Source organism: Hemicordylus capensis, chromosome 4 (genome assembly GCF_027244095.1).
Source record: "Hemicordylus capensis ecotype Gifberg chromosome 4, rHemCap1.1.pri, whole genome shotgun sequence".
NCBI classification, from domain to species: domain Eukaryota; kingdom Metazoa; phylum Chordata; class Lepidosauria; order Squamata; family Cordylidae; genus Hemicordylus; species Hemicordylus capensis.
Genome location: NC_069660.1, coordinates 176,361,979 through 176,506,157, shown reverse-complemented (window position 1 = coordinate 176,506,157; position 144,179 = coordinate 176,361,979). Strand labels below are relative to the sequence as shown.

Sequence of the window (144,179 nt, the reverse complement as noted above, 5' to 3'; positions counted from 1 at the left end):
AAGCTGATTCCATGGAGGAAGCACCCTCATGGATTCACCTCTACCAACTAACCCCTCCAACCTTCTTGCCCCTGCCTCTGACAGAACTGTCCCCGAGGAATGAGGTCTTTCTGTTGTTCCAGGAGCCCCAAGGTTTCTTCATCCAGACCAGGTGATATGAATGTTTGCCCCCTGCTGGGCCCAACTCTATCCCTATTCCCTTTTCTTAAATCCAACTGCCTCCTTCTCTAAAGCCTCTTTCTCTAGCCCACCTGGGAATTTATACAATTAGGCAGAGGCGTAACTAGGGAAAACGGCGCCTGGGGCAAGCATTGAAATGGTGCCCCCCCCCCACATACTACATTATACTTAGGTTTTTCCTCACAAGCGCCCGCCGCCGCCGCCAAGCCAGGCCACTGACTGGCCGCCAGGTGCCAGCAAAGCAATGGGGGGGGGCGGGCGGCGCAGAAGGGACCGCTCGTGGGGGAGGGGGCGCCGACGCGCTCCCTTGACTGCTGCAGCGCTGCTGCACCAAGCAGGAAACATTTGTATTAACAAAAAAAATTTTTTGTCATGGCGGCGCCCCCCACGTGACCAGAAAAGATGGTGCCCGGGGCACGTGCCCCCCCTGCCCCCCCTATAGTTACGCCTCTGCAATTAGGACTTAAAGCTAAAACCCCTCTTTGCAGTTGGTCAGTAACATATTTTAGTAATATTGCTTTAATCACCCATTTCTTTCTGCTGTACCCTTCCTCCAATAAAAACTGATTTTTGATTTTTGAAATTTATTATTTCCTGGGTCCACAACTTTGTGTAAGTTAAATCTGATGTGGAACTGTTCCTTTCTGAGTTAATTTCTCTGCACAAGTCCGAACACAAATTTAGGGGTGTTCACCAATCACCCCGGGACAGTTCAGTTAAAAGGGATGAAGAGAGAGACATAGAGGAGGTCCTCCAGCAGTACTCGGAGTCCCTCAGTCTCTTTCCAGGTGACTCCAAACTGGTCACTGTGGATGACATGGAGATAGAGGATGATCTCCTTGCCATGCTGTGGGTGTCACACCCTCGATCTCAGACAGCGAGGAGGAAGGGGAAGCTGTCAACATTCCAGCTGATGCCGGGGTGTCTGAGGGGCAGAGCCCAGCTGTCAGTTTCCAAGAAACGGCTGAGGCAGATGATTTAGAGCAGGCACAACAACCTGAGACAGCAGAAACCATGACGGACCAATCAGAAGTGTAGCTATGCAAGCAACCTCCACTGACTCCACAACAGAGGCGTATTACAAGGTGAAGAACTCAGCTTGAAACTATCAGGAGGAGTAAACGCCTCTTGCAGAGGGCTGAGAAGCCTTGAATTCCTGCCAGCTGGGAGCTCTCGGCTTGTCCTATAAATTACGTCACCAGCTTTCTATTCACTGCTGGAAAGCAACGTTTGTCAACTTTCGTGTGGACAGCTTGCAGCCAAGCCCGATAAAGAAGAACTGTGTCCGAGCCGTATCTTGTTTCTGCAGCTCCGTTTGATACTGTGAACTTCCCTGCCAGGTGGCCAGATACTGACAGTGGGCCCACAAGATTGTGGATGCAGCCTCCCTGGAGCTGGCCCAACAACAGCAGCAGTGGTTTGAAGACCCAGAGAAGCTGGGCCAGGGAGACTTGGCTGCGGTGGCACATGGCGGCATCACTCTTTTTTTTTCATTGCCAAGGCAGTTGTAGGTGGTGCTTGGACTCCAGCAAGTACTGAGGGGTTTCTTTCACCCAGCATGCTCGTGGAGAGAGGGGATGCAGTTTGTGGGAGGTTAACATGGAGGGACATGCAGCAAAGATTGGATGGCCTTCTTTGAACAATGAGAGAGTGTGGGGTGGGGGGGGGGCTTGTCCACAGGGTGGTGGCATGCCACATGCCAGGAGTTTATGTCCTGCTTTGCCCTTCCCCCCCAGGAGGGAGGAACCTGAGTGACCATTGACCCCACCTGAAGAGCAGCCAGCAGAGTTCCTCTGGCCACATGACCCCCCACCCCCACCCCATGCGAGGAGCCAGCCAAACCATGGAGGCCTCAAAGCAACACTAAACGCATGGCCCAGCTGGGAAACAGGAGGAAGGTCAACCACCTGCAGTCCATGAAGGACCTGGTAGCCCAGCACACAGAGACCTCACAGGTTGCCTGTGAGGTGCTTCGAGAGCTTGACACAAAGGAGGTGGAACAGCAAGCAGAGGGCTGTTGGATATTAGAGGCAGCCGCGAACAGGACAGTGGACACCTATGAAAATACTGTCCAGCATGTCATTGCTGCCCAGAGGGACAATGTAAGGGAGGTGGTGGATGCAACAGAACACAGTGACATGGCTGCAGAACAGCACTTCGACGGGTGCACTGAGCACCTGGAGTGCATTTCCACGGCCATCAAGTGGACAACCAACCAGCCACGCATTCCCCACCCCATCCCTACAGCCGATGTACCAACCACAGGTACTCATGCAAGCCCAGCCACCCCCAGCCCCTCATTCCACAGGGTCATTTGATGGCACCACACCAGGACATGGCAGCAAGGCACACACCCTCTTGCTACTTTTTGTTTTTGTTGCTACTGTTTTTTTTAAATGAAATTTTTATTTGTATCATTGTGATTGGATGAACTATTGTATAGTGAAGAAGGGAGGAAAACAGGTGAGTTGCTCAACTCAAGCAGTACCACTGTCTACAGAGGACGTGTTACTAATTTGATTATTCTCACACATTCGGAAGGGCTCTGGCTTTTAGTTGGGCACTGCAGTGGTTTCCCAGGCAGTAGAGGCCAGGCCAGAATAGGCATCACTACAGCTTGCTCATGCCTTAGAATTGTGTTAGGCATCTCATTTGCTCCTGGAGCTGAGCTAGCAGCTACAGAAGGAAGGTAAGCCTGCAAAAAAGGGTCATGTCTACCCCTACCCTCAACAGCCACTAGACACCCTCTTTCAGACATCCCTATAGCCATGTCTTCATGGCTATGATGATGTTGAGATGTTGTATTTAAGAGCAGGTTTCAGCTACTACTGTATAGCACTGTATAACACAGACATTTTGAATTTCAGAAGAGGAAACTTCTCTAAAATGTGGAGTATGGTGAAAAGAAAGCTGAAAGGGAAAATTAAGAGAGTCACTTCGCTCCAGAGTGCATGGAGTTTACTCAAAGCCACAACACTAGAAGCCCAAAGCATTAGTTTGCTTAGTTTGTATACCCAAAAGGAGGAAAGGTGCCACTAAGTCCAGGAGGATGCCAGCATGGCTAACGGGTACCATCAAGGAAGCCATAAAAGGAAAGAAGACTTCCTTCTGAAATTGGGAGGCCTGTCCAAATGAAGAGAACAGAAAGGAACACAAACTCTGGCAAAAGAAATGCAAGGTGACAATAAGGGAGGCAAAAAGAGAGTCTGAGGAACATTTAGCCAAAAGTATCAAGGGGAATAACAATAACTTCTTTAAATACCAGAAGCAGGAAACCTGCCAGGGAGGCGGTTGGACCATTAGACAATGAGGGAGTGAAAGCGATTATTAAGGAGGATATGGAGGTTGCAGAGAAGCTAAATGAGTTCTTTGCGTCCGTCCTCACAGCAGAGGATACTGAGCATATACCTGATCCTGAACCAGGCTCTTTAGGGATGGAGGCTAAAGAACTGAGTCAGATAGAAGTGACAAGAGATGATGTTCTAAACTGTCTGGAAAAACTGAAAGCTAACAAATCACCAGGGCCGGATGGCATCCACCTGAGAGTCCTTAAAGAACTCAAATGTGAAATTGCCGACCTCCTTGCTAAAATATATCACTTATCCCTGAAATCGGGCTCTGTACCAGAGCCCGAGTAGCAAATGTAACACCAATTTTCAAAAAGGGATCCAGAGGCAATCCGGGAAATTACAGGCCGGTTAGCCTAACGTCCGTTCCAGGCAAATTGATGGAAAGCATCCTCAAGGATAAAATTGTAAAGCACATAGAAGAACAGGCCCTGCTGAGAGTGAATCAGCATGGCTTCCGCAAAGGTAAATCTTGCCTCACCAACCTTTTGGAGTTCCTTGAGAGTGTCAACAAGTGTGTGGATCAAGGTGATCCAGTTGACATAGCATACCTGGACTTCCAGAAAACTTTCGACAAAGTTCCTCATCAAAGACTCCTGAGGAAACTTAGCAGTCATGGGATAAGGGGACAAGTACATGTGTAGATTGGTAATTGGTTGAAAGACAGGAAACAGAGTGTAAGTATAAATGGAGAGTTTTCACAATGGAGGGAAGTAAGGAGTGCAGTCCCCCAGGGATCTGTACTGGGACCGGTGCTTTTTAATTTATTCATAAATGATCTAGAAGGAGGAGGAGTAAGCAGCGAGGTGGCCATATTTGCAGATGATACCAAACTCTTTCAGGTAGTGAAATCCAAAATGGATTGTGAGGAGCTCTAAAAGGATCTCTCCAAACTGGGTGAGGGGGTGACAAAGTGGCAAATGCAGTTCAATGTTGGCAAATGTAAAGTGATGCACATTAGGACGAAAAACACCAACTTTAAGTATATGCTGATGGGATGAGAGCTGTCGGTGACTGAGCAGGAGAGGGATCTTGGGGTCATGGTGGACAGCTCATTGAAAGTGTCGACAAATGGCGTCTTGACAGGAAGTGATCAGCAGCTGAGCTGCTGAAACCTCCTTCGCCTATTTGGTCCATAATTCTTCAATCGGTATGACTGAAGATCGACTCAATGTGCGGCAGCTATGAAAAAGGTCAATTCCATGCTAAGGATCATTAGGAAGGGGGTTGAAAATAAAACGGCTAATATTATAATGCCCTTATACAAAACTGTGGTGCGACCACACCTGGAGTACTGCGACGAATAACTGCGTACAATTCTGGTCACCACATCTAAGGACATTGTTGAACTGGAAAAGGTGCAGAAGAGGGCAACCAAGATGATCAGGGGCCTAGAGCACTTTCCTTATGAGGCAAGACTACAACACCTGGGGCTTTTTAGTTTAGAAAAAAGATGACTGTGGGGAGACATGATAGAGGTCTATAAAATCATGCATGGTGTGAAGAAGGTGGATAGAGAGACATTCTTCTCCCTCTCCCATAACACTAGAACCAGGGGTCACTCCATGAAATTGATTGCCAGGAAATTTAGGACTAACAAACAGAAGTACTTTTTCACACAGTGCATAATCCACTTGTGGAATTCTCTGCCACGAGATGTGGTCACAGCCAATAACCTGGATGGCTTTAAGAAGGGTTTGGATAACTTCATGGAGGAGAGGTCTATCAATGGCTACTAGTCGGAGGGCTGTGGGCCACTTCCAGCCTCAAAGGCAGGATGCCTCTGAGTACCAGTTGCAGGGGAGTAATGGCAGGAGAGAGGGCATGCCCTCAACTCCTTCCTGTGGCTTCCAGCAGCATCTGATGGGCCACTGTGCGAAACAGGATGCTGGACTAGAAGGACCTTGGGCCTGATCCAGCAGGGCTGTTCTTATGTTCTTATGTTCACTGAAGCTGATGTGTCACATCAAAACATCTGCTATCTTTGAACATCTGTTTTTATGTTTTATTTACACATTTAAAAAATTCTTCATGAACAAAGTGGGGGAGGCAATTATATGGATCCTGGAAAGTCATGGAATCTCATTCTTGGCACTATCTGTAAAGGGGACTGCAAGTATATGAAGATTCCTTGTACCAAAGCAAACCAGTGTTTCATCCAGCTGTGCACTGTGGCTGGCTCTGGATCTCCCCCATCTCTGCTACCTACCAAAAGAAATAAAAACTGGGGATGTCAGAGATTGCATATACTTTATTGAACTATGGCAAGCTATCTGTTTAACTGCAGTTATTATCAGACAGATTTCATATGGGGAGAGATATATACAGTAATGTCTTGTCAGATTTCCAGTAATCAACATGCCTTGTATATCAAAAGTATCAAATTTCAGTACTATAACCATTTTGATATTCCTGTCTATGAATAAACAAGTCACTGTGAAACTCAAGAGTTTTCATAATATACCTATCTGTGCCCTCCCCTCTGTGTCCAAAAGCCGCTGCACATTGGGAGGAGGAGTCATTTAGGGAGGTCAAAGACCTTTCCAAAAGAAATGGAAGCCAACCAAACCAAAGTCAATAAAGCACAGTCCATAGCTAGGGTGTATAGCCTAACAGCTCACCCCTGGGACTGTTCCAGCAACTTGCTGGCCCCTTCTACAGAAAAAGCCCCTGCATCCTATTTGAGGGTCAGTTGCCGACAGCCCTTCAGTCCCCAAATAGATATCTTCTAAACAGCAGGTGCAAAGCTCTGAAATCATAAGCATGCTGAGAGCAGATTAGGTTGCTAGATCTGGAGGAAGACAGGGAGGAGCTTCACACGACACGTGAGAAGTGCCTGAGGGGGTTCTGTGGGGAGAGTGGGCTTAGCCTGCTCTCCCACAAACGAGCAGCCACTCGTAGCTGGACAGCCAGGATCAGCCGCCCACACAACTGCCGGCTCCATCACGGACCTGGCAGGGGCTGCAGGGATCGGGGGCCGTGCAGCCCCTGGAAGTTTCAGGATTCCCCATGTGAGCGCACTGAGCATTCTGAAGAGACCCCTGAGCCTGGGTGGCTGCTTGCAGCCTCCCAGCCAGGGGTCTACTCATGTGTCACCATGCGCCACAAACAACAAAATGAGGTTAACAGAGCGCTCTCTCCATTAAGCTCATTTCAGGGGAGGGTGGTTTAGGTGGACTAGCCCGACCCACATATCCAAAAAGTCTTCAAGTCCCTGGATCAAGAACTTCATGAGGTAAGGGCGCTGGAGGATATTTCCCCAGGCACCCCCTCCAGTCAGCATGATTTCCCAAAGACCTCTGCATCCTCAACAAGAACAGTTATATGCTCTCCATCAATTCATGACCAAATCAGACTCAACCCAGAGACTATAGCCAAGAGAATACCAGCAGAGGAGGACCCCAAATTATTGTTGTTGATGATGTTTATTAGATTTCTATACCGCCCTTCCAAAAATGGCTCCGGGCAGTTTACACAGAGAAATAACAAATAAATAAGATGGCTCCCTGTCCCCAAAGGGCTCACAATCTAAAAAGAAACATAAGATAGACACCAGAAACAGTCACTGGAGGTACTGTGCTGGGTGTGGATAGGGCCAGTTACTATCCCCACTGCTAAATAAAGAGAATCACCACATTTAAAAGGTGCCTCTTTGCCAAGTTAGCAGGGCTAACTTGGCTCTCAAGTTGCCAAACTATGAAACTATAAATAAATAAATAAATAAATAAATAAATAAATAAATAAATAAATAAATAAATAAATGAGCAAGCAAGCAAGCAAGCAAGCAAACAAACAAACAAACAAATAAAAAAACTCCTATCTTGGAATGTAGCAGGATGGGCAGCAAAGAAGAACGATGGCCTTTTAAAAGATTATTTGTCTAAATTTGATATCATACTGATGCAGGAAACTTGGACGATGGCAGATATAGAACTGGAAGGCTATGTGTTCTATGGGTTGAAAGCCACTCCTGGGTCTTACCAGGGTTGAGCCAGAGTGGGGTTGGGCTTATTTATCTCCACCAAACTGTGAGTGGAGATGGATGAGTTGGCATCATATCCCCATTTTGCCAAGTCTGTTGCTATTAAGATTAAGGAATATAATATTCTGGTTATAGATTTATATATCCCACCACAGAAATTGCATGCTAGTATTAAGAAGATTTGGGAGGGCCTAAAACATTACATTGATAACCTCTTGGCACAATTCTCAAATTACTATTGTATAATTGGAAGTGATTTTAATGCTAGAATGGGGCCAAATGATGTTTGTTTGTATACAGCTTATCAAAGTTATCCTCCAGAATGAGATTGCCCACGCCATTACAAAAACGGCAGTCTAAAGATCGGGTTTGCAACCCAGCGGTTCTGTATTTGGCTCATACAATGAATGTACTAGATATGTTTGGGCTAAATGGAGCGATGGATAGGGATACAGTGAGTGAATTTACCCACTGGTCTGGGCTAAGAGTGAGTGTTCTGGACTGTGTATTTGTATCATGAAATATGCTTAACTCTCTGATTCAATTTAGCATCGAGGGATGAATGGATAGTGACCATCTCCCATTGTCCCTTACATTAGAGACACCGGGGGATGGGGTCCACCTTGAGGAGGTTCCCCAGTTTGACCACTGTAAAGGTTCCCAGTTAATAAGGGCCAAATGGGAGAAAGCAAGATGGCGTCTGGAACGAAAACTCCTGACTAAACCAGCTGTCAGGGTTTTCAACAATCATTTGGTCCTATCACCTCCCATCAGTCAGATGGAGGTCGGTATGTGTGCGGAGCTTGGTACTCCTCCCAGAGGTGGGAGTCTGGGGGGGTCTTCAGACCCTGAAAAGTCTGGAAAATCCCAGATGAACATCTGGAGAGACCTTTCTGCAATCATCAAACCGAATGAAGGCAGACATTTCACTGCCAAAGTACAGACGACCTGCTCTATTCTCTTTATTTTACCTAATAAATCTCTGAGATGTCCACGGCCGTAATTTTGGTAGATCTACGAGTTTTTTCTTCCTCTTTCTTTTTATTGAAAGCTCTTGCCAATTTTCTGCTATCTTTACTTTGCTGTAGATCTCAGCATTCCAATGCTAACAGCTTTCAGTTTTGTCTTGAAGAGGGATTTTTGTTGTTGTTTTTTTTTAAATGTCTGATATCCCAGCAATTACTTACGTCTTACTTTAATCTTGAACTCTAAACCATTTATAGCTTTCGTCGGAAATCATTATGGGCTTTTTGTTGTTGTTGTTCTTGGGGTTTTTTCCCCACTTAAAACTCTTTGTGAAACACACACACACACACACACACACACACACACACACACACACCCTTGCCTTGAACTTCCCGGCAGACAAGAACTTACTATGGAGAAGAGGAATGGAGAAGAAGATAGACTTGGAGAGAAGTATGGCTTCTTTTTTTCTTTTTTCTTTTGATTCCATGTTTTCATTTTATTGTTTTGCAAGGCCACATGTATAACTGGGATATGTATGTCTTATAAAGCCCTGCGTGGAAAAAATTCTGCTTACCTGCTTGCTGGGAGGCTCGACTATAGAAGCCTTTGCTTTGAACTAACAGTTTCATTTACAATTCCTTCTGTTTGCACGGCCAACATAGTGTTTTATGGCTGAACAATCACCTTTTTGCCACTAATTATCTAAACTCTGGGGGGGAATGAAAGTGTTGGGAAAAGAGTTTGCTTTTTTCATGCCAAGACTCTGATTTTATCTTGAAGAATTCCCATACATATCACTTGGCTGAGCTGGAGTGGTGAAATTTATTATTCCTCATTACTTTCACTTTTACTGAGTGCTGATCTTGTTAAAGACAGGCTGGGCTAACCGGTATAGGGAGAGACTGTTAAGATGTGTTTTACTATGAGATAAATTCAGAAGATCCTACCAGAACGGACCTGAAAGTTTTAACTTTATTTAAAAATTTACTTGCCTCAGTTGTTTACCTTTTATGGGTGTATTAATAGAACTATTTGGCTTTGGGAACTACAACTATGTTGAGGTCCTACGCAGAATGATTTCAACTGGAGTGATTTCTCATAGAAGAAACCTGATAACCATTTGTTTTAGTCTCAGAAGTTAGTTCTGGCATTGTTTAGTCTCTCCCCTATGAGAGAATGGCCTTGGACATTGTTTCTAAGATTTCAAATTAACCCTTTGTGGTGTGAGTGGGAAGATTCTCAAAGCCTTAAGATTTTAATACTGGTTTCTCTCTTTTTTCCTATCTATTTAAAGGTTCTAACTTTGAGTATCAGTACATATCATACCTCTTTAATTGGCCCTTTAATGTGTTTCCCTGTGTTTAATGTTTTCTTCATCAAATATTATTTAGGGAGTTCCACATAGGGTGCAATACTGAAATAACCCCAATGTTCAAAGTCTTAACCTAAAGAATTAATACATACCATTAGAAAAGAAACTGAAATATATGTGAATATTTAGGGTATTGTTTGAGGATGGTAACTGAGTATAGCTTAATATTAAGCCTTATTACTTAGTCTTTCAAGGTATTCTCTGTGTTAACTGCCTTTCTCATTTCAACCATCAATATTTGGGGAGTTCTAAATAAGGTTTAATATGGGTAATAATCTAATCAGGAACTTAGTGGCATTATGAACTCGAAGGTTTCAAAGACCTAAGGAAATGTCACATATATCTGCTTTTGGTTATTTTTTGTTTGTTTGTTTTCTTGCTCTCTAAGGAAGAATTGAGAATGCATTGGGAATGGAGGACTCAGGGAAGAGCTGAGAATATTTTTGTAAACTTAATTCTTAGAAGCAAATTGACACAATAGAGCAAATATTTTTAAACATGTGGCACAAGACTACTGGCTATACCCTATAATATTATTATTTTTATTTTTTTTTATTTTAACATTTATATCCCGCTCTTCCTCCAAGGAGCCCAGAGCGGTGTACTACATACTTGAGTTTCTCATTCACAACAACCCTGAGAAGTAGGTTAGGCTGAGAGAGAAGTGACTGGCCCAGAGTCACCCAGCTAGTTTCATGGCTGAATGGGGATTTGAACTTGGGTCTCCCCGGTCCTAGTCCAGCACTCTAACCACTACACCACGCTGGCTCCTATGTCATATAATATGACATTATATGTTCTGAAAAGATATGAATGACAATGCAGTTGAAGATTATGCTGTCTCTCTTTTCTTAGCTCCAGCTTATTATTCCCTTTTCCCCCCATTATGGGCTTTTGTTACCCGTTATGAATACTTTATAATAACACTTTGAGAAGTTTTGCTGGATGCAAATAATTGGAAGTTAACTGTGAAGGATTAGATATCTGTATAGAGGGGTTATTTCACTGCTAAAGTTTAACAGTTTATGTTACCAGCTGTAGGTTATAAAGATCAGTCAGGGCTGAATTTAGTCTCCCTCCATTTATCTCTCCGGCTTGTTTGTTCATCTTTCATTACATGAGGAGGGGGACTATTAGAGGTTTGGCTGATCTTCGTTAATTATTTTACTATGGGTTTTTTTAATACCAGTCTGTAATGAGATGGGATATTTGTACGTTGGTGGACATGTGGCCTTGTATTTACAACACGCATACTACTTCTGTCATGGCAGAATTTGTATTTTCAGGTATTATTCTCTTCTCCATTGAATATTCCTGTTGGAAATCGTTTTGTATACACAGTTGTCTAATAATTAATTGAATCCAGAGAGAGTGCTCCATGAGAGTTTTAAATCCTGTTCTCTCTGACAAGTAGATTTATAGATGAGCCCATAGATGCCGATATGTTTTTTCTGTACTGCTGTTTTTTGAACTTCCCATGGATTCTTCAGGAGGTAGCCGTCTTTGGAGGAGAGAGCCAGTATGAAGGGATTGGTGAGATTTAGGGCGTGGTTTGAGCGCAGAGAAATGCATAGCCAATTTATGTCTGGCCTGACAGTTCTTCCCTTATTGTATTGAAATTATAACAATATAATCGGCATTGAAGCACATTTAAAACTACATACCAGGACATATTTGAGACACATATCTGAGGTACATTTAAAAATATGCATACAGGTGGAGCTCATGCCACAGAGTATTGGGGACGTCTGGCTCTGCGCATGAATTACTGGTATTATTTCTATTTTGTACGTCATAGTTGGGCTGGTTCCCTCCTCCTTAGATTACCTGACAGTAGGATGATCAACCAGGTCTGGGCTGTTTTTTTTCTCCCCCCTTTTTTTCTTTAGGGTTAGGGTTCAAGACTCTTTTATAGATAGCTACTGATACCCAGTTAAGGACTTACTTTCAATACTATTGTATTTTTCTTCTGTCTTGGTTTTGATGAATAAGAATCTGTATGTTGTTTGGTTTTGTTGGACTCTCAGAGATGTAACCTTTCTGTTTCCACTTATTATACTAATAAAAGCATTTTAAAAAATTATTATTATAAGGGCCAAATGGTCTCCCCCCGATAGAAAAGCAAATCAAGGATGACTCCTTACATCTCCATACACTTATTTTGGCAGAGCTCCCAAATGCAGGCATCCTTAGTCACTATCAAACCCTTGTCCAGAAGATTCAGCACTGTTTGGCCCAGGCTGCTAAAACGAACTCCAACAGAGGATGCAAATCCCATAGCTGGTTTGATCAGGATTGTATTCTAGCCAAAAGAGATCTGGTTACAAAATTTAAACTCTACAGGGCCAATGCAGATGCTGCGACAGCCCAAGAAATTTTAGATTGGAAGAGGCAGTGTAAAGCATTGATAAGGGGGCGGGGAGAAGATTGCAACAAGGGAGACCTGGGAACGGTCGTATGCTGCCTCCAGAATAAGAGATTCAAGAACATTCTGGAGGATCGTGTCTGCCAGTCCTAAAGAGAGCCCCCTTATGTTGGGATGTTATATCTCAGCAGACACTTGGGTGACATACTTTAAGACTCTATATCTGGCCAACTGTACCAGGGGTACACCCCTATCATGTCATTTGGATGCGCTTCCCACTTGGCCCCCGGTCACCTCTCAAGAAATTGTTAGTTTAGTGGCCCAGTTAAAACCAGGCAAGGCACCTGGAGTGGACCTGATCCCTGCGGAGTTATTAAAAGCAGACCCCACTTGGTGGGCCCCAGTTTCCTATATTGATCGGGTAGGCTGTATACGGAAGAATGGAACACAGCTGTTATTGTCCCTATTTATAAGAATGGTCAGCACTCCTGTCCATCTAATTATTGCCCAATAAGCTTGTTGAACATAGTTATCAAGGTGTATGCTAGACATCTTTGTAACAAGCTTATTGATTGGGCAGAGCAAGATAACATCCTTAGAGACGAACAGGCTGGCTTTTGTGTTGGCCAATCTACGCTGGACTGGCCCTGGTTCTAAGACACTTAGCAGAAAAGTATACCAACAATTCCTCCTCCGTATACATGGCATTTATTAATTTCAAAGCCGCTTTTGATTCTATCCCTAGATCTCGACTCTGGAGCAAATTGGCCAATAGCTCCATAGACCCACGATTACGCTTTCTCTTCTGTATGTTATGCGAAAACACTTCATTGAGAGTAAAGTGTAATAATAAAGGCCACTTGTCTGAAGCTGTTGCTACACAGAAGGGGGTTAAGCAAGGATGTATTTTAGCCCCCTTTCTGTTCAATTTTTATATTAATTTCTTAATCCCCCTCTTAGACGACCCTGACATCCATCAGCCCAAGTTAGCTGGTAGACCCATCTCAATCTTACTTTATGCCGATGACATGGTCATACTATAAAGAACGCTAGTTGGCATGAGGAGGGCGCTACGAAAACTCACACAGTTTTGTGAAGATAGTTGCTTGTTATAAATACACAAAAGACCAAGATCATGGTATTTGCCAAGAGACCAAAAGAACATTAATGGCAAATCAAGGGGTGCAGGGTCAAGCAGGTTAAGAACTATAAGTACCTGGGCCTTGCAGTGTTCTTTGCAAAAGGTTCCTATGGCCCACAATGTGAATACGCGACAGCAAGTGCACAGAGGAGTGCATCTGCTGTACTAAAATTCTTTCACACCAAAGGGGAACATTACATTCCTGTGGCGGTTAGGGTCTATCAGGCTAAAATACTGGCACAAATGTTGTATGTGGTTCAGATTTGTCCCAACTGTAATTTTAAGCCCTTAGAAGTGGTGCAATCTGGATTCCTTCATGGCATTTTTCAAGTCCCCAGATGTGTACAGCATGCCATCTTGCATGTAGAAACAGGGCTGACCAGAGTTGAGGCACAGGCGTGGCTTCGTACATTTAACTACTGGCTTAAATTATATGCCTGCCCTCAGGGCCTTGCCCCCTTGGTTCTGAAAGATGAGTTTTACTCAGCCTGGTGCAAGAGCCTTTATGACCATCTGTGCAGATATGGCTTCTCACTGCAATATTTATTGGCTTGGAGTCACGATGCTGCTAAAGAAACTATTAAACAGTGAGGCTATTCACATGATTGTAGAAAATCGGGCTAGCCTCCGCTAGCCCAATTTTCTACAACCGTGAGAACCACCAGGCTTGGTTGCGAGCCCAGTAGTTCTTGAGCAGGTAACCCGCTCAAGTAGCTCGCCCTTTAAACCTAGGGTTTTTTTATTGTGAGTAGCTGAGGTGCAGCTCCACGCCACAGTTACTCACGAGTAGACACACACACCCTGGCGGGAGGCTGAAAAGCAGTATGCCCTGCGAGCTCGCACTCAATGTGTGGCAGATATGGAGCTCAGCACTCCATATCACTCCATATCACACACTCCATATCAGTGTGTGGCAGATATGGAGAAGCAATTGGATTTAAGTCTGGTTACCACCAGTAGTACTTTAGGTGGTTTTTCAAACTATCCCCAGCCAGCTGCATACCTCACCCACTTGACCACCTTAAATCAGAGGAGAGCCTTTTCACTGGCGCGTTTTAATGCCTTGTCTTCTGCCATTTTGGTTGGCAGATTTAAGGGGATTCCGCTAAGGAACTGGTTATGCCCATGTGGTTCGGGTGACATTGAGTCTGTCTTACATGTTCTTTTACACTGTGCCTATTATAGGGGCATTCGTACCACCTGGATCGAACCATTTTTAAAAAAATAGGCCTGGTCAATCAGAAGAGTATTACATCTCCTATATTCTGGTGGATCATCATGCAGCTGTCACAGCTGGGACAGCAAGATTCTGTGCAGCAGCCTGTAAACTGAGTCGTACACCTTAGTTGTAACTGAGATTTTTGCATAACCTGATATGGTGTTATCAAGTTTCCCTGTTTTGATTCTGTTTTTATGCTGTTTTATATTTTGAGTGTGTATGTTGACTGGTTGTTGACCGTAATAAACTTTTACTTACTTACTTACTTACTTACTTACTTACTAGGTGGACTAGCCGCCTTGGGAGCACCTGGCTCACCTGCGAGCCTGGTGGTTCCCACGACCACTGGAAAGCAGACTGAGCTCACTTAGCCTTCTTTCCAGTGGTCATGGGATTAGCTTCAGTGTCTTTTTCATCTAGGAGTCCACCGCATCTGGCTGCCTAGCTCTATATGGGCTAGCAAGCTAGAAGATAGTCTTGGGAAGTCAGTGCTTCTAGCTGGCATTATTTGGAGTGTCCATGTACTTAATTGTGCAACTTGTTCTATATCTTCTTTATAGCCCTTGTAATGGTACTTTCTTCACAAACTGATTTAGTATAACGTGGTAAGTGGTGAAAAGGAACAGGGAACTGAAGCGAGCATTCAGGAAGTCCCACTTCCCCCAGAGGTGGCTTTCCTTTTCCAATTCTTTTTATGAGCCCCGAAGGAGTTTGGGTTGGGGCAAGCACCCTTGGGGTTCCCCAGAGAATAAAGGCCAGGCTGATAGCAGACTAATAAACGCCTGAGAGAAGCCTTCTTCTCCTTGAAGTGACTGATATGGAAAGAAAGAAAAGTAATAACTCACTAGTGCCAGTTTAGGGGAGCAGGTTGACTTACCTGGACTCAGGACTCCAAAGGGTTGCATGTGATACACCTCTAATGACAAGAAGCTTCATATTGTACAAATATACTGACCATTTTAAACTTGGGTTTGATATTTTGGAAAATAATATACAAAAGCAGCCATACCTTAACAAGGTTTAAGTTCTTGCCCCTGGGTATCAAGATCTGGAATGCGTAGCATATGGGAAAGCTGAAGAAGTTGATATGTGTAGCTTCAAGAAAAGAACTTTAAAAGTTGCAGCCTCCAAAGGAATGATGAGAGACAACACTTTGCATTTATATAGCACTTTAGCATGTTCAGTGTTTCACAGATGTTCTCTCAGTAATCCTAAGAACACAACCTTGTAACAACAGATCATAGGAACATAGGAAGCTGCCATACACCAAGTTAGACCATTGGATCACTCTAGCTCAGTATTGTACACAGACTGGCAGTGGCTTCTCCAAGGTTGCAGGCAGGAACCTCTCTCAGCCCTATCTTGGAGGTGCCAGGGAGGAAACTTAGAACCTTAGATGCTCTTCCCAGAGCAGCCCTATCCACTAAAGGGAATACCTTATAGGGCTTACATATTGTCTCTCATTCAAATGCAACCAGGGCGGAAGCAGTTGGGAGGAAACTAAGGGACCTTAAAACCACCTCCTGTGTTCATAGCAAAGACAAGATTTGAACTAGGCTGATCACCTCTTTCCCCCATGAACAAAAAGGGTGCAAGAAGGCACAGTGGGTCCAAACCTCAGCAAAGCAGATTAGGTGTATGAATGATCAGGAATCCCTTTCTGGTATCTCCTTCCTGGCCTTTTTGAAATTGCCCTATACTGAGTCAGACAGACCAGTGGCCAATTTGTACACTCTTTTCTCCCAAATGATCTCAGGCCTGTCTTGCTCAACCTTGCTTCACAAGAACCTTCTAACCAGAGATGCTAGTAGGGATTGAACTGGGACCGTCTAAAAACATGTGCTTTAAAGGCATGGACAAATTTTCCTTAGAAGCAGGGGCTTTGGGGGGGAAATTAATGCCAGATTCTCACACCCAGTCATGCCCCCAAACAAGCCTGGCCTAAATGCTAACTTGGGGTCGAAGGGGTCCTTCCAGTGGAGGAGGCTGGACCAAATGACCCTTTTCTCATGGGTGCCAGAAATCATAGCTGAAATGTGGATTAGTAACCCTAAACTTTCCCTGGGCTTTTATCCTGTTTTGTTTCCTGGTTTATTCTTAGTCTTAGTCTTAGTCTTCCTGGTTTATTCTTAGTAATGGTGTACAGTGTTTTCTCTCAAGTTTTGCTGCCTATGACTACGCACTATGAACTTTGAGGGAATCCAAAGAAGATTTTCCTTCTCTTTCCCACTTCTTGTGGGAATGCAAACATTTCAAATGATATATCCATATTACAAGGCCATTTGTTTCTATTTTATGCCACTTTAAGTGTTATGAGAATCCTAGGAGTTGTAGTCTGGGGAGGGTGCTAAGCATTCTCTCTTTGAGATCCCTAGCCTCCTGACACAACTACTCAGATCATTTTCACAGATGGTCCTTCCCCTACCCCCTGCTTTCATTTCCCAGTTGGTGAAGAAATACTTTGGCTTGATTATAGATTCTATTGTACATATATATTCTTCCTTCAGTCCCCCATTCTTTTTTACCTTGCATAAACAACATTCACAAATCACACTTGTCCCAGTCTACATGAAGTGCTTAGATTACATGAGCAACCTTCTTCCCCTTCCTCTAAACATTTTTATAGGTGACAGAAACAAGCATTTCTGGTGCTATTTTTGTACACATATGGACGTTCTTTATGCAAAATAGCTTTGAGTATCATAGATGGAAGGCGCAGTCAGTTATTTCTTCCATTTATGACAAAGTTCATCTTTCCAGTAAGAAGAAAGGGTTTGGGTGATCAGAGAATTTGACATGAAGGCAGTGAAATCCCGGAGGGGCTAAGGGTTAGTAAAAGAAGCAGTATCAGCTTTAGGGACTTCGGTTGGCGTTTTCACTGTCCCAGAACGGGCAGAAATGTTGCTGCAGGGTAAGGGTTCTTCCTCACTCTCTTCAATTAGAATTTCCCCTAGATGAGTGGGGCACTTGCATTTAGAATATCTGGAGGTGCAAATATAGTTGTGATTTGAGTTACCTCGCCTTTTAAAAAAATGCAATGGGTCCCAAATCTTCTGCGTGTTTTCTCGGAAGTGCCGTCCGATGCGGAAACATCTTTTTCTGTGTTTCATCCCCCACCACTCTGGGTAACGTTTGATGGGTACTTAAGCCTCGCTACTTTCAATAAGAGTTACTTAAAGCAGGTAATTGTGCTTACGGTAACAACTGCGACGTGAAAAGAGGTGACACCGTCAATTAAAAACACATACACGCAATTTCACTTATAACCTATTGGACGCTGGTTTGTCTACTCCGTTCGAGAAATTCCACTCGAAATCTTCCCACAGGCTCCCGGGAATCAATCACTGTAATTACATTACTACCACCTCAATCACTACTCAACAAAAGTTACGCACTTTAAGACCCTGTGGTTTCATCGGGGCGGGGGCAGGTTGGAATAGGCGTCTTCTTAAATCGCCCTTTGGAATAATTGGGAGGCACAAATGTTTTTAACTTTAGTCACACACACGGAGTAAATCAGTGAAGGGAATTCTAAATACAAATTTGTTCAAATTCAAAAGCAATACAATAGCGCTGGGAATGGGCTAGAAAAGGGGGGACGATCCCTAAAAAGTTAAAAACTTCCCGGGGGATTGCAAAAAACTCCGGCAAGAAATAACATTACGAAACGAAACTTTTAGGGCATCCTTCCACGGACGGCGCAAGTTCCCAGAAAGAAGTACGATTAAGTTCAGTACTGAGATACAATGACGAAGACAGAAGAAGGCAGCAGCCAAGTGGTCAGTAAAAGCACGCCAAATGGAAAAAGGACCCATGAAAAACCAGCTACAGCGTAGCAGAATAGACCTGGGCAAATAAAAAATGTCATGGCCTAGCACGGAAAAGACAGCAGACTTGGTGGCAGACGATGGGCTCAAGGCATCAGTGCAAGGAGCCCCAACCAAGGAGGCCTTCTCCTGGGTCAGCACTAGATCTCCCAATTTCCAAAGGGATAGATTCTCAGAGGAGGGCCTCGATTGAAGAGGGTATACCTTGGGCAGGCCTGGGGTAGAAGATGCTACTTTGGGTAGTATTTCAAGTTTTTCAGGGAATTAAAGGTCAGGACTAGCACTTTGAATGGTACCCAGAAATGGGCCGGTCACCAGCCTAGCTGCTTAAGAGCGTCTAAGAGAGATGTCCCATTGGCTTGGTGGTTTCAAATGGTGGTATTTTAAAGAGTGTTTGGGGTGATGGGCTTTACCATGGGACTCAATGGGAGGAGGGCTGGTCTTGTGGCAGCAAACATGGCTTGTCCCCTTTGCTAAGCAGGGTCCACCCTGGTTGCATATGAATGGAAGACTACATGTGTGAGCACTGTAAGATATTCCCCTCAGGGGATGGATCCGCTCTAGGAAGAGCAGAAGGTTCCCAGTTCCCTCCCTGGCTTCTCCAAGATAGGACAAGATTCCAAAAAAAAAAAAAGAAGAAGGGGGAAAAAAGGACAAGTTTTTTTATTGAACCAACAAACTACCAAAGCATACAGTATGTTACCAAAGCACAATTATATACAAAGTGGTTGTTTGTACATCACATATCTACAAAGATTTACAAAAAAAGATTTGGTAACCCACAGGGTTATAAGGGGGGGGGGATTACAAGGCACATCAGGTAATGGGGGGGGTGCTAAGAGAGATTCCTGCCTGCAACCTTGGAGAAGCCTCTGCCAGTCTGTGTAGACAATACTGAGCTAGATAGACCAATGGTCTGACTCAGTTTATGGCAGCTATCTCTGTCCCTATGAATAGTTTTAGGAACCTGATTGATAAATGTGCTAAATCAAATGACATGAAACCAAGCTCACCCCTGCATAGGCGGATGTCTGTGGGAACTGTCTTTGCTGGCGAATGTGTTTTCAGGCTGAGACATACCTCAAGGCATCCAGTACCTTACTGAAGGTGGGACCCAGTCGCTAGACTGAGGGGCAGGTAATGGAGGGGCGGGTGGCTTCCAGAGGTGTAGCTATAATTGAGCTACTATAACTGGGTTCAAAGAACATGGCCCCCAGCTGCTGAGGGCCCTCCAGCTCCACCCCTCCCTATTTTCTTCATTATCTCCCTCAATCTGGGGGGGCCACCAGAGAGAGGGATGAACAGGGGGCCCCTCTCCCCTAGCTATGCCCCTGCTGGTGTCCATCCTTCCATGTCCCAGGCTGCCTTAATAATGGCTTTTTGAGGCAAGCACCAGCCTTCCCTGGCATGGAAGGAAGGAATCCAAAATAGGCAATTGCCAGACACAAGAGGTGATCTGTAATACTTTTGTCTGTCCTGGTGGAGCTTTCCTTGTGGGATTCTTTCTCGATATTTGAGGCACACAACTTCTGCGCCCTTTGCTATTTTTTTTAACTAATTACATTTCTGAAGGCAAACACTGTATTCATTACTCCTCCTCTTTTCCTAATATAACCCTCCCACAAACACACATATAGAATAAATATCCCAGCTCCAATACTGGGCCCAAATACATCAGAGACTGCCCAAACTATTGGGTTAGGAGACAGATGTGTTTCAGTAGGGGAGATTTAAACATTACTTTAACTCTCTCAGTGAAAGCCATGGGACGTGCAGTGCAATCGTATGTAGGTCTCCTCAGAAGCAAGTCTCACTGAATTCAAATCACTGAATTCATTTACTTACTCCCAAGTAAATGTGTATTGGCCCGCAGCCTTAAAAGTGTTTCACTTTGGCTGGTTCGTCCTGCCTTAGTCTCACAGAAGTCCGGAAAATATAGTAGTTCATGCAAGCAAATTAAGTGGTGGTGAACTAGTGTCTGGACTGAACCCCTTTAGATTCCACATGGGGATTCATATGATGACATATTCCTGCACGAACATCCACAAAACCCCACACACAGAAAACAAGCATGTCGTATTCTTATCCTCACTGCTAGAATTCTATATGCAGGGAATTTTATTTCAATTTTATTTTGCTTGCAGGAAGGAAGATGCAGTCCCGTGAGCGCCAATCTGCTGTTTAAAGTGGCACAGCCTAGGGCATGGGTTTGTGAGGTCGTGCAGCCGAATCCTAAGCACGTCTGCTCAAAAGAGAGTCCTGTTAGGGACCTAAACCCTAACACGTGTAGGATGCTTAGTAAATCTTATTTAATGTGGTTGGGCCGGCTTCCTTATAAACATGCAGAAAGGAGTGAGGTGCGCGCGACAGGTCTTGCTGCGCGCGACCGGTCTGGGAGTATATTCCCAAATGGAATTGCCTTCCCTTAGAACCGTCCCTAGCTAGAAGAAGGGGAGGACAGGACAGACAGACGTGCCCCGGAAGAGGAAGATTTCCGCGCCTTCAGGTCAGCATCTTTCCCTGCCTCTACTGTACCTTTCAGAACTGTGCGCAAGAAAAGCTGGAGAGGGAGCCGTCTCCACCTGGTTCTGCCTTCCGCGCAATGCACAAAGCCGTTCAATGCGAGCAAAATTCGTCAGGTTAGGAAGCAGCCTGTCCCCTCGGAAGACCAAAGCTGGCCCTCTTGACAGTGCCGTTGCTCGGCCATGTTGAAAACGTGCCTTGGCCAGGAGTGAACTCCTATACAACAAGCAAAGCAGAGTAGAGGTGGGGGAGATCCCTTGCAAAGATGCATGCTTTTGTAGCGCCCCCGCCCCCACTTTTAGCTGCGCTCATTTAGCGCCGCCTCTTCCCATCTTTGGTGATGCCCCTTCTTTGAAAGAACAGATATGAAATATTATATAACAAAGAAAAGTACTTCCGAAGGTGTGCAGAGTGCTAGTTCCTCACCCCTATACAACTGCGTCCCCACACACGTGGAATTAAAAAACAGCTTCATTTCTGCTCAGATGGCAGGACTCCCTCGGGGGCCTGAATCTCTACCTCTCTTTGTACCAAGGCTGCATAACTTCGGCTCTCCTGTAGATGTTGGAGGACAGCTCCCAACATCCCTTACTATGGGCCACTGTGGCTGGAGATGATGGAAGTTGTCCAAAAACTACAACTGGGGGGCCGAAGTTGTGCAGCCTTACTTTGTACAAATTAAGCCGTTTCTCCACCTCCCTTGACAGTATCCAAACGACTCTCCCTTGTATTGATTGATTGCCATCTTGAAAGCTTATGAGCTGGACCAACCCTAGACCCGCAAGACCTGACTGCTCGCTCTCGCTCGCTCTCTGCCTCTCTCCCTCTTTTTCTTTTTCTGACTTTACCCTATTTTCAGAACTGCACCGACGGGATTTTAAATCTGCGGCAGAGTTGAGAGAGAACAACCGTCTCCTCGGCTTGGCTTGCCCCACCTTAATAAGCCAGAGAGCAGGGCAAGAAGAGCCTCTAACTCCGCTGCTCAACTCTCGCAGTTCTGCTTTTGCTCTCTGCTCAGTGAGAACAGGAAACGCAAGGAATCTGCTGGGTTCTTGCGGGGTTCCATGAAGATCCTGGACGGTCACGGGAGCGGAGAGGGAGAGAGTCCAGTTCCTAAAACAAAAGGCTCCCCACGAACCTAGGTCGCAGGTTCCGCTGCAAAAGAGCAACCCAGCGCCGCCCCACCTGGCTTCACTCGGGTCTGGGATCACCGTCTTAAGCAAAGGACGCAGCCGGTGGACTGGGAGTCCTTAGGGGGTTGACGGTGGAGGGCGTCTAACCTTCGGCTCTGGGTTGCTTTCTACCAGACAGGAGCCGTGCTCAAACGACTTAGCGGGTGGCCTAAGTTTCTAAAGAGGAGACAGCACACAGACGCAACCAGACTCAACGCAGGGCCAGGGAAGCGAGGTGGGAATTGAAACATATATCACAAGGGCCTCAGCCCGAGGAATCTGACAGCTGAGACCCGAAGCACTGAGATCTTGTACGCTTCTTGCTTAGCAGCTACGAATCTCTTCCCTGTGTCTTTACGCACAGCTGCTTCAACAAGTCCAGGGAATCTATTTGTTTTCTCTGAGTTGTCGATGGCAAACGTAGCCGAAGTTCCATGTAAACGCAAAACTCCTCTTATTTGCCTATTCGTCTCGCTCTGGCTAAACTCATTACCTGTAATGAAAGTCCCACTGAAAAACTTAGTGGAGAATACTTCCAAGTCTTGCGTTTAGGATCGGATTCCTAGGAGGCCAGAGACTCTGGGACACTCTTTTATACAAACCTGTTGGTACTTAAACGCAAGACCGTCCGGAGCTAATGACGTTGGGCTTCACAGGACTCGTTTCCCAAAAGGCATCACTCCTTAGTCCCTGCTGCGATCTCACATTCCGCCCCGCCTCCCCCCAGGGATTTCAGATTGGACCAGAAAGTCCAACACAGTATCAGAGAAAGCTGTTCAAAATCCTTCTGGGTATCCTCCCATTGGTTTATCATCATAGTTCCGCCAAATCTGTGCTTGGAGAGCTCAGGTGGAATCATTTCCATACAGTCTGTGTTCTAGTTTGGAAAGAAGAGATCCCTGATCAGGATCTCAGAGGCAGTTTGTCCTATTTTGATATCCCCTTTTCTTGCCACGATTTATGTTACACCTTCAGAACACTGATTTCTTTCTCTCCCGCTCTTTCCTCCTTTCCCACATTTGCAGAAGAGTCTGGAGGGCTTCAAAGTTGCTTCCAGTTCGCTGGTTCAAATAATTATTAATTCATCTCTTAGTATTTGTTTAAATCGTTTTGAGTGTTCAACCCGCTTCACTTTCATTAACTTAGCCATCTTTAGAACAGCTCTGTAACGTAGGTCTGCAGTATTATTCTCCCCTGCCCGGCAAGAACTGCCCTCTCACTTGCGCTAGTTCCTTTTTCGTCGGTATTTCTGTCGTCATTTTGCTGGACGGTGCAAGTCCAAAACAGACGGCGCCAACCAAGCGATCCCCTTGATCAGTCCAGACGAAGCAGATATTTACAGGCTGAGGTGAGTGTATGGTGGCTTGAAGGCTGGCGCGCTGCCCAGCGGGCTTTCTAGACCTTGAAGAGGCGCGCAGAGGAGGCTCCTCTCCACCTACTAATTTGGGCGCGCTTTTGGATAGTGCCAAGAGGAGGACTTGGACGGGCGGCCCTGGGTACGCCAAAAGCTTCTGAGGAACGGAGGTTTTCTCAGCCTTTGGAGCAGAGGACTGCCCTAATAGGTGGCTTTGGGGGAAAACCCTGGCGAAGGGCCTCCTACTGAGGAGGAGGAGGAGGAGGAGGAGGAGAGGAGAAGCTTGGGGTGGGGGACACAGTGCTGTGGGAAGCCTTTGGTTGGAGGCTGGGTGTCTGAGGGGATGGGGAGCTCTCTGTGTTCCAGGCCTTTGGCGAGGGGGCAGGGGGCTGTCTCAAGTGGCGCCAGTGTGGGGACCCTCTTTCAGCAGGGGGTGGAGGTGGTGGTCTGAATTCATGGAGGGGGTGAAGGGGTTCCCTCAGTGGCGAGATTGGGCGGGACCCCTCTCCTCGCGGGAGGAGGCTTCTGCTGAAGAGGCAGCGGGGTGAGCTGGGGTGGCCTGGGGTTGAGGGAGCGACGGGCTGCTGGGGGCGCATTTGTTGTGGCTCCGCCCCCGCCGGTATCTGTCGTAAACCTGGCGCTGCCGGACTAAAATAAGCACCAGCTAAGGAGAGAACTGAGGGAGGGCTGGCGCGCCGCCGCCTCCTCCTCCTCCTCCCTCCTGGCCGGGTTCCCGCGCAGCGGCGGCGGCGGCGCTCAGCCCGCGTTTTCTCTGGACTCTGCAGCAGCGTCCGCCGGGCGAGCAAGAAGGGAGCCAAGGGGCCGCCCGGCGAGCCATGTCGCTCAGCCCCAAGCACACGACGCCCTTCTCCGTCTCCGACATCCTCAGCCCCATGGAAGAGACCTACAAGAAGTTCGGCGCCATGGAGGGCAGCTTGGGCGCCCCATTGGGGGTGGGCGCCGCCGCCTACCGGCAGCCCCAAAACGCGGCCCTCCAACCGCAGCAGCAGCACCCCATGGCTGGCCACAATGCCGCCGCCTACCACCCCATGGCACACGCCGGAGTCTCGCAGTTTGCCCACGGCCCCGTGGCAGGCTACTGCAACGGCGGGCTCGGCAACGTGGGCGACCTGGCGCCCTATCCAGACACCGTGCGCAGTAGCGCAGCCGCCTCCGGCTGGTACGGAGCCAACGCGGATCCGCGCTACCCCACGAGTAAGCGGGGAGGGTCTAGCAAGGGAGCTAGCCCGAGGGTAGGTGTGTGGAGAAGGGGCTCTGACTGCCGGGGTGGGGGCGGGTCTGAGATGCGTTCTAGCTAAGCTCCTGTCCTTGGTTGCGCATTTCATGAAAGACCCCCGCCTCCCATCCATATAATTCGGGGGTCAATTGCAGGAAGGAAAAAGACACTTTGGACGTGCTCAGAAGCACTTTTGTCTCGGGATTATATGAAGCACTGGCAGCATCTTTAAGCGCTTCATAAATCCAGCTCCCCCTTGTAATTTCGTACTGGTAATACTGGCGGCGTCGAAGGCGGTGGCGGTGATGATGATGATTTTCGCTCTTAGTCATTAACTCCAAGGTTGTCTCCTCCAGCATCCTTGGTCGTGCCGTGAGCATCTCTTAACTCCCGATGTGTGTGTGTGTTCAGTTTCCAGGTTGATGGCCCCGTCGGGGGGCATGAACGTGGCCGGCATGGGCGCTTTGTCGGGCATCGCCGAAGCTGCCAAGTCCATGGCCCCCGGGCTCCACGCCGCACCGCGGAGGAAGAGGAGGGTGCTCTTCTCGCAAGCGCAAGTCTACGAGCTGGAGAGGCGCTTCAAGCAGCAAAAGTACTTGTCGGCGCCCGAGAGGGAGCACCTGGCCAGCCTGATCCACCTCACGCCCACCCAGGTGAAGATCTGGTTCCAGAACCATCGCTACAAGATGAAGCGGCAAGCCAAGGACAAGGCCGGGCAGCCGCTGCAGCAGCCGCCCGAGGGACCCAGCCTGTGCCAGCAGCAGACGCAGCCCCAGTCGGCGTCCCCGAGGCGCGTGGCGGTGCCGGTCTTGGTGAAAGACGGCAAGCCCTGTCCGCATAGCACAACCGCCGCCGCCGGCCAGCCAGGCGGACAAGCCCCCAGCGCCAGTGTCAGCGGGGCGGGCGGCAGTGCCGCCCAGCACCAGCACCATAACGCCCATCAACAGGTGACCTCCCTGAGCCAGGCGTCCGACCTGGAGGAGATGTCCCCCAGCCCGCCTTCCTTGCACAGCCAAGTGGGCGCCCTGGCGCAGATGGACGCTGCCGCCGTCGATTACAACAGTGGCATGGTCAACGCCAGCTTGCTCTATGGTCGGACATGGTAATCGAGGCCCGCAAGCCTAGCCGGCCCCTCGCTCTTTCTCCCCGCCCCTCCCCTCCGCAAGAGCTGTTGGCTCCAGGGACCGCAAGCCGGGTCAGTAGCGCCCCTTTCTCTTCCTTCGGGGCCGTCAGGGTTGAAGACTTCCAAGAACAGCCAACAGGACCGGGCAGCAGTAGGGCTGTGCTGAGGACTGGCTCTCCCGCGCCCTTTCAGCCCTGCTCGATCGCTTCTCCAGGATTTGCCCCAGGCCACCAGCCCAGGTAGAGACAATACAAGGCAACAGGGGGATTAAATGGCCGTTTGTTAACAAGGAGTTTGGGATTACTAGCTGGTAGCAGGTTGTTCTGTAATGTAGTTTTGCCATCGGCTGCAGTGGAAAACAGAAACAAAACACGGGCAAGGTTTGCTCTGGGATACGAATCAAGACAGTCCCTGAACTGAATTGGCTTAGTGTAGTTCCAGAACTTGGCTGGATCATCGGTTTGTGTACATATGTGACCAAGTGAATTGAACAATACCAACAATAGTCTTCTGAAGTGTAATTCACCTCCGATTTTTTTAATGCCAATACTAATAATAATTTTATAAGGGAGCCCTTTAAGTGCAATCTCATTATTATTAACTCAAGATCGATGAGGAACATCATCCGCCATTTTCGAAAAGGAGAGTGGTGGGTATACCTAGTAAGGCTATTTTAAAGAAAACGTTTTGAACGTGGACTCTCAGACTTAAAAAGAAAAGAGAAGAAAATTATTATTACGTATTATTTACTATGTACTTGAATGTTTTACTGGCAAAACTCCCGAACAAAGTCACCAGTTGTAATCAACCAAATCCATCCAAACCACGGGCCTTTCTAATGAAAGGTTAAAATGGACTGGTAGGGAGCTGGCCCTCAGCATATGCCATACTTTGGAGTTCGCACAAAAGGCACAATCAGGGGGGCGGGGGGAGTTCTCCTGCGGAAGCCCTACTGAAATGTTAAGGAGCTGCACCAGAGCTTGGATCAAGCTCCCTCTGGATTGTGCCCCTAAATTTATTTGCATGTCTCTGTACAGTAGGGAGGATTATATCACGGACAACCTAACTGCTCTCTTGGAGGACCAAAAACGTGTCATGTGCCAAATATCGAGACTTTAAAATATTGATATAATTATTCTGTCCATTTAACTGGGGACAAAACAACTGAAAGATTTCAACATCTTTTTTTAAGTGTGTGTGTGTGTGTGTGTGTGTGTGTGTGTGTGTGTGGGAGGGGGCACTGAAACAACAACTAAAACATATAACATGATCATATACTCCCAAGGTTTGTTGTCCAAGAATAAATTCTACAAACATGAGCTAAATACTAAATTATAAAAGGCTGAAATCTTCCGAACAGTTTCGTGGTTTAAAATCCCATTAAAGTTGATGTGATTTAAACCCCCTCAAAACTGGGCAGGACTACAGCCAAAACCAACTGCGGCCTGTGAGGTGCCCCATAAAATTGTTCCCTCCTTGGCATCTCCAAGACAGGGCCGAGAGAGATTCCTGCCTGCAACCTTGGAGAAGCCGCTGGCAGTCTGAGTAGACAATACTGAGCTAGATGGGCCAAGAGTCTGACTCTGTATATGGCAACTTCCTATGTTCCTACGTTTCTTTTATGGACTTGAGAGTTGGTGTTTTGGTTTTCTGTGGGTGCTTGGTTCTTTGGGGGCTTGTTTTGTTTTAAGAATGAGATTATTCCCTCCTAACATAGCAATTTTAGTTCTGAACCGGTCTTCATTATCACGATTGTTCGTCGGTAACTATTATTTTTCTCATGAAAAGCAAGTCGATTATTTTCTTAAAAGCTGCATGTGGGTCCATTGCTAGAGGGAGAGTTTGATTGGCTTTTTAATAAATACACTGATTTATTTGGTACATTTATATCTAATACCAAACCTTACTAGGCTTGATTGATCGCTTGGAAATCCTCAGACTGAAAACAATTATACATTACATCAAATGGGGCTTGGATCGAGATCTGTTTGTAATAACTACAGGAAGCCAGTGTTCTTTAATTCATGAAAATTAAGGGAATACCAGGATGGAATGAAATACAATTCATAAACTACTAACACAAAGCAGCCAGATTCTGGTCTTAACGTGGGTTATAGCTACGAAGAAGGAATCTATTTATGGTGTAACTTTTTATTATTAATTATTATTATTATTAATTATTATTATTAAAAACGTTATGAGCTCATAACCAATGATCGTAGTTTTTGTTTTAAAAGGGGTGACATTAATTATTATTATTATTTTTTGCTTTGAACAGGGCACAATTCACCTGGAAATTCACCTGAGCAGGCTCCATTGAAATAAATGGAAGCCTTTGAAATTAATTATGTGCCCCCCATTTCGATTTAATGGAGCTTGCACAGGAGAACTTCCAAATGGATGGTGTTCCTAGTCTTTAAGATTCCAGTCTGCAGGTTTTAATGGGACCCTCCAACAGCCCCAAGCTTTTCTTACTGATGCTGATGGAGTTTGCTTCCTTGTAAGGACGATCTCAGGGCACAATCCAAATGCTACTGCGCAGCTCCCTTTAATTGCAATTGCGTGTAGAACCTAACTGAACTTTCAGTTACCTGAACTTTCAATTACTTTCAGTTCAAGATAACTTTTTCTTGAAAATTTTCTCTTGGTGTGTGTTAGGTAAGGAATTCCAAATAATTCTGTTTCTGAACTAATTGAATTATGTGCCCTCAGCATCAGGATAAATGCAGGCACTTTAAGATTTCTAATTTACCCTCCCCGCTCCCCATTCACCCCTGATTCGACACAGTGTGATATATACTTTCAAGTAAATATGTTAAGAATGGGCTGCCAGTCTCATTGCCTTAAATGAGCTGGTCTCTTCGAGGTGAAGACTTACAACTTCGGAACTATATATTTCAACTAAACTTTGAACGAAAAGGACCCGATTCAGATAACATTAGATGCTTTTGAAGCCCCATTGATTTCAATGGGAGAGCAGCATGTACTTCAATCACTGTTATTTAAAACTAGTTAAGTTTAAAAGTGCCTAACTTTAGTTGGATCGTGCCCATTCAGAGGAATTTAGGCTGCAACCCCACGCAAAAGTAATACGACCCATTGAACTCTTCATCCACGTCCGAGTAAGCAAGCATAGATGCACCTCACGACTTCTTGAAATCAAGGAAACTTACAGTTCATGAACATGAATTCAATTTATTTCAACAGAATGCGTCTGGATCTCTGGGTCGAATTAGGTTGTGTTTAAGATCCGGGCAGGTTTAAATAAGCATAAATACGATCAGTTGTATAAGGCTACAGTCCTAAATATCCTTATTAGGAAGTGGGTCCTATTGCGGGTCTTACTTCCGAGCACAGGCTCCATTTAAAGGGAACAGAAGGTGCAGACTCGAGATATGCTCTTAAAACACTCCGGTATTTGACTGATGCCTGTGGGTTTGATTTTGCTCTTGCCCTTTCAAAGAGCCGGCCTTTGGATGTTGCTTCTCAAAAAGGGCACCTCCGTTCTCGATTAAACACGTTGGCCGCTCGGTTGAAACTGCTCTTCTGCGCAGAGTTCTGTGAGAGGAAGCCTCATTGCACTTCGTGGGGCTTACTTCCGTGTAAACATGCATAAGATAGGGCTGTAAGTACTGTACTGAAATCCAAATATTTTGACTTAATAACTGAAAAAGATCGGATCGCATTAATTGCTACAGTCCGCTGCGTCCCAGCTCTTCCTGCGTTATGTATTTAATATCGGCAATGTTTATACGAAACATATCTTAGCCATTGACAGAAAGCAATATTGGTCATGCTTTTGTCTTTATTAGGACCACCTACACGACAACCTGCACTTTCCCATTATGAAGGGCTTCCCCACTCCCGCTCTTCTTTGAGGCTGTAAACACAAACATCTAGACTCCACAAAGGAAGAGCCAACAACAAATATACGTATTAAAACATTGTGAAAGGGGAAAGCGGGTGAGATAAGAACTGAGCAAGGGTGTCTGCTTAAAAACAAACCAACCCGATCATTCATTCGCATAGTTTTGGCACAGAAAATTAATTACAGTATTATTGCTGAACTGATAAATGATTTGTCTGCTTTTAGGATGAATGCTTACTTGGGTATTTATTACTGGCATTGATAGATTGCTTTTCCATCCAGTTTCGGACGGACCATTCAACTGTAATCCTATGCACTTTTACCAAGAAGTAACCCTCACTGAATTTGGCGAGACTTACTTCCAAGTAAATACATAGGACTGCATTGCAAATCTTATTAAAATTGGTGATACTTCTTCCCAAGTAACTGTAGTTAGGATCGGCGTATAAAGGGAGAGGGGAAGAATGAGGAACAGTTTCTTACTTAAATTTGCTGGGAATGGGAGATACTTTTGGAGGAGAAGTGTGGGTTGTTAAGCTTGACAGGGAGTGTCAGTAAAATTGGGGAGGAACTCCTCAAATACTTGGGGGCGGGATTTTATACCCCCGAGTGTAAAACGGTCGGTTCACACATACATCTCTTCGGCTGCAATTCTTTTGCACACACGTACCTGGAAATAAGTCCCGCTTAACTTAGTGGGACATTCTTCTGAGCCAACCTGTGCTGGATCCTGCTGCTTAGAACTCGCTCAGCAAAATTACACATTCAATTGAAAAACATTGTTTTGAGGCCATGAGAATGCGCTTGTCCTTTGATATAGGACAGCTCGTTGAGACATACAGGTTATCCCTTGATGCTGCAGTCATCAAGTGATGAGCGTGCACAACCGGACCAGACACAGTGACCGGGTGATTTGGTTGTTTGGGGAGTGCGAGGCCTGCTTCCTGAGGTGTGGTGGGGGGAGCTTTGGAGTAGGGAAATTGCTCCATGCAGAGCCCTGCATAAGAGAGGTGGCATGCCCAAGCGGACCCCGAAGAACTGTTCCAGACCGCGCCTGTTGCGACAAGCAACCAGGTTAATCCCATAGGATGAGAAAGGCAAGAGACGCTCCTTTTGAATAGACCCCGAGCGAATGTTTCCGAGTTCCACGCGGTTCGTTTGTGGTCTTGGGTCAGGGTGTGGCCATACCTCCCATGAAGTCCCAGAACTGCCGAGGGCTTGTCCTTGCGCCAGCTTTTGCATCTCTGTCTGAACCAGCGGGCCATGTGCAGATGGGGCAAACTCTGCCGCAACTTCTCCCGAGCAAGCCCCTGGATGGAAACAAACAGGAGCTTCGCAAGAGGATGGTGCTATTGCGGAGCTTCCATTCATTTAAGTGCTGGGGCAGTTCCTGGTAAATGGTAATAATTACACTAATAATAATTGCTGCTTCTACTGTTTTTGTTGCTACGTGTCTGTATGGGAGGGACATTTTTTGCAAGGCTAGGTACGATTCCACGTAGTAAACTGGAGGAAACAGGAAGATTTCTTTCAAGGTGTTAACAGTTTGAACTCGGAGATAGTTTACTCATTCATGCACAAATGCATCTCTCCCCCACCCCGCCATGTCTGACCCCTGGCAAGGAAGGATCCAAGCAAGGAACGTCACATCGCCATGTCACAATAACAGTGTGTAGACCTACATCGGTTAAGCGAATAACCGAGTTATATTCGAGCGCCTCAAGAATGGATGGTCCGGCCAAGCGCGGACAGAGACTTCATTCCCCGCCTCAACCACAGAAGCACGTTTGCACTTGTGCCAAGTACTGCGCCTAGCAATATAATACAAACATTAAGCCATGATTCATTCACTGTCATGCCATCCATATCTCTGGCAGTAGTTATTAACATTCGTCTTCGCACCTTTCCCCATTCGCTTCTTCAACCATCATTGTCCGTCTGTCTTTCTGTCGACATCTAGGCTCCCATCAGCGTTTCTCTTGCTAATTTGCTCTCCCAGTGAAACCCCCTTGATTGAAAAGCAGAGCCGCCTCCTTGGGGAACCTCGAGCTTCTCCTTCTCACGCAGCCCAGGGAAATCTGGCCAGCCATTCAGCTGCAGCATTTTTCGGGTCGTTTGAAAGAAAGCTTTCCTCCGGCAATTAGTGCTCCCCAGATCTTTAATGCGAATACAAACCGGGCAGACTTCGGTGGAGCTCATTATCTGAAGAGGCAGATAAGTGTCTTTGGAGCGGCCCAGCGCGGAAAGGGTCTAAAGTGAGAACAAAGAGCCTTCCAAAGTTCCTCTGGAGCAGCCGCAGCGAGCCGAGTCAGCTGGAGCTCTCTGGCTCCGGCCCGGAGAGCGGAGGGGCCCGGGAGGCTCCCACAGGCTGCGGCTTTTAATTGGAGGCCAAGATTAGAGCCAGGCGAGGGACCTGCATTTAACTCTGCAAAGAGGCGCCTGCGGGGTGGGGTGTGTGTGTGTGTGTAGGGCGCCCTTCTGGCTCCTTCTGCCCTGACCCTTGAGCCCAAGAAGGGCCTCCCTTTCGGCCACTTGGGGGGCTCTCCAGGGAATGGCGAGGGTGCTGCTGCTGAGTGCGTTGGGGGCTCTCCGGGCTGAAGCCGTGAGCTGCCTGCGATTTTCCACCTCCCCTTTGCTTTTCACTGTCTCTTTGGACTCCACAGTGCGCCAGGCGCGGCCCAAAGGCAGATGTGCCCGGGGGTGCCTCACTTTGGAGGCTGGGCAACCGGCGCTACAACCAGAGTGGCTCTAAGCACAATGCAGGCAATCTGACTATCAGATCCGCGTTGATCTCTCGATCAACATATTTCGCCATCGACTGAAAGCCAGAGTTGTCAGTCCGGAGAAAATACCTACCCTCGATCTTCCCTCCTGTTGTGCATGGGTGGAGAATGGACCCTCCTCTCAGCGACATGCAATGCAAGGCTTCGAAGTTGTAGTCTGTGTTGGCGCGGCTCCTTTCGCCCTGAGGCGCTTCTTCTGGAGAAGAAAGCTGCCCCACTGGAGTTCGGAAAACTGTGGGAGGCAGCTGCTTTTTTGAACGGCTGGATCCTCGGCAAAGCCGTTTTTCCAGACAGGGGAAGTCACTGCCGTTCCACACGTTACGTTTGTGAAGTGTACCCTTAAAACTGGAAGTGTGAATGCAACAAATATATACTCCTGTAGAACCGCGCTTCAGACCTGTGGTTGGTTACAGAAAACCTCATGGCAGATCTTTCTTTGCTGCTGTGCATTGGTTCTTTATCATTAATAACGGATTGCCTGGAAGGCAACCCGTGAAAACAGGATTTTCACTATCCTCCCGCCCCAAATTTTCACATCTCGTTTCTGAATGTAAGGCACGATCCAACGGAAGCCAAGCTGTTTCAAGTCCCATTGGTTTTCGGAAGACATGGGCACGCCGATCCTCTACACATTTGCTCGGAAATAAGTTCTATTTAATTCAATGGGTTTTACTCCTGAGTAAGTATGCACAGAATTGCAGACAGCTCAAGCTTAATTCTTCCACTGGAAGTCAGGAGGAGTTGAATGCTATATAACCCTGGTGGGCTGTTGTGCCTTTAACATGTTTAGAAAGGAGTCTCCTTTATGAACTAAACGTTGTGTAAGGGAAGTACAAGACTACATCCTCTCCTCCAGTTCACATGGAAGCGGAAGCATCCACCGACTCCATCAAAACCGTCATCTGGGGACCCTGTAGCTTGCTCCCATTTCCCCCCCATCTCCAGTTTGTAATACACTCATACAGTCAACGCTGGGCTCTAGGGAGGAGTGATAGCCTCAGCCCTACCTATTCACCAACTCCACTCCCTTTCGTTTCAGTGGAGTTTGTGTAAGGTATACCTTCTAGCATAATTGTGCTCAACCTTATTTTCTGGCCTATCATAATGGGGCGTTTGCTGTGGTAGCAGACTGGAATCTCCAAGCAGTCATGTGGGAAGTCTGCTATCTACTCTACCATATAGCATTGGATGTTCCAATATTATGAGGATTCCATGCTTTTATAATTGCAAGTTTTGTGAATGCAGATCTTTGCTAGCAAAACATTTTAACTTAAGTTTTTAAACACTTTCCCAGTGTTTAAAAAGTACAGAATCAAAGTACAGAAACAAAAAGATCCAGGCATGTTGCAAAAGCAAGCAACTTGATGAGGTGACTCTGGCGAGAAAACTTTTTCCATCCCCATCCACCATGGTGATCACATACACTAGTTATTACTCAAATTGCAGATACCTACACTTATTGGACAGTTCCTTGGAAATTCAATCTTAAGGAATGTACACAACATCTGCTTTTACAAAAAGAGAAGGTTAGGATTTGATTCTGGGATTCAATCTTAAACTTACAAGCAGTGCATCCAAGGGGTGTGTGCGAAAGGTTTGACTGTGAACTTGGACAGTTTGACGGTTCAATCACAAACCAGACCAGCCTTCAGGAAAGGCGGTCCAGTCCAAGATAAAACCAAATCTAGGCCGGTTCAGGAGTTCAAGGGGCTATGGTTGTAAAGGGGAATCTCGTGAGGATTCCCTTGTACAAGCAAAGGGGACTCCTGGCTGGAAAAGGCTTCTAAAGGGCAACTGGGGGTGGCAGCGCACTGGATCTGCACCAGAAGGGCTTTGAGGAGGGCTGCCACCAGACCGATAAACATCTTACATCTTTTAAAAGTGCCCTCTTGCACTCCCTGCTCTTTAGAAGCCTTTTCATATCAGGATTCTCCTTTGCTTGTAAAGGGGAATCCTCACCAGATCCCCCTTACTTTGTTATTTATTTAAAATATTTATACCCCACCCTTCCAGTTCGAGCTGATTTGGATGGATGGTCGGTCAGTTTGTGGACCGGCAGTTTAGTCCGAATTCAGACTGAACCACAAAAATCAGTCCGTGCACACCCCTAGTGCATCCTATGCATGTTTACTCATAAGAAAGCCCCACTGTGTTCAACGGGAACCCCTCCTTATTTAGGATTGCAGCCTAAGGCCTGTTGCTCTCATTTCTCCATCTCCAGGCCTATAAATATAATTCTCCTATAAATAGGCCTATAAATATAATTCTCCTAAAAATAGGAGAATGAAGTGGAAGAATTCTGAGACAGAAGCAATTATACCACTTTGGACTGGAGGTAGAAATGCTATTTTTGAATGCTTCCCCATGTTAAACAAACAACCCTCCACTCAGACAAAGAGAAAGATTTTAGGTTCAGTACCTGTGTGCTAGCCTTCTACTTTCAGGAATTTATTTCATTTCCACCAGAAGCATGAAATGGTGCAGTTCATTCTATCACCTCATTCTGCTGCATGTGTAGATCTGCTCTGTGTGTTTAGGATCAAGGTATAAGGTATACACAGAGCTGAGGACTCGCCAGGGCTCATCTGAAGCAACTCTGACAATGTGGCAAGTACTGTACTTTCCCCTCACACACAAGGTTAGAGAATCGAGTTAGGAACCAGGGGCTGGCTTACATGTCTGTGTTCATTTGCTCAACTATTTTACTCATGGGTCAATGTGATGTATTGCACTGAGGTGATGTCAGGTGACCATTAAAGCTCTTATTTGTGGTGCTCCGTGATGGCTCATTCAGACATGCAAGTCATTTACTGATGTTGCAGTCAAGAGATAAACATGAAAATATGCACTAGCCTCCTTTTTTTGTAACTCCCTCCTCTTTTATTTTAAATAGTAAATAAACTTGAAAGCCTTGGCAAAAATATGGTATGTACACATAGTAAATAAGTTATTGGAAATTCCTGAAATCTTATCTAAAAATTAATTAATGAAATATCCGGGGTTTGGGGGAGGGATAGATAATTCTGTTATAGGTTTTGTATAATGATAGACACCCATCACAGACTTTCCACTCCTCCTTGAACTGCTTCGCATGGGAATTTCCTGCTGCCAATTCCTTTCCCCTTTAGCAGCCTTCCTAATACAAGAACTTGTGGGAGAGTACTACACACCTAGTGGACTGACTAGATTAAAACCCCTTAGTATGTTTAGGGGGAAATGTGGAATACATATTCTAACACTATGTCACTTTAAATTAGATAAAATAGTGTTCTAAGAGAAAGAAGGCTCAAAGTCAAGGTTTTAGAAGTAAGTTAATTAAATAAGTTGCTTTCTTCACATATAAAAAATTGCTTTTAGGCAGATAGGAGCGATATTGTGTCCTGTGGACAAAACTTGCCTGTTGATAAGAGTTTTTTAAAAATTATATATTTGAACACCAATATAGGCATGGCCCAACCAAAGTTAAGCACTTCTCATTCCTGTTCAATTCTATAATAAACTGTGCAAGAAAGGCCACAAAGAAGTTGTAAAAGTTGCAACTTTTACTTGGAAAGTTCAGCAATCATGTTTTTTAAAGGACAAGTACATCACTTTAGAAGCAATACGAACAGAAAGTCTTTAAAATGTGCTTGCAGATGGCTTTCTAAGCCAACTACCACAATTACACACATAATTTCTGTGCACCCTTTCAATGCTATTATTCTTAGGGTAAACCTTTTGCTAGCTGTGAATCTAAGGAATATTCTGATGTGAAATTGAAAGGCATCTACAGTGTGATGCAATAAAACTCACACAGTCAAGACAGAACAGTACTTCTGCTTCATTGGACATTTCACACAAGCAAATATGTATTAGTTCACTTGAATTCTGCAGTATGGCTTTAAAGCAACATACGCCTTGTATCAAATCTTATCCGTGAAAATGTACACAACTTAAAAAGAAAGTTTATCATCTGAAAGCTACTCAGATGATAAATATAATAAAAAAGGACTATTTTCAATGGCGGAAGACTCCAAAAGCCTAATTCCAGTTGTATCTTCCAGAGGATGGTGGCAATGGGTAAGGTCTTCCGTATCCCTGCAAAAGCAACAAAAAAACCCAGCATTATTTTATTTGTTCTAATCCACAGGTCATTACCAAAAAGAAAAGAACATAGATGGGAAAGTAGTAGTAGAAGGAAGCAAGGAAAATAGTAAATGCAAATGGGACCACAATCCAGCCAATTCTAAATCCTCTTGATTTCAATGGGAGACTCAGAGAATCAATAGTTCAGAATTTGGCTAGATAATGACCCTGAATTGTCACAGTGCTCTGAACTAAGTGTAAACATGAAAGCTCCCCCACCCTGCTCCCACCATCCACAATGTATATGCACCCTCCACCCCAGAATGTTTCATTGTTTGGATGAACATTGGGCTAATTGTGTCCTCTCAATTTCAATAGGTATATATTGGAAGAAAAATACTCAAGCAACACACTGGGAGGGTTAAGACACAGTGCTACATTATAGTTTAGTCTTGGGCTTATGCATGAGGGAAGGAAACTTGCTGCTTCCATTCCTGATTTTAAAGCAAACTGCGATTATTCATTGTGTTTGAAACCCAGCAAATCAGTTTGTTCTAACTAATTTGTGAGCCAGCCAAAATATCAAACCAGGATATTATTGTTGTTTGTTTTAAATCCAGGAATGCAAGCAGCATTTCCTCCCATTCCATATGAAGGGGTTGGGGAGAGTACACAAACCAGAGGTTCATGCTAGTAACATGGAGATAAAGCAAGAGGGCCATTTCACACACTATGTAATGCAAACTTGAGTCTAGCACAGAGTCAACCTGCTTGATTTAGTAACTGCTATTATTTTCATGATACCTAAAAATATTATGTGTGCAGAGGCCTATATTGTGGGTGCAGAGTTATGCAGAAGGTTGGACTGAAAAAAGCTATAGGGCCTCTAGAGGTTATATTTTAGTTTGTGACTTGCTTTCCCCTCTTTTAAATACAGGGTTTTCCCTTTTAAAAATGGGTTTAAGAGTGCCAATGTACAAAACACAATAGGAATCTATAATGCAAACTCTGTAAATTAGCATTTGCTTCGTAATATATTCACAGGCAAGCTTCACACTACTAAATCAGCTGCTTGAGACTTGAAGAGTAGTTCTGTGCAGATACTAGAAAGTACTCTTAATGGCAGACATCCAATCTACATGTGCCAGTGCTAAGCTGTTCCACTAATTTTGGAGCTTATGTTCCAGACTAGTGTTATACAACTGCAGCACGCCTCATTTGTTTTAATGGGAGCTTTTGCACTATAGCACTATATAGCAATTCTGCAAATTCCTGGTTTTAGTGCAATTAGAGCAACAATGCTTGTTTACAGTGCATGTGGCTCCTTGCTCTGGATATCTGCTACTATTCAAATTCTAATTTATATTAAATTAGTGCAGCCTGGGAAAGATGTTCAGTTATTTGAACTACAAAATACAAGGAATTAATTCAAAGGATGCAAGTAGCAAGGGCACTCTGGCAAATACGTTAAGCATTTAATGAAAAGTAAGTCCTGACTTCACAATATGTTTGTTAAATAGTGCTAATATCTATGTAAAAGATTGTCAGTTGGAGGCCAGAGGACCTGACTCCACTTGGGTCCTTCCAGCTGACCCATCATCCCAGAGACAAAAGAATAGTGGCTGAAGCCACAGGACTGGTGGTACGATTGGGATGAAGAGGAGGGGACCATCCCTTCTCCCATAGGATCCTCCTGTGGAACTAATTGCTGATCAGGGATTCATGGTGAAAAACCATGCAAGATTACTGAACGATTTACAAATACAGTACAGCACAGTGACACCAGACTGTCGTAGCATGTGAACCCAAGCACGTTAGTGGACCGATATGATGTTACATGCATGTAAGGCCGCCTGGTATGCAAGGGAATACAACTCCCCTGTATTTGTGAAATATTTATGTTAATCATATGTCTAGACACAACATATCTACTGCTGTCATGTGGAGGTACATTTCAAGGAGAGGAAACACACCCAGGATACAACTATACTTTTACAATGCTGTCCAAACTTTAACTCAATAGTTTTGGAATGTGTTTTGAAAGCAAGAAAAGGGTCAAAGTATATAGCTAATTATCATCACTATTCATATACCATTTTTAATTTGCAAAGCGACTTAGACCTAACTCTGCCTCCATCCCCCTACCCTCACATATGTAGCAGCTGCAAATGACAGCCAGCAACATACCTTCAGCTATTCTGGTTACCTGAAGCAGTTACCATGATGCACTTCTTGCTCAATTATGCAAAATTTCAGCTTGTAATATTTTCAACAGCCTTGACTAATGCAGACAACAGCTTTTGGTCAGAAACTGGATATATATCCAAGTGATGCTTGCTTAAGTGTTTGGACAGCTCCCCTCCTATAACTATGGTAAGAAGCCTCCATCAAATGCTCTGGACAGCTTGTCAACAGCTTGGTGCAATTTCAATAGAGCTTTCAGAACCAGGTGTTCAAGCAGGCATCACTGAAACACTTACACTCTCATGCAATCATCCCAATAATGCACAAGTGCAGGCCTGAGGTATCAATGGATTACTTTGTTTTGGTGCTAGCAATGAAATGTCAATGGGTGGAGGGAAGGATTAGGAATGCATTTCTGTCTTTCAGATTGTATGCAGTTCTATATTTATAAAATGATTATTACAAGAGGGGAATGTGGTTACCTATCACTGGGACATGTTGGAATATCTTCCTAAAAAAACAAACCCGTATCAATCCATTTTATGGAAAAGCTGCCCAGGAACAAGTTAAAAAAAGGTGATTATACTTCTAGAATGGAAAGACAGTGGATTCCAGCAAGAGTGTTTAACATCTTCATGCTGCTATCAGCTTCTGCCAGTTCAGTGTTGTCCAGTTATTACTAAAAGAGAACTTAATACAAATGTTCGGTCTATAAATCCATTTACAAGTTAAGCTTAGTTATACCAAATATCTCAAGAAGTTCCACACCAAGTTATGTCCAATACAGGGTTCTTCATGTGTGCACGTTGCCAGTGCATATGTGATTCAGCTGGTTAGTATGCAAGAAAAGATAACATTGACTTATTCTGGCTATGGGGTTCTGATTATGTGCCATATTCCAAAGAGCAAATTGGTAGCTAGAGTTATTCAAGACTTGAAATATAAAACTCATTTAATTTTGAGCAAATCATGGCTACTAAAAGGCAGTAGAGATAAGATATCAAAATATAATCCAATTCAAGAGCAAAGCATGGCCATTAACATTTGAAGCCATCACAATGGAAGAGCAACTATACCAATCAAGGTGCCACAACCCAAGAAAACCAGCCAATCCTCACATTACAGGCAAAGGAAGAGGCTATACATAGAAGGGAAGACAAGGCAGTCTTCAGGCCCTCATCTCAGCCACAAAAATGATAGTTTCTGAAGGAACAACATGGAGGCAGCAACTATGGCCCAACAACTGCCCAAGTTAATTTTCTGGTGGTGGACAGTCCTTTGGCATTTTATGGTAGCAGATGTTTTCAGCATGGGATATGTGAAAATTCTAAACCACCATTGGAAATTCTAGATAGTTGCTATTATCCAGATAAAATGTTTAAATTATGTTGAAATCAGCAGGATGTCAACAGCTGATCATAGTTAACAAGACCCATAATCCCAACAGGCCTTAACTGCAACCAACCTTTCCTGGATTAGGGCCACTGGAAAACTGCCAAACAGTTTAGAGGATCATACCCGACTCCTAAAAAATGCATAGTGCTTTGTTACCTGTCTTCCTCGTTCTCTCCGATCATTGGGCCTTTGGGAGTAGTTCATTGGTCCACCTGGTCCTTGGTACTGATTTTGTTGGTATGGTGGTCCCTGGGAATGGGGCATGCGGTTCCAAGCAAGAAGAGGAGTGGCTCCAGAATTTCTGAGGAAAAGGCAGGCACAAGTAGAGGGTTTCTTATTTTCCAGCATGAAGGTTACAGCTTTGCAAGTAGCATTATCCAAGGAGGTATGGCATATTAAGTTTTATTTAGCATACAGCTTATTCAGGCAATGATTTAGCACCTTTTAAGTATCAGGCCAATAGTTATATTAGAACAATGTTGGTACTTTCTTAATGATGGAACCTTAAAAAAACCCAGCAAACTTGCCCTCCCCCCGTGTTGTCCTTTCACTCCCACATGTTCACTGGCAACAAATATAAGGATTTAAAGCCCTTTGTCAAATTCAGATTTTACAGACTATCTGAAAGGATCTAGTCTCTTTGGTATTGCTGGCTATCCAACCTGCTTCTCTACAGACTTGAAGTATAGATTTTTTAAGATCACATCCGCAAAACCGGACATTATCTGAAGGGTAAACAAGTACAAGAGCGAGGCTTTATTTTCTGGATGTCCAGGCTAATTCTAGGAGTCCATTCTTTCTAGTTAATTGCAGGTTGCAAATGAATTCTTACTGCAGAGTAGTTTGAATCCAGGGTAGGGGCTTTGGCTGTCCCCCTCTCCACCCAATATCCATTATTCTACTCAATATGTTAGAAGGTCTGATCAGGAAGAAACCTTTTCAAGTTCTATTGATGCACTTTTCAATTGACCACCGTGACCTAGCAACGTAAGCACTAATTGGCACGGACCAACTGACATTTGGTGTACAGTTTATATGGGAACACAAATTCAATGTCTATTAATCACCAACACCACCATTCTTGATTACTAATAAGAAAAAATGCTTTAACTGCCTTCAATTGTCTAGGTTAACACTATCAGTATAAAGCAACAGGTAAATATACATCTTACTCCATATCAGAATATTTTCAGAAAAATAACTTAAATTCTAATATGAAAAACTGCCTGGGGCAAGAGTTTGTCAGTCTTACTGATAATTCAAAATACGTCTAAAAAGCACAACATACATTTAAGCAAAATGCTTTTTCATTAACAGTACTAGATAGTGAACAGAAGCTAAGAGACATCTGGCTAACTACATAATCAGCATGATCCCCACCTAGGGAGAGTACTGCAAATCAGTCAACGTGGAGTTTACTTTGGCCAACAGGCAACAAGTGAGCAGCTGCTGCTTTGGTTTACATTTCAATCTTCAATAAAGCAAGTCAATGTGGCACAGGCCAGGTTAAGTTTACTTAAGAGTTCCTGGCAGAACTCTTGTCAGAACTAATAGGCCAGAATCCAAAGAACCATGCATTTCTTGTTCTTATGAGTCCAAGGAAGCTTTAGATTTGGCAGCAAACTTCTTTTGAAACTGATGTACGCAGAATTCCAACACACACTCAGGGCAAATAGAAAAATCTGCTGAAGGAGGAGCTCCATGTGTGGCCATTCAGCAGCTCAAGCTTCTCTCTGCCTCCCACTGATGGCTACTAAGAAGAGCTTAGGGCTCTTTTGCCCTTGGCTGCTGCTCAGTGGCAACAGCCAAATACTCCAAACAGTACACTCCACAGCCATACAGTAGCATAACTTACTATAGCAGTGGGCAGCCAGGGATTTTTTTTCCTCATTAGCTTGTGCCCTGTGGTAGACAGGGCTACAAGTATGGTTTTTGAGTTCATGAGAGCTCAAAAGATGAAATGCTTTCCTGCAACTATTCCTATAAGAACAAAACTATTACCTTGCTGGATTGCAACCAAGGTGCATCTAGTTCTGTATCCTATTACCAACAGCATCTAATACATTTTTGTAATGCACAGTGGGCTTTAGAGGGAAGGGGAGATTGTAAAAAACAACAACAAAAACATCCCTTCCTCCATTCGAGGGCGCAAACTTAGCCCGCAACTCAGCTCAGTCTGGACCTCAATTAATATTTTAATAGACCAGTATGACCAGCAGCAAGGTGGATGGACTCGATTGCGACAGCAATGAATGCACCACTGAGAGACCTTAAAGGCCAAGTTGAAAACAGATCATCCTGGAGAGAATCCATCTATGTCGTCGCCAAGAGTTGACACTGACTTGACGGCACTTAATCAAACAAATGGCGCTATCGTGCAAATAGATTTTATTTATTTTTTACATGTATATCCCACTTTTCTTTCATTATGAAACACAAGGTGGCATAGATAGTGTACCCAGGCAGATTTCAATCGGTCAGACCCAGAGTTGCTTAGCTTCAGCAAGATTGCAACAGCACTTGCCTTCAGACCATACATCTAACACATTATTGTTAAAAGTAATGTGCTGTGTACTCCTTAACACAGATAAATTCTGCAACTAATTTTCTTAGGAAAATCTTGGGAACTTCTAGAGACACGGTCTGGGAACCAGAAGAATTATTTTGTCATACAACACCCTGGCACAGGCAATCAGGCTCTATAACAAACTTCAAGATTCAGGATATCACAGTGTCCCATTAAAAAATGGGAATAATTTTCGAATGTTAACAACTAAAACCATGGGTGTATCTTCTTGATTAAAATTTGGTAGGGCTGCAAGTAAAATTGCTCCAGGGAACAAATCTAGTGCACTGGCCACCAGTTGGCCATATCTGGATAGTAATTATCACATATACACATGGTTACATTTTAAGGAACCATTGATATACACATCAAAGTAACAGAATCATCCAAGTATTGCCAACTGGTGGTCTGTAAGTCACCAGTGAGGTAGATTCTCCAAAGAAATTGTATACAGTTGCCAAGAGAGACACAAAGTCTTCCTGGTCCTGCGCTGGTATGAGAGTGTCTTAACTGGGTTAGCAAACAAAACAACAGGAAGCAAAAATGCCACATCCTTTATGTTAATAGCCTCTAGGGACTGGGGAACAGCCAGAGAAAGAGCAATAGCCCTCTACCTTTTTTTGTAAAATGTTGCGGGGATGTTAAATTTAAAAAGGAGAGGACAATATTTCTATTTGATCTATCCTTCCTTTTGGCTTTGGAGAAGTACAGCTGTAGCTAAGCCAACTAGTTGCTTTTCTTTTTGGCTAAAGGCAGGGAGAGTCAGAAAGATTTAATCTTGACATAAGGAGGCTTAGGAGGTATGAGAATCGCTGGAGTGTGCCTTATGATTTGCTTTCATTTTAGTATCAGTATGGAAGTCCATGAGAGCACATTAATCAACATTTCTGATCAGCACTAAAGAGAGTTTGCCGCAAATATTTTTCAGATTGACACAACTATATTTAGGTTTTAATACGGGTTACTATATTAATAGTGAATGGGGAAAAAAACTTGTTATGATAGTAAGATTAAGAATAGTGCCCTGTTTGTGTTATAAACACCACTGGGCATGAACATTATGTTCAATAATATGTTAGCAATTGTTCTCTTTTAGTACAGAGCAATACATACTAAGAAAACAAAATATGCTCTATTTAGCAACCATTTTACATGTGTAGATTATTTTGCACTACAGATATAATAAAATTATTCAGAGATGCACTTGCAAACTCCAGGATATCTGCCTTAAGGGCATACAGCAGCTTCAATATGAAGAAACACATATAAAAAACATCCCTTATTATCAAACCATGTCACATTCCCTCTGTTCCATGGTACTTATTGGACTGCAGATTCCTTAATCCTCCCCAGAGTCCCTCCTGCATTTAATTCAGTTCAGTCTTAAGTAGTTAAAGAAACTGTTTTCAGTGGCAACTAATAACTACTGACCTACAGTGACACTGCCCTACAATAGACTTGTCAGGTTTGAAAAAGCTGTACCAAAGAAGCTGATTAGGACTTCAAGAGGCTTGTAGCAAGAATCAATGGTTGGTCTGTACTAATGCAGTAGTTCCAGCACAGTAGTGATAAAAGTGGACCACCATTAGTTATGCCTCATTAAGCTCCACGACTCTCCTAAAAAGAAATTTGTTTAGCCTGTCCAAAACCTAATGCAGTTTTAAGCTCTCTGTCTTGAAATTCATAGTGCCTCAAAAGCTTCAGTGAGAGAGAGAGAGGCCAAAGAACCAAGAATACTACGCCAGAAGCATCAACGGCAAAGTTAATTTTGAAGTTTCTGATTAATAATGGAAAAGTTGTTCCCTTAAACAAACCAAAAACAAAACCACTCACACCTTTAGGAATATAAACAATGCATTTTTGTAAGAAAAATATGCTGTATGATTTGGATTGTGAATTGGAATGCCACATATATAGCTGGGAGGAGGAGGTGAGGACAATTTTAAAAGATACGTCTTTGCAAAAATATTAATTTGCTGTACCTGTCAAACCTTTGTGGTGGCTGTTGAAACAGTGGCGTAGGACCTTGCCAGGAGTCTTGAGGCCGAATATCTATAAAAGTTAAAAACAAAAAAGCAATACACTCAAGTTAAATAAAAATAGGTGCACGCGCGCGCACACACACACACACAAAATTCAAGAACTACCAAACAAATATACAAACAAAAACCCTAAATGTAGTATTTAGCAAACATTTGGGGAAAATGTGAAAAGCAAACTCTGCTATCCCTCATGCAATGGGTAAGATTAGCTTAGTTTTGCAACAGAGAAATAGCAGCAGAGAGAGCAGAATATGACTCCTTATTGCTATAATTGTATTCTGAATAATCAAATGCCTTTTAACTGATCAATTAAATTCCAACACAACAGCATATTATCAAAACCTCAGGTGTCCCTTTTGAGAGACTAAAATGGGAAACAACTTGCAATTGAAATAAACAAACCCCACTACTCATTATGAAATAATACTGATATCCGTTCCTTCTCTTTCACTATCTCATTGTAATACCTCAAACAACAAATAAACCCTCAACACACACACACAAAACAATACAGAGGTCCTTTACCACAGCCCCATTGGTTAACATATGCTCCACGTGAAACAATCAACTGAAGCATTAGTTGTAGTTCTCCACTATCCCACCGAAGTAGAAGGAGGCCTTGGACTTATGCTGGGTTCAGTAAAGGGCAAGACTAGTGAAGTTTTAACATGATGTTTGGGGCAGAAGAGGAAATTTGTTTTGTTACTCATGTTGAATCTTCTGAAAGGGGTGGACTACAAATCTAAATAAATATACAGGTTTATTATAACAGATATTAAAAACCTAGACAGTTTCAGGATAAAGAGATATCCTGGCTGGGGGATGGATGGATGGATATATATATGAGAGAGCGAGAGCAAGAGCGAGAGCGACAGACAGACACTGTGGCCGAGGACACAAGGCATTGCAGCCATCTGATACTACTGAAAGACCACCTACGTAAGTTGTTTTTTAGTACCAAAGAACACCACACTACAAAGATGTACAAGCCATGCAATTAAATGGTTGCTGTTCTTCTAAATAAATGGACCAGTAAACAGAATGAAAAGAAACATCTAATCAATAGCTCCCTGGCCAGTTCAAAACACTTAAACCATGTATCAATAAAAGGCTTCAGTTTCAGTGACATCTTTGATTAACTTCAATGGTGTTTAAGTGCAACCTAATTATAACAGCTGTTTTCAGGAGTTGTCTAATGGACATACTATGATAGGATAGTAATGCCCCTGTAAAATTGTTAATATTCAAGGACACCAGGATCTAACAATTTACTGGAATGCTACAATGCCTTTGTCAATAGAGGCATTAAAAAAATATGGAATGCCTAGAAGGAAACCTGAGCCCCTCTCAATGTACTAGCAGAGTGGATGGCTTATATTTTAATAGTCTGACCTGAACAGAAACCTTTTGTGTTGGCACTTGAGTTCTCTCAACTATATATAGTGCATGCATGTCTGATTGACACCAACAAAACTTTGCTGGTGGAAATTCAGCTCAATTTTCAACACTTTGATAAATTATACTGACACAGTAGTACCAGTATAGTTAAGATGTGGAGTTATTTCAACATTCTACCATTTTAAGCCCTAAACATTCTACTGGTCATAATATCTAATATGCAGACATCAGCTAGGTGACAAGAGACATCACCCCTCCAAATTTGGTGCAGATCTGTCTACTCACAAGGATGCAGTCAACTTGTGAGTGAAGGTGAGATTTTACTGGAGAGTACCAGTGCATCCCTACTCATAAGCAGACAACCTTACACATTAACAAACCCTATTTACCGACAAGTGTGGGGTCTTAAGGCTCATAAGAATGGTCTATTTACAACCAAGGATGCAAGGTTTTCTCAGGAGTATTGTGATAAAATGTTGTATATGGCGAGTCAATACATAGAGCTGTTAACTCACTAACTGGGTTTGCACTGTAGTTATGGCTACCAGAAAAGTAGTTTTCAATGCAAGTAATTTCAAAGAAATGTAAGCCACTGGCTCAAAAGGTGGTGCAGTCAGAGTCAGAATAACCAATGAAAGGCTCCATTGTTCAATTGGTTGTCTAACTGGAGAATATAAATTATTCAACACCTTAAGAAATCCTTTGCAATCCTGATGAGAAAATGCAGTTCTGCCATCCTATCCCTAATGTTTTGAGGATATGGCTGCCAAGTGGACCTTCAGGGAAGCATTAACCAAACCACCACTTTTTAAACGTGTCAGATATAAAAGTATAATAGTCGCATCCTTGGGAGTAAAACCCTGTACACCTGCATACGACTTAATATCTTCCAACTGTAAGCATAATTATGCCTAGTGGAGACTTTCCCTTCATTTAAAAGTATTCTATCAAGAAGCTGACTCCCCAAGTTGTCAGCTTTAGAGTCCTTCGACTGAGATATAGAATTTGACCCCCATCTTGGGACAGTAGATCTGGACATTGAGGCACCCACCAGTAACTACATGCTGACTGTTGGAGCAGAAATGGAAACCACATCATCAAGGGGTCAACAAGAATGTAGCACACATTCTCTTGGCGAACTCTGGTCACCATTCTGCCCAGCAGAGGCTAAGGAAGAAACATGTAAAGTAGTCCATTCCACCAACTCTACTGGAATGCATCCCCTACTGAATGTTTTCCCAGACCTGCTCTGGAGCAATATTTTTTGTTCTGTTCTGTTGCAAACTGATCCAGTGTTGGATTCTCCCAGCAGTTGAATACTTTTGTTATGTATTTCTGATGAATCTCCCATTTGTGGTGCTTCCATTGCTGACCTGCTTAAATTGTCTGCCAAAGTATTTTCAGTCCCTTTTATGTGCAGAGCAATCAGGCAAATCTGCTGAACTTTACACCAATTCCACAATTGTACACTGAGGGTGTAGAATGATTGCAAGACCGTATCTCTCTGTCTGTTCATGTAGGCAATGGCAGCTGTATTGTCTAGTTCTATCTGTACCACCCTCCCTTGTAGTAAGGGAAGGAAATATGTTAAGGTTTGGAACACTGCTAATAGTTCCAGAAAATTTATGTGAAACTTTGTCATCTCCCCCATATTCCCTGCATTTGGCAACCCCCATAGTGCGCCTCTGCAGACTGTGCAGCCTTTGTAATGTCTGGGAACATAGGTAGAGCAACCAGTTGTGCAGAGTGAGAAGCTGCCATAAAGTCATAGACAGGTTCTTTAATTTCTGAGGTCTGCTTTTTAACTCCAGACCCCAAACGTCAGCCATCTCAGACACCTACACATGATATACCTTCAACTCCTCAGTGGGGGAAATGGAAGGTCTACACTGTACATTTTCATCCAGAGATGGGTCAGGTCAGAAGGATGTTCTGTTGCTGCAGATTCACCAACCAAATCAGAGGAAGACATATAATCTTCCCCAGAGGAGAGTATATCCTCCTCTTGAATTTCCTGAGCAGATGTCGCTGAAACACATGTACCCTTCACATGAATGGTCTTCCCAGAGACCACCACCACGTCCTTAGCAGGTGTAGCTTCAGCCTGTAAAACAGCTGTTGATGTAGGCAGATAATGTAATGAAGAAGGACCTGCAACCACAGTAGGGATTTTAAACAAGGCGTCTGCTTTCTGCCCCTGAAGTGCAGGTGGAGCCATTCCTTGCGTTGCCTGAAGCTGGTCACTCCTGTCACCTCTAATTCTCTCCAAGGAAACAGACCTTTGTGCCTTCCACAGACAGTAGTCATCATAGTCATATAGTAAGCCTGGATACATAACAGGGTGGATTTGATTTAAATCAAACTGATTTAAATCACGATTTAAATCACTAGCAGGGTGGATAAAAATAAAAAAAAATCCAATTTAAATCAAAAATCCGATTTAAATTAAAAAAAATCCATTTTTTAAAATTTAAATTGGATTTTTAAAAATTTTTATCCACCCTGCTAGTGATTTAAATCATGATTTAAATCGTGATTTAAATCATGATTTAAATCAGTTTGATTTAAATCAAATCCACCCTGATACATAATGCAGTGATTCTTGAACCCTAGTTGGTTTTCTACAGCAGATGTGGTGGTGAGAAGAGTCCAGTGATGCAGGTGAACTCCAATAACTGGAGCAGCTGCAGTGGTGTGAGCAGTGAATAAAAGCTTGTGTGCATAATCCGATACAGAGGCATGACCCAAATGCTGTAAGCCACCCCAAGCAATAGTGTACTGGAGGACAGGGTATAAATATTTTAAATAAATAATAAATACTGAATGCTTCTTGGGGAGTAATACTTAGCTGGAGACACAGGAGGAGTCTTTGGAATGAGAACAACATTCTCCTCAACATCATCGTCCACATCTAGTCCTTGACTTTAAAATCCTCTAAATGTCAAAGCTGATGGAGCGCTTTCAGTGGAGTCTAACAGAGAATGCAAGGAATGGGTAATTGCCTGATTTAGATGTCCTCCCCTGTTAGAATTTCTTCCTTGACACTGATGCTTAACAAAGTGAAGGACGACCTTGTGAACAAGACTGTTCCCATCAATATTGACGGATCCAGCAATGGAGACAAATGTCTTGATGCAGTCATTGTCGACGCTGACACTGGGTTCGAAGTTTGGGCCTTGACACCAAGGTTGATGCTGACGACTGCTTCGATATCTACATAAAAGGTACAAGGTGATGTCGATATCGACGTCCATGTGGACTCTGATGCTGGGGCATCCATTGACTTGTGGGGTCTTCGCTGCTTTGACAGTGACTCCGAAAGCATCTGAGTATCTTTTCTTTTTTTAATGTTTCCTATGGTGACTCCCAGAGGCAGAACCTTTCAAGACCTCTGCTGGGTATTTCAATACCTGCTCCTCTGATGTTGATCTTGAAGCTAAGGTAGACCTCAGCAGTTCAGTCATCAACATCTGGAGTCAAAGTGCCTGTTTTTAAAAGTCTGACGAGAGAAGGATGTGCAAATTCTGCAGGTCATTATTATTATGATCCTCACCTAAACAGAACAAACAGGAGTCATGCTGATCCATCGAGAGCAGCTTTCCCCCACAATCCTTCCACTTCTTAAAAGTTTTGCTAAGGTCCACTGAGAAACCAGAAACCAAAAACAAGCTGCATCAAACCAGGAAAACAGTACAGATCTGTCAACAAAAACCAGTCCCTTTAGCAATAAAAGTCAAACAGCCCAGTAAATCAAACACACTTAATTTCTCTCTCTCACCAAATCCAACCGAGGAGCCCTAGCTGCTGAGGTGAATACTTTGGTGGTTGGAAAGGAACTAAAGCAAGGGTGCAGAAACCGCTGGGAAAAAGGTAACGCTGAGGGGAGGTCACGCATGAGCGTTGCAAGTAGCTTGCATATTCCACCTACGAAGACCTGTGCAGGTGCAGAACCCAGGCTTATGAATATCTTACAGATCACACAACAGATCTTAAGCTTCCTTACACACTAATGTGATAAGACAGACGTCACCAGAACCAATGAAATTAAGAAGATACAAAGCCTTGTGAGTTTTTACTGTAGGAAGCACTATGCTGATGATTTAATAATCAGGAATTCAAAGTTGGAGTCACAAAAAGGCCTTCATTTAGGAGAGAATGAATGATTTACAAGCCACAAATCTCTTAATCATAAACCAAACCGTTATTAAAGGGGCACAGCAGCCTTTCCTATACAAAACCAATTTGCATCTCTTTACTGAAACTAGCAAAAAGCCCATAAAAACCACATGGGCAAAGAAATGTAAAGTGATTGGCAGGATGCTGGGTTTTTCTGGGGGGAGAGAGAGGAGAAAGCCTCTCTCTCCTTCCATTCTATCCTCTGTTGGACCTATCTCATGCACACAAAGAGGATCAATGGGCTTTTATAGAGACACAAACTGGAAGAAAAAGATAAGTTATTTTAATTTGCTGCCCATTTGTTATGTTTGTCAGAATCCTCTGTTTGTATGACAAATCTTCATTTTTTCAGCTACACTATGTATGTATGGCGAGAGAATATGAGAGAATGTATCTTCAGGGAAAGCTGGGATTTGTTTTACTTTTGATGAACATCAGCAGCCTATGCAAAACTACAGGCTTCCCCCCACTGAATTTAGTGTTTCTAGGCCAGTAACTTTTGTTCATGCCTTTTTCTGAGAAGATTTCTTGTAAAATAATGTGGGGAAAGAGTGCTAAATAAAAATAAACAATAGGTCAAAATATGCACTGTGACTGTAACACCTTTTCATACAGTTATAGATTGATGATGGGCTCAAGCACCACTGAGCTGGACACACCCCAATAATTCAAGCTGTTGTCGAGAAGTCTATATGGGATACATACACAGCTTTGATTATCACAAGCAGCCAGAGCTCATCTAAACAATAATGGAATGAGTTCAACTTTTTACCATTTGTTATTTATGGCTCTGTAAAAAAAAAAAATGGGTAGAAGCGATGGGGAATAAAAATGAGACAGGCCCTTCAAAAAGGTACAGACCATGATAGGAAGGAGAGAAGGGACAGTTAATGTTGCATTGGTCTTGAAAATGTAAGCAATTCCTAGAACAATGCAATGATTTAAGCTGTCCTCTCCACGAGCAACTCAAGTGACAACTTATGTAATCAGCATGGCAATCAAAGCCAAGACTTCATGTTTACTGATTGAAAAAAAAATGTTTTTTTGATTAGTGGAAAGCCAGCTAATTGACAAGTTTACTGACGGAAATGAAAGTAATAAGATCGGACACTTTGAACTGTGGAAACCAAGCCAGGCATTCACATAGTACTACCAGACTCCACTTGACTCTCACAAGCTATCAGCATACAATTATTCATCAGCTGAAAATTGGCACATCAATGTCAAATCAGGGAACACCACTAACCCCTTCAGCTAGCTCCAAGAGAGCTTAGATTGGATTTACTGTATTACCATGCTATACTCTAATTTTGATTCACTCATAAAAAGATGTCCTAGAAAATTAACACACAACAGAACCCTGGTTTACTAAGTCCACATGTTAAATTTCACCATATTCCAAGAACATTAAGAAAACAGAAGAGAAGTGGAATTGAATCATTTCACCAGACAGATTTTTAATCAGATTCTTGTAATAGATCAGTATAGTAAAACATGCCTGGAACTTGATTTATCCTAATTAGAAAAACAAAGCAAACACAAATAAATGCACAAGGAAGCTGATTAGGGCCAAACTAAACAAGCAGCTAGTCACATTAATAAGAGGCATGCTTAAGAAAGACCCCAAAGTGGTTAACAATAACAGCAACATTAAAAGCAAATTAAAGCAACTACAGATAAGCAGGAGTCTCCCAACTTGACAGAATACAGAAAAGTGTGATGAAACAAAAACAAACAAAAACTACTGAAAGGGATAGACAGTGTGGAATGCCATCCCTAAGAAAGGAACATTAGCTTATCATGAAGGGTTCTTTTTCCTTGTGACTGGAGCTCATCAGATAGGGCGGTGTACTGAGCATGCTCAAGACAGGACTGGATCACGTGAGAAAGATTTCCTGCCACTGGAGGCATCATAGTCCCAGTTCCCGGACTGATGCAAGAGCATGGTATTTTGTAGAAAGAGCTGAGTGGCCTAAGTACTGGTAAAAGCGAAAAACTGGAAAACACAAGAGGCATAAGGTAAGCAGAAATAGATAACTGTTAAGGGATGGCGAGAGGAAGGGAGATTACGTCTGCTGATCCCTGGAAGCTGGCACCACCCAAGAAAACACAGTAAACCCTCCAGTGAAAAGCAAACAAGTTGAACTACATACATCTGGGTGGGCCTGATGAGCTCCAGTCACAGGGGAAAAGAACTCTTCATGGTATACCAATGTTCCTTTTCCTCCTGTGCTGGAGCTCATCAGATAGGGACATGCCCAAGCTGCAACTAACAATGGGTGGGAAGGATGTAGTTAAACTACTTGTTGCAGAACCCTATGGCTGAAGGCTGTGTGAGGGACAAGGAAGATATTTTATAATGACATATGAAGGGAGTAATAGACGACCAAGTGGCCACCTTGAAAATGTCTACAAGTGGAGTATGAGCCGTGAACGCCACAGTGGTGTCCGCACTTAGAGTAGGAGATTTAGAGATCTGTATGTCTAGGGAATACAGGCCTTAATCCATCTGGAGAGGGTAACCACAGATACTTTGTTTCCCAGGGAAGAAGGATGAAAGGACACGAACAGGGAGTCAGACTTGTGAAAATCCTTAGTGCGTCTGATGTAGATGTGCAAGGCATGGCAGATGTCGAACTTATGCCAAATCCATTCTTTGTGATGGGATGGAGATGGGCAGGTGGCAGCACTAGGTCTTGTGACTGGTGGGAAGCGGAAGTGACTTCAGGAAGGAAAGCTGAAGGCTGATCGAATTTAAGTACCACTGAGTCGGGCTAGAAGAGAGCCAGAATGGTGTAGTGGTTAGAGTGCTGGACTATGACTGGGGAGACCCAAGTTCAAATACCCATTCAGTCAAATACTTGCTAGGTGACTCTGGGCCAGTCACTTCTCTCTCAACCTAACCTACTTCACAAGAGTTGTTGTGAGGAGGAACTTATGTATATTATACTCTGGGCTCCTTGGAGGAAGAGCGGGATTTAAAATGTGTAAAAAAAGGGGGGAAAGGCACAGTTCCTTTCTGACTGAAAGTGCGCTTAATTCAGAAACCCTGAATGTTGAGGTAATGGCAATGAGGAAAATGACTTTGTAGTAGAAAATCTTGAGACACACTGAAGAGAGAGGTTCGAAGGGAGGCTGTTTGAGTGCATTTAGTACTTTGTTGAGGTTCCAGGAAGGGAAGTGCTGGACCGGTGGTGGAGTGAGGTTTGAGGCGCCTCTGAGGAATCTAGAGATGTGCTGATGTAGGGTATATGCCCATTTGGACCTGTTGTTGAGATGTCCAAGACTGAGGCCAGGAAAGAGGCCTGGCATTTAAGGGTATTCGGTCATACACCAAGGTCCAGGCCAAACTGGAGGAAAGCGAGGACCTGGGGAACTCCAACCTGTAAAGGGTCTTGGAATCTGGTGTGGGACCACTTGGAGAAGGCGGTCCAAGTAGGCTGATATATCCTGATGGTAGAAGGTCTCCAGGAGGCCAGGATAGTGTCCTGTATGTTCTTGGAGTAGTTTCGTGCACTCAACCTCCATGTGTAGAGCTGTAGCCATCCTGGTTCTGGATGGAGGAGTGGTCTCTGTGGAGAGGAAGTTGGCAGGGAGGAAGGACTGAGAGGTTGATCAGTTGTGAGAACCAAAGGTGGTGTGGCCAATGGGGAGCTACCATGATCAGATCTGTTATTTATGAGTAACTTCGAGAGAACCTTAGAGATGATGGCCACAGGTGGAAAGGTGTAAAGTGCATAGAGTTTTTGGCCACGGGGCTGTAAGCGCATCCATGGCTTCTGCTCAATGGGACTGGAACCTGGTGAAGTATCTGGGAAGGTGGTGACTTGCTTCCGATGCAAAGAGATCCACTTGGGGGTCTCCGAGCCCTTGTATGATCTGATGGAATACTACCAGGTGGATCACCCACTCGGCTGGATCTACTGTCTGGCGGCTGAGCCAGTTTGACTGCGAGTTGTTTACTCCGCAGAGGTGTTCTGCAAACAAGGCGGCCAGATTTGTCTCTGCCCATTAGGAGAAGAGGTCGGCTTCTGCCATCAGGGCTTTGGACCTCATGCCACTCTGGTGGTTTATGCGGGCTTTGTTGGTCACGTTGTTTATACAAAAAAGGACGTGTCTCCAGTGAAGAAGATATTGCAAGAGAATGAGAGCGAGCCTGGAGCGAAACTGGAGTTCTAGCCAGTTTATGTTTTCTCGAGCGTCTGCCGGTGACCAGCAACATTGTGTTACCTGGCCGAGGCAGTGAGCCCCACAACCCACTAGGCTGGCATATGTGGTGACCATGATCTTTGGCGGATCAGAAAGTGGAAGGCTCACTTCCTTTGAGGAGAGCTGGGGAAAACCATCACCTTAAAGATTTCCTGACCCTGGGGGGAAGGGGGATCTTTTTGTGGGTGCAAGTCATGATCAGGACCTAGTGTGGGAGCAGCAACCATTGAAGGGGGCGGGAATGCCACCTGGACCACGGGGTGCATTCCATGCACATTATCATTGACCTGAAGATCTGAGAAAGAAGCATGAGATCCGCTGAGGGATGGTGAAGGAGGGCGGATCTGGGATTTGATCTTGTTTCTGTGTTCCAGAAGAAGGGAGATGGAATCCTTTGCAGTGTTCAAGAACACTCCTAGGTGTTGACTACAAAGTCGTGGTCCCACAAACACTGAAGAGTGAGATGGATGTCCTTCTGGGCTTGCTGTAAGGAAGATGCCTTGATCAGCAGATCACCCAAGTAAAAGTGGATGTGCACCCCATTTAAGTGGGCTATGATGGCTACGATCACCTTCATGAAAACCCTGGGGGCCAAGGTGAGGCCAAAGGGCAGTGCCCTGTACTAGTAATGGAGGCCATTGTAAGAAAACCTCAGGAACTTCCTGTGACGTGGCAGGATGGGAACATAAAGGTAGGCCTCTGAGAAGTCCACCGAAGCCAGGAAGTCATTCGGGTGGATTGCCTCCTTGGTGGTATGCGGAGATTCCATCCTGAATTTTATCTTCCTGATGAAGCAGTTCAGTTGTTTGAGGTCCAATATCACACTCCAAGGGCCGTCTTTCCTTGGAATGAGAAATAAGAGCGAGCAGATGCCTAGACATGATTGCATCGAGGGTACTTGCTCTATTGCTTTTATTCGAAGAAGATGATGAGTGGCCTTGATCATCCGAAGGTGTTTGGCCAGGTTCTTGGAACTGGGGGAGACCAGGAAATGGTGGGGTGGGGTGGAGAGAAGGTCCAGAGAGTATCCTTTGGAGACAGTATTGAGTAACCATGTGTGTGGTAGACATCCAGGTGGGGGCGAAGTCAAGCAGCCTTGCACCTACGGGAACAAAGTCATTGCTTTTGTGATGGAGGTGCAATGTTGAAGGGACGAGTCCCCTGGGTTCTGGGGGAGCCTTGATAGTGTGGACGCCATTGTGGTCTCTCGAAACCTCGGAAGTTGGAGGGGCGTTGGTCTCTGGGCTGAGTATTGCAGTTGCTGGAGAACTGCCTGTTGGAGTGAAAGAATTGACCCTGAGAGCGAAAGGGTTTGCAGAATTCTTTCTTTGTAGAGGGTATCACTTTTTTCTTTTCTTTCATTTCCACCTGTATGAGATCTAGGGTCAGCCCCAAAAGGTTTGTGCCTGCAAAGGGAGAAGAAGTGAGGGCGAGCTTGGGCTTAGGGTTCATGTGCCAACTCTTCAACCAGAGGGATCTCTGGACCATGACCACTGTCCCCATGTATCTGGATGCCTGTTGGATGCAATCCAGGCTGGGGTCAGCCATAAAGGCTGCAGCCTTTGCCATCTTGTTGATACCCTGGTGAAGCTTGATGTTTCCAGGTGGCACTAAAGTGACTAGTTCTTTAGCCCAGAGGACTGAGGTGTGGGCAAATATGGAGTTTGCCGTGGCTTAACTGTGGCCGAGGCTTCATGGGCCTACCTTAGGAGTAAATCATTCTTTCTGACTTCTGCATCTTCAGTTTGATCTTGCCCCTCCATGTTCAGGAGAGAGCCAGAGACCATTTGCACTACTGGTATATATACTTTGGGGACTGTGATCAGGGAGGAGACCTCTTGTGGAAGGGTACAGTGCTTTTTAGGCAGGTAACCCACTGGTTTAGAAGAAGCCGGTATCTGCCATTCTTCAGTCATGACCTTACCAAAAAAGGAAGGAAAGGGAACAGTGAAAGAGGAAGAGAAAACATTTTGGTCCAAAAGTTAAATAGTATCTGTCGCCTCAGCGGGGGCAATGTCATTGATAGCCCTTTTAGCTTTGGAGAGAAGGGCTTTGAAATCAGCTGTAGAAAACAGTCTGAAGGAAATAGAAAGTTGTGGGTACCATCTCTTTCTCAGAAAACTCTCCCTCTTCCATATCTGGCCCAATTGTGTCATGAGGATCACCAGAACCAGAGTGAGAGGATTCAGGGTCAGAGGCTGGTTGAGTTAGGCCTGTAGGGGAATGAGGCAGTATGGGAGGGAGAGTAGGACGATCTATTAGGTAAAATGGGAAGGGGATAGTTGGTGGAAGGGTAGGAGAAAGGAAAGGTACAGGAATGGGGGGGGGAGGGCAAAGCAGGTGCCAGGGGAGGCAGATGAGCGGCATCCCCCAGTGCCCATGTTGATCCTGCGGGCTTACCTGTAGCAGCAAAGTTGGGGCCCGGCGTGGTGGAAGAGGGGGAGCAGGCTCCTTGGGTGACATGCATTCCTTCCTAAAGAGGTCTTTAAGCCATGTGGTAAAGTCCGAGGCAAAGGGTGGGGGGGTGGCCCTTGGGGAATGAGGGATCACCAATCAGTGGCGGGTGCTCTGTTGGGACCGGGGCCGATTCCTGAGGCTGTCTGGCAGGCGGGACGCTGCCTGGTGTTAATGGCGGCTGTAAGGGCCTGGCTGGCAATTGGCTCAGCAGGCAGAGGCGAGTCTGTTGGCAGTGTTGAGGGAGCCAGCCGGCTCTCCCTCAATCACTGCACCCAAAGGCAGGACTACTGGGGATGCCAGTGGATTGCCTGAAGGGCACTGGTCTCACTTGCTCTCCTTCAGTGAAACGTGGGCTGGTTTAGAGCGTTTACAGAGTGCTTTGATTAGCAGCCACTCACTTAGCCGAACGGAGCTCCCTTTCCTCTCTGGAGACTTTTTCACTTTGGCTTGGGAAATAGACAGCTCCTTGCAATGTCTAGTCTTCTTTTTAGTCTTTGTAGGAAAAGAGTTTGCCAGAGAAGAGTCCGCAGCAGCAGCTGGCAAAATGGCGGGGGGAGCGATTGGGCATACAGAAGAAGCTGATTTTGCCAGCACTGGGGAAGCAGTAATGCTCAGATCCGAAGGCTGGTCTTTTGGAAATTTTGAGGATCCTCACAGAGAGATCCTCAGCATGGGTTAATTCCATCACATTGAACAGATGGAGAAATAAGGGAAAAAGAACTAAGGAGCCAATCAGCAAAGTAAAAAGAAATTTGTGGAGTGTTTAGGATAGTAATCTAGATCAGCCTTCTTGTCACCATCCAAGAATTGGGGGGGGGGGGGGAGCTGGAGGAGAAGAGATGAGAAGGAATGGAAAGAATCTAGGCCAAAAACTGCTAAACTCTTTCTCAGCCCTGTGTGCTCAAGTAAGACAGGACTAGAATTGTGACTATGGTGCCTCCGGCGGCAGGAAATCTTTGTCACGTGATCCAGTCCTTGTCTCGAGCATGCTCAGTACACAACCCTATCTGATGAGCTCCAGCACAGGGGGAAAATTCATAGTCTAGGTGCAATCATGGAGAAGGTGTTGTCCTGCACACTTGCCAACCAAACTTGTCGGCACACAGATCCCTCCCAAATCCCACTCCCAAGCTCCTATTTACAGGAAATGGCTGCTTCAGGGGTGATTTTCAACAGAAAAAGGATATGATGGGAAAGGATTTCCTCCTCCTCCTGTGGTCCCAATCAGAATTGCCCACTCCCATGACTGTTTTTAGTAAGTTAAGAGGCACTTCTAGTTTTAAGCATGTCTCTTATTAACACAATAAGCTGCTAACTGGCCTTGATTCTTATGAACTTCATCCTTCTAAGTTTACCAGTGGTTTTCAAACTGTTATATTGTGTAACCAAGTGTATAATTTGTAATTTCTGTGGCTGACATCATGACAGGGAGAAGGTCGTGGAAGGCTGTTCCTAAAGTAGCTGAAGGCTATCCTACTTCTGTAGCATTCCTACAATAAAACCCGATATTTCTATTATAGTGAGGAGCTGAGACTGGCTTTCTAAGCGTCACCAAGTCAACTCACACAAAATTTTAACTAAAGCTTCCTGGATTACACTCTTAGCTTCTATAAGTACACCAGATCTTATCCTGCAATGTGAGGAAGTAAGTGCAAATATGCTATATTTAAGGTTATTAGAAGGACTCTGAAGCTTCAACAATCAATCATGTTACCACAGGAAGGCTAACTTGTTTTAAACCTAATTAGACAATGAGCAAACAAAATCTCATCCACTTTCAGTTGGTCAAATGATAAAATAAAAAGGGAAAATAAAAAACTTACTTGATAGCAGTTTTGGAATTTGTTGTTGTGGTCTGCCTAGCAGTGGTCTGTATGTATTTCCTTGGTTGTAAGCTCCAGGGGGAGCAATACTGCTGTAAACTCCACTGCCTGACTGTCCTCTGTCCCTTGACATTGCATGGCTGTAATGCAAGGGGAGGGGCAGGGAGGGAATAATGAACATATTCATAGAAAGATGCCATAGCTCACTTAAATATATAGCAAGAAAAACTTCATTTTATGAACAAAGCTCACATTTCAGACTTAAACAATGGTCAATTTCTACAACTCTGGGTGGGCCTGGGAATCTCTTACATATAGTGGAGCATGGAGCAAACACTGTGCACATCCATGACTGTGGAACCCAGGTGTCATGTGAGCAAGATATATACATATGTAAATAAAAGCACTCTGCCTGACTTCCTCAATTCTTCTTCTTCCAAAAAGGAGTGGAAAGAAAATTGAAATCAGTGAATGCACTGTGTGTGAATGTCTACACGCAGATGCCCAGGACTCATATCTCTTCTTACTTACAACAGAGTCCATGCATGATTCTATGGTTTTGACCTGCCAAACATAAAACTGTCTCTGGACCAACAACATCTGAACCAGTCCTCACTCTACCTGGGCCCAATTTGTGGAAAAATGAAATAGCAGATATATAAGAGACACCACTCTTTAATGTAACTTACAGAAACATATAGTGCAGCTGGGAACTTGAACAAACTGAACAGGTTTCCTTGGAAGCCAGGGTCCAGTTTGGGATGCTCTTGGGTCAGGCACCATGCCTATGATTCTAAAACAGGGCTGCCTTCAATTTCAGCCTTCCAGATGTTTTTGGACCCATCATCCTCAGCCACCATGGCCAATAGACAGGGATGATGGAAGTTGTAGTCCAACATCAGCAGGATGGCCAAAGTTGTGGCTCTATTCTAAAGCTTAATGGGCACAAGAAAGCCTCCTGGTCACTTAAAAGAGAACAAGGTAAGGGCAGTCAATTTTGACACAATGCAATTCTGAACAGCTTTTTTGAGTTCACATACTTAACTATCTTGTTCACAAATAAGAACCTTTTTGTTCGTAATTTAGTTTTCCTCAACATAACTGAAGCACTAGAATGTTGTATACAATTTTAATCTATCCAGTATTAAAATATGCTCAGTTTTAGTAGAAGCTCTACATTTCTCTCGCTCAAAAATAAGCAAATAAATGTATATGAGCAGAGGTCAAAAAACCAGAAGTAGATGTAGTCACTGCTACTTACCCTAATGTTCTGAATGCTGACTGGTCCAAGTGAACCTGCCTTCTGTCGCGGTTAAAACCAAGCTGTGGCCTCCAAGGTCTTCCATCATTGCTTGTTTTCTCCCAGTCACCTGGCTTCAGAACTGTTTCAGGCTTTCTGAATTTTAAGGCAATATAAATTAATCCATCAATAAGGCATCATAAGCAGGGAGCTGATCATTCTGCATTGTTTGCTAATTAGTCCTGCCCTGTCAGAGAGTTGGACTTGGGTAACCATTGGGTCTCAAGTCCGATCCTTTGAAACAAGGCAAGACCAAGCCTACACACTATAAAATACAGCAATTTACACAGAAGAACTAGCAAGCAAGTACTCAAGAGTTACTTACTTTGCCCCAGGTAACACCACTGCCTTAAATATATAATCTTCTTGGAACTGTGGGTCTTTAAAGTTGATACTAAGAATGAAAATTTGGAACAATTATGAGTTCAAGGTCTATCACAGGGTGTCAGAACTATTAATCTACTGCATTTATTCTCTTAAAAGTAAAAGCAAGGTGTAGATAGACTTCTATTTTTTTACACCTTTTCCAGTTGTATTCATTCATGCTTTATCCAGTTGATTCAGACTTCAAATCAGGCCTACACAACTTGTGGCCCACCAAGACAAAATACAGTCCACTAGCTATGTACCCTCTGTTTTTGCAGTCACAGAGAAGGAGCAAAACCAAGAAATCTATTGAGCTATTGGTGGACCATGTTTATTCTAGTGAGTCTTAAGCTGTGCAGACCTGCTCTGAATAAAGATATATGTCAATGCAGAAACATTCCTCAGTTGTAATGCCACATACAGAAGAGCTTTAACAGTGCATCTGCAGCAATGGTCTCATTCAGCAGCAGCAGCATCTTGAGGGAAGGTCTCAGCAAGAATGTTTAAGGAGCCTGACAGATGTGTGGATCAATCAACTTTTTTTCCAGACAAACCAAAGCTGCCATTTCTCAGTTGCTCTTGCTTAGCAGCTGGGCTCTTAAACATATCAGACAGAGGGACTGATTCACACAAGTGCATTCATTAGTTCAGGATGGCATCGTCATGCTCACTTTGAAATGTGAACGAAACATCACAAATCAAACCCCATTATATCATTCCACCTTACCCACAGGACTTTTCAAAGCATTTTGTTTTTGCACATTCAACTGCAGGTCATCAAATGGTGAATAATCAGGGGACGTATAGGCAGACATGAACTGGGCCCAGACTCGGTTTTCTAAACTTATCTGTTTTTAATGAGAACACACTTTTTTCTGACTTAAAATTGGAGGCACTATTCATTTTTATAGCTGATTTTTAAAAACTTATCACATACATCAAGAAATGATGTATATGAGTGAAGTTACCCACCTTTTGGAAAGCCAGTCTCACATTTCTGCATAACTCATTTATTTAGGCAAGCCTCTTGAACAGCAAATAGTGTAGTTACACACTGCAGGCAGTCTTCTCTAGGGGTGATAACTCTGAACTCGCAGAAACTTTTAAAATGTCTTTCTCATGGCATACTAGGGCACACAGTACACTGGAGATATTGTGTCAATTCTATGTTATATGACAGACAAAGGTGGGCACACCCCACGAGACCAACAGAAATAATTAAGGTAACGAGACCATTGCTGCTGCTGACTGGGGGAGACAGCAGATTCCTTTGAAGTGAGGAAAGCAAAATACATAGTTCAAACGCCATAAGCTTAAAATCTGAATCCAGTCCAGAAGAGCATGTATGTGTCAGTAATTTCAATCAAAGGTCCATGTTTTCTGAGATTTAGAAGCATAGTTGCCTGCAAGTCTACAGAAGCAAGAGCCTGGGAAATCCAAATACAGTTTACCTTATTGCCACATTCTGTGTCAGATCACGCAGCATTGGCACAGGAGAATGAACTGTCCTACAAGATATGAAACAGAACGATTCATTTAAAAGAAAAACTCATTGATTGCAGAGAAAAATGAAAAAAGGACCTGAAGTAAATTGGCACTGGTGACACACACACCATCTATTATCCCATGAGAAAAGAGGACACTTGACCCAAGCAACTCAATTTTTGACCAAAACGCTATACAAATACTACTACAAATATTACTATGAATGTCTATATACCACTTTTCAATAACAGTTCCCAAAGCAGTTTACATAGATATAAACAAATAAACAAAATGACTCCCTGTCCCCAAAGGGCTCACAATCTAAAAAAGAAACATGACAGACACCAGCAACAGCCACTGGAGAAACAATTAATAATACACCTAACAGCAAAATCCCAAACAGTGAGGCTTGAAATGGTTCTGCTACTGTAAGACTAAAAGGAGCCAAGGCAATTAGCTACAGTTCAAGCAGAATAGTAAACGAAAACACCACACTAACATTTCAACATTTAATGGTATGCTATTCAAGTGAGCAAAATATAGAAGGTGCAGAATGGTCAACAATAATTTAAACAGAAGTGCAAAGAGGGGAGGAATTTAATGGAAATGCACTCATTTCTTTTTTAAAATATTGTTTTATTGTTTTAAAAAAGATATAAACAAAGAGAAATAAGAAACAGAAAAGAAAAAAGAAACAAGAAACAGATTAATCAAACCCAGGAAGTACAAAGATTCTCAATATAGTCTATATACGTCGACCTTAATTCCATCAGCCAACATATCTCTCCCTGCCGCACTCTAAACATTATTGAGTACAGAACTGAAACAACAATGATATTATTGCTGTCTGCATTAATTTCCTCTACAAAGAAAAGCCATATCTTGGATGGGGTAGAAATGCACTCATTTCAAAAGTAAATAGTTTAGCCATTAACTCAAGTTAACCATCTCCATGGTATACACCAGTAGTCTCCCATTTCTTCATACCCAGGACCTACTTTTAATCTCATCTTACAACATGGGACTCGTTTTGATTTACCACACCTATATCCTCTCTCTCACCCTTTTTTCTCCCATTCCATCCTATTTCCTGTATCACAACTTTCTCCTTCTCTTTAGTACCTAAACAATAAAAATAGTAATGGTGTCATTGGTGTGATTCATCTTCAGTTCAAGTCAGACCATGAGTGAAAAACCAGTGGTATACCCCAAGATACGTTTGACATGCATCGTGATGGCAGTAAAAACAAACTTATTTTTGAGATGAAAATTAAATTGATTGATTTTCTAATCAATTTAACAAGGCACTACTCTTGATCAGCAAATAAACTGTACTGGAAGCTATACTTACTCGCCTGGAAGAACTGGATTTTCATTCACAGTAAGTTTTCCTTGAATACCATGACACAGTTCAGGAGGCATGTCTACAGGCTATTAAGGAATAAGAAAATTCTGATCAGCTGAGACAGATAGCTATTAATGATAAAAGGCAGCATCCTCTAGAACAAATGTGACATACCTCTTTGCTACTGGACCTGTATTGTTCAAGAATGAAGTCATGAAGTTGGTGATGCTTCCCAACAAAAATTATATCACCACCAAGGCTATTTCTTCTGTCTAGACAAGGAAGCAAAGTTACAACTTCATTAACAGGAGTTTTCAGAAGGAATGAAACTTAGCAAAATAGCAATAGCACTTACATTTATATACCGCTCTATAGCTGGAAGCTCTCTAAGTGGTTTACAATGATTTAGCATATTGCCCCCCAACATTCTGGGTACTCATTTTGCCGACCTCGGAAGGATGGAAGGCTGAGTCAACCTTGAGCCCCTTGGTCAGGATCGAACTTGCAACCTTCTGGTTACAGGGCGGCAGTTTTACCACTGCGCCACCAGGGGCTCTATTTATTTACAGTTCTATTTATAGTTTACTACTTGCATCACAATTAAATTGTCCTCTTTATAGTTTTGTTTTTTGAGATTGCAGTGGATTATGCACTGGATGACATCAAAGAACTGAATGACACCAAAGCATAATCTATTATAATCACAAGATAAAATCTCTTTGCTACTGGACCTTAAATAAGGTGGGGAAAGAGGGGAACATCAATCTGTCACTTGATACTATACTTGATCTTCAGCAAAAGGCCAAGAAGCAATGTCAATTTGTCTTTTACTACTGTTAAACATAAATGACCTTCCACTGTTCTATCAGGGTGGCGATGTCTGACCACAATGTAGTTTGTCTATTTGGACTTAACAATTTGCTTATACAAAAGTGCCAGGCACCAAGGGACTCGGACCATAAGCCTTGGAAGTCAGACACTGATTCACTGCACCATCAGGTAAGTTGATCACACAGATGAACACCACAAGTCAACTAACAGAAGCCTCTGCAAAAGTCAAGTAATTGGGAGGGATTGCCCACCTCCATTTCTACATACTCCATATTTTGTGGCTGCTTGTCAACCTGAGCAACAGATCACCTACAGAAGATGCTTAGCTCTCATCAGGGCCTGCTAGATTCTCCCTGATACCATTCTGCAACTGCTTGCTCATTTTGTTTATTTCTGCGACTGTACCCAGTCAGCCCTATCTTTAGAAGCCCTAAACAAACAAAAAAACAAAAAACCAGCCTAGAATTCCAAATACCAAGACCAACAATGGGAGTTTCAACCTAGTACAGTTTTCCAAAACACTACTAGGCTCTAGCAAGAAATTATTCTTCACAATCAAAGAAATGTAGACCATTAATGAGTCACTTAAAGATGCAAAACTGTCAAATGCCATTTTACAGTTCCATTTGCAGAAATGCTTTATTGCAGATGCATCAAGCAGTACTTTGCTTTTTATGTTTTATGTAGGATATTTTGTACAGATCTGGTCACAACATGATCCTGAATATGACAAGAATAAGAATATTTAGTTTAAAACATGATACATTAGAATAAAGAGAGAAGTACAAATGGAAAATATATGATTAAGGGACTAGAATTAAAACATATAAGGCTGCACAGAGAGAATGGTAAGAATTCTACTCTTCTTGCTACATAACATCAACACAAAAACAAATTGTTTTATGATATAGAAAGGCAGATTTGTGTTTAATATTAGGAAGAATTTATTTATTATTTTATTTATTTATTTAATTTATATACCGCCCAAACTTTCGTCTCTTTAGCACTGCATAGAAGTACCACTACCCAAAGCCTTGGTAATCAGACACTTTTATAATCCTACAATTCTTACTTTCTTCAGGAGTGAGGTCAGGATACACCTCTGCTAGAGCAGCTCTCAGACGACGTTCATCAACAAATGGTAACAGAGCGACACCTGCAGAAAAACCACACAATTAAATTCCATATTTTCCTTCCATTATATCTAAGGAAAGAATAAGAGTGATAGGAAACTTTGCTAAGATCAAGCTGAGGTTAAGTCTCATTGATTTTAATCAGGGAGATAAAGAGCTGAAAACATGTTTGACTCTCTCACTGAAACCAATGAGAGTTAAAAGTGCTTAATTTTAACTAAACCATGCCCTTTGCAGGGCAGGGGGAAAAGTTATGCATTCCTCCTGCTCCCCGCCCATTTCCCTACTCACCCCCAATCTTTTCATTATTAAATCCACTCTTCTCTCCCCACATGCTGTAAGAATTAGAACAATAATTTCCTACTGAGTGGACATTCATTCAGCATGATTAAAGCAGAACAGCTCTCCATAGCCAGACCTTTCTTTTGGCACGATATAATGTTGTCAGCTACTCACTAATGGGACTGCTGAAATTACTATTTATCACATCCTAGGTCACCTATTTAGCAACTGTTCTTGCTTTTTACTTTTCTGTGTTTGTTTAAAATCTACAAATACAGAAATTACTATGGCAAGTGTTAGCAAACCTAGTTATGGAACAAACTCTCCCCTGTTTTGTAAATTGTTCCAAAACCTCCTGAACAAATATTAAAACATTACTTTCAAAAGTCCCAAAATGTTACCTTGCCAAGCATATTTCTTCCCATTCAGATCAATAGCAAAGTCTTCAGGATAGAAGTCAATTATACTTGATTCCTGTGTTTAATAAAATTTCATTAAATTACAATGATTCAGAGCATAGTAGAGTATAGGATAAAAGTAACTACACAATATTGATAGTTGCATTCTTCCTTTCAAATTCATTATGAAAGCAAGTTAAAATGAACAGTACTCTGCTGACAATTTTCAAAATGCCATGTGATAGAGGTCCTTCTAAAATGTTTACATTTCAAAAATTGGACATTTCTTTCCTGTCACCCTGAAGGGATCCTTCTCTTCTGCCTTTACTGCTATTAAAGGAATACACTAACACCAACATTAAACTACGGTTTATGCTGCATAATACTCTGATTCTGAATAAGAACAAGTATTCCCTTTCTTGAAGATTCAGTAGGAAGGAGGTAAAGAGTCCTATGGCTCTTGCTCATTTTTTGAACCTTACAGTATGCCTTCTTTAGCGTTTTCTAAATGTTATGCTTAGGATTTACGTTAGCACCTTCCAGCAGGACTAGTTCTGGAGTTTGGGGCCTCTTGAGAAAGCACCCTCATTGGGTCTTATTAGTTTGACAGTGACAAGATTGAGAATTCTCTCAAGCCACCTCGGATCTTCTTTGATGTTCTGTGCCAAGTGGCACAAATGGCAGGGATACTGGAGCGGTAGACCCTTTGCAAGTCTTGATGGCCCGACAAATGCCCTAGCAGCTCAAAAGGGTGAGGGAGAAATTCACTCCTAATTTTCAAATTTTCTTTTAAAAGCTTACAAGGAGGATCCTGTAATATGGGGTCCCCTCTGATGATCGAACACATGAAGATAGTAGAGATCATACTATCAATTTAAATCTCTATCAGTGGTTCTAGGACAACTAGTTGGATTGCTCAGCAGACTGGCCCTTTCTTAAGCTGGCTTCCATATGAGTTTGGGGCTCTCAATAAGGCTCAGTAAGCCTGAGCCTTGGAAAAGGCTCTGGATGGATGACAGGGACAGCAACAACCAGTCTTTCCAGAATAAAGATGAGTTTTGGTAAGGACCTACTCTAGTTGAGGTTGGGTCTCAGAGAAGACCAGCAAAATCCACAACTCATGGTCTCAAGCTGTGTGATGGAAGATCCTAGGACAATTCTCACATTTTCTGATGGCTAGCCAGACATATAGAGGTCATCAGTGGGTCAACTATGACACCTTTTCCCACATCTGCCCCATGATGTGGCTTGATTAGGTTCAAGGTAAGTCAAGTGCTTGTTGTTTTACAGCTCACTACAGCTTGTAGAGAACAAACTGAATTTCAACTGGAAGGGGAATTCACTAGTCCCAGTCTACCATGGCATAGGTTTGCTGAGTTGCTGCCTCTAGTGGACAGAGCAGAACAGGCACATTCTTTGGACAAGTACTGAAGCTGTTACAGAATTTTATAACATTCAAGTTTTGCTCTGATGAAAAGCGAGTGAGGGGAGATCAAGGCAATTACTTACTGGATCAGTCATAAGTTTCCGCCAAGTTGCTGGGAGAAAGTTGCCACTTGCTGCTGGAAAGACTCCCATAAGTTGCTCAAGCGGTCTGAACTGCCAAAATAAAGTTCAGTAGCAATAACTATTATGAACCCCCCATTGTTAGTGACTTAGAATGAATTATTATAAAGGTAAGTCGCAAACCTTACCGGTTTGGTTCCCTTTTCGAAGTCTGAGGGCATGTCTGTGATACCTTCAAAATCTGAAGCGAATGGCGCATAATGGAAAGGATAATACCATTTCCAGGAGGCACAACCCTAGTTTGCAAAAATGTAAGAATTCAGATCTAATAATAACCACTGACCTTTTCAGGAAGCTAGAAAGTATTGAAAGACATCTGATTATGGCTGCACAATACCAACTCTTATCGCATGGTTGCCTAGTCTAGGTAAACTGCTAAATAGTATGATCAAACACTGTGGTTTTTTTGTTTTAAATCATCTTGAAACATTGGATGAATGGTATAAAACTTCAACAACTAAAAGAGAGAGTATAAATCTCTTGGTCTCCCAACAGAAATACTGTATAACAAGATTACCACTAGCTTCCTTTAGAGACTTCAAAGTTTTCAAACTGTGCTCAGTAACCAGTGTAGGAAAGTTACACACTAAAAGAAAACAAATCCCAGTGTCCACAAAACAGAAGCTACAGTCAGAGATATGAGAAGAAGCATTTACCATAAAAATATAAAATATTTCCCACTATAATTTTTCTCTACAGAAAAGATTTCATTTCTAAAATACATTTCTCATACTGTTCTCTCAGATTTGTGAGTTAATATAATGAATGCATACAATCCCAGTCAAACTAGGCAGTTTCAAAGTTCTAACTGATTTTACTCCCTGTCAATTATCCCTAGGAAGTGTATACAGTACATAGATTTAAAATGTTCTGCTGTTAGGTGTGCCAAAATTAGAATATTAACAGCTTCAGGCACGTTTACACTTTTCTTTATAAAATAAACAATGCAAGTGAAGCATATGTTATTGAATTATCATTTCTTAGGAGTACAGTATTCCAATAAAAAAAGTTTTGAATGTGTTTGAATATTTAAAACCACATTAAGTGAACTTTCTTTCCCCTAGTAAAATATTTCAGTTCAACTACTGTTGACTGTTGGGAAAAACTCTTGAAATATTTGTATAGCATGTAAAACTACCGTATTTACCCAAATCCAAGACTAGGTTTTTCCAGAATTATTTGGTTTTAGAAATTGGGGCGGGGCTTGTCTTAAATTCAGAGTCTTGTTCCTTTTGGTTAAATACAGATATAACCTTATTTAACCTCTGTTTTCAAGGGGGCTGTCTTAAATTCAGGGCCATCTTTTGTTCAGGTAAACAGAATATACTCCCCCCACCCTTTGGTAAATATGACACTCTAAATCAGAACCCAACTGATATAGGACATTGGAAAATTTTCTGATTCAATCCCCCCCCCCCCCACTGGCAGGGTATTCCACTTATAAGAAGTGTCCATCTTTATTAGCAATGATGTTTGAAATTACACATTTTTATATTTTAATTAAATGTGCAAAAAGTGCAACCCCCCACTAATTTCAAAGACATAGATGTCAATTTAAAAGCAACACCAATATTTTCAAATAACATGCTTCTATCTATCCAACATATATCTTTATCCTAACCAAAAGTAATACCCCAACACAACCCCATGCAACTGAGACAAAGGGTTAGAGGGGAGGGGAAGAGAACCTCTTTAAGAATGGTTAATTTCTACAGACTAATGAATAAAAAAACTTCTACATTTCCATAATTACCCATTATAAATCCTCTGACCTACATTTAATAACTACTCTCCGCTAGTCAGGCTTGACAATTTCATTAGAAGTGATCCAAAACATTCTGACCTTCCTCAATTGCTCTAATATTTGACTTTTATTATAGTGCAACTATCAAAAAGTTCAGGGATTTACACTTTTCAAAATGTTTCTGGAGAAAGGTCACATAACAACAGCACTTGAGATTGTATAATTATACTAGATCTCTGCCAAAAGAGAGATGCAGTAAAAATTATTTAATCTTGTCATAACATATATATCATAGGGTCACTCTAGCCTATCTCTAGACATCCAGATTTAGAATGCCTTAGTCCAGGCTTCCCCAACCTGCGGCCCTCCAGATGCTGCTGAACTACAATTCCCAGCACAGCCAGCCACAATAAATTGTGGCTAGGGATGCTGGGAGTTGTAGTTCAGCAACACCTGGAGATCTGCAGGTTGCGGGAAGCCTGCTTTAGTCCTTGCATGCTTGTCTATAAAGTTCTAGCAATGACACAATTCAGTTTCACAGAGCAGTCAGACCTCAGCCTTCAAACCCTCATGCACACCAAACAAAACAAGATTGCTGTTGCAGGATTCATTTTTCTATTTTTCTCTCAATTAATTTAAGAATACAGATATATTTGTAAACTTTATTCTCCAACAGTTCTTACTTATTCATGCTTTTAAAAAACATTTTTCATGCTGAATCAATCTTATTTTTCACTGTTTCTTCCTCCATTAGATGAACTGTCCTTACTTGACCATCACTTTATCTATTTTGTAGTTTATATTTTGTTCAAGAGTCTGGTTTTCTTGGCAAAAATTCTTTTAAAACTTCTACAGAGCCCACCCCAATCAGTAAGCTACATCAGCATTTCCAAACCGGCATGCCATGACTATTGTGTTGTGCTGACTTGCTCTGAGTCAAATGCAAAAATGGAGTATTCCCTGCTTTTGCAGTTGACTCATCCCAGAATGTATTGGGAAGTAAGTGCTTCCTTCCCATGGATGTGGAGAAATTTTCGATGGTGAAACATTTCAACTCAAAAACAGAATACCTTTTAACAAAGGGCCTGTTTTGAACTCAGAACAGAAAAACCTCATTTCAATTAAAATATTTTGAGTTGCCGATCGATTTTCTGGCACTGGCTTCTGATTGGCTTGTGATCTCTTTGCTTCTTGGTTGGGTTGTTATAGAAATCAAGTGTTGTCATGGGCAACTGTGCCCCCATTGACTGGGGGGCGAGAGGAGGGAATCTCAGAATGTATTCAGAGACTGGGAGGCAGAGAGAGCCCTTATGCCTCTTTTGAAGAGGATACATCAGGAGGGGAGGAAGGCAACTTTGATGTTATGGCTTTCTTTTCTCAGCACTGAAAAAAACATTGAGTATATATGCTATATATTATAAAGCACTGAGTATAATATGCTGTGCTATTGCTGCTATTTTGCTATTTGCATCTGGCAAAGGCAAAACAAAGGCAAAACTTGAATTGTAGTTTGTTTTCTTTGTGAGATAGTGTTGCAGCAAGAAATGGACAGTGACAGGTGTGTGTGTGTGTAAGTAAAATACTTCTTGGTGATTGCTGTGATGAGCTCCATGTTCAGCCTTGAGACTAGCTTGTGCTTCACTCACTGGTCTGCAATCTGCATTGCAAGGTATACTCAGTCGAAATGTGGCTGAAGTTACTCTAGTTGAGCTTATGGCTATGATTGCTTGATGCTAAGCAAGGGTGCTGCTGTGGCAGCAGTTGCAATACTAGGAAGTAAAGAGTCAATCGTGTGTGAGAGAGCAACTGGAGTACTGAAAGATTTGTGTGCTCTGAGAGGAAGGCAAGAAAGGAGGCGCCCAGGCCAGGGGAGAGCATAACCTGCTAACTTGGCAAAGAGGCACCTTTTAACGTGGTGATTCTCTTTATTTAGCAGGGGAAGAGTAACTGGCCCTATCCACCCCTAACACTGTACCTCCAGTGACTGTTGCTGGTGTCTTATCTTACGTTTCATTTTAGATTGTGAGCCCTTTGGGGACAGGGATCCATCTGATTTGTTTGTTATTTCTCTGTGTAAACCACCCTGAGCCATTTTTGGAAGGGTGGTATAGAAATTGAACAACGGCTCCCATAGAGACCAGCACTGGCCTGTGAGAACTGTTGGGGCAGCTCCACCACAACCTTCCCAGGAGTACTGAAAGACTTGTGTGCTCTGAGAGGAAGGCAAGGAAGGAGGTGCCCAGGCGAGTGAGCTCTTGTCCTCAGCTCCTGAACAAACACCAACAGCCTGAGACATTTTATTAATCTTATGTTATTTCCTTGTTTTAATATTGTAAACCACTTTGAGTATCTTTGTCAGGGCAGAAAGGCAGTATAAAAATGCAGCCAACAAAATAAAAAACAAACAAACTTGTGCCAATGATGTTACTATAGCGCAGGATCCTAGGGTTTGTTTGTTTGTTTTGAAAGGTTAAGAATTGCCTGCTTGCCCATTACTTTTGTGAGTAGGTTGATAGGTAGTACCAATCATTCCCTACCACTCAACCCACTTTGGTGTCCCTAGGAGCGACCGATGGGGAATAATGGGGTGTTTAAAGTTTCCCCATTGTTTCCTATGGCCGAAACATTCGAAACACTTTGAGTTTGTTCCATCAAAACAGCCAGGGTCAACCACTGTTTTGATGAAGTGTTTTGGTAGGTGGCATTTTGTTTCAAGGTCAAAACAGAACACAATATCCATTTTATGCACATCCCTACTCCTTCCCAATGAATAGAGAAGCAAGCCAGCTACAAAAACCGAGCGTTTAAACTCCTCGCATTTGGAGCTGACTCACCCCACAATGCACAGGGAAGAAGGCATAAGGGAGTAAGTCAGAGCAAAGCTGGGAGTTTGGCCAGATTTTACAACTGACTTGCCCCATAATGCACTAGGGTTTTTGTTTTTTTAAAAATAATGCTGAAGCTTTGCTGCTGCCTCTGGGGAAAATAAAAAAAAATCTCCCAGGGGGAGAGCTGCTGAGCAATGACTTTCAAGCACTTCTGAGCAGTAGTGCAGTTTGCCTTTCCATCATTTCCAACGGAAAAAAGAGTTGTGCTGATGCCCAGAATTCACTGCACAAGCCCTGTCACTATACCATTAGGGCTGCCTTTTACGATGCTCAGTAGCCCCAGTGTTCTGCAGCATCAGAGAGCTGCACATCATGCATAATCCACTAACTCAAGATATTGCGCTAGCTCTGCAATACAAATTTGGGAAGGAATGGGGCTGGAGAGGCAGAACACATGGAATCTGGTGGCTGATATCCTTACAAAGCATGCCTGTAAGGAGGCTCTGCAGCAATGCGCTGGGAGCCCACATGCAACTCTCCCAGAGCCCACATGCAACTCTCCCAACAACAACATCAATTTGATTTCTATACCGCCCTTCCAAAAATGGCTCAGGGCGGTTTACACAGAGAAATAACAAACAAATAAGATGGAACCCTGTCCTCAAAGGGCTCACAATCTAAAAAGAAATATAAGATAGACACCAGCAACAGTTACTGGAGGTACTGCACTGGGGGTGGATAGGGCCAGTTACTCTCCCCCTGCTAAATAAAGAGAATCACCACAGTAAAAGGTGCCTCTTTGCCCAGTTAGCACTTGGAAATCTTCGTCCTCTGACACAACACATGTGCTGTTGTGTCAGAGGACGAAGACTTCCAAGTGCTGTTTGCACTCCAAAAGGACTCTGCAAGATCAGAAACTGAAGAGCCTCCTTACACACACACTTCATTAGTCAGGATGTCGGCCAAAATCTTAAAAAATAAAAACACCCATTATATAACAACAAAATGCCTGCCTAAAAAATCCATGATTAAGTAGTTATTTGCAAATCACCAGGAGTCCACAATTTGTGTTTGGGCTTGGCAGCCCACAATTATTTCTTTAGCTAGTGGGAATATTCTAAAAATGACTTTGAGCACATGCTGAGTATCTCTTTTTCGTTAACAAAAGTGGCCTGCTCCTCCCCTCATATAATTAAGAAGGGACAACAGAACAGATACTGGTATTCCACAAGCTTGAGTTCTTGTATGTTTCATTCAAGAAATTAAAAACGGTCTCTTGCTTCCTAAGTGTACATATATAATTAGAACACACATGAGCCTTCCTCTCCCAAATCTCATCCACCAGCACATCATCATTTAAAATATTCCATCCACTTTCCAACTCACTTGTTATCAGCATAATCTTAGTTTTTTGCGCACACATGGAAATAGGGCTTCAACTGTGCTACAGTACTGTCCAGCAGAAATCTGTTTTTCTTCCAGCACCACAGCTATAAAGGCTAGTGAACACACTCTTTCCCTTATAGTTTCCTATAAATTTCCATAGGAAGTATAACTTCCGATGAAGGCATTTTATTCACTTGTTTTTTGTTTTCTCTGCATCTACACTTGCAGTGCAGCAGTGTGGGGGACAAAGATTAAGCTTGATTGGTAACATTAAGGTGGAAGGGAGAGGAGGAACTCTAAGCACTGATCCTACCTACCAATGCTGGAAGCAGCCCTCCACCACCTCCTGTGACTCTGCCAATTTGCTAAGAGTGACATTAATAGTCACAGGTAGGCTGTCTCTGCAGATTCTTTCCAACAACTCTGCTTGATTTTGCAGGGAGCAAGATTTACCCAGCACCAGCTGAAGATAGCACAACAGCACCAACAGGACAGAGAGAATGGCACCAGCACACAGGAGAGCTCCAAGTACCCAAAGCATGCACGGACTGATGGAAGACAAACAGATGTGCATGCACACACATGCACCTGTAGCAACTATGCTGGGCTCTGCTGCTGCTTCCAATTTTGCCCCAAACTAAGCAAGATAAGCCACTCCATATGACCCAGAAAGGAAAAGAAGGGTTGTTTGTCTTTCCCTCCAGCTGAGCTTTTGCATAACATACCAACAGTAGTGTGGGGAGCTTTGTGAAAGAGATGGGGGAAGGGAATACTCCAGAGCAAGAAGGAATTGCCTCTGTAGGTGATAAAGCAAGTGGGTTTTCTGAATCTGCAAATGACCAATACCTCCAAAATAATTAATTTGATGTTAAACTAAATCCGATTAACTCAAATAAAATCACTCAATTCAGTTATTGTCTCCCATATTGTTACAAAACCATTTTTATTTCTTTAAGACGCTGAAGTACATTAGCTACAATAATTATAAGTATTTGACTCAGTCTGGTATTTCCTATTTCAAGTGTTCACAAAACAATGGAATAATTTGCTTACCTGTGAATTCTTCTACTTGTTCACCAGACAATATTCCAGACACTGGATGCTCTCTCTGTCCAATAGGAGGCAAGTTCTTTCCTTGGAAGAAAGACTTGGCTGGTGGTTGGACTAGGAGGCATCTCCACTTCCTAATGATGAAGCAATGGTAGCAAGAAAAATATCCTAGTCTAAACCAGGAAAACACCCAAATTTAAAAGTCCAGACAGAAAACTAGGAAGGAACTGGGCTGCTGACTAATGAACAAGAACAATGAATATTCATAGATAAACAAATTCTCCATTCTCCCTACTTGTTGCTATCCAAAGAGACTAGGTTTGAATAAGGCAGCGCCCCACTCGCCCAGGGAGGAAGTGATAGAAATCTGGGTTGCAACACTGCAACATACATTGAAGCACCCTTTAGCTAAAAAATGTCAGCGGGTGAGGGGGGCAGGCAGAACTGGGCAGAATCCAGACTGTCAGCATAAATTTCCATATTTGAAGGAATACTGTCTACAGAAGGAATCTTTGGGCAAGTGCAGCATTTCTTCTGTTCATGGACAGAAATGACACCGGCAAAACATTAATTTAGATGCTGCCCATAGACTTTGTAATGTCAGGTGAAGATGTGGAGAGAGGATCAGATGGCCACCCTGCATATATGCTTACTGAATGCCCTAGGTCTGATATTCATAGTAATACTTAGCATTTTGATATAGTGTTTTTTGAAATCGGAAGGCAACGGGATACTAGAATCAGTTGGATTTTCTGGAATTATCTTTTTGAAGATCTGTGGAGCCAGTAGATTGTTTCCCAGCATCTTGAGACATACACCCAGATTGCCTGGAGGACTTAAACATGTTTAAATGGCTTCTGGAGCAGTCATTCTTGGAAGATTCGAGGAAGATGTTTCTGAGAAGATGGAATAATCTCCCCATTGACTGCCACTTGTCCAAGCACATACTCAACAGGTGGTCACCTTCAAACTGAAGTGAGAACAGCAAGTCTCCTCACGGGTGGAGCCAAAGGATTTCCTGGTTGAAATGGCAGAGAGGCTATAATCCTTCCTGTGTATTGTAATGTGTTCAGATGGCTACTGTCAAAGAAGAAAGAGGCATCAAATGAATCACTGAGTTTGGGTTGCTGTTTTGAATAGCCTTTTTCTGACAGAAGTGCTTCAGCCAAGCAAGGAAATCCTTGGTGACTAGAGATAGTATGGTAACCATCTTGGAGATCATGGCATTACTCAATGGATATCCTCAATATAATCTTGATCTTCCTATCCTTCTGGTCTCTGGGTAGACTGAGCCCTTGAGACAGGGAACCATTTTCTTATACCTTTTGTTATGCAAAGCAACTTGAAAACTTTTTGTTGAAAAGCAGTATATAAATATTTTCAAGAATAACAACCTCCCACAAGTGCAAGGCAGGAGTCTCTGGCCAGAGGGTTATCAGCTCAAACATGATAGGGAGCAGTGGTCCCTCTAATTTTTTTCATCTCTGTGTGGAATGAGTTTTGTTCTGGGAGGCAGTATCAAGGCAGTGTGCGTGCACCTGCATTCAGAATGGGGCCTTCCTAATCCAACCTGAGTGGGATCTAAAATGAACTGAGCGGACATCCAAAAACTTGTGAGCACGTGCACATGCGCACGTCTTAGAGAGAACAATGATAGGGAGTGTAAACTCTTTGCAATCTGCTGGGAAGCATAGATGTGTGCCAGAACAAAGGTATTCTGGCACTTTGGCACTCTAGGTATAAATTCATACCCTGCTGTAGCAGAGTCCTAGTGTGCCTCTGTGGTAGGGACCTGCTCTAGCTTCCTAAGCAAAAAAATTCAACAATGTTAAGAAAATAAAGCGGTGCTTTACTCCTCTTCACTTCTCAGAAAACTGAGCGCTCCCCCAACTCAACAATCTGTGATGTGCATCTGAACTGCATGTCAGACCTTAGGCTAGTCCACACAATTATTAATTAGGAATACTAGAGTCCTACCCAAGTTCAGGAGCTGTGCACACCTCCATTTTGTAGTTGTTTGCATGTAAAAAAACAAGGTAGAAGGTGGGGCAAGTGATCGTATGTGAGGTTTGCACTGGGTAGGAGGATTCTGTCTTACCCAGCAGCTGTACCCAGCTGTATAATGAGGTAGGAGGTAAATCCCTCCTACCCAGCAGCAGCCTCACATACTATCACTTTCCCCGCCTCCTACCTTGCTTTTTACAAGTACATGATCACAAAACAGGAGCGCGCACCACAGCTCCTGAACTTGGGTAGGATGCTTGTCCTACTTTATTGCTGGCTGTGAGAACCAGCCTCTTGATTCTTCATGTGGCCTTCAGGACAGTTCAGGGTGGGCTGCTGAAAGATCTGGTAGAGGCTCAGTTCAGAATATTGCTGGAGCTGGAGATAAACTTCTCTGCTGTTCTGCTGCATTGTTGGCATTTGACAGGAGCCGCGACTCTGGCTAGGTCAGGGTGAGGATCGCTTCTTGGCAGCACCATGGCTCCTGAAGGTTTGGGAAGAGCATCATCGTCATGTTTCTGGGCACAGCAGGTAAAGAAGGCTCCCTGAGGTGTGATGAAGATGGGCAGTGGGACTGCCATGTTTTGCATGCCTAATGTAGACATGTTAGTGCCAAAGGACCTGAAGTCTATTCCTCAGGGATCAGTAGATGTCCCAGTACTAGATATGACAATCTGGCTGTTGTTCGAACACAATGGGAAGTCCCACGGCCTGTTTCTCATCCTAAATCAGGGCTTCTGAAGCAGGAATGACATTCTTCTGCAGATCTTTTTCTTATAACTTGCTTTTTCCTTCTTGCCTTGGAATTTGGATAGATTCTCCATAGTGGGTTGACAGGTATGGGAGGAAGAGAACAAAACATCAACTGAGGAAAAACAAAAACAAAAACCAGTGGCTGGATGCCCATGGGGCTTGAGCTACCAACATGGTCAAAGTGCTACGGTTCTTGTTGCAAGGGAGGGTTATCTGCCCACTGACAGCAAAATAGCTTGCATAGGGATAGTGTGGTTCTGGTCCAACGTTTGCTGCAGAATGATTGCTTGGACATGACAACCCAGCCCAGAATGGTTGCCTGGAAACGATGACAGTCGCAGTAGGACATGAGCAACCCCACGACCAAAGTAGGTGCTGCTATCTCCTGTGGACAATGTTACTATCCTAATGAAAGCCTCTCTGCAGACTGCTCTGGATGGGAAGTCTGCTGAGGACTCCCACTCAAGGGTACTAGACCATGACGGGAAGGGCGGCGGGGGGGGGGGGGGGTTGGCGGTAAAGGCTGAGAATGCCACAGCCTGGTCTAGAGGACCCATATGTTGAGCAGGGAGGTGTGTGCACGGGGAGAAGGGCTGTGAGGCCAAGCCTGACATTCTTTGTGCAATTTCCTTCTTCTGGGGTTAGGGTTGACACACAACCAAAAAGTCAGTTTAGAGACATGTTAGGTGGACAAGAGCTAGGCTGTCCTCAAGGAAGCCCTGCACCCAATGGATTTCTCTTCTACCCTGCTTCTCATTTCCCTTGCTCTGATATATAAAAGAGCAGACCCAGGGACCAGCATCTGCTTGCAGTGGAGACAAGAGAAAGAGCGTTTCTCAGGAGGAAGTACCTTCTAATCCAACCCCAAATCAAGTCTTTTTTCTAAGAAAAGAGTCTGTGTCTCAGTGTCTGGATCACTGGATGGTGACAAGTAGGAAGAACCATCTTGCTGAAAAAAATGTCTTATATCCATATTCAATGTGAATATATTCACTGGCACACATTGTGTGTCCACTGTATCATGTAGCATTTGACATGTTCACTTAACACCTATCATTTAAAATGTTAAAGTGCAAAGAGATTGCATGTTAGCAGTGAAGCCTCTGAGCTGCACTAATGTCACAAGAGAGGGGCAGACAGATGAATTTCTGACTTCCACTGGTTGGGTCACTGGGGTCACCCAGTGATCAACATGAAATTCAGACTAAGCAAGGATCTCAAAGATCAGACAAATTCACTGTCAACTGATCAATCCACAGCTAATCTATCAAATAAAGTTCTAATAACCCATTATACATCAACAAAAGGTGTACAGTGTTCACAAACACAACACAGAAAAATCAGGTGTGCAAAGAAATACTGAAAGGACAGAATGACTTGCTCCAAGTCTGTTGAAAGAACAATGCAGTTTCCTGGCAGAAGTTCACACAAGCACAGGAAGTTAAAGACCACCACTACCATTTACCTTCTGTAAATTGGCTTCTTCAATAAAACTGTGGCCATAGTATAACTCAGTGTTTGAAATTCTACCAACTATGAACTAGGTCTTATCTTTTCAATGGAAATAATGTTGTTGTTTTTTAAATGATTTATCCTCATCTTTTAGCCATAAGCAAACAAAGTGGCTTACAACAAAACAACCATATCATATAATAAAGTTTAAACCACAAATTACAACAGCAGGGATTAAAACACAATAAATGGATGGTTATCTCATAAAGTCAAAAGACTCTAAGAAGAAGAAAAAGCCAACCAAATCTCCCTGGGGAAGGAATTCATAGATAGGATGATGCTGTTGAGAAAACGCAAACTCTGGTACCTGCCAATTGAATTTCAATGGGGAGGGGGGTTAGTATCAGAGCGCAATGCCTCTGAGGCTGATCTTAAGGCCTGGGCAGATTAATATGGGTTGAGGAGGTCCTTAAGGTAACCTGGTCCTATATCATTCCGGGCTTTAAAGGTTAAAACCTTCAAGTATCTTTATTTGAGCACAGAAACATACTGGCACTCATCAGACTTGATTCTTCAGGAGAGTGCAACCACATTCAAGACAGATCTCATTCCTTGATTCCAGAAGACAGACTATTACCAACAATGCCTAAATCTTATTTGGATTTAATTTCAGCATGCTTTATCCTCAAGCAATACATCCATATCCATAAACCTTTGGATCAGATCATCAGGTAACTTCAAAGGGCATGGACAGCTGTCAGTCCAAAAATCATCAGGTACTGATTTTCTCATGACAACAAGCAAGGCATATTAGGCTCCTCTGCCCACAGTTCACCATCCTCCCATCTAATACAAAACATCATGGAGGCCATGACATCCTGAGCAGCATCTCAGTGTGTATGTTCAAGACCCCACAAGATAAACAGAGTTGTGGCCCTCTATACCATTTCAGAGATCACCTCAGTCAGTTTAGGCAAGGAAAAGTTGATACCAACAAAATCCCAATCCTATCCAAAACGCTGAACACTAGAAACAAATACTTAAAATTGGGTCAATGCTTAAGAGAGATGGAATCTCTCTGGAAAGAGAGATGGAATCCCAATGGGTTCGGAGGTGGAATAGCTAGAAGTCCATTGAGCAGAGGCCAATGCTGCAGCAGGAAACCTGGTGGACAGAACTGGGGAAAGCCCCACCTGCCCCCACCCCAATTCCAATTCCAATCAGGTTTCCTTGATGAAAACCAGGCTGACATGTTCATCTAAGCCTAAGTCCTGAGTGGTAAATGTTTTTCCATTCACAGACCTGGTGAATAGCAATAGCACTTTCAGGCTTGATGGTCACCTAAGATGCCTTGGCTGGAGGGGGAAGAGACTGGAAGAAAATGCATGAATACCGTTTGTTGATGTGCCTTCCATTCACCTAGCCCACCCCCTCTCTACTGCCAGCACTCCTGCTGCTCCATTCCCTGGAATCCCTCCCTGTACATCCTAGCTCCCTATACAATTCTACTCAATCATCCGGGGTTCAGGGGAGAGGGATAAAACTGCTTACAAGGCAGAAAGGCCAACTAGACCATCAAAAAAACCAGGGTAACACTTAAATTCGAAACCACATGTGTGCACATATCCTGTTTAAGTCATGAATGTAATTTACGTTGTTGAACAAGTACTAGGTCTTCAAGCAGGCAAGCCAGGATCCAAACTGGTGGACAAAGTGTTCCACTCTCACACAGTGGTTTTTCAGCTCCTCCGCCTGCCACTTTGAGTAGGAACCCTCTCACAAACTTGAATCACCTTTTGGAATAGTGTCCCATGAGGTTGCCACTCAAAGGAAATAATTGTGTGTGTCCCCTGCCCGCCTTGTGCATGTTAGGCTGTGCTCTCCATGTGTATGAGGGAGCTTAGATTCCAGCCCTAGTTACTAACTACTAACAGTTCTTTTTTCAAACCACTTACTGCCCAAGTAGGATCCCAAATACAATAGTGGCTCACATACTGTGCAAGGCAACACGGGCAACAGAAAGTGCCACCCACACTGTGAACATGTGTAAATGCTGCCAATGCTGTTGTACACCAGGGCAGTTGCACAAACAAAATTGCACATTGGAATTAACCCAGTGGAAATATAATAGGTGTCCCATTGTGCAACTGCACTCATGCAACTTTCTGCTGGAGTAAATTTGCATAGGTGTGCAACAGTATTGCCAGTGTTTACACAGGTGCAGCAGCACAGATGGTGCTCTCTGCTGCTTTTGTATATGAACCATTATCTTGTTTCACAGTACAGCTTGGCTCTAGCATTGATGAAAATCTTATTCAAGAAATAACAATTCACATTATCTTCTAGCCAATAATCACGAGCCTATCTAAGATATGATAATATCAAACCCTACATATTATCCCCAGGGATGCACAATTTTTTGTGCACAAAACTTTGGCACCATATAGGTGGAGACACTTGTGTTCTGACCACTGCAGCAATCCAGGTAACCAGGCACTAGACTCAATTTTTAAGGCACCATTGGCTAAAGGGCACCCAGACATTTGCACACAAATGATGCCACTCTTGCTCTCATTAAAACCTGAGGAAAGGTAAACAACACTTAAAAGATCGTGTTTACTATTGGCAAAGCATTATCAATGTTGAGGAAAACAAATTCCAAATTGCTGAATAGATAATAAATACCTGATAATAGTATCGGAGAACCCAGCAAAGTCCTTCCACGTAAGATTGTACAACTTTACGACGGAATTTTTTATCAGAGACCTCAACATCAAATTTGTTCTTGTAATATCGCTGTTTCCAGCCAGCTTCCCATAACCTATAGAACAATTCAATTTCTGTTAATAGTGGTATAATGTGAGTTTATAAAATGTGTCATTCAAGTGTAATGTGTTTTAACACAAGGTTAAGTAGCATATATACATAACCTTAACAATTAACAGTTTAAATTACATGCCTGTGTTGAGCCCAGAAGACCAAAAACGGCAAGTAACTCACACCATTTTTTTAAAGTCCTGCTCCCTCCTCCTTTCCTACCAGCAAGGGACAGAAATGGATAAAGACATTGGCTGGGATACAAGTGGTTCCATACACTGTTATGAATTTGTCAGGTGTCCTATCCTGCTGCAATTCCTTTCACTCTGACAAAAAAAACAACCACCCCAAACCAAACCAAACACAATCCCCCCCCAAAAAAAACCCCTGCTCCTGAAGATTCAGGGGCCCCTCTAGAGCAGGGATTCTCAACGTTGGGTCCCCATATGTTATTGGACTTCAACCCCCATAATCCCCAGCCAAAGGCCAGTGGGCCTGGGGATTATGGGAGCTGAAGTTCAATAACATCTGGGGACCCAACATTGAGAATCCCTGCTCTAGAGCAGTGTTTGATGTGGAGTCATGTTTTATTTTATTCAGCTGGAAAGGACTTCCTTTTGTCTGCATCACCTAATGAAAGTGCTGTTTTGGATCTCAGCCATCAATTCTTTGTCAGCCATGAAGCTCACTATTGAATCTTGGACAAGACACTATCCCTCAGCCTAACCTATACGTCACAAAGTTGTTTTAAGGATAAAGTGCTGCTCTTTAGGGGAAAGGAAACAAAGTGTGATTTATTTATTTATTTATCTATCTATCACATTTTTATACCGCCCAAAACACGAGTTCTTTGATTTTGCAATCAACCAAGTTTTGTTTCAATTACAAGAATTTGGCACTGTTATTCTATATATCATTTAATGAACAATCAACCTAACAAAGAAGTTTGTATAATAAAATGTGCCTTGCCTTGGATCTAATCCACTCAACCCCCCACCAGAACACACATTAGAAGTACTTTTGCACGTGTCCAAGGGGAGCTGATGATCACCATCCCAAGCTACAGTTCTTATATCCCACAAAACGTCATTCTGGAGGATCTCCAACCTTTAGGAGAGGATTTTTGGAGTACTACTACTGAAAATGAGCATGGAAAAGCTTCCTCTCCTGAACAAATGCAACCTCATGCTACTTTGGATTCAAGTGCTTATGTCTTCTCCGCCTGTCAACACTCTAGTGGAGAGAATTGGAACAATCAACTAACCAGGGCAGTGGACATGATTGCTCCCAAGCATCCTCTCCAACCCGCTTCAAAACTGGCCCCTTGGTAAACAAAGGAACTACGCTGAAGCGGCAAGGTAGACGACTAGAGCGCAAGTGGAGAATGACTCAACTGGAATCCAACAGATTATTACATAGAGGTCATTTGAAGATCTATGCTCAGGCGATATGTTCGGCAAAGAAGCTTTTCTGCCCATATCGTGTCCGCAAGTTCACGTCCAGCGGAGTTGTTTAGCGTTGTGAAGGGACTAGTGTGTGCCCCTTCCCCCTTGAACCAGTATTTGGAACCAACGATTACTTGCTGTAATGTTTTTAATGAGTTTGTGGACAAAATCTCTTGTATTCGGGCCAACTTGGATTCTGATGCTGAGGTGTCCAGCAGCTCCTCTTTTATGACAACTCTGGATCAGTTTCAGTTTGTGACTCCTGAGGATGTGGACAAGTTGCTTGGAATGGTGCAGCCTACCACCTGCCCTCCTCGTCCTTGCCCGACATGAGTTATACTATCTGGCAGGGAGGCTGTTGTAGAGGGCCTGGTCGCGATTATAAGTGCATCTCTGAGGAAGGACAGGATGCCTCCTTGTCTTAAGGAGACAATCATTAGACCACTTCTGAGGAAGCCTGCCTTGGATCCCTCAGAGTTAAGCAACTACAGGCCTGTCTTCAACTTTCCATGGCTGGGCAAGGTGATTGAGAAGGTGGTGGCCCAACTTCAGGAAGTAGACCCATTTCAAATTGGCTTCTGAGTGGGCTATGGGGTGGAGACTGCCTTGGTCAGGCTGATGGATGATCTCCAATTGGGAATTGACAGAGGGACTGCGACTCTGTTGGACCTCTTGGAGGCCTTCAATACCATTGACCATAGTATCCTTCTGGAACGTCTGAGGGGGTGGGAGGTGGGAGGCACTGCTTTGCAGTGATTCTGCTCCTACCTCACATGCAGATTCCAGATGGTGTTTCTTGGAGACTGTTCTTCTAAATCTGAACTTTCCTAAGGTGTCCCCCTCAGGGCTCCATACTGTCTCCGATACTTAATATCTACATGAAACTACTGGGAGAGATACTCAGATTTGGTGTGGGATGTTATCAAAATGCTAACGACACCCAAATCTATTTCTCCATGTCAACATCATCAGGAGAAGGCATAATCTCCCTAAATACCTGCCTGGAGTCAGTAATGGGCTGGATGAAAGATAACAAACCGACTTAATCCAGAAAACACTGAGGTACTTATTGTGCAGGGTCGGAACTCAGGAGACAATTTTGATCTTCCAGTTCTGGATGAGTTCACATTCCCCCAGAAGGAACAGGCACACAGTCTGGGGGTGCTTCTGGATCTGAACCTCTCCCTGGTGTCCCAGGTTGAGGTGGTGGCCAGAGGTGCTTTCTTTCAGCTTTGGCTGATACGCCAGCTGTGTTCGTTTCTTGAGATGAATGACCTCAAAACTAGGGGTGTGCACGGAACCGCAGAGCTGCGGTCCGGCACTGGGGTGGGGGGTTCCATCAAGGGCGGGGGGGGCTTTACTTACCCCTCCTGCGCTTTCCACGCACTGCAGCTGTAATTATTCTAATAATCGCTCCTCCGTTGGCGGCTCCTCCGATGGCTCCTCCAGTAAAAAAAATGGCCGCCCCCTTGTAGTCTCGGCCCCCTGCTGCTGCCGCCCCCTTGAAACCCCCTCCCGCCCCCTTGAAGCCCCCTCCCGCCCCCTTAAATCTCGCCCTGGGCCCCGATCGATAACTTCAGAGGCGAGCGGCGGGGAGATATCCTCCCGCCCCCTTCCCTGCCGGGCTCAGGCTGCAAATGACTTTAGGAAGGCTTCTGCGCGCGCAGAAGCCTTCCTAAAGTCATTTGCAGCCTGAGCCCGGCAGGGAAGGGGGCGGGAGGATATCTCCCCGCCGCTCGCCTCTGAAGTTATCGATCGGGGCCCGGGGCGAGATTTAAGGGGGCGGGAGGGGGCTTCAAGGGGGCGGGAGGGGGCTTCAAGGGGGCGGCAGCAGCAGGGGGCCGGGACTACAAGGGGGCGGCCATTTTTTTTACTGGAGGAGCCATCGGAGGAGCCGCCAACGGAGGAGCGATTATTAGAATAATTACAGCTGCAGTGTGTGGAAAGCGCGGGAGGGGTAAGTAAAGCCCCCCCCGCCCTTGATGGAACCCCCCAAACTCCCCACCCGAACCAAAACCACCCCGTGACCGGACCGGTCTGGAGGCCTTTAGAATGGCCTCCGAACCGATCCGTGCACATTCCTACTCAAAACCGTGGTACATATGCTGGTAAACTCCAGGCTAGATTACTGCAATGCGCTCTATGGGGGACGGCAGCATATCTCCAGGGATCTGATTTGTAATTATGCAGGCTTATGCCTGATGCAATCTGCTGGCAGGTTGAATATGCTTATACTAAACGGGTCATCGGAAGATGATTTTCCAGGGGAGAGGAGCTAGTATAATCGATTATTTTGTAATCTCCAGAATTTTGCTTAATTATATCCTACTTCTGAAAGTCAACTTTAGAGTAGAAAGTGACCATATGCCCCTGACCCTGTGATTGAGATCCCCAGATAATTTGGGAGGAACCAACCCCTGTTTATGCCGACTCTGTTTCTCGCTCTTGTGTCAGATGGACCAGTGAGATTGCTAAAGGGCTGAGCAACCTTCTTAAGGCGGAGGAACTGCTGCACATTAGGTCTATTATTATTATTACTACATTTATATCCCACTCTTCCTCCAAGGAGCCCAGAGCGGTGTACTACATACTTAGGTTTCTCCTCACAACAACCCTGTGAAGTAGGTTAGGCTGAGAAAGAAGTGACTGGCCCAGAGTCACCCAGCTAGCATCATGGCTGAATGGGGATTTGAACTCTTGTCTCCCCGGTCCTAGTCCAGCACTCTAACCACTACACCACGCTGGCTCCACAACCACTACACCACGCTGGCTCCACAAGGCCTACTATCCTAATGGCCAGTTCGATAAATTTTGGACAATTATCAAATGTTGAACCAACGATTGCAGAGCCTCCTCTCTATTGAGAGGCGACCAGGTCCTCTATCCTACAACAAATCCAGACCATAGTTTGACCATGAGTGTGTACTAGCTAAGAAACAGCTGGTTAAAGAACTTAGTCTCTTCAGAGCAGGAGCCCCATCATCCTCTCAATCAGTGATGGCCCAGAAAAAAAAAGTATAAAGATCTGATTACCATAAGAAAAAACTAGCAATGAAAGAGACTTGGCAGGTGCTAATACAGGCTTCTAAGATGAAAGATTCCCCTAGATTTTGGTCACTAGTCAGAGGGAGAATAAGCCCCAGAACAATCCAAGACCATTACCTGATTCCACCTGGTATTTGGGAGTCCCATTTTGGTGCCCATTTCATGGCCACCACAGATTATCTTTATACTACAGCTGATAGGGTGGATTCTTCCACCCCAGAATGGTCCTAGTTACCCCTGGGGAGATTAATGAATTAGTTGGGCAACAAAGATCTGGAAAGGCACCTGGTGCTGATTTTGTCCCCATTGAATTGATGAAGTCTAATATGGCTCGGTGGACCCCAATTTTAGCATCACTTTTCACATCTATCAATCAGACTGCGTGTATCCCTCATGACTTCCGCCTAGCTATAATGATACCAATCTTCAAGAAAGGCAATAAAACCGATCCAGCTAATTATAGACCAATTAGCCTCCTCTCTATAATTGGTAAACTTTATGCCAGACACTTATACTGGAAGCTCCTTGATTGGATTGAGCAAGAATGTGGACTGGCAAATGAGCAGGCTGGCTTTAGAGCTGGACGATCCACCTTAGACCAGGGTCTGGTCCTGAGGCATCTAGTACACAAGTATAAGAACAAGCTGAAGGGTGCACTGTATGCTACCTTTGTTGATTTCAAGGCAGCCTTCGATCATATCTCTCATGATAGATTATGGGGGAAATTATCAAATTCGTCAATCGACTGAAGGTTACTTCTGCTAATAAAAAATCTTTATAGAGGGGGTCCAGCAGGGCTGCATATTACTCCCACTACTATTTAACTTCTATATTAATGATATGGTGGAATTCTAATTTGGAATTTCACCCACCGAAACTGAGCAGTAAACAGCTAGCTATCCTTCTCTATGCAGATTATGCCGTGCTTCTGTCACAATCTCTGGTGGGGATGAGGAAAATGCTGAGAGTTTTGGCTGACTATTGTCATGAAAACTTGCTCTCCATCAATTACCAGAAGACTAAGGTCGTAATGTTTTTCAAGAAACCTATTATGCATAAATGGCAAATTAACGGGGTTGATGTAGTACAGACATTGCAATATAAATATTTGGGGGTCATCTTCCAGGTAACAGGTAGCTGGAAAGAGCAAACTAAGGCCATCATAACAAATGCTCTGAGGTCTACTGATCTTTGATAAAATACAGATCAAATAAATCTACCCCGAGGGTAGGTATCAATATAAACACACACATGCATATACATATTAAAAATCAGTTACATAGAAGATTGAGATAAAAATACATAGGATAAAACAAATTAAAAAGAAAAAGGACAATTAAAATTGACCATTTCTGACACACCATGAGTGAATTTTAATCGCAGCTGTACAGAATTTGGCTACTGAATGCGAGACGTAAGTGTGCTTATCAGAAAGAAATAAGTTTATATAAAATTCATCTGAATTGTCAGGGTATCTAAGAATGAGAGGAGCAATGTATTTGGAATGCAGCTTGCAATAGAAAGAACAATACAGAAGCACATGGCCAACCGTCTCAATATTCCCACTTCCACAAGGGCACAGTCTCTCCAAATAAGGAATTCTCCTATACCTACCTGCTAGTATTGCAGAGGGCCAATGTCAGGGCTGTTCTGTGTGCTGGATATATTAGGTCAAGAAAAAAACTAGGGGAACACGGGTAATAGAGGTTTTTGGATATATCAGGTCATACAGGTATTTAGCTGGTTTTTGTGAGGGTTTGGTGGCTCCAAGTCTTACAAGGCTTGGTGCCTGGCTTAAATCTGTCTGGCGTTCCATATCAATAATAAGCCTCTTAAGGATCACTATATATCATAGCCCAGAGGGAGAAGATATTCCATTGACAGCCCATATGATTTTAGCGTTTCAGTAATTAGATGCATCCAATCAGAGGGGTGTTCATCCTTAAAAAGTAGGGGAGCTAGGCCAGAAGGGGAATAAATCAATTTCAACTAAAAGTTGAAGATATAAGTCCAGGCACAGGACTCCAAGCTTGACAAGCCCACTTCCAAATGCAACTTAGCATTTGACACACAGCAGGCGGTTGAAAAGATGGCCCTAAGGGCTTAGATGGCCCTAAGACTAGACCCAATCTTTAAGGATGAACACCCCTCCGATTGGACCCTCTTAATCACTGAAAAATTAAAATTATATGGCCTGTCAATGTAATTTCTACTCCCCCTGGGCTATGATAATGCCAGAGTGATCCTTAAGCAGCATATTATCGATTTGGGACACCAGATAAATTTAGGTCGGGCATCAAGTTACAGGTGGTTAGGAGCAATTAAGCCCTTGCAAAAACCAGCCAACTATCTGTATAATCTGACATATCCAACCCACAGAAGAGCCCTGACGCTAGCCCGGATGAATGTGTTGCCCTCTGTGGTATTAGAGGGTAGATTTAGAAGGGTTCTTTTTTTGGAGAGATTGTGTCCTTGCGGAAATGGCGATGTTGAAACAGTAGGTCACGTGCTCCTGTATTGCTCATTTTATCGTGATCTGCGTCTTAGACTTATTGCCCCTCTGGTTTTTAGATTTCCAAATAATTTTTAGATATCCAAATAATTCTGATGAGTTTTATATAAACTTATTTCTTTCTGATATGTATACCGATGTCTCACATCTGGTGGCCAAATTCTGTACAGCTGCGATTAAGACCCGCATACAATGTGTCAGAGATGGTTAATGCAGGTTCTTAATTCATTTTGTTTTTATCTTATTATCTTATTCCATTTTACATTTTATGTAGCAGTTCTTAATTGCATATTTTATGTGTGTGTGTTTATATATATGCATGCACTGGTATCGATGTTCACTTTTGGGGACTCTTGTATCTGGATTTGATCTGTGTGCTGATCTTTGATAGTTATAAATTGAATTGAAGGTGCTGGTTATTACCTATAAAGCCCTAAACAGCTTAGGCCCTGGGTATTTAAGATAATGTCTTCACCATGAGCCCCATCACCTGTTGATAATCTGGAGAGATTTGTCTGTGATTGCTGCCAACTCATTTGGCAGCAACTCAGGAACGTGCTTCTCCGTTGTTGCCCCTGGACTTTGGAATGCACTCCCTGTCGAAATAACAGCCTCCCCATCTCTGACAACTTTTTAAAAGGCACTCAAGACATATTTATTCACCCAGGCTTTTAATTAGATCTATAGTTTTAATATTTTTAATGTGGGGTTTAAAATGATTTTAATGTTAATGGTTTTAACGTTTAAATGATTTTAATTGTAAACTGCCTAAAGATGCAAGTTTTGGGCAGTATAGAAATATGTTGAATAAACAGAATAAACAACATGTTTAAAGTGCAGGAAACAACATATGGATGTATAAGCCATACATATGTATGTATGTACTGCCGTATACAAAGTCAGACCATTTATCTATCTAGCACACACAGTATTGTATGCGCTGACTGGTAATGGATCTCCAATGTCTCAGACAGAGATCCATTCTAGACTTGCTACCCAAAATCCTTTTAAAAGGAGATGTCAGGGATTAAAAACTAGGATCTTGTGCATGAAAAGCATATGCTCTACTTATAAACAAAGGGCGCTCCCCAAAGGAGCTAAAGTAAAGGCCTAAGCAGCACTTAGTTGTAGAGTTTTAAGAGTTAAACAATTTAATTTAGACTGCGAGAGAATGGCATTCCACTCACAGAGGCTGAGCTGAGTATTGAACCTCTAGCCAATCTGGTGCCGAGTCTCAAAGGGAGTAGCAGCTTTTAGGATGAAAACCTGCATGCATACTAATGGAGACACTTAAATTTAACAGCTATAGCCTACACATCTCACTGGAATTTACTGAGTATCCCAACCCTCCACATTAATTATTGGTAGATAAAAAGATCACGGAAAAGCATTAGAAGGTGCTGTAGATATCGGGTAAACAGTATTAATGAGGTGGCATCCCTTTTGACAATGTGCTAACAAAGTACCAAACGTGTCACCTGATATTATCTTCGGGCTCAGGTTCACTGTCACTGTCCTCTGCTTTTCGCTTAATTCCTCCTGCTGGGGATGGTGTACCATCAGATGTGAAGCTCGTATTAGGAGAAGCTGAAGGAGTCTGGGGATGCAGTTATCGTGGAGAGAGTTAAGGGAAAAGGTCTCATTACACTTATAAAATTAATGGCTCAATCTTAAAGAACTGAAATAATATCTATTTGATTTAGATACAGAGGCTAGAATCCAAGAGAACCATGGACAGCTAGTTCTATGCACCAAGGGACTGTTGGGCCCTTAATGCCATGTAACAAGTTACTTTTGAAAATGAAGGGACTTTGATACAGTAGGGTGTGTCAGAAAAAGAACACAACAAATCCCACTGGAGATGGATCCCTGCCAAAATTTTTGAAGCATCTAAGGAACACACTCATGTTGTGTACCATCTAAGATAATGCTTGAAGCATGTACATGTTGCTTTAATTCCACGTACATTAAAAAGCACGAGAAGTCAAGGTCAATCATAGCTTCTTATTTAACACACATTGTCTTGAACATAAAATAATAAAATAAGAAGCAGAAATCCAAAGTGTATACGGGGGGGGGGGGGAGAGAAGTGAAAATAAATACATTTTTATATATACATAACAAGTTTGTAACACGTATGCTTTAAAATCAAGTGTGCAGCAGCCCTAAAAAGCAAGTCATCATGATTAAAACTTGTCAAAACACACATTTCCAGAGAGAATGACTAGAATATATTTTTAAATGCAATATATTATAAAGCATAATTTGGACTTAGAAAGTATACTTTGCAAACTCACCCAAATTTTTAAACAAAAGTAGTATGTGCTATATTGCTTAACATGGTTCTGCACTAATAAAAACAACCAAGCAGGTTTCAATGATGATGTTAACCACCCCCCCACAAAAGAACCCCTTAAATATACTTATTCTCTCGATATGTTGCAACCACACTAAAGATATATATTTGTTTCAAGCTTTTATTGTCAAAAAAAAAAAGTTCAAACTCTCCAAGTGCTTCAGTGGAATGCCTTGTCAGGCTGAGCTCCTGTCATGTTTGGAGTAGTGGGAGAGAGGCTAGAGCTCAAAAATTCTTTGAGTAGCAAGTCTTCACTAAGCCAGAGGTTCTCATAAGTTCCACAGGGGCTAATGTGAAAGTTGCTTGCAAATGGTGTCCCAAAGTTCAGAACAATCACTTACTGTGTTCTGTCTGTCCTGCATTCGCATTTCAAAGGCTGCATGTCTTGGATTACTGATCGGTTGATGGCTTGATCTATTTCCCCTCCCCAAAGGCTGTGGGGTAAACTGTCCACCAAGCATGGAATGCTGCTCTCTCTAAAGTAATCAAAACATACATTAGCAGAAATAGTATTTATTTAGTATTATATTTTATACTGCCCCATCCAAGGGCTCTGGGCGGTGCACAAAACTCAATTTCCCCAAATCCTCTATTCATTCACTGGCCTTCTTTAGCCTGATTCAGACATTATGTAGCACAAGTGTACAGATGTTTGCACATGTGTTTGTGTTAATGCCTGTACCTGGGTTCATTTTTAAAGTGAACCTGGACACTGGCCCTTCAAATGCATGGTACAAATAGGAAGTGTACCACTGTACCTGCATTCAACATAATATTTTAATTGTACCTGCATCTGTACCCATAATGTGTGAATAGGCCTAATATCTTTGCACTTTGAGAGAAAGGGTCCTTAACTGTATGTGTGTGAGCGCTGCATGTACACCACCTGAAGAATAGGATTGATCAGGTGTGTTAGCTCTTGTCTCCATATACTGCTGTTAACATCTTCATAGAATATAATTTGAAGTTATGGTTAACATTCATATTAATGAACTAGGTTCTTTTTTAATTTTTTAAAAATTTAAAATCCAATTCCAATTTTAAAAAATCAGGTTTAAATTAAATCAATTTTTATCGACCCTGTTCAGCAGTAGTTTTAGTATATTTTTGTTTTATTTAAAAACTCTAAAATAGATATTGCAAGGAAAATTATCATCATACTGGCTTAAGTCCGAAGAACTGTGAATGAAAGGAGAAATGACCTATGCAAGAGTTCATAAAACATTAAGTGCTAGCAAAAGACCTTCTGCAATAGATTAGGGGTTGGGTTGCTCTATGAGGAACATGGTAAATACATTTGTTTTCCTAACGATAAATAATATCACAGTTCTTTCACATAAAAACCCATTCCAGGTTTTCCTTCCAAGCTTCCAACATTTCAAATGCCCACAATTTATGGGACAGGGGGTGGAGCCTTTTTGTTGCTGCTATCTCTAAATTGGGGAGTTCGGAACCATGCTGATCTACTGCAAATCACTCAGAGGCCTATAAGTGGATCCCAATCTACCTTCTGTCTGCTCCTGCTCTAGTAGATCATAAAAAAATCTTGAACTTGTGCAAAGTTTACACAAGCTTTTTAACTAGATTTGTGGTTGTAAATTGTTGTGTGTGTTTTAATTTGTTTTAGGTTGCTGTAAACTACTCAGAGTCACAGGTTTGGGGCAGCGTACAAATATAATGAAAGAATGAAAGAAAGGAAGAAAGGAAGAAAGGAAGAAAGGAAGAAAGGAAGAAAGGAAGAAAGGAAGAAAGGAAGAAAGGAAGAAAGGAAGAAAGGAAGAAAGGAAGAAAGGAAGAAAGGAAGAAAGGAAGAAAGGAAGAAAGGAAGAAAGGAAGAAAGCAAGCAAGCACTTTTTACTAAGAAGAACTTATCTGGATTTGGAGTTACTTTTTTATGCAACTCGCTTGTCAAGTCAGAAACAACCCTTCTGTGAGCAGAAAAGGTCTTTTGTTAGCAGAAAGGCATCTTTGGAACTAAGCTTATGTTATCAACACCACAGTTGCTGTCTAGAAAATCAAAACAGTTTCTATAGGATTTTCAAGCATTATGAATCAAAGAAGTTCATAATCAAACTCTTCGAAGAATGTGAATGGCGGTCTACCACGTTAAAGTTGCATTCTCAAGCCTGCTTACCCAGAAGTAACCCAATGACACTTACTTTGAATAAAACATCCTTAGGATTGGGTTGCAATATACTTTGGGCATGATCCAATCACAATAGAGCACTTTTAACTCCCACTAATTTCAAATGGAAGCATGTTCTTAATTCTTCCACTGAAATAAAGTGCTTAATTTTGGCTGGATTGTGTCACTTGTGCTCAAGTCAGCTAGTCGATGAAACTATTGATAATATGATTTTATGAAAACAGAAGAACCTTGTTACCTCGCCTACTACCGTATTTATTTATTTAAAATATTTATACCCTACCCCTCCAGTGCGCTACTTGTTGAGCGGGCAGCTCAACAATAATAAGATACAAGAAGATACAATAAAAGTAATAAAATTAACTAAATTAAGCAAAAAGGTTGTCAGGTTAAAAACCACAATCATTAGGTTCAAATTAAAGGTTATTTTAAAAGCTAAAAACTGAAAATCATAAAAAGTTAAAAAACCTATCAGATATAACAAAAAAAAATGGAGCATTAAAAAGCCTCCTTTAAAAGGTGTGTTTTAAGAGATTTTTTAAAAAACACTGAGGGAGGGAGCATGGTGAAGCTCTTCAGGAAGGACGTTCAAAGCCGAGGGGCCACAACTGAAAAGGCCTTGTTTCTAGTCCCCGCCAACAAGATCTCTGTTAGTAGTGGGGCCATGAGCAGAGCCTGAGATGATGAGCAGAGGGCCCTGGCAAAGTCATATGGGCAAATGAGGTCCAACAGGCACCCTGGCCCCAAGCCATGTAGGGGTTTAAAGGTCAATACCAGCACCTTGAATCTAGCCCAGAAGTGGACTGGTACCCAATGAAGCTGACGCACGATGGGTGTAATACTCGTGAAGCGACTTGCACCCTTGCAGGAGTCATGGAACTGAGAGCAACGAGGCATTAGGGCTATGGGAAAGGAGCGGGGGAAGGAGCCAGGGTGGAGGAAATTTTTTTAAAAGCCCCCAAATGGCCCAGAACATACTATGGCATGCTCTGCAGGTCCACCATGTGCCCAGGAATGCCCCCCAAACTATAAAAAAATCACAATAAAAGTCCAATTTCCCCCCAAGAAATGAGTTACAAAATGGCTCCTCCTGTCTCCTCCAGACAAAATGATGTTTGGACGTGACCTCCACAGTTACTTCCTTCCCTCTATGAACAACAGATATGTGGGTTTTAACCCATTAGTATCCATGGATACTGGAAATGGGAGTCTATTAGGCACTCCGTGGATAAGCAGAAACAAGAATAATGAGGTTATTCACAGTTCTATGAATAACGAGATTCTCCTGTAGACTATTCTGACAGACCAGCCAAATCATACATTCCAAAAAGTTCAGAACATTTAAAAAACAAAACTCCTAAATACTATGCAATCAGAAGGGAGCACCAGAAGCTGCTACACTAATATACAGTATTTTGTTTGTTTATTTACAATAGTGATGGTTAACTGTCATCACTGTCAGGGTACTGGCCTATATTAAATGTGTGTGCCTATGTCTAGGGACCATGGATAAACTGGGACTTCTGTTGGTGTACCGATCACCTCGCTGCGCAACAGAGTCCCTAAATGAGCTGACAGACCTGATTGCAGAGTTGGCACTGGAGTGGCCTAGGTTGTTGTTGGTGGGGGACTTCAATGTTCATTTTGGAACTGGGTTGTCAGGAGTGGCTCAGAAGTTCATTGTGGCCATGAGGACTATGGGCCTATCCCAATCGGTTTCTGGACCAGTGCATGATGCTGATCACACATTTGATTTGGTCTTTTGCTTTGATCAGGGTAGTGTTCCATGGGTGGGGACTCCTGTCATGTCCCCATTGTCATGGATGGACCACCACCTACTTAAGGTAGGACGTGCAATCACAACCCACCTCTGCAGGATTGAAGGACCCATTAGGTTGGTCTGCCTGAGGTTATTGGATCCAATAGGATTCCAAGAAGTCTTGGAAGGGTTTTGAGTTGGCTCTGCTAGTGATTCTGTTGATGCTCTGGTGTAAATAAGGAATAATGAACTCACTAGAGCAGAAGACACAATCACTCCTAAACTTTCTCTCTGACTTGCTTCCAAGTCAGTCCTGTCACATTCGAAAGAACTACAGGAGCTGAAGTGGCAAGGTAGACAACTAGAGCGCAAGTGGAGGAAGACTTGGCGTGAATCCGACAGATCACAACACAGAGCACATTTGAAGATCTATGCTCTGGCAGTGCGAGAAGAAAAGATGCAGTTCTCTTCTGCCCGCATTGCTTCCACAAATGTATGTCCAGTGGAGCTGTATAGGGTTGTGAGGGGACTAGTTTATGCCCCTCTCCCTTGAATTTTAACTTGGAACCAATCATTCACTGTGATGTGTTCAATGACTTTTTTGCAGACAAAAACTCTCTTATTCAGGTGAAACTGGATTCCACAGCAGCTGCAGAGTCTATTGCAGAGGTGTCCAGCAATTCCTCTTATAGTATTAGATTGGATCATTTTCAGTTTGTGATTCCTGAGAACGTGGAAAAACTGCTTTGGACTCTACATCCTTTAATCTGTTCTCTTGACCTTTGCCCAACTTGACTTATTTCACCTGTAATTGTATCAGAGAGGGTCTGATAAATATTATAAATATTTCTCTTAGGAAGAGTACGATGCCTCCTCTTATTTGAAGATACCTGCACTGGACCGCTCAGAGTTGGCTAATTACAGACCTGTTTCTAATCTTCCATGGTTGGGCAAGGTAAATGAGAAGGTGGCAACCTCTCAGCTCGAGGCAGTTTTGGATGACACAGATTATCTAGACCCATTTCAAAATGGCTTTTGAGTGGCCTTTGGTTAAGACTGCCTTGGTTGGCCTGATGGATGATATCCAACTGGCGATCAACAGAGTTAGTACAACTCTGATGATACTTTTGGATCTCTAGGCGAATTTCCATACCATCGTCCATGGTATCCTTCTGGGTCACTTGAGGGAGATGGGATTGGGTGGCACTGTTTTACAATGGTTCCGTTCCTACCTCTCTGGCAGATTCTGCATGGTGTCATTTGGAGACTGTTGCTCTGCAAAGTGAGAGCTAAGGTTTCGAGTTCCACAAGATTCCATACTGTCTCCAATGCTTTTTAACATCTACATGAAACTGCTGGGAGAGATCATCAGGGGGTTTGGTGCAGGGTGTTATCAATATGTTGATCTATTTCTCCGTATCAACTTCATCAGGAAATGGCATGACATACCTAAATGCCTGCCTGGAGGCGGTAATGGGCTGGATGAGGGATAACAAACTGAAGTTCAATCCAAATAAGATGGAGGTACTGACTCTGGAAGTCGGGACCCGAGAGATCGTTTAGATAAACAGGTTGCTTACTTGTAACAGATGATCTGTTACAGAGATCCACTGTTATTAGCGATCCAATGACATTAATAAAAGTGGTTTATGGGTGAAATTTGTTAGCTCCTCGTGGTGCCGATAACAGCCATCTGTGAGTGCTCAGAGTCTGTTGACTGGACTTTTCCTTGATGGCTGCCAATGAATCGCCAGCCTGGTTTCTCATTGGATTCCCCGATCCTGCTTTGGTATTTGAGAAGAGTGGGAGTAGAACCCCTTGCTTCATGCTGCCCACTGTACTGGGAATATTGCTCCATTTTCCAACAATGTTTTGACTCCCTCCATCAACACCAGCATTGCAGGAGTATATTTCACCCCTGTGAAAACTGGCAGTCTTGAACTCTATGGCATAACCGGTCTGAATTATCCTCAAGACCCACCAGTCTGATGTTATGTGGTGCCATGCATATAGCAATAGCAATAGTAATAGCACTACATTTATATACCGCTCTATAGCTGGAAGCTCTCTAAGCAGTTTACAATGATTTAGCATATTGCCCCCAACATTCTGGGTAATTTTACCGACCAAGGATGGAAGGCTGAGTCAACCTTGAGCCCGTGGTCAGGATCGAACTTGTAACCTTCTGGTTACAGGGCGGCAGTTTTATCACTGCGCCACCAGGGGCAAGTCATATGCATGATTTGCCAGCTTGATGGAATTTGCTGCATTTGTGTATGATGTTAAATATATTAATGTTGGACTTGGGCGCAGTACAGGTAGGCAGGCAGATGTTGCTTGGCCTGCTCTGATGCTTTGTTGCGTGAACCTTGATTTCCCTTGTTCTTTGTGTTATATGGGTTCGTATTCTATCTTTGATAAGGCCTCCTGTAATCTTTCCTGTTACTCTGATGATAGGTGATCTGACAGCGACCATACAGATGGTATATAGAGGCAGAGTATGTGGATATGGTGGAGGTAAATGTCTTTGCCGTATACTTAGATTTTTTCCATGGTTGCATCAGTCTCCTCGCACATCAGGCCATTCCTATCAAAGAGAAGTCTGCTGCAGAGCCACTGTCTGAATCCCCATTGTATTTACAGGCCACGGCTGCAGGGCTGGTGTGTGTGTCTGTGCTGTAGTGGCCATGAAGGTTCTAGGCTGTGGAGCAGGATGTGGCAATGTAGCAGTCTGGGTCTGAACTGTGACATCTTGATTAACCAACCTTGGTGAAGTCACCTGTGTAGCTGTTTGAACCAGCTGAAAAGCAGCCCTTCGGCAAGCTATCCAGAGCTTGTAATCGTAGTAGTCTGCAGGCAAGTTCAGGGAGAATAAACTAGGTGCATCTCCCCAGCCTCCAGTGGGGAATGAGACCTCAACCCACTGGTGTAGTCTGCTGGAGGCAGACAGGCGACAGCGATGGTGTCTTAGGCAGAGTAAGAGGGACCTCAACGTCATCATCAATGTCTTCTTCATCCATTCCTTGACTGAGAAATCTTTTAAATGTAGCAGCAGAGGGATACTGCTACATCAGATTTCAATAAAGAGAGGATGTGTTGAGCAGTATTTGAATCTAATGCTACTTCTGCATCCGGTCGGTATCAACCTCGGCATAGAAAGTTATGGGGCGTGATCCCTTGGCCTCGGCGTCAAGGGTGAGTCACGCAACACTGGGCGTCAAGGGATGGAAGGCAACTGTTTAGCAGGAGCTGGATACAGCGATATTGCTCAGTGTTGAGGGGTTGGTGTCGAGCACAATGTCACTTGATGTTGGCATTGGCAGTAAAGGTGCTGCCACTGGCGAATCTACACATTGTTGAAGCCTTGTCAGAAATGGAGTGGACTTGCTCACTCTCAAAGAGTAGAGTTTGGGTGGCTTGTTGCTCATATCCCCCCCCCACTTTTAAAGACGGCACAGCCGAGTCAAGGATATCTATTTCTCCTTCTCTCGATCGGAGATTTTGCCTTTGATTGGGGCATGTTGTTTCTTAAATGAGGAACCTGCCTGAGATGTCAAAGCCTCTAACTCAGAAGATTTAGACTGGTAACAATAGCAGTCCTCGGCACTGACCTCTGAAGTGAGCCCGTTGATGTGGAGCAAGGCACTGATCTTTCCGGGCTTAGTACTTCTTCCAGAAGTGCTATTCAAAGCCTTGTAGCTCAAGTCTTAAAAGTTTCCCAGGAGGAGAGGCTGCAAATGGCACAAGAAGAGGAGTTTCATGTTCCCCCTAAACACAGAAGACAAAGTTTGTGTCCATCCATGGACGGGAGCTTCCCCTTGCACCTTTTAAAGGTATTTTTTTCCTGTGAAGGTTTTGAGCTCATGGGGAGGGGGGGAGAGACACAGTGAAAACAACTAGCCAGTCCAGGTCATACACTTTAGATCAGAAATAGTGAAGTAGCAGTCATCTGTTAGGCAAGAAGTCCATATGTAGTTCTGGGTCAAACATGATAGAGTAAACTGACGTTACGATTTCCAAAGGGTAGTCAGGAACAGTCTGGGGTCAAGCCAATGAAGTTATTTGTATTTTCCAGAAAAAAGCTCTGAAATAACTTTGAGGAGTTGTAGCAACTGAAGGTGTGAGCACTTTGGCAGTCAGAAAGGAAAAACAGGTTGCTCACCTGTAACTGTAATGGATCTGGCAGTGATCCATTGACATCCATAAGAATGGGTACTGCACCTGCGCAGGATCCTTGCGGAAGCATCTGTACCCTGCCTCCAGCATGGTGCTATTTAAGGCGGGCCGGACGTCATGTTCCTGAGTTCTTGGATGACTGCCGGTGAGGATGATCATCCCTAGTTGGTGAGTTCACTCTGAAATCTACTGCATGCACACTCTATGCTCATAGTGGAATACTACTGCAGCAGGGTGGTTCGGGAGGATCTTATGGATGTCAATGGATCACTACCAGATCATAAGTTACAGGTGGCCAGCCTGTTTATCTGGATCGTGATCTGTTGAGATCCATAAGAATGGGTGTTTAGCTAGTTCCCTTTGGAGGGTGCAGTAGTAGTCATAGTAACACCCGTTATAGAATAGCAATAGCAATAGCACTTACATTTATATACCGCTCTATAGCTGGAAGCTCTCTAAGCGGTTTACAATGATTTAGCATATTGCCCCCAACATTCTGGGTACTCATTTTACCGACCTTGGAGGGATGGAAGGCTGAGTCAACCTTGAGCCCCTGGTCAGGATCGAACTTGTAACCTTCTGGTTACAGGGCAGCAGTTTTACCACTGCGCCACCAGGGGCTCCTGAATACTTCTCCTGAAGCTAGCTCAGCTGCAAAGCGTAAGTCTATTGCAGAGTGTTTGATGAATGGTAACTCTGTGGACCATGTTGCTGCTTTGCAAATATCCTTAAAAGTTACACCAGATAAGTGTGCAGCAGACGAAGCACAGTCATGAGTGCAGTGAGCCTTGATAGCTTTTGGAGGATCTATGTACTGTGATCTGTAAGTCCGTATAATCACTAGCCAGTAGGACATTCTTTGTTTAGAAATGCAGGGACCCTTAGTCAAGCCCTTGTAGGTGACAAAAAGGCATTTGGTCGTCCTGAAACATTTTGTATGATCTAGGTAGCATGGCAAAGCTCGTTGCACATCCAGGGAGTGCATAGCTTGCTCCAATGGCGTTCCTTGAAGATGTAGGAAGGATGATATCTTGGAAAGTAACCTCAGAAAGGAAGTTGGGATCCATACACATCAGCACTTTGTCAGTATAAATTCTGGTAAAAGGTGAGTCTATATGCAAAGCTGTTAGTTCAGTAACTCATTTAGCCATTGTTATGGCTATAAGGAAGGCTGTCTTAAAAGTCACTAATTTGATATAAGCAGTACTTAGTGGTTCGAAAGGGCTTTGAGTCAAGGCCAAGAGAACCAATGATATGTTCCATTGCTCCACCGGAGTTTGAATAGGTGGATATAAGCTCATGAGGCCTTTTAGAAAAGCTCTACTATCAGGGTGCGAGAAGAGCGTTGTGCCCTCCCAGCCAGGATGTTTTGGTAAGAGTGTTGCTAGATGAACTTTCAGTGACATATTTGCCAATCCTTGCAATTTCAAGGTTGTCAAATAGAGAAGAATCTCTTTGATTGTAGGCTATTTCAGGTTGAAACCTCTGAGTTTTGCATAGTTCTTGAAAAAATGCAGCCACTTTAAATAATTATGTCTTGTGGAATGTTTTCTCTGGTTAAGCAATATCTTTGTTAGAAGCCTATTTGCCATTGGGGGGGGCAATTTTCAGGGTGTCAGAGTCATTCCAAGGGTCAGGGGGGATTTTTCTCACTTTAAAACATTCATTCATTCATTCGTATTTGGGCACTTTCCCTCTCACGATTCCCCCAACCCTGTTTCCCATTAAAGTCTATGCCTCACCTACCGCAAATTTGCCAATCGTGAGGGTTTCCAGGAATGGAACCCTTGCAGTTGGCAAGGGACTACTGTACTTGTGGAAACCAAGGTTGCCTTGGCCACCATGGAGTCACTAATATACACAATACTGGAATGACTAACAGGCGTGCTACCGCATGACTGATCAAGGGTTGCTGGGGATACATGTAAGGGATCTCCCAGGTCCAGTCCATCTGGAAAGCATCACCCAATGACTGCTGGTTGTGATCTTCTCTGGAACAAAATTGAATGCATTTTCTGAAGTGGAAAACAGGTCTATGGTAGGACAGATCCAGTTCTCGAAGAGTGGTGCAACATACTCTGTCTTTCTTTCCCATTCGTGTTGCTGTTGTTGAGCAAAAGATCTGGTGTCTGATGCACCAGTGCCAAAGTTGTAGGCTGAGGGCACAAAGAGATCGCAACACTGTCCCTCTTTGTCTGTTGATGTAGGCCAGGGCAGTAGTACTGTCCAGCTGTACTTGTACTATCTGGCCCTTTAGAAAAAATAGGAAAACTTTCATCCCCTGAAACATAGCTAGGAGCCCCAAAAAACTGATATGGAACTGTTTTTGTTGTGGACTCCATTTGCTTTCTATTTGATGGCCATCACAATGAGAACCCCAACCCAGGAGGGATACATTTGTTGGCTGTTTACATACGGGAGAAAAATTTTAAGTAACTGAAGTTTCTGCATTTTTAACCATGCATAATGCACTACTGTATTGCAAGATGGCATGAGGCCCAGCAGTCATTGTATGAGTCGAGCAGGCTGAGTTGACTGTTGTTGGAAATTCTGGACCATCTCTATGATGCAGCTGTAGCATTCCTGGGGTAAGTATGCCCATTTCTTTTCCATGTTTACAATTGTACCAATGTAGCTTATAATACGTAGAGGTTCTAGGTGAGACCTTTTCTAATTGACTTGGATTTGCAAGTCTTGGAGACAATCCAATACATACGATGTCTGAGAACATAATCTGTTTTGGTCTTCTGATGTTATGAACCAGTCGTCCAAATACAAGTAGACTGCAATGCCCTGCATTCACAGGTGAGCTACCACCGCCATGTACTTGGTAAATACTAGGGATGTGCCTGAATAATTTCAGCACCTCTTTGAAGAGGTGCCGAAATGATTCAGCTCCCTGCAGCTGAAATGTTTTGGTGCGGGGCAAGGGGTTCCTTTAACAGGAGGCAGGCAGGTCATACCTACCTACCCCTCCTGTGAGCCTCCACTGCTCCATCATGGTGCTGTACTCCATAAAGTTCTACCGTGACTGCAAATAGGCGTCTTTTAGATCCAGCATTGCAAGCCAGTTTCCTTGATACAGAAGAGGTAAGATCTCCTACAATGCTATCATTTGGAATTTTTCACATGGACAAATTTGTTTAAGTGGTGAAGATTCATAATTGGTCGGATTCTGCCTCCACTCTTTGGTATCTGAAAATATTGGGAGTAAAAATCATCTTGTCTGTCTGCCCACCACATATGGGTAATTCCATCCTTTGCTAGTAGCTCCTTAACCTCTTCCCTCAGCGAAGGGGTTGGTTGAGTGAATCTCATCCCAGAGAATCTCAGAATCACCTTGAACTCTATGGCTCACCCCATGGAAACTATCTTGAGGACTAGGGATGTGCGGACTGGTCCGGCGTTCTGGAGGTTCAGGATTGAACCAACCCCACCCCCCAGCTAGATGGATAAGCTAGGCTGACCGGGTCATCAGCATCAGATTCAAAATCCAATGAGCCATGGTGTTCAGAGGAAGACCATGCCGGTGACGTAGGGATTAGCGTCTGTGTCTCAGTCAGTGTTGTCAGACTTAGCTTTTGTGATTGAGTTTCTGTCTCCATAGTAGACTTTTTTGGTTTATGGTCACAAACCACCATCTGAGTGATAGAGGATACCATCAAGCCTGAAGGTGGTGGAGTAAGTGTTTGAGTTGCCATTGACTTGTTCACTGGAGCAAGTCTGTGCCGAGAAAGGAAGGTACTGCTGCTGGCCAGAGTGTTGACTGGCTGAACTTGTGCAAGAGACAAGGTTAGAGGGTAATACGGTTTAGGCTGGGCTGTTTTCCATATTCTGAAAATCATAGGGGAACCCTAGAGAAGATAGCCCCTTGTCAGCGGAAGCCAAGGTAGCAGCAGCCACAGAACAGTGAGAGAAGCCACATGAATGCCACAAAGAAGTACTTGTTAGGTGGGCAGCAGATAGCGCATAGCACACTGGAGGTTGAGGCGCAGTGGGTTGTTCTGTAGCAGGAGCTGTCAGGTCTTCCTGTGGGGGGCCCGCACTCTGGGGCAGAAAACCCTTGAAAATCATTGAAGGCATGCTTGCACTTGACTCCAGGATGGAGAGCAGAGTTTGGGCTCTAGTTGGGTCCAAACTGGTGTCTCTATCATCTTCTCCATCTTCGATATTGAAGGTTGGTGCCAGTGGTCAATATTGAGGTGTGACTTCCTTCGACTTTGACAACACTGGGGTATTTAACATCGAGGCAGGAGCTTGACTTGTGTCAGGTAACGTCAAAAACAGAGTATTCGGTGTTGACGGAACATCTCGTCATCAATCCATCAGCATCAAGGGTGCAGAAGACAGGACTGGAATAGGAGCCTGTGAAACTGAGCATGCTCTTAATGTTGAAGTTTTTGGCGTCGACAGCTGTCCGATGTCAAGGTTCACTCGACATCGGCATCTTAGGGGGCTCAGTCTCGATAGTTCACAGACCCGACGGAGAGGGGGGTTTGATCCCGTCAAGTCAATGGTCTTCACTTTCTTCCTCTAGGTGCCGAAGTGGAGTCTTCCTCAGACCTCTTTCCTTTCAAATGCCCTGACAAAGTGCTCCCATATAAGTAAAATGGAGACTTGGGGCTCTTGAAAGTCTTCGAGATTGAAGAGGACACCAAGGACTTTGACTGTTTTGATGGAGGAGTCCTTGGTGTTGACATTGATGTCGACCTTGATGTCGATGGAAGGGGCTCTCCCACTGTCAATGGACTCAATACATCATAGTAGATTGTGGCACGAAGCCTAAGAGCCCGATTCTTTCTTGTTTACTTTGAGAAAGACAGACAGATCTTGCACGAAGAGATGTTATGCCCTTCACCCAAGCAAATAAGGCACAAGTCATGGAGATCCTTCAAGGGGAGTTTTGTGTTGCAGCCCTCACTCCTCTTAAAAGTTTTTTTTTCTCCTCAGTCATAGTCCATTTCCATAGTTGTAGTCAATAACTGAAAAGACAATCTTTCTTTCTTTCTTTCTTTCTTGGTCGTGAACTCTCGAAAGAGGACCTTATCCAAACGAGGAGTAGCAGCACGAGGTCTGTCCGCAACGACGGTTGGAAAAGAACTGAGGAACATGGTGTCCAGCCTTCCTTTAAATAGCACCACACTGGAGGCGAAATGCAGATGCCTTGAGGAGCTGCAGCATTACACCGTGAGGATCCAGCACAGGTGCAGTACCTATTCTTATGGATCTCAATGGATCACGATCTAGATCTGAAGGGAATGGGCACCAAACCACGAAAGTCAATGGATGCAGAATACACACAGATGGCATTTACTGGAGCTAATGAATTTCTCCCAAATTAGTCTGCGCAGGTGCAGAACGCACTTTTATGAGTATCAATGGATCACAATCTAGATCTGTCTGTTCTGGAGGGGATTACACTCTCCCTGAAAGATCAGATACGTAGCTTGGTAGTGCTCCTGGATCCAAAACTCCCTCTGGTTTCTCAGTTTAAGGCAGTGGCCAGGAGCACTTTTTATCAGCTTTAGCTGATATGTCAGTGATGTCCATTTCTGGAGGTAAATTACCTTAAAACAATGGTGCATATGCTTGTAACCACTAGGCTTGACTACTATAATGCACGCTACGTGGGGCTGCCTTTGAACATAGTCTGGAAACTACAATTGGTACAAAATGCGGCAGGCAGACTGATCTCTGGGACAACCCGAAGGGACCACATAACACCGATTTTGAAAGAACTACACTGGCTGCTATTTCCGGGTGAAATACAAAGTGCTGGTTATTACCTATAAAGCTCTCAACAGCTTGGGTCCAGGGTACTTAAGAGAGCATCTTCTTTGTCAAGAACCCAATTGCCTATTAAGATCATCTGGAGAGGTCTAGTTACAGCTACTGCTGGCTCATTTGATGGCGACTCAGTACTGGGCCTTTTCTGCAGCTGCCCTGGGGCTTTGGAATATACTCCCTGTTGAAATAAGAGCATCTCCTTCTCTGTTTGCTTTTAGGAAGACCATCAAGATGTACCTGTTTTCTCAGACATTTAACTGAAATTTTACAACTATGTAATTTGTTTTTATCTTGAGAGATTATTATTTGTTTTGTGAATTTTAACTGTTTTTATACCTCTTGTGTTTTCTTTTTAGACCACCTAGAGATGCACATATCAGGAGATATAGAAATATGATAAGTAAATAATGAATAAAAAACTGGGTGCTCAGATCAGTCCCCACAACAACTTTGCTTGGCTGCTCTTTTTACCAAGACTTGCGTCTTAGATTTATTATTCCCCTTATTAACATCCTTATTAACATTATTAGCATGCTGATGAGTTTTATGTTACTTACCTTCTTTCTGATCACCATGTTAATATATTGAATCAAGTAGCTAAATTTTGCACGGTAGCTGGATATATCTCTGTAATGGTTGCTAGCTGTTTTGTTAATTTGCAACTCTGCTGTTATTCATAATTGATCAAAGATCGTAACAAACTGACTGACTGGCTAATTTTATCTGGCCCTAGGTGGTCCCACCTTATTTTAAATCAAGGTGTGTTAAAATAAATAGTGTTTCAGCTGTAAGGAAATATCACTTAGCATTTAAGAGCTTCACATACATAATCTTTATGTAATCCTAACAGCAGCCCTGTCAAACAGGTCTGGATCGGGGCAGAGCTGTAATTGTATGCATGGGTTCAATGAACCCATGTACAGCTGACAGCGGGGCCACCTCCAGCACTTTCTGGGAACGCCACCACGATGGGCACCCAGCAGTGGCCCTTCTCTCCCTGCTGTGGGCACCCCATGTGGTACACCCCCCCCCCAGGCGGCACCACCTCTCTAACCGCCCCCTGCACATGGTGGTGGCTTCCCTGACCAAGCAGCCGGCATAGGCTGCCCTGTCTCCGCTGCATCCACAACAGCCAACTGAGAGGATAGCATGGTACTCAGCTGCCTTGCCGACCACTCAAAGCTGAGTGGGAGAGGCAGGGCAGCCTACCCTGGGCTGCTTGGTCAGGGAAGCTGCTGCCATGCACAGGGGGTGGGGGAGAGGAGTGGTGTTGTGCAGGGTGGGTGTGCAGACCAGTGGCCTTCCTTACGCCACTGGTCTGGACTGTTGATTGAGGGGATAGTGACAGAGAGAGAATGGCTTGCTTAAGGGCATCTAGTGAGTTCATGGCAAAGGTGAGATTCAAAATTGGGGACTTGCCAATTTGTAGCTCAGTCTCTTAGCCACTTTGCTATACCAGCTCTCAGGAAGCAAGGAATCTCTTATTGTATTTCATAGATATTTTATTTTATGCATATGCTGGAAGAACAAAGGATTGTTGCCAGCTTGCCACCTGAATATCTTTTCAGAAACACATTCATTCCTCAAACATCTATCATACTCCTATTATCTAAGACATCACCAACTTTATTTAAAAGCCTGACTATGGGGCAAGGGAAGGCAGATGAAGGTGAGAGTTAGGTAGTTTTGCCCCCAGACTTCTATCTGGAGAAAAGAATACAGAAGCTGGCCATCCTTATTTTATAAAACAATGAAATATTGACTTCAGAAATTCAGTTGACATTTCTTTACACACGCATGCTTAACATATCAAGTTTGTTACATTGGTTTACAGAAAATGGAACTATCAATCTAGGCACTCCATTAAGAAACACGACTTATGCACTCTTCACGGACTGCTACTAGCACACTTGGTCTGAACACAGAGGCACTCTCACTGGGTAATTAGTACTGTTAAATCAATAATGTCACAATTGAATTTTGTCACAATGAAATCAATAATGTAAGTATATCATGAACATCAGTTTTGCTAGACAATTCTGAGATGTTTCAGATCAGTTATGAGAACTGGCTCCATAAACCTAAGCTTCCCTTTACTCAAGTGTGACATATGGGGTGGGACTGAAGCAGGAGTATCAACTTGGTGGAAGGACAACTGGCAAATTTATAGTAGAAGTTGAACCTAGGGAATGCCCACCTGTCTCTCTTTACAGCAATGGAAAAAAATAAACATGGTTTCTCAAGGTTGTATGACAAGCTACAAAATGAGCTTTTAGGAAACAAGTGTAAAAATGATAGAGGAGAAATGTAATGAAAATGATCTATTTCATAAGAAGGATATGGCAGAATAAAAAAAATCTGCACTTAAGGGGTTTAAATGTGCAATGAAGTTTGATACTAGTGTGTCCTGAAGCGTAACCTCCTTGCTGCACATCAAGTCACTTTTACAGACCGTGAGGAATTCTAAAAGCAGTCTGAGGAAGTCTCCTATTCAAGGAAAAACAAATCAAGATTCCAAAATAGCGCTTGGAATCCTGAATTTATTCTCTGGCTAAGATCCAAAGAACTAACTCCATGTATCCAAAAAGGTATAGGTGTTTTTTGATCAATAAGACCCATGCTGCATGTCAAAGGAAGCTTCAAAAGCAGTCAGTGATATGGAGAAAGTTCGGCGGGGTGTGTGTGTCAGAAATCCCACCAAGTATGTCCAAGCCCCTGGGCTACACACAACAACTCTTCATTCAAACCTAGGAATACAGCTACAATATTTGTTTCAATCTGAATGGAATTACAAATAACAGGATTAGAAACTTTATATTTACCTTCATCCTTTTTCTTTTCTCCTTCTGTCTTCTTTTGAAATTTTCCTAGAGTTACAACAAAGATATCAGAATAACTGTTTCACATAAGCCACATGGGAAAATAATGAAGTTAGAAACATTTATAGGCCTATGCTTGAAGAATAAAACGCCTAGACTTTGACTCACTCACCATAATTATTTTGCAAAATGACCCACTTTTTGTTTTAAAACTAACCTGGAGTTCTATTCTCTCACATATAGAAGCTGCCAATGTACAGCAGCATCCATTTAGTTTTCCAGGAGACTTGTCCACCACACAGTCCTAAAAGGATGCTTACAAGAAACAAAGCCACAAAACATTTTCACTTCACCCATACCCACCTACTATTTGTGTTATAAATCCCTCAGGGAATTGGAGCAGGTAGTGCCTGGGGGGAGGGAGCACTCTCCCACCATTTCCACAAGAAAGTGACATGAGACTTGACCTCCATGTTCATCTTAACTGTACTTGAAAAGGCAGCACGGAGATCAGTCCCCATCCTTCGTGAAGATCACTATGATATCCCCATGTCAGTGTTGTATATGCACCATCTCCCTCCTCTTTCAAAAAGGTCAATACCATGCAAGGCAGAAAGGAGCTAAAATGTGCACTGCATGTACTACCTAAATTGGCAGTAACCAATTACAGTTATCTTGACTTGCACATGCATTTGACAGCAGCAATTTACTGCCATGTCTACCATTTGGATTTGTTACTCAAGGGATTCAGAGCTGTTCCTTACCCCAGGAGAGTGGCAATTGTGAGCCTACATTAGAGGTTGCTTTACATTGAAATGAATAAATGCTGGGACAGTCAGTATTTTGTTGGAGTCAACAGGTTTTTTGTTTAATTTCATGGGGCATATTTTGCACAATTTGCACTGTAACTGCAGCTATATAGATTTCTAGTCATGCGGTGGTATACTTTAATGAATAAGGGGAAGATACTGTCATAAGGATACACATATAAGCATGTGGCCCGTGGCATCTGCTCTCTCCAACTCATTTGGGAGACTTCTCAACACTCTTGATTCAAAACCAAGAGTAATTATCTAATGATAATTGCTAGTATTGTTGGACTTCTTGTCCTTCACACTTTTCAGTCATGCAGTGGAAACAAGTTTTTGATGTGATTAATGAGACTGCTGAATATGTTACTCAATATGACCCTAAACTTTTACCAGTGGGTTAATTAAATGATTCTGTAGCCAATGATGATTGTGAGTTAATAACATGTTTAATGACTGCATCAGTATCATTAATAGACTGCATCCGTGTTGCTTCATGCTGGAAGAACATAGCAGTTCTATTATTAAGGGACCAGTAAGAGAGACCATTGGGAGAGACCAAGCAAGACCATTGAGAAAGCCAACAAATACCAGAAAGAAGTCAATATGTGCTTTATTGACTATAGAAAAGCCTTCGATTGTGTCGACCATATCAAGTTGTGGAATATCCTTAGGAAAATGGGCATCCCAGAACATCTCATTGTTCTCATGAGAAACCTATATATACGGTAGGAAGCCACAGTCCAGACAGAACATGGTGAAACAGACTGGTTCCAGATCAGCAAAGGAGTAAGACAAGGCTGTATACTTTTTCCTTCTTCATTCAACTTATATGCTGAACATATATTGAGAGAAGCTGGATTGGAAGAAGATGAGCGTGGTTATAAAGTTGGAGGAAGAAACATCAATAACCTGCACTACGCTGATGACACCACTCTGATAGCTGAGAATTCGGATGATCTGCAAGCTCTAGTAATGAAGGTCAAGGAGCACAGTGACTACGACTAAATGTAAAGAAGACTAAACTAATGACAACGCGGACAGCAACCAATTTCAGAATTGACAATGAAGACACTGAAGTGGTGGATAACTTCTGCTTTTTAGGATCGACCATCAACAGTAAAGGATCCAGCAGTTAAGAAATACACTAGTACTTGGTAGGGTTGCAATGAAGGCCTTGGAAAGGATATTTAGATGCCATGACGTGTCTCTGCCTACAAAGATTAGAATCGTTCAGCTAATGGTCCGAGTGGTCCCATGACACTCTATGGATGCAAAAGCTGGACTTTGAAGAAGCAAGATAGAAAAAGCATTGATGCTTTTGAACTTTGGTGCTGGAGAAGACTTTTGAGGATACCATGGACAGCCAGGAAAAACAAACAAACAAATAGATCACAGAACAGATCAGTGCAGAATTTTCACTCGAGTCACAAATGACCAGGCTCAAACTATCATACTTCGGACACATTATGCAAAGACCCAGCTCCCTTGAGAAGTCTATAATGCTGGGGAAAATTGAAAGAAAGAGACTTGATTACAACAGCAATGAATGCACCACTGAAAGACCTTGAAGGCCAAGTTGAAGACAGATCATCCTGGAGAGAATCTATCTATGTGGTTGCTAGAAGTCGACACCGACTTGACAGCACCTAAGCAAGAAAGCAAAGGAGGATTTGGAAAATAGCCAGGGGCCCAAAAATATGCTTGCCAGCACCAACAAGCACTTTAAAAAAGGATGTTAAGATCCCCTGTACTGTCCCAGCTTGGGAGAAGTTGCTTTCCAAGCCTTTCGGAGGCTCAGCATGAGGTTGGCAGAATTCCCTATTTTTCTAAGCTGAGAGGAGAACAGCAGCATCTTCCTGATCTTACATGAAGCTTCTAAAAGTAGCAAGGTGTCTCACTGCCTTCCAAGCCTCAAAGATGCTCAGCATGGCAGGGACAAGACTCTGCCTCCTTGTCCTCACCCTACTTGGATACAAGGGCAGGGACTTGCCTCTGCAGCCATGCTGAGCCTGCAAAGGCATTTGAAGCATCTGAAACTGAAGAGAATGTTAGTCAGAACTCGGTTGTTCCCCGTCCCTCCCACAGAGAAGAGAAAGGATGTGGTCAGTGACCAGTACAATTCTTGTCCAATTACCAAAATCTGTGACCCCTGGAAATAGTCTTAATAATCAAATTAACATATTATAAGAAAGCTAAAGAAGAGATGAAGATTGATTCAGATAATACAAAGGTAATATACAACCATACTCATTGTTTTCTTTATTGTAATTAAACTTTTCTAGGATGGGGGGAGAACACCAAAACCACACACACACACACACACACACACACACACACACACACACACACACCCCTCTCATAACAACTGTTTTACCTCATCATCTTTTCGCTTCTTAAATATGTTATCTTCAACTTCCCCAACAGCTAACATGATCATCTGCACTCTTTGCAAGTTGACATAACCATTTTCTGTAAGGTACCCCTGTAAATGGTTAATTAAAAAAAAGAATGTAACTATCTTTCCCCCTTAAAGTTCTATAAGGCGATATTTAATCTGTGGAAGAAAGTGACTTACCCCTGTTTTGTGCACAACGTTTTTATATATGTTTACTAGACGATCAATTGCTCCTTCCCTGGAATAATAAAAACAACAACAACACTTAGCCAGAGTCTGAACAAGTGTCTTCATCTGTCAATTGGAGACAATCTCACTGACTGTCCCCTACATAAGATGGCTGAATCTTCTGCTGGTGACTAGGAAAACCTTATTCTCCCCTTCCTCCAGCGACAGACAGAATCCCACCCTCACACTCTATCATATGGCACCTCAAAAATGAGAGCTGAGCAACATGCTCCAATTGACAGCAAACTGTCCCCTTATATTTGCTGTAATTGTCATATTCAGGCAGGCTAGAAGCGACAGAGATCTGGGAAACTCTTCATCTAATGCAGTGAAAGGGCTTTCTCAATCACCTGCAATGTAAGAGCAAACAACACTCTCTCTCCCACCTCCCTCAAACTACTAAATTAGTGATGGATAAGCCCAGGCACCACAGCAACCAAAGGATCTATCTATCATTTTTCTATTTTGCCTTTTAGGCCAAGAATAAAAGGTAATTTTGAGAAAAGGAGAAAAAGATATGAGCTACAGGAAAATAAAAGTAAAATCGGCAGCCAAAAACATCCTTAAAATAGCAGCTAAGAAGACTGGATGTAACATATGGCATAAGTAAAAGCAACAAAGAGTCTTAAATCAGACACCCTACAAAAAAATAATAGAGCTTATTGAATTTAGAACAGCAAAATACTTTTAATCCTGGCTGCAATGGGTAATGTAATGGAACAATAAATTTTACCCACAGAGGTTTCAGTCCTGTTCTACAACAGTCCCTCATCCCGAGACCCATGTCTCATGGCAAATGGCTTCTGAAGCTTTTGCCTCGCCCCTCAACTAACTTGTGATACTTGTGCTGTTTTTGTGGGGGAGGAACCTATTGAGCATGCCCAAGCCCTTTGGGATACCAAAATATGTTTTGGATTTGGCCAATATTTATAATTTGTCATCTTCATACAGTAAAGATTTTCATACCTGATCTCCAATGATGGTAAATGAGGAAGAAAGTCATTTCCCACAAAGAAACACATGAAAACCCAGTCATCAATACTTCTTTCCACATCAAAAGTGAAAGGCAAACTGGCCATTGTTAATTCTCTTTCCAAATACTGAAATTATTAAAGAGAAAGAAATGGATAAAACATTTCTGCAGCTGCTAGCAGAAATATAATGTGCAGCCCAATTCTGTGCATATTTCCATAGGATAAATCCCACTATATATAAAAAGGAACTTATCTCCAGGTAAGTGTGCAAAGGATTGCAGCCATGATGCAGAAACATTCTAAATATTAGTACTTACTTCTCTTAAAACACACAACCGAATAAAAATAAATTCTTGTTCCATGCCAGGAGGACAATCTGCAAATTCATCGTGCTGCAAAAAAAGGGGAAGATGACATACAATTTGTTTTACTTTCTCAATTATGCAGTTAAGTGAAAGGAATTTTAATCAAGAAAAAAGCCAAATCTTGCATTGATTACATTCATCTGTCACTCTCCCACCCGACCCAATTTTCATCTTTGTTCCACAATGTTTATAAACATTTGGCATACTCTAAAGCAACTGGAGGGGGGGGATTAACATCACATAATTTATTAGGTTTTGAAGAAAAAGATAGTTTACTAAGGTAATGAATTCTAGTTTATGATCCTTTCCCTTCAATTGGCCCTTAAAAAAAAAAAAAATCCCAGCAAACACTCTATTGATGTATATTAGCCCAAGATAGCGACTCCATGCCAAGGTCGCCCAATGAGCTTCATGGCCAAGCATGAATCTGATCAGGGCTCACTCATATCCAAAACTATCATTTCATCCTCTGCACATCACATTGTCTCTTATGAAAAGGAGTCCAGTAAACTGTTTAACCTACCTCTCCTTGTTTTTCTTTTGGAAAACCCTGACAATCCTTAACTTCATGCCCAAACTGGTTGCAAAGACCACACGGTTTAGGTTTGTTAGGCTTAAATTCTTCTCTTATTATAGTAAAATTTGGTTCATGTGTAGCTAATCCAAGCATAATAAGGTCAGCTATAAAAGAAATAAAGACAAATATACAATATTAAAATTGTGCGTGACCAATGACAATAATAGCTCGATGTTCTCCATTTTTCAGACTCCCCACTCCATGATTATTGTACTCAAGAGAGCAGAAGTTGGCCTCACGCTCTTCTCCCATGCCCCCAAATTGGGAGGAGTGAACGACCAGATCAGGAAGCCATGTTTATCTGAACATGGGATCCCTCCCAGTACTGTAAGATTAAACTCTTGAAGGCCTCTCCACAATTACATATGTGAATAGTCCCTTAGATTTGGATACAATACTGTATAATGCTTAGAATGCAAGTAGCAAAATGATGATATAGTAAAAATAGCAAAATAATCTTCACAGCTAGCCAATTGGAACAATATTGCTATACTTACTGAATTAAGCAATGGCTAATTAACTACTTTAATTAATGTATCAGAGAATCAGCTCAAGAGGGAAACCGAGAAGTTGAAACACATACTGAGCTCGTAATCTAAAGAAGAAAGCAGCAGTAGGAGGCAACCCAGTTAGATGCAGAGCAGAATAGGAACTGACTGGGAATATCTTGTATTTCTGAAATTAGGGCACTTGTAGAAATTTAAACAATGCCAGGTTTGTAGCAGTTCTTCATTGGGTGGTTAATGAATAAACTGGTGGTAGGTTTAGGAATTTCTTTTCCCAGCAACTACAAAAAAAAAAAAAAAAAAAAGACTCCCGGAATAATAGACCTGCTTCAGAGGCAGTGTCAGCAACGCCCTTCAGTTCCATGCATGGAATACAAGATATTCCCAGTCAATTCATGGAGGTGCACTGCATGAGCCACTGCCACTACAACTTACACAGTAACAAAGGCTCCGAAAAGGGCTTCTATGATCAGCACATCACAGTTATTGTTATATAGGCAGAGGTGCACCTAGATAATTTTGGAGCCTAGACCTAAACGCCTTTGGAGCCCCCCCCACCCTTTGCTGAAGGCCCCCCATTGCAATTTAAGCATCCTCCTCCTATTCTTATCCCATACACATTTCTTTCCCCACTCCCCCCGTCTCTAAAGCACTTGGCACAGGTCATAATCACACTCGGCCGCCTGGAATAGTGCAGGCCAGCGGCAACCACACCACCCAGGACAGACTAAAGGGCGGGGGGGGGAAGCCCTGGACTTCGGCCCTGAAGTCCAGGGGTAAGAACGTCACTGTATATAGGTGCCACATTTCATACAATCAGCACATCCATACAATCTCTGCTGAAGGCTATGTCAGTCAGTCATTCTGACAGACTGTACTATGGTTGACGATGTGAGGGTCAGAAACTATCTGAATCAAGTCACAGATATCAATTCTAAAGACAAGAAAGAAAAGGGATGCCAGTTATAAAACATTTCCAGAACACTGACAGACGGGGCAGCAGCGGTGGGTGGGGAGATGCAGAAGGATGCAGCAGCAACCAGTACAGGGATCATATGTTTTATAGTAACCTTCCAAATACAATGCTAGCTCCCAAGATGGTACCACCCATACAATGTTTTCGAAGCATAGCAGTACAGTATGATGAACCCATTTCATTCTTCACCGATAGATTGCTATTGTAGAAAAACTTAGAAACGGACTTACCATCAGCCCCACATAAACAATGGTGAGTGTTTGGGTCATGGTTTGGTTGAGCTAAACATAAGAAAATACATTTATTAACATCAAACTGGTACATGCAATTCTACTAACATCACTAGATATATCTGATGTGCAAATTTATTTATTTTTACCTCTTTGTCTTCGTATGTAGTCCATAATTTTGTGTTCACCCTCACCAGGAGCACTAGCATCAGATAAAATAACCTATGGGGAAAACACACACATACACATAAAGGAAGCAACATAAACAACAGGTTGCACTTTCAACAATTAACAGAACCATTTATTATTGCTGCTTGGTGCCCTGTCCTTGCCTAGTCAGGACACAGATATAATACCATGCTTTCTTGGTGATGTTTCGCTAGTGCCTCTCAGCTATAGAGTAGGCTGCATCATGGAACCCAGTATATCCTCCCTCCATCTAGATGATGTCATATTTGGTGGGAGGGGTTAACTGTGCATGGGGCCTCCCTGCTCTAAGGAGAATAAAGTAATGGATACATGTAGCTTAGTTTTTAGAGGTAAGAAAACCTTTGCCCTTCATGGCTTATTGAATCTAGCAAGGAGGAGCTCTTAAGCAGTAAATGCCTTATTGAATGAGGGAGTGTCTCCAGCTTTGCTGAAGGAATCTATCATTGTCAGCTGTCCAGAGAGATGGTTGTTATGGGGCGGGCAGCCAACAAATAAAGTTATTATTACGGCCAAGCACACCCCTCCGTCCTGCCATGCTTCACAGCAAACAGCTTTTGAAACCAAGGTTGTTTCAAAGGTGATATGGCATAGGAGCCTTGTTTCTCAACGATAAGGTATCGAAATTCAATTGGGCTTATCCAAGTCTAGAGTACTCATGGATACTCACGGTTCCAGGCTATACTTGCTAATCCAGGTATTTATTTCAAGATTATGAGATCACTTTATCTGACCTAAATATTATTTCTTAAACACCTAAACATTCATTTTAGTAAAAGGTTTTCCAGGATTTCTACATATGGATACCTTTGTTCTATAGCACATATCAATAACTTTGAAGAACCCAAACAACATTCATGGATATAGTAGTTACTCCATCATCAATGCAAATTTATCTTTTGGAAGTTATTGATATGAAGAAGTACACTGCTGCTGAGCTATGGTCAAGTACAGAATAAGGCCCACTTTGCTCGAAATACAGATCACGGAACTTACTGTCAAATTTTTCCATCCTGGATCATTGTTTAAACGATCAGCAATATAATAGCGAAGACATTTAGCAAGATTGTCCATAAACTCAGTTCCCTAAAGAATGGGAATTCAGCACATAAGTTAGATCAGAGTAAACAGACTTCAGGCATGTGTAATCACATACTTATTGCTCTCTATGATCCATATATTAGGATGACCTGACTATATAAGTACAAATCCACAACTGATTTATTACACATCAGCTTCAAAAATACATCAAAAAAAGTATACAAAGACCTGGCCACAGATAATCAGTTACTAAACCTGTTTTATTAGCCAAGAAATAAGTGATTAACCTCAAGACCAGTCAATGAATCGATGGCAGATGATGTTGTTTGTTTTCAATTTACAATTTTTATAAAACTATTTAGGCCAGCATTTGTATGTTCCATTTAGCAGTTGGGGAACAATGAGGCTCAGTAACATATAACTTGATTAATGATTAGGCTGAAATTTTACTTATTTATTTTATTACTTTTATATACTGCCTAATATGAATTTCTAGCTTATTGACAAACCAGTTAAAACCACAATTAACACTAAAACTAAATGCCTGGTTTAAAAAAGATGTGCCTTTAAAGCTTTCTTGAAGGCCACCAGAGAGGGCAAACTTCGTATTTTGGGTGGAAATACATTCCAAAGCTGGGGATGGCTTCAGAGAAGGCCCAACCTTCATCATCAGAATTTCAAATTTTATGTTTGAAATATAAGCAAGTTTCAATGCCTGGTAAAGTTTACACCAAGTCTTTATATAAGAGCTGGAAAGATAGCAGCCATTCATTTGTTTTTTTTATTTATTCAATTTATTTATTTTATTTATTTAAAACATTTATTCGATTTCTATACTGCCCTTCCAAAAATGGCTCAGGGCAGTTTACACAGAGAAATAACAAACAAATAAGATGGAACCCTGTCCCCAAAGGGCTCACAATCTTAAAAAGAAACATAAGATAGACACCAGCAACAGTCACTGGAAGTACTTTGCTGGGGTGGATAGGGCCAGTCATTCTCCCCCTGCTAAATAAAGAGAATCACCACATTAAAAAGGTGCCTCTTTGCCAAGTTAGCATGGGAAATTTAACTTAGAGATAAAGTTAAATTTCAGGGCACATGTGCAAATTTTGTTTTGGAGGGGCCTCAACCTTCCAAATGAATGCACCAGGAGGATAACCTTCTCCAACCATGACACAGAACTGGCCAAACTGCCACAAACACTCTCAAGATCAAGTCTGCTGAAGTTCAGGAATAACTGAAACACAACACTACCCCTGTATCCAAACAAGTCTCCAGGCCAAATAAAGCAGGTCCTAAGCTGAGCCAAAATTTACCAGGGTTGATAAAGAGAACAAATTTTCAAATCCTATCCTTGGAGCACATGATGTAATAATAAAGAAAAAGCATGCCTCTGTGTGGTACAAAAGTGCTATTCTAGACCATATCAACGGCTTCATGAAAAACTGCACTGCAAATTGGTGTGTCTTCTTTAAAAAAACAGAAAAGTAATTCATAAATAGTACAAACTAGGCCAGCGCACTTTGGGAAAATTGGAGCTCCCTTCGCTTACCACCACCAGGCAGTGTCAGATCGTGGGGCAATTACCCCAGGGTAGCACGCTGGTGGTGGGAGCCCATTAACTGGCTGCCCAGCACTGGCACAAAGTCAGCTGGGCAGCACAGCGAACAATGGGAGCTTGGGGCAGTCGATCAGAGAGTGATGTGCAGCTGCTGGGAGGATGCGCGGGCTTCTGGGGATTGTAGTCCTGCTCAGAACTTCTCAATTGGAAATTAATAAATACTACCCTCTCACCACTGCATATCTACCAGCTTACATATTCAGGACTGAGGAAACTAGTTTTGAGGGCAAAGGGGAATGGATCCTAAGCAATATCAAGCCCCAGCATTTCAGTAATTAAGCTCTGGAAATAAATACAACTTTCTCTTTCTTCATCCTGCCTGTCACAAATCCTAGTCCTGGTTTGGAATCCTTTGTCTCAGAGCATCGTAGTTCCCTATAAGCCTTTGTTTTCCCATTTATTCTTACCCAAAGCCTGGTAAGAGGGAAAAACATATGTGGGAAGAGACTTGATTACACCACACAAATGCCACAGGGGGCTAGAGGAAAATAAGAACACATTTATTTGCAGGGGCACTCTGCCTCCTCCTCTTTTCTTTTCCCCACTGCTTCCATACTGTGTTGCTACAAGCTGTTATCTGGGTTGTTGCAGCAGCAGCTGAACTCTAGGATGCTCCTTCTGACTCTCCGCATTCTTCTTGCTGTACAGCACTATTCAGCAACAACACTGCTCAGCAACAGAAGAAAAGGCAACTCCCCTCTACAAGTGCCAGTGAAGAAGTCTTTGTTGAGAGAAGAGCTACTGCTCCCTAGCTTGTCCTTACTCAACTTTTCTGAACCCAGGAGGGAGAAAATTTTAATTCACTGGGAATCAGTCAGTGGACTATGAAAGATTATGTGCCTACCCCAATTTAAAAGTTAAGCACTTACTGGAGTAATGCAATTGCTATCGAATCTTTCTTTTACTTCTTCTGGAGGAAGAAAGCCACCTGAAAAGAAAAAAAACACAACAACAACAGAACTAAAAACTATTTGATAAGGATAATTTGCTGGATCAGGGAACATATTCCACCTCATTTATTTTGAACCTACAGCATATTTATCAAAAGCTCAGTTAAACCACAGCTTGCTTTGATCAAACATAACTAAGTATTTTTGTTACATCCATTATGCAACAAAGGCATGCAAATCTGCATGACCTTTGGTTTCCCACAGTTTACCCTGATTCTGCTAATCACAATGTTAGTAAACAGCCTTCCCCCCTCATTAGGAGACTCTGGTTTCACAAAGGCACATCACAGAGCATGGACTTGGTAAGAATATGACAACAGCCCTGCTAGATCAGGCCCAAGGCCTATTTAGTCCAGCATCTTGTCTCACACAGTGGCCCACCACATGCCTCTGGGAAGCCCAGAAGCAAGAGGTGAAGACATGCCCTCTCTCCTGCTGTTGCTCCCCTGCAACTGGAATTCAGAGGCATCTTACCTCTGACACTGGAGGTACCACAGAGGAAGCTGGCCTCTGCCCAGGATCAAGTAGCAGTGTCATACAAACAGAAACAAACACATACAAACAGTGGGAAAGCCATCTAGCTAGCAGGGAGGCACCCCCACAGAACCATGTAAGTCCTTTGAGTGAACCTGAATTCCTGATAAGCAAAGAAATATAAAAATGTGATAAGCAACCTCCATTTGAGGTTGGAGTAGCTTTTAACCTATTCAGACACCTTGGAATGCAATCAAGGACAGGATCCCAAACAAGTTATGCAGATTGGAAACAACAGAGACCTTTGGTCTGTGCTTCCTCTGAACAGAAAGAGCCACATCCATACCTTTCTCAAGTCTAGTCCTTTTGACCACTGAGTTTTTCTGCCTTTAGAATCCTGCAGTGGACAGAACCCTAATGAGGTTCTGTCTCCTCTAGTCAGTTCATGGTCTTTCTGTTTCTGACTCTTCCAAACCCTTTTTGCCTCCTGTTGCTGTGGGAGCCTGGTAGTGCCTGCTGCCAGCTATTGCTCTGAGATAGCTAGCCAGCCGGTTGCCTAACTCTGCATCACTGATGCCTCTATGTTGGAACATTAAACTGCAAAGTCCAGATTGCTAATACAGAGCAGAAATCACTAGCTCTGAGCACTCCACCTATGCGACCGTTGTGAGAAACTGCCCTGCCCTGCCCTGCATGTTCCTGGAAACCTGAATCTTTGGGTTCCCCCTCTGTGTGGGCTTGCATGGCTTATCTCTGTATCTGATTATCTGAGAGCAGCCTTTGAGGCAGCATTATTCTGTGTGAGCTTGCTGAAGGCTAACTCCTGGCTGACTGGGAAAAACTCAGCACTACTCTTGCTAACTGTGGGCTCACACAAGCCACAGACTTTGAGTGCTATGTCAGCACCCTCTCCTTACCCTCCTTGCAAAACGTTTGCAAGGGACCCAAAATCCTCAACAGTGATGGGAAGTCCTCTCTTCTGGCATTGCATGAAACAGCAGATACAAACAGGTTAAAAAAGAAGAAAAAGCTCTTTCCCCTCCATTCTTTTTTCTCACTCTCTCTCCTTGCCCCTTCTCCTTCTGTCCACTTTCCAATGCCAACCAGCCGCAAGGTTATTAGAGCTTTCACTCTTCCTCTCTCCTTATCTAGTCCCTAGAAACTGCCTTTCCAAGATGCCAAATACCACAATTTGCACTGTGCTTCTGCTCTATGTTTTTAAAAGTATCATCTCTGAGCCTGCTGCTCCTCTGGGGTACTCCAATGTTGGCATTTGCCTGCTTCCAGACTATGATCCTCTGTTATGCATACATGCAAATTTGGTTTTCAAGTTAATTTAAAAAAAATACATTTTATACCCCGCACTTCCTCCAAGGAGCCCAGAACGGTATACTACATACTTATGTTTCTCCTCACAACAACCCTGTGAAGTAGGTTAGGCTGAGAGAGAAGTGACTGGCCCAGAGTTACCCAGCAAGTATCATGGCTGAATGGGGATTTGAACTCGGGTGTCCTTGGGCCTAGTCCAGCACTCTAACCACTACAACACACTGGCTCTCATTCACCCAGTTTGTTAAAAACAGATACACACATGATAGCTGACATATATCTGAGAGCAAGTATGTTAACAGGAACTAGAGAAAGCACTGAAACCCTATTCTTCTAGCACTAAACATCTTATTCAGCAGCTATTACAATTTTACAATGTGCTACTCACACCCTTTCAAGAATATCTTCAAAGCCACAAGAACTGAAAACTTGCTTTGTTTTATACAAAAGTAGCCAGTAGGATCCCAACAACAAGATCCAAGTTGGCATTCCAAAAAGAGAGAGGAGGAACACTGCACCTGCCATAGCTCTTCCCACGATGCTGCTACAAGCCTGACACACTCCCGATGGCATAGAAGCACAGAGGGAGTGGCAGTGGGTTGAGCAGAGCAGGCACGAGCAGCCCAGCCTCATTGCTGAGCTGTTGCTAGACTCAAGCCTGGGTGTGGGCGGGGAAAGGGAAACCCCACAGGTTGCCAGGTAATTGGGGGGAACAAGTGGAGAGGAGCAGGAGTGGCAATCAACTGGGGATTGGAGGGCTGGGCAGGAAGGGGAGGAGTGTCATGGCTGCACAGAACTACTAAAGGGAAGCAGTGCCACTGATGTACAGAATCTAGGAACTCGGATCCTCCAGGGAGAGAGGCAGAGTGAAACACAGACTACCGGCTGGAGGTGGAAAAGAGTGACTGAATCCCCCCTCCCCCGCAACACTCCTGGCAGGATTTCAAGGATTCCTAGCAGGACTCCAAGCAACCATGCCCAATTTTCAAGAGGTTGAATTCTGTGCCCAAGACCATATTCTGCAGCTTTCCAACACTCCCAAGAAATCGTCACACACACACACACACACACACACACTCCTGATTGTATGCATTATCTCATATAATATATTAAGGATGTGTGCTTAAGAATCTCATCTCCCAACCAGTCATTTGTTATCTGCCATACATAGCTTCTCTTAAGAGCAATGAATGTTTCATAGACAGCTACGCTCTCTGGTCACCTGTCACTGAAGTAAGTAGGTAGCAAATCTATATACCTCTTCCCAAGATTTCTTGTCTTATCCTCTGCTTCTCTTCTGTAGACTCCACTCCTTCCTTTGATGCTCTGAATCTTCTGGATCTTTGTTGGTTCATTTTTGCACGGGGAGCCTAAAAGAACAGTATTACTGTTAACATCGTGACAGGCAATTTGTTTTTCTCAAATGCAGTTTCATTCGTATATTAACTTGGAAAATTTAATCACAGAACTTGAGAGTTCACTAAATATATATTACAGGAATTTTATTTTTATTTTTTAAAAGGAAAATTGGAATTTATTGCCAACATTTCCTCCTCTGTCCCAACTGAGAACAATCCAGCTCTGCTTCAAATTTTTGCCACATGTGTTGGAGCATGTCAAGGTCCACACATGCTCTTAGTTACTGGAGATTCCAAACATTAAGACGGCAAACATTTCCATACTTACCACTCCATCTATTGCCATGTAGAGAAGCCGCCTTGGTCTCACAATGTTGAAAAGTCTGTCAATATACTCAAAAATGGCCACCATCATTTCATCTTCATTTTTGGGCGCTGGCCTGCAATGCATGGGATTACATTAATATCCCAAACAATGCCCATCACACACTATTTAAAATAAAAGTACACAAGAGTTACTCACTTGTCCTCAGGATGTGTGCAAGGATGGATGATGCCATTCATATCCAAATAAAGGTTATCAAATTCCACTTCATTGGGGTTTGGCTTACTGGTATCAGTTGGAATTCTGATCCCATTACATTCTTTAGGCTACAAACAATGAATGACAAAACAGAACTCTATCAGATGTTTGCATCATACTCCAACCCAAAAGGAAAACCACAAAATTCAAGGAAAAGTATGGAAAGGGGACTAAGTTTTTAAATATCTCACTATGTAGTCCCTGGGATCTTTCAGTATCTGTACCCAAAGCACAAAGGTTTTTCATGGCGCCCAGAAAGACTCAAAATGTGTTCTATTTTACTATTGCTATTTAGTATTCAATAATACAAACCTGTAGACAATAAACAATCCAATATATCAACTTATAAATATATAATTACTTAGTACTACAGTGTGATAACTATTAGAGAGATACAAGCCGGGGAAAACAGTTCATATTCCCAGTAGCCAGCATGAAATGCTGAACAGACCATCCTGAATAAAGTTTCTCATTCTATTGACAACCAAAGACATTTTGTTGTTGTTTTGTTTTTGCAATGGATAAAATCCCTGCCAGAGGCCAATTTGAATGTAGGCAATATTTAAATAGGGCCACAAGTATAAACACCACATATCTGCAACATTGAAAAGAGCATTGTTTCCACTGTAAAGAAATTAGTTTTGCATTGCTTTACCATATACACAGTAAAATAATCTTTCATACATACAGACATTTTATCTAACTACCTGTGGACCCATTACCCTCATTCCTCCTCAATTCCCATTTACATTTCTCCTTGATTGCCCATTTATATTAGGACTCCAGCATTTACTACCAAATCGTACTTTCCTGAGTTGTCTCATGCCCTAGTAAGAACTCTTTAGCTAAGCTCAACTCAGCTCAGCACAGCACACAACACAAGGTTATGCCAGTACAGCTGTAACACTGGTACCTGAGGATTTGTACTGGAGGAATGGGGTAAGTGGACAACACAGGAGTGCTAGCAAAACCTTCATGAATCACCATGCAGAATTTCAGGTCACCTGTACCGTGTTTCCCCAAAAATAAGACAGTGTCTTATATTAATTTTAGGCCCAAAAAATGCACTAGGGCTTATTTTCGGGTAGGTCTTATTTTGCACACACCTCCCCCGCCACGGCAGGCAAGCACAGAACAACTTACTCCGAGGTAGTGCCCCAAGTTTCAACCCCGTCTCCTGCCGTTCTCGATCCCTGCGGCCAGCGCGCGGCCGCAAACCCCCGCCTCCCGCCTAGGTCTTATTTTCGGGGGAAGGCTTATTTTCGGGGGAGGGCTTATATTAGCGGCACATCAGAAATTACTGCTAGGTCTTACTTTCGAGGTAGGTCTTACTTTCGGGGAAACACGGTATATAAAGATAGACTACTTCCACTATGTATATGAAACTGAGCATACAGACACTTTATTCAGATTCTAAAGTGGAATGCTATTCCGCCAAGCAGGCAGAATGTAGAGACTCAGTCATTCACATGCCCAGTCATTCACTTTCGCATTCTACTTGCAACTTAAAACAGAACCCTCCTTCCTGTCTGTCTTTTCTCTGAATAATGAGAGAACATCTCAACTGTGCTTCAATATTTTTTAAAAAAAACCTGTAGGAGTGGCTTTACATTTAGCAGAGGAATGAGGGTTACAAGCCAGCAGAATAATGGTTTATGTGGTTGAGTAGTAGTAATTATGATGATTAGTAGGTATATAGTACACTCTATTTACATACATTTGCCGGAAATGATTATCAGCAAAGTAATTTTATGTTTCTACAATGTTAGCTTAGCAAAGTATGTTGATGCAGGTTGTGCATAAGAATTCTTTTACTTATGACAATCTTAAACTTACTGAATTGTTCTACAAAGAGCTTAGAAGATGCTGACTCAATCAATCATTGCATTCCTTTAAGTGGTGCAAGAGGAGTGAGCACTGGTCTGGGATAGGGATGTGCACAAATGACAATTCAATCAATGATTCACAGTCCAGCCCGGGCACCTTTACAAGGGAGGAGAGCAGGTCCATACCTGCTTCTCCACTGCAGCTTCCTGTTTTGGTGGCACATCCCCCAGCTGCCATCACGCTGGTGGCATGCACAGTGGCCATTTGTGTAGCCAGCAACCATGCCTCCATGCATGCCACCGGATTTTTGAATATTTGCATAATGAGATCTCTTGGGCATGGGATCCAAATCTAAACACGAAAGGTTACTGTATTTTATTTTTTTATTCTCTCTCTCTTTCCCACCCTGCTTCCTTGCTCCTACCTCCCTCCATTACGGCACTTCTATTTGCATGGCAAGACCCCCCAGAGTGCTTCACATATGAGTGCTGAGGGGGTCTCGGCTACCCGCCCTGCGGGCCCACTCTGGGCCGCCCGCAACTCTGCCGCAGAGCCCGTGTTCGTCGGTGCCCATTTTTTCCCTGGCCAGAGGGAAGCCTCCAGAGCATGTGGATGCCACCGATCAGCTGCTGGGTAGCATCTGGGAGCAGCAAAGGCTGCAGGCCTATTGTGGAGAAGGCGAGGAAGCGCGCCTCCACTTCCACTTTCCCCAGCTACCTCTCGCTTGCCAACAACAACAGAGAGACCAGCATACCCGCAACCCCCGCTCACTTAAGTAAGTTTTGACTGCATGTTTAAAAGCAGCAAAATTGGGAATCTGCGAACGAGTGGTGTCCAGATTTTGGAGCATTCCGGATAACGGATGCTCAACCTGTAATACACATAGTCCCAAACAAAACAAAACAAAACAAAAACAAAACCCACCATTCTCCAACATCTTCTGTGCTTCTCAGCCTTCATAGCCTACTACAGGTGGAAGCTACTGCAGTTGTCAAAAGAGCTGCAAGTCAGGTCGTTTCTGGTTCAAGTCATACTTCAGCTATAAATTCACTGGGTAACCTTAGGAAAGCCAGTTACCAAGTCAGTCAAACACTATCCCTTGTTTGAACAAACTATGATATCACGGTGACAAGTAGGAGAAAACCATTGGTTCCTGATGACGCTCCCACTACTGTTGCCACAGCAGATCTGGTGGTTTCAGATGACATAGAAATGGTGGTGGTAGTGGGAGCACGTGCTCAGTGGGAATCTGCTGTTTTCTCCTACTTGCCGCCGTAATGTCTGAACCTTCTTGTTCTACATCAAAATACCACTAGAATTAGATTGAAAGTTAAAATGCAACTTTCTTGACCCATTTGTTTTCTGAAATGAGCACTTAAGTTTAGGAATGTATTTGTGTATTTGCAAGCATGCATTCAGGATAATTCTATCTATGTTCTTAAAATACCACATCACAGTGTTTCATCACTACTACGGTGATTACAGGATGAAGAACTTTATTTTGGTCTTAGACCAGCACACGGCAGTTACAGAATTTTTAAATGATTACACTGGGAATACAAGAACTCAAGGACACAATATCTTTATGTGCAGCTTGCACATTACCATGGCTATTGTGCTATTTTTATGTTGCTGCATGAGCCCTCATTTATATTAGAAGAAACTGAAATGATCGGGTTGTTAAAGCCATTTTGCTCATTATCAGAAAAATTCACTGTAAGGCATTATGAGGTTGCTAAGTGCAATTTATTCAAGCAAGTCTCAGAACCTGGAATGTGGGCTACAACCTTAAGTTGACATGCTCTTGCTCATGCAAGTTCCTTTAGTTTCAGGAACCTGCTACCTACTTAACTCTCACCAGTGCCTTCTCCAGCCCTGGCCCAGTTTTGCCCAAACAGGACATTTGCATCTTACTACCAGATCTGCATAAGCAACAGGTTGAGTGCATACAAACTGAAAAATGCGCATGCAGCTGTGTGACAATTTATGAAAAGTAGTAAGACAACCTGCCCACTAGATCCTTTTCTCTCTTAACTGGGCTACAGTATATTTAGCAAAAGAATAGCCAGGGGAGGGAGACATCATAGAGACTTATACCATTATTAATGATGTGGAGACCATCATTGTAGGGAATGATGTGTAGGGAAGTGCACAAATCACAGTTCAGTCAGCATTGTTCAACACAGCCTAGGCACCTTTAAGAGGGAGGAGAGCAGGTCCATACCTGCTCCTCCACCATTCACTGAATCTGTTTTGGTGGTGCGCCCCTCAGCTGCCATCATGCAATGGTGGTGCTCCCGCCCCTGCTGCAATTGTGTAATAGTGGCACACACATGGCCTCTAGGCATGTGTGGAGGCCATGTGCATGCTGCCATTGCACAAGGGTAGCTGAGAGGAACGCTGCTGTTGCACAATGGCAGCTGGGGGTTAGGAGGCACTGCCGAAACAGGAAGCCATGGTAAGCGGCAGAGGAGCAGGTATGGACCTGAGCTCCTCCCTTTTAAAAAGTGCCCAGGTTGTGCTGTGAAACTGATTGAAATGCGATTCCTGCGCATCCCTAGAGAAAAGTTGTTCTCCCTCTTATAATACTAGGATATGAGGTTATCCACAGTATAGAAAAAAAGGAAGCATTTCTTCACAGAGAATAATAAATTATGGAATTCACTGCCGTAAGACGTGGCAATGGCCACTAGCCTAAATAACTTTTAAAAAGGATTAGATAAATCCATCAAGGAGAAGTATATCAGAGGCTACTAATCATGATGGCTTTACACCATCTCCAGGTTCAGAGGCAGTATTTCTCTAAACAACAGTTGATGGAGAGCAACACTGTGAGATTATTTGGGATTGGAATCAAGTTATTTCCAATCCCAAACTGACACTATGACCACTACACCACACTGGCTTTACATGTGTTAAGTCTAAGCTCCAATGTCCAGCTTCTCCAGTTAAAGAATCTCAGGCAGCAAGACTGAAAGAAACCCTTGGTGAAACCTTGGAGAAGCTGCAACACAGCAGACAAACAGACATAGGACTTTCAACTGGTGTACATGGAAAATACACTAAATGCTATGTAAAAATCTATTTAGGAAGTTTAATACATAAGTAAATATGTATTTACTAGTTGAATCGGGCAGAGCATCTGCGCCTCTTGTCCACCACCACCACCACTGTGCCTCTCTCCCGCCGTCCCACCTCTATTCCCCCACCCCATGCTTCCCCAGCCTACCGGTCGCTGCTTCCCCTACCCACCCGCTGCCACCGCCACCACAGTTTTCATCCTGGCTGCCCACCCTCCCTCTTTGCTCACCGGCCAGCCAGCAACCATTCACCACCATTTTGTTTCCCCACTAGCTGGCCAGCTGCCACCGCCATTTTCATCCCTCCCACCCATCCCTGTCGCTATCAGGAAGCTGCTCGAACTCGCGAGAGCTGCCGTGCATGGGATTAGCGACAGGTATGCCCAAGATAAATATATATAAAGATATTTAATACATTTAGTATTAAATGTACATTTTAATATAATGTTGGTAAGATATAGAAAATAGGAATCCTATATTCCACTGTCATCAAAAAATTGTGTGTCATGTATGCAACCTAAAATTAAAGCATCTTGAACACATATTTTGATGAGTTTTATCTGACTAGCAGGATCATGCTTAATTATTTAATTGTTTTTGAACCACTGCATTAACCATCTTTGTTCATCACTACAGTACCTCCCCCTTTGTCTGCTTCTTTTATAATTATTGACATTGCTCTGTAAAGACTATTGTCAACTGCTGATTCTTAGATAAATTGCACTAACATTTTAGATATGTTTGTTCTAATGACTGAGCGAGCATCCCTAAGGATCACTCTTTCAAAGCACTGTATATTGGTGTTTGGATTGATATGGAACAAATGTTAATTTCAATCCAAATGGTTTATTAAATTTTTTTTATTTTACATTTTATATCCCACTCTTCCCTCAAGGAGCCCAGAGCGGTGTACTACATACTTAGGTTTCTCCTCACAACAACCCTGTGAAGTAGGTTAGGCTGAGAGAGAAGTAACTGGCCTCCAGGGTGTCCTATAGTTTCAGGTTGTGGCTCTTTATTGGAGCTTCTTTCAGAGTATTTGGATTTTTCTCCAAATCCTTTTGTTGTACCAAAAAAGTTACATAATTTTTAAAATTAATTTTGTAGAAGATATGATATTGGAGGCTAATGTATTATTGTGTACATTGGATGGACAGCATGATGGGGTCAGGATTGCAGCTGAGCACTTTTTTGAACAGGACAACAGAAAAAAGTCCAACACATTTTATTTTGGACCTTCTAGACACTGTTCTAGTAGGGGAAACCTATTTTAGATTCAGCCAAGACATTTACATACAGTAGCATGGGATTTCTTGGGGAGCAAAGTAGTTCCATTAGCAGCCAATGTTTGTGTATGTGTGTTAGAATCTAAATACATTCTGAATCCAGAGCACACACTTTTTTTTTTTTAAACTACTATGGTCACTACACTAGTGATTTTATATAGATAACAGATATAGATATAGATACACACACGTACGTTCTAGTGATTCTTTTAAACATTTTTTGTCTGGATGAACTCTATGCTATCACTAAAAATTCTTTTACATTTCATTAATCATCATCGCAGACATTTGAAAATAAATTTACCATATGGCCAATTTCTGAGACTATGTAGGAATTGTTCAGATATTTCAGACTATCAACAAGAGGCTCTTAAACTGAGCAAAACGGCTTTTGTATAGTGGTTATCCCACCAAAATTATCAATAGAGCAGTAGTTAAGGTCATACAGAAATCTAGAACAGATACTCTACACAAATGTTAACAATGTTTGGAGCTTTGGAGTCAGGAAGTATACAAATTAAACAAAAAATAGATCTAGAGATGAAAAAATATTTTGATGTATGGATTATTACTTATCAAGTAAGGAGAATGATTCTGAAACATTGGCATCTAACAAAACACATACCAGGCTGCACACAACAACCTGACATTGGTTATAGCAATAGCAATAGCACTTACATTTATATACCGCTCTATAGCTGGAGCTCTCTAAGCGGTTTACAATGATTTAGCATATTGCCCCCAACATTCTGGGTACTCATTTTACCGACCTCGGAAGGATGGAAGGCTGAGTCAACCTTGAGCCCCTGGTCAGGATCGAACTTGCAACCTTCTGGTTACAGGGCGGCAGTTTTACCACTGCGCCACCAGGGGCTCTTGAAAAAAGAAAGAGTCCATCTTTAAAGTTTTATTAGTGAGGGCAGATATAGAACAAGGAAAAGCAAAATGTGTTCCAAAGATCACTGGCACTTATAAATGTGGTTCTTGCACTTCATGCAAACATATACATGAAGGTACACAATATACTCATGCGGGGGAGGGGGATTCATTTTCACACACGTGGTAATTGTAATACAGCTAAAGTGGTTTATATGTTATCTGACATGGTTTAATTTATATTGGGCAAACAGCTCAAGCACTGAAAATAAGAATACAAGAACACAGAAGATTTATGAATGCTTCAGAAGATATTGTTCAAATCAAACATAAGCAATGATGATAAAGATTTTGGCATTATGACTATAGATAAAGTTACATCATAAAATACTTTAAAATCAATGTACAAAAAGTGTTATCACAAAAGGAAACAAAGGTAGCTATATCTGACCCCAGAGCACGTCTCCTTTGGGCTTAAATGGTTTTGGAGGTTTTAGTCTTTTTGTAATAATATTCAAGGATATGAAAGCGATGGGGGAGCCTATTTAGCTACTTAAGAGCATTAGCTGTTGCTAAACCAACCATTCTAACATAACAGAACTCCTCACTACAGTAGGTATATTAAACAGAACATGATCTTTGTCTGTTTTTTACAATAAGTTCTATAGAGTAGTTTTTGCAATGCAAATTCTGTGTTTCTCCTTTGCTTGTAGTAAGACCAATAAACAGGCAAAAATCTTAGAGCACAGGGTACTTTACAAACTACCAAAGTGTCAGTGTATTGTTGTGGTAAGAGTGTTGGACTAGGACCGGGGAGACCCAAGTTCATATCCCCATTCAGCCATTATACTTGCTGGGTGATTCTGGGCCAGTCACTTCTCTCTCAGCCTAACCTACTTCACAGGGTTGTTGTGAGGAGAAACTTAACTATGTACACTTTGGGCTCCTTGGAGGAAGAGCAGGATATAAATGTAAAAAATAAAATAAATAAATAAAACAAAGCAGATTCTTTTAGAAAGACAACAGCTGTAAGTTATGAAAAACTTCTCAAAGTCTTCCCTTCTATTGTTTCCTTATCATGTTGTTATTGCATCTCTCAATGAAGTAATAGTTTATACTTATTGTTGTTTTAAAAGGAGTTTTGCATTGATCATGAAAAAATCTTTTGATGGTGTCCAATATAAAACATCTTGGATGCTTTTTGTACTGACTGAAGGAGGCTTCAAAACATGGGATTAGTGCTACACGTGTCGATTTTGCCTGTTTCATCTTAACTTGGACTTATTCTGGCACAGTTTACATGCTTTAAGTTATATCTTTGTATATTTTCAACAACTTGTGAATTAAACATGCCAGTGAGGTTGCATGTAGGCAATCCTATCCAGCAGAGCCTGCTGGCCAGTGGTCCCTCTAATCTTTTTCAGCTCTGTTCTGGGTGGCAGTATGTGTGCACATGCATTCAGAATGGGGCCATCCTGACTGAACCTGAGCTGGATCTAAAATAAACTGAGTGGACATCCAAAAACTTGTGAGAGCGCGCACGACCACATGCCTTAGAGGGAACAGTGCTGCTGGACCTGCCACTGCCCACGGCACCTGCTGGCAGTGGCGGAGCACTTCCTTGCCAGGCAAGCTGATGTTTCCGTAATGCGAGTGAGGGCTTGGCGGCTGCTAGCTCAGCCAGACAGCACTTCTTTCTTACCCACCCACCCCCATCTCACCACTCATTGAAACCGCCACCGTTTTGTTGGAGTCTGGGAATGGGTCCTCAGACAGAGTATGAGGAGGACACTGCTGAGTCAACCCAGTCTGGCTCTTCTGGCACTCAGATGGAAGGTGGTGGTGGTGGGCACCAAGCAGCCCTAGTAGATCCGCCTTCACCCAAGCAGCCAAAGACCACCCTGACTGCTGAAAGCAACATTTGGAAGCACTTTGAGGTTGTTCAAAGTGCCCCAAAATGCGCTTGTAGTGCTTGTGCAAAGGCACAAGTCAGCACGAGGAAGGATGTCAAGGATCTTGGGATGTCCTCAGTATGACGACACATTATGTGGCATCATCCTGGCATCCTCACTGCTGCTGACAGCACTAGTGCACCCAGCTGTGCTGTTCCTTTGACTAGTGCTGGTGAGGGACATGCACCAGCTTTGCTGGAGCTCAGGATGCTCTTTGTCAAGCAGCAGGCCAAGGTGTCGGGCAGCAAACATTCTGGTCAAACAGACCCACTTGTGGAAAAGTGCTACAAGATTGCTGCCTATTTCCACTGGAGCGAGAAGGCCAGGTGCATGCTCCATGAGCAGCAGCATGAGCATGACCTCTCTCGACACCTCATCCCTGGGGATGAGGATAAGAGATGGAACTTCACCCTTCTCTTGCTCCAACACCTTTATGTGCAACCTCTCCAACACAGATGGTTGGAGCTCATGTCCGAGACAGTCTTGGCACTCAAGTTCTCCCTGTTTGCAACAGAGAGCTTGTGTGCCAAAGGCAACACCTCTCAGCCAGGCCTTGCCCATAATGCTTCTCCTTAAGAAGCTGATGGGTGAGCTCCAGACCTCACTGACCACTAAGGACAGTAGAGCTCTGACAGGTCAGCTGAGGACTGGGGTAGTGGAAAAGGTCATTAAGAAGTTGGGTGACTCAGAAGACCATGTTTTGGCCTTCCTGTGTGACCCAACTACAAAAGGCAGTGCTATCCATGTGGACAACCTGCCTGGGTGGATGAACCTCCTGGGTGAGTGAGTTAAGGAAGAACAAGAGAGGCTAAATAAGCAGGAGGAGGGTGCTGGCATGCCTTCAAAGTGCACATTCCACACCTAGCATCAGTGCAGGACTTGCTTCTTCCTCCCTCCTCTTCCCAGTCCAGCAACATGGCATCCCTAGAAGCACCAACACAGCTGGCAGTTGCGCCCGCTCGTTCTACCCAGTGGTTCAAGCAAGGCTGCCTTGGCACCTTGCCGGGTGCAGGAGGCTCTGCAGACCAGGCCGTGTAGTGGTGCTGCCCAGAGTGTGTTGCAGTACCTACAGGAGGAAGCTGGTGGAGGAAGACACAGGGATGGATTGCATCCATATCTGGGCAGCACATCAAGTCTGGCTGGACTTGGCAGAGGTTGCTGGACACCTCCTCTCATGCCCACCAATCAATGTCCAGAGAGATAGTGTATTCTCCATGGCTGGGGACATGGTCACACCCCATCACTCATGCTTGGAGCCTGCCTTGGTGAAGCAATTGGTTTCCCTCAAAGTTAACCTCCCCGCTGCTGTGCTACCCCAAGCAGCTGGAAATGGAGGGTGAGAGACTATCCCCCTCACCTGCCCGCAACACCACTTCAGAGTACCTCACCACTCCCTCACCCTTGTAAAAACACGTATCAGTCTGCAGACACGCATGCGCACACTCCACTGGCACTGCCAGTGATGCTGACAAATTGGTGCCCCTGCCAAGCAGCACTTGGAGGCCATGGCAGAGCACACACACTAGGAGCCAGGCTGTAAATATTGTAAACAGTTGATGCTTTTAAAATGCTGTATTTAGTTTCTTTGCTTCCTTCCTCTTAGTTCTAGCACACACACTCATACACACATGTGCCACCAGTGATGAGTCAGTGGTCTGGTGCCAGCACGTGTCTGAGAGTCTTGCAATGCAGGTTCTCAACAAAGCTATGGGGGCCCTGCCAGTCTCCAATGGAAGGTTGGAGATAGACCTATATTGCTCAAATCTGAGGGATCCAACACAGGCTTATTAAGAAAAGGTCTAATAATTGCCTCCTTAAGACAAGGAGGCATTCTGACCTCCCTCAGAGAAGCATTTATAATCTCTACCAGGCCTTCTACAACAACCCTGCTGCCAGATAGTACATGCCATGTTGGGCAAGGGTCAAGAGAACAGGTGGTAGGCTGCACCATTCCAATTAGCTTGTCCACATCCTCAGGAGTCACGAACTGGAACTGATTTAGCCTAATCACACAAGAGGAATCACTGGACACCTCCGTATCAGACAATGCAGTAATTGTGGGGTCTGAGTTAAAGTCAGCACAAATACGAGAGATTTTGTCCATAAAAAGAATTTAAAATGCCACAGCAGGTAACTAATGGTTCCAAATACTGATTCAGGGGAGGAGGGGCACATACTAGCCCACTCACAACCCTGGAAAACTCTACCAGACATAAGCTTGTGGACGCAATACGTGCAGAACAGAATTGCTTCTTTGCCACACGTATTGCCTGAGCACAGATCTTCAAATTAGCTCTATGTTGTAATCTGTCGGATTCGAGCCGAAACTTTCTCCACTTGCACTCCAATAGTCTACCTTGCCACTTCAACCCCGTAGTTCTTCCATATATCAAGGGGCCAATTTGGGAAAAGGTCAGAAAGGGCACTTAGGAGTGATAATGTCTACTGCCCTGGTGAGCTCGCCGTTCCAATTCTCCATCAGGGCATCAACAGGATCACCGGCAGAGCCAACACTAAATCCTTCCAAGGCTTCATGGAATCCTATTGGATCCAATAACCTTCTCGAGCAGACCAGCCTAACAGACCCCTCACCCCTGCAAAGGTGGGATGTGATTGTGATTCCAACCTTCACCAAATGGTGGTCCGTCCATGACAGTGGGGAAATCATAGGAGTCCCCTCCCGCGGAACACCACCCTGATCAGAATGAAAGATCAGATCAAGCATGTGACCAGCCACTTGGCGTTGGTCCCGAGACCCCTTGGGATAGGCCCACAGTTGTCATGGCCACTTATGGACTCCTGAGCTGCCCTGGACAAATTGGACCCGAAGTGAACATTGAAGTCTCCCACCACCACAAGCCTGGGGGACTCCAATGTCAAACCGGAGACCAAGTCCATGAGCTCAGTTAGGGACTCTGTTGGGCAGTGGAGTGATTGGTACGCCAACAAAAGTCCCAGTCTATCCCTGGTCCCCAAACTTAAGTATACACATTCAATATGGTCTGACACTCTGACAGGGATCCTGTTAAGGGAGATATTGTTCTTATAGACTACAGCCACCCTACCTCCCAACCCACGTCCCCTCACCTGCTCCTCAACAGAGTACCCTGGAGGAAGAAGCTGGGACCAGACTGTGCCTCCAGCCTCCCCCAACCAAGTCTCTGTAATACATATTATTTCAGAGACATATGTTTGTGATGGTATATAAGTATGTTAAACACACACACACACAAACACACACACAAAAAGGCCTTTCCGAGCTCTGAGCATCCCTGCAGGATACACAGGCAAACAGGACACACTAACTTTCCTGCATAACACTTGCGAACAACTAGACAGGTAGCATGATACAGACTAAGTTAATCGTGACTAAGCACCACTGAAATAAATGAAGCAAGTCAGTCATTACTATCTTAAGTCCCATTAATTTTAATAAGTCATGATTAACTTAGTCTGGATCCTGCACAAGTTATTTTTTTTAGTTTTTCAGAAATGCAACATTCCAAAATAGAATAATCATGCAATTCTCCATAATATATTCTGAACAAAATAACTGGAGCTGTCGCAAAATTATTAAAGGCATGACTAGCTGAACTCACTATCCTTTTAGTCATAATGTGGAAACATATCCATATCCTCACAGGGAACCTCTGTGCTGGGCATAAGGGACCAGTCCCTCTCACCCTCAAGTTCCCCAGCATGTGCAGAGCAGGACTTGGAGGCTGGATCTTTATTCAAATTTCAAACAACCTTTTGGAGAAGGAAAGAAATAACTAGGAGATTCAGTTGTAATGTTTTCAAAGAGTACTTCTGATTCTGACCACCTTAAGTGGTGCAGCGGGGAAGTGCTTGACTAACAAGCAGAAGGTTGCCGGTTCAAATCTCCACTGGTACTACATTGGGCAGCAGCGATATAGGAAGATGCTGAAAGGCATCATCTCATACTGCCGCAGTGGGAGGAGGCAAAGGTAAACCCCTCCTGTATTCTACCATAGAAAACCACAGGGCTTTGTGGGCACCGGGAGTTAAAATCGACTTGTTGGCAGACTTTACTTTTGATTCTTGAATGCAGGTAGTAGAATCCTCCATGTGAGTAGAATCCTCTAGTTAGCAGAATCCTCCATTTTGCAATGCAAAAGTAGTGGAAATATGTAGGCAGAGTTAGAGGCCCCCTTTTGTTGTAATACTTTGAATGCATTATACCCTCTATAACCCCCAAACAGTCCTGTTTCTGTTCTATGTTGCTTGTAAAGAAAATAAAAGAAGCCCATTTACCCTTCCCTCTACATACAATGTCCATCACTAAGTCCACTCCTAGATCCATAGAAAAATTGCCAAGACCTGGATTAAACTACAACTATATGATCATTCACCTCAGAGTAATTCCCACTAAATTTGATGGGCTTGACTTATGAGTAAAGACACCTAGAATCAAACTGCATATGTCTTAAATATTTATATATCTCTTTATATAAGATGATACATTATGAATATCAAACACAAGTTTGAAGTCCATTCAAGAGTTGTTCTTCCGAGACAACTTCTTGTAGCAGGCCAGAAGTCAGACATCTGGACAGAAGGCTAGTGTCACAGAGGATAGAGAGATAATAAAATAAGCTTCCTGAAGCAGTTTAACCATTTCCTCATAAAAATCAAATCATCTCTTGATAAGCAGAAACATAAAGGCATTGAAAGAAGTCCATCTGTCACCAGGATCCAAAAAGAGCAGCCTTGCTGGATCAAACTAAGAGTTCAACTAGTCAAGGTGAGGCCGGGATCTGACCCACCCTTGGACCTTTTAGACACTCCTCTCACTGAACTCTTAACCAGACTCTACCCAAACCTGTCGGAACTCGTGTACAGTGGTATATTCTCTCTGCCATTGCAACCACACATTCTTTTGTACGTGGCTGTGTATTATAGAGAAATTCTATTCAGTGCTGTATTGCTTTTGTAAATCATATGCCAAACATTCTCTAATAAAAAGTCATTCTGTTGCCAATACTGACCAGATGCCTCAGGGCAGCCCACAAACAGGGAAGGAGAACAGCAGCTCTCCCAAGTTTGTCTCAGAATCTGGCATGCAACAGTATACTTCCTCCAGTGTCAAGGTTCTATTTACCTTTTGTGGTGAATAGCTACAAGGATAACATTTGGGGAAAGTAATCAGCTGAATACATTCTTTAATATATGATCTAGCTACAATCACTACCTACAACAATGAACTGAAAATATGTAATTAGCTAGGGGACACTGGTTTTGTCAAAACAGCTACAAAACTATGCTGCTTAGACACCAGGATTTGGTCAATCTTAGGTGCCAGGGAGCCATGGCACCTACAAGTTGAACTGTGGCACCTAGAGGTAGAGTTATTTAATAAAATATTTGTTAAAGGGGATAAAAAGAAATCCATTTACCTCCCCACACCTGCTTCAATACAATGTCCATCATTGTTGTGGCAGTCCATCAATGGCCCTCTTCAGATATTAGGGGAAATGACAGCGTAAACACTTAAACATGCCAAAGCATCAAGTTGGAAATCCTGTCCCAGCCCATCACTCACTGCCCACTCTATGCTGCTCATGGGTATGCCGATGTTTATCTGAAGAGGTGAATACAGTATCTGTGTCAGCAGGTGTGTCTGTGATTGGGAGGCTCAAGAGCCTAAGCATACCACTCATGAAAGCGCCTGCCATCATGGATACAGTATTCATCTATTCAGATGAATGTCAGCATATCCATGAGCAGCACAGAAGAGGTGGTGTATGTCAAGCTGGAATTTCCGATACAGTTTTGGTACATGTAAGTGTGTATTACGTTTCCCCTAACAACTGAAGATGGCTGCCAAGTCCAGTAATTTTGCCAAGTGTCCATTGTCTGGCTTCTAAATTTTTGGACTGACTTCTAGATCCAAAGAAAATTTGTCAAGGCCTAGTCTACACAGCAAACTTTAATTCACAGACTCTACATTATATGGCCAGTTGGCTACCATTATTGTATTATCAGCAATAATTACATAGCAGTAAACATTACAGAGCCACTTTCGGGACCGAGCCATTGAGATATCAGCACTTTCAGCAGAATGCCTCCATAACAATGGACTATTTATTTATTTATCGTATTCTTATACCTCCCTTGTGAAGGAATGAGGCTGAACCTCCTCTTTTTGTATATCAGATTTCTGTATTGCAATTGCTTTGCTTACTCCCTATGTTAGAGAGCTGTGCAGGGGTCAAATGTTCACAGCTCCAGTTCTACGGTTTGGGTTTGGAGGGAGAAGAATTGTACTGGTTTAATTTTGGAGGGAGGAGAGGTTTGATTTGATTGGGTGCGTTCTTTAAAAATGGAGAACTTGAGTTGTTTTGATTGGTTTGTTTGAAAAAAATTGGCTGCCTTCAGCAGAGTTTTAGTGCAAGTTGGAGTGCTGAAGAGAGCTCAAGTGAAGGAGTTCAAGGAATGCAAGTTGTGGTCACAGTCAGAGAGAATCAGAGCTGGTGCTGGAAAGAGAACTGAGAAATCACTGGGAGAGTTGTAAGTTTCTGGATGACTGATTCACTCCTAAAGCAGCCAAAGGAACAGTCTGGGATTGAACCCACACAGAACTGGGAAGGAAGAGCAGGATCTGAGGCTGAGCAAGGGACAAGCCAGGCTTGATGCAGAAGCTGACTAGAAGTGATTGCAAGGGGCCTCTGAGTTAGGGCCCAGCATTAGCACAGGAAAGATTGGATGAGTTATTTTATTTATTCCTTGTACTCATATGGTTGCTGTTTAGATTTTCCAAAAGAACTATTTGAGTTGAACTATTTTAAAGTAAAGTTTTCTTGTTTAGAAGTAAAAAATTGTAGCTTCTTGTTTCCCCACCCCACGCTTCGAAGCTTTTCCACCCTACCTAACTTTGAATAAGACGGAGGTTTGGAAAGCTGTTTTAGTAGACACAGTCAGAAAAAGTCTACTTGGTGGCAGTGGGAAGCTTAAGATCATGGGGCTGGTTGAGACCGGACTGTGATACGTGGTGGGCAGCACGGTGGGATCCGTGACAGCCCTATATAAAATCTCAGGGTGATTTACAATTTAAAACAAACAACTAAAACCTAAAAATCACATACAAATTGAAATTACTACCAATAAAACTTTAAAACATCATAATAAAACGGTGTATTTTCAAAAGTACTATGTACTCAACTTGTGGATACAGAAGTTTGTTTTTCCCCAATTACTACTACAAATATTTATATACTGCTCTTCAACCAAAGTTTACATAGAGAAAGAAATAATTCATAAAAATTCTTAAACAGAAGTCTCCACCAAGTCAACTACTAAGTAATCATTACTGTGAAGATTGCACATCACTATTACAAATAAATTGTAATTATTATTTGATATTAACACACTAACAGCAGAGTCACTCAAATTCCTTTCAGGAAAGAACTCAAAAGAGCAGCAGGGGGAAATCAGCAAATATGGAACATAAGCACAGCCCTGCTGGACCTATCTAGGTCCAAGACCTATCTATAAGATAGGACCAAGACCTATCTAGTCCAGTATCTTGTTTCTCATACAGAGGTCCACCATATAAGGTCCACTATAAGATAGGACCAAGACCTATCTAGTCCAGTATCTTGTTTCTCATACAGAGGTCCACCAAATGCCTCTGAGAAGCCCACAGGCTTACACTGAATCATATTTGCCATTTTGTCGCCCACTGCTCCAGTTTGGAGAGATCCTTTTGGAGCACCTCACAACGTGTTTTTGATTTCACTAGTTTTTGATTTCACTAATAGTTTAGTGTCATCTGCAAGTTTGGCCACTTCACTGGTTTTCCCAACTTCTAGATGGTTTATGAACAAGCTAAAGAGCACTGGTCACAATACAGAGCCCTGGGGGATCTCACCCACATTGTGAAAACTGTCAATTTATTCCTACCCTCTGTTTCCTGTCCTTCAAACAGTTACTAATCCACAATTGAACCTGTCCCCTTATCCCATGACTTAGGACTGCTTCACACATGTTCATCCCTTGATTTCTCATACACTGAAGCACCTATATAGGAGAAATATAGCAATATACAGCAGCAATATAGGAAAATGCTGAAAGGCATCATTTCATACTGCATGAGTGATGGCAATGGTAAACCACTCCTGTATTCTACCAAAGAAAAACCACAGGGCTCTGTAGTCGCCAGGAGTCAACACTGACTCGAGGGCACATTTATTTCACCTTTTTACCTTCCTTCCCAGCATGGGAAGGAAACCCAGTGGAAGCGAGGGTCACAGAATGCTCTGCCAATGCTGGCTGTAGAGAACCCTGGGCAGCCTCTCATCAGATATGAGACAGCAACACACTTTGCACAGTGCAGTATTTGGGCTTGGAAGGCAGGGAGTAGTAGGACAATAGCAGCACTGGCTCCCACCCAGGGCCAACACCAACAACTGGGGTGGGAGGCAGGGTGTGTGGGGTACATTCTACCACCCTGCAAAAGCACACCTGAAGCAATGACCTCAGTTCATCTCATGCAAGGGCTACCCTTTCTGTCTACAGTGTCAAACCCCATTCATCAATGCATGCTACAATAATTATGAGATGAGCATGTATGTTTAGATCTTTGCATGTGGGAACCAACATGCTTTTCATTCATTTTAATTGTTCTTTCCCTACAGGTTTCATGTCTTGTTTCGGGATTGTGAGGCGATTGGCAATTATTATTTTTTAAGTGTACCAACGTAGCACAATAGTAGATGTAATATACATACACTACAAATTGAAAACCTGTGAGGACTCATGATGATGGGCCAAAGTAAGCAGCTGAGAAGTCCCACTGCAGACTGCTGAGCTCCAGGTCTAGATGAGCAGCTTCCTACTCATATATCCTTGACCCTCAGCATCATCATTATTAAAATATTTTAATTATACCCTGCCCCTTCAGTGCACTACTGCTCAGGGCATCTCACAACATTAATAAAATGATACACTATAGAACAAAAAATTAATACAATTAAAAGATTGGCCAAAACCACAATTAAAATGACAAATTTTTAAAATCTGAAATTAAACATTATCAACAGTTAAATACTAAGAAAGCCACCAGTTAAAATATTAAAACCCTCCCTTAAAAAAGTGTCTTCAGTTTTTTCTTTAAAATACTGAGGTGCAGAACATAGGCAAACTCTTCCAGGAGTGCATTCCAAAGTCAAGGGGTCGCAACCGAAAAGGCCTTGTTTCTAGCACCTGCCACTTGGATCTCTCTCAGTGGCAGGGCCATGAGTAGGACCTAAGACAACAAATGGAAGGCCATGGCAGGTTCATATGGGCAAATATGGTCTAACAGGTACCTTGGCCCCAAAATACTTAGGGCTTTAGAGGTCAAGACTAGCAACTTGAATCTAGCCCAGAAGCAGACTGGTAACCAATACAGTCACCACAGGATGGGTGTAACACTCATGAAGCGACTTGCACCCATGAGCATCCTAGCAGCAGCATTCTGGACCAGCTGAAGCTTCCAAACTGTCTTCAAGGGCAGCCCCACAGAGCACATTACAATTGTCCTATTTAGCTGTCACCAAAGCATGAGCGACTGAGGTAAGGTCCAACTTCTCCAAATAGGCTTGCAGCTAAAGTACCAGCCATAGCTATTAAAAAGCACCTCTACAAACCTCCATCACCTGTGCCTCCAAGGACAGTGTCAGGTCCAGAAGCACCCCCAATCTGCAGACTTTGTCTTTCAGAGCAAGTGTTCACCTATCTGGTTCAGGGGGCCAGATTTACCTCACTACTCAGATAATTAGTTTTACCAACCCAGAGAACTTCCATCTTATCTGAATTAAGTTTCAGCTTCTTTACTCCCAACTTGCCAGAACAGCCTACAAACCTTACAGTCCTACAGAGCTGACTGCTAGGGTACAGAGCTAGAAGAGCAGAAAACTGTTCATCTAGTCCTAAATATGAGGGACGCCATGCAGGAAGAGGAGTATGTTTACCTCCCTCACTCATGCTAGATGGAAAAATTGGAGTTGAAGCATGTGCTTCACATCACACATCAACGATGTTTTCAGACCACATTCACACCCCATTCCAAAATCCTTTACAGTGTCATAGGCTCTGCTGAGATGCCCACTTCACAACTGAAAAAAGTCCTAGGGCAAGGAGGCATTAAATTAGAAATTGCTTTTCTTCTGACCTCAATATATCTTTCCTCCCAAGGACTTTTAGCTTTCAATGGATCAGCGCCCTTAATAACTTACAACACCCTGGATGGAGAGAGAGTGAAACAGCAGATGCATCCATGATCCTAATCTCACCATTTCCAGTATGGGTAGACAGAAGTTTGAGCATGCCAATTCCAATCCGCCCTACACTCAATTGCCCTCAACAGTCTATGGCTCCTGGGAGGCAATTGAGCATGCTTGGTCCACACTAGGTCCATTCTTAAGTGGCTTTCTTCTAAACTATTTTTTTCTGCATGCTTGTGGAGTTCCTTGGGTATGCAGAAAAACTGCTTGGGGGTGGGGGGTAGACATTGAATCAAGCGACTAGCTATTAGTATACTTTCTATGTATATATAGCTACTTAAAGTATATTTTGTATTTGTATATAGCCACCAGCCTATGCGTTTTCAGGTTAACAGGGCTGAATACTTTTAACATTTCACAAATGATAACTCTTGTGTATGCGATTACCACTACTTTCACACCAAGATTGCTATCTGCACTTCAGGTATAATACTGGGCTACTGGCAGAATTGCTGTTAAGGACGAATGAAATGATCTACATGAAGCACTTAACACTTAAAAGCACTACACAAACACTAAGAATTATGGCTACAAGGGGAAACGCGAATAAGCACATGGGACGCATAGCACTTGCACTCGTTTGTGGTGGGGGTTACTTAAGAAACAACGTTTTTGATAACTATTTTTATGCAGCTCAACCTCACATGGAAGCCCACGAGAAGGAGGACGGGGGTGGGTGGGGGGGGAGGAGATATTTCAAGATAGGCGACAACAATACATCTGCTAAGCAGACGTTCCCGCTTGACCCAACCATCCCGTAGCGCGCGCTCAGGCGAAACCTCGCGAGAGCGAGACACCTTTCCTAGGCCCGGCCTTGTTTTGCAATGCGGTCAAGCTCAGCCACGGGCTTGTTTCGTCAAGCTACCACATAAACCTCGGGCCCAGCGGCCTCTCCTCTGACCTTCTCTTCAGTGCAGGACACGATTATAGACGGGTACTTGCGGCTCAGCCATCGGAAAAATGCTGGAACCCCCATTGGCCGCCCCCACTGCTCGGACCCTCCGAGCGATAAGCGAAGTAGTCGCGCTGACGGCAAAAAACCCTAACACTTCCGGGTTACTAGGTCACGCCTAACACAAGGCGAAAAGGAAGACGTCTATAGCCTGAGCACCGGGACTTCTTCGCTCATGTGACTTGTAACGCAGCTGCTCCATCTTTGGAACTGGTCAAAGCATGCGCACAGCTGGAAACGGAGTTTTTATAGCCGCCATCTTTGAAGCTATTGAGAGCATGCGCATTGCGAAAAAACAGACTGAAGGGCTGCTGCGTGTTTGAGCCGTAAGGCCGAGTCAGTTTAGAAAAGAGAGTGATAGCACTTTAGCTTTTGTGGGTAGCTAGATTGAACGCCAGCAATCAAAACGTTTCAGTAGACTTCGTGAGGGGGAAAGAAGCGGGGCGGCGGGGACACGTTCAGTTATTTATGAAAAAGTATATCAGTAATTAATCCCACCGGCTGGTTTGGTAGTGACTGCGACCGAGCCTTCTCTGTGGCTGCCCCCAGGTCTTTGGATTGCACTCCCTGTCAAAATAAGAGCTTCTCCATCTCTGATTGCTTTTAAAAGACTCATCTGTTTGCTCAAGCTATTGAAATTTTAAACTGTTTTGTTTTAATTCTGTTTTATATTTGTTGTATTTTGGATTGCGTACACTGCTTTGAGATACACATCAGGTGGCATATAAATATAATATTTAACATATATTCAGGTTCTTCTATTGAAAAATTGTTTTGTCTTCATTCCAAGGAGGGTACAATCTCGTCATATATATACACATTTAGTATTCTCTGTTTGATATTTGAATACGCTAATCGCACTATTCAGAGGATTGATTAATTAATCAATCCCACAGCAAGACATGGAGTTTTGCACTCCTTTAAGGGGGAATTGTTTTAGAAAGAGAATGGGCATGAACCACTCAGTTAAAGCACTTTTACGTCCTGTTAATTTCAATGGGAGCTATTTTATTTATTGTATTTAATATATTTCTGTACCGCCCAAAACCCAAGTTCTTTGGCATGTTTTTTATTGACTGAAATGTGAAATGCAATTCTATGCTTGTTTACTTAGAAGTAAATTCCACTGTATTCAAATAAGGCTTACTTCCAGGTGAGTGTGCATAGGACTACAACCTTAAAAGTGCTCAACTCTGATTTAATTTTTATATTATATTATTATATATAACCATTTATAAAAGCTGTTTAAAGTCATAACAATGGTGAAGAAATAGAAAAGAGCTCTTGGAAAGACAACAGTATCAATACATATTATATTTGAGCCCCTGGTGGCGCAGTGGTAAAACTGCTGCCCTGTAACCAGAAGGTTACAAGTTCAATCCTGACCAGGGGCTCAAGGTTGACTCAGCCTTCCATCCTTCCGAGGTCGGTAAAATGAGTACCCAGAATGTTGGGGGCAATATGCTAAATCATTGTAAACCGCTTAGAGAGCTCCGGCTATAGAGCGGTATATAAATGTAAGTGCTATTGCTATTTGTGGTTTTCTTTGGTAGAATACAGGAGGCGTTTACCATTGCCTCTTTCTGCTGCGGCAGTATGAGATTATGCCTTTCAGCATCTTCCTATATTGCTGCTGCCCAATATAATACCAGCAGGGATTTGAACCAGTAACCTTCTGCTTGTTAGTCAAGCATTTCCCCATTGCGCCACTTCAGGTGGCTATGTATTT

At 43.1% G+C, this 144,179-nt stretch overlaps 2 protein-coding genes across 4 annotated transcripts; one reads left to right on the top strand and one right to left on the bottom strand.

The window, feature by feature from the left end:
- The first annotated feature begins 24,284 nt into the window (after positions 1-24,284).
- Positions 24,285-25,794, top strand: NKX2-4 (NK2 homeobox 4). 2 transcript variants are annotated; one of them, XM_053313538.1, is made up of 4 exons: positions 24,288-24,666; positions 25,100-25,576; positions 25,609-25,613; positions 25,654-25,794. In XM_053313538.1, exons 1-4 carry the CDS (start codon positions 24,288-24,290, stop codon positions 25,792-25,794), a joined length of 1,002 nt encoding a protein of 333 aa, XP_053169513.1. The 2 variants fall into 2 exon arrangements, with proteins under 2 accessions (XP_053169515.1, XP_053169513.1); XM_053313540.1 differs by having other exon boundaries at positions 24,285-24,666; positions 25,100-25,794.
- A 10,188-nt stretch (positions 25,795-35,982) lies between these two features.
- Positions 35,983-142,703, bottom strand: XRN2 (5'-3' exoribonuclease 2). Of its 2 annotated transcripts, XM_053246084.1 has the most exons (30): positions 142,400-142,703; positions 122,132-122,259; positions 121,937-122,048; positions 121,509-121,620; positions 118,367-118,425; positions 115,829-115,918; positions 114,775-114,847; positions 114,626-114,676; positions 112,860-113,017; positions 112,289-112,363; positions 111,964-112,097; positions 110,950-111,007; positions 110,749-110,856; positions 107,566-107,610; positions 91,217-91,351; positions 89,998-90,116; positions 81,386-81,521; positions 67,612-67,719; positions 67,427-67,516; positions 65,921-65,993; positions 65,177-65,260; positions 63,448-63,545; positions 63,280-63,359; positions 61,895-61,951; positions 60,403-60,471; positions 60,039-60,173; positions 58,778-58,917; positions 44,655-44,724; positions 40,263-40,407; positions 35,983-36,539 (listed from the first exon to the last, which is right to left on the bottom strand). In XM_053246084.1, exons 1-30 carry the CDS (start codon positions 142,472-142,474, stop codon positions 36,483-36,485), a joined length of 2,874 nt encoding a protein of 957 aa, XP_053102059.1. In that variant the 5' UTR covers positions 142,475-142,703; the 3' UTR covers positions 35,983-36,482. The 2 variants fall into 2 exon arrangements, with proteins under 2 accessions (XP_053102059.1, XP_053102060.1); XM_053246085.1 differs by lacking the exon at positions 115,829-115,918.
- Between the last annotated feature and the right edge of the window lie 1,476 nt (positions 142,704-144,179).

Coding starts and splice junctions, on each gene's coding strand:
- XRN2 (XM_053246084.1), bottom strand. CDS start 142,474: ATGGGGGTTCCAGCATTTTTCCGATGGCTGAGCCGCAAGTACCCGTCT. Junction 107,611..110,748: donor AGAAGCGAAAAGATGATGAG/GTAAAACAGTTG, acceptor TTGTAACTCTAG/GAAAATTTCAAAAGAAGACA. Junction 61,952..63,279: donor AATCCAGTTCTTCCAGGCGA/GTAAGTATAGCT, acceptor CATATCTTGTAG/GACAGTTCATTCTCCTGTGC.
- NKX2-4 (XM_053313540.1), top strand. CDS start 24,288: ATGTCGCTCAGCCCCAAGCACACGACGCCCTTCTCCGTCTCCGACATC. Junction 24,667..25,099: donor GGATCCGCGCTACCCCACGA/GTAAGCGGGGAG, acceptor GTGTGTGTTCAG/TTTCCAGGTTGATGGCCCCG.